The 125,379-nt window shown below is 33.3% G+C and overlaps 1 protein-coding gene and 1 long non-coding RNA gene across 4 annotated transcripts; one reads left to right on the top strand and one right to left on the bottom strand.

The window, feature by feature from the left end:
* The first annotated feature begins 20,164 nt into the window (after nucleotides 1-20,164).
* On the top strand, nucleotides 20,165-106,402 carry LOC149795598 (protein mono-ADP-ribosyltransferase PARP14-like). The gene is made up of 15 exons (XM_089965425.1): nucleotides 20,165-21,464; nucleotides 25,212-25,490; nucleotides 37,081-37,139; nucleotides 38,870-39,094; nucleotides 52,538-52,759; nucleotides 58,000-58,132; nucleotides 64,911-65,015; nucleotides 67,094-67,156; nucleotides 69,272-69,451; nucleotides 70,879-71,100; nucleotides 80,076-80,305; nucleotides 83,518-83,929; nucleotides 87,517-87,698; nucleotides 90,951-91,134; nucleotides 95,917-106,402. The coding sequence occupies exons 1-15, from the start codon at nucleotides 20,345-20,347 to the stop codon at nucleotides 96,216-96,218; spliced, it is 3,918 nt and encodes a 1,305-aa protein (XP_089821551.1). The 5' UTR covers nucleotides 20,165-20,344; the 3' UTR covers nucleotides 96,219-106,402.
* LOC149795599 (uncharacterized) lies at nucleotides 60,967-112,779 on the bottom strand. 3 transcript variants are annotated; one of them, XR_016422361.1, is made up of 4 exons: nucleotides 112,537-112,779; nucleotides 111,529-111,675; nucleotides 66,100-66,177; nucleotides 60,967-63,320 (listed from the first exon to the last, which is right to left on the bottom strand). It is a non-coding gene; the product is annotated as an uncharacterized LOC149795599 (long non-coding RNA). The 3 variants fall into 3 exon arrangements; XR_016422360.1 differs by lacking the exon at nucleotides 66,100-66,177; XR_016422359.1 differs by lacking the exon at nucleotides 66,100-66,177 and having other exon boundaries at nucleotides 112,496-112,537.
* Between the last annotated feature and the right edge of the window lie 12,600 nt (nucleotides 112,780-125,379).

Genomic DNA, 125,379 nt, shown 5'->3' on the forward strand with positions numbered 1-125,379 from the left:
CAAGTGATGATGATGATTTGTTTATTTTTGAAATCTCTGATAAGAATTTTGAGAAAGAATAAGAAGTAACAGGGTTCATAAAAGATGCATTGAGCAATGTATATGCAAGTGCACAACAGAACTTGTTCTGTGACAGTTTCCTAGTTGATCACAGAATGCTGGGGGACATATTAGAGAAAGTTAAGCAGACAAAAGAAATGGACAATGCTTGGATTGAATTGGTTGGTGAGCAAGACCCTGATGCTATATGTATGGTGTGTACAGAAAAAGACAAAGTATATATTCTTGAAGCGATATCATCAATAAAAGCTGCTGTCCAGGATTGTTTTGAAAATCATGAGGTTGTAGTGACCATTGACTTTGTGTGGCAGAAGGTGTTGAAAAGGCTTGGATACCTTCAGAGAATGAGTGAGAAATTTCCCAACCTAAGAATCACACCTGATGAAACTAAATCTGTCGTTATGTTGAAATGTGCAAGGGACCAATCCAGCACTGCTACAAAACATCTTATGGAGCTCCTGGAAACTGCACACAATGAGGTTCAGGAGGACATTTTCTCACCTGGTTGCCAGTTTGACATTTTTGTTCATCCAGAAATGTGTGACTATATTGATAATTGTATCATAAAACTTCCTTTTGTCTGGATACCAAACCACCAGACCATGAAAATACATCTCTTTTCCAAGAAGTCAGACCAAATAATGGGTATGGATAAATTTGTCAAAGGTTGCATCAAAGAAAGACTATATCCATTGCCAAAAGACCAATCATTCTGTTGCCCTGAGATAGCCAGGTCCTTAGAAGAGCTAAAGAAGAAGCACAAAGGGAAACTTGTTTTTGATCAGTATCATACAGGCTTAATTTTGACAACTGCCGATGACATATTTGAAAGTGTTGATACTGTGGTGCAGGAGATTATTACTATAGAAACAGGCAAAGTTAAACCTGATCATGTTCCGGAGACATCTGGTGAAAGAGGTGGATATTTAGACAACAGATCTAAAAACCAAGCCCGAGAGAATAACAAGAAAATAGAAGACTTTCAGTTGAAGAGAGGTGCTACACCTGTGCAGAACACAAGAGATCCCAAAGGTCTAAAGAGTGTATCTAGTGTTGGCACACACCAGCTGGAGGCAATGATGAGAAATGAGATCACGATGAAACGATGCTCAGATGGCATTAACACAATTGAAGATAGAAAGAAGTCAGGTAAGTGCACAGAATATTGATGGAATAATTATATTTGTTTTTAAATGCTTTGAAGTACCCAATTTCCTTTTCATTCTTAAATAGAGGGTCAAACAAATTATTTTGTTTTTAAATTAGGTACAGTAAGGCTGTAGAACTGTTAAGGTAAGCAACAGCATAGATAAAGCAGTTATGCTTGACTTGTTTATTGTCTATTTCTGATATCATTTAATCAGATTTGTATGACCTAGTGTGCATCTGTATTTATACATCATGTGCAATATTCCTGTCACCAAATGCTGTTTCAATATTCTTTTCAAAAAACTGCTGAACATAATTTGGTAAAATCTGGTAGAAATCAATCTGATAGAAAGACAAATCTGATCAAATCTTTTAGTCTGATGTCCTGGACTATACATTTCTGGAGTCTGACAAGAAAAATGTTCCAAAACACTAGTCTGGGATAAGTGCTTTTTTATTATTTGAAACCATGTTGGGCATGTGCTAATTTTGATACTTTAATCACTGTGTCTACTTTTATCTGGCTATTCATGTCTTCTGAGTACACTGATTGCTTGATACTATAGTAAGTGATCCTTGATAACTGTCACATGTGTTCACATTCTCTTACTGATTACTGTTTGACTGCATATTGGACAAAGTGACAAAATTATCAACCAATCAAAACACTTCAAAACAAAACAACTTCAATATCATTGATAAGCAGTGCTTTAAATGACCTTGTTATTTTGTTTTTTCTTAACACAGATGCTCCTAAATGGATCACCCTTTGATTTCCATCCAAGTCATTGCTATGAAATTAATGAGGCACTTTGTCAACATGAGTGCCATTTCCTTTTCAATCTGATTAAATGATAATAATGAGCCTTTAATTGTTTTTAATTGATTATACAAAGGATTGATTTCAGTGTATAATACTGGATTTGAAGTAAAACAATTATGTTAAAGAAGCTATCTGTATTTTCATTTAAAAGACAGGACGCATCTTATGATCTCTTGCAAAGAAGGAAAATTCGCATGAAAGTGGAAGGAAACAGTTTAAGGTTTCCACTGAGTCTGAAGTAACTAATCCTTCAGAGAGACATGAGTCAGACTCTACAGCAGCAAAAATTGTCAAATACAGCAAAACTTATAAAGAAATGTTCATCAGATTGGGCTCATAATTATCCATATCTTCGATTTATTGGCTATGAAAGAAAGATCTTGTGCAATTTTTGTAAACAATTTCCCAGACTAGCATAGGTTGGAAATTCATCCAGTGTATTTGTCCATGGAACTGACAAATTCAGGATTTAATCAAGCAGCCTTTATGACAGTTTTGGATCTCATAAAGTCTGTGCAGCACATTGTATATATGACACTAGCCAGCATGTGCAGAAAATCCATGAAGTTGAAGTTGCTAACACTTCACTAGGGAAGACGATTTTAAGCTAAATGAGAGTGAAATGAATAACAAATAAAATTAGGCTCTCTTTAATGCACTCTACACCTCATTCCGGTATGCTTTCCTAGAGAAAAAGTTTTAAACTTGGGGCTAATTTAAAGCACAAACTCGGGACAAGGGACATTGTTCTGTCAATTGGTCAAGCCTTGAGAGAAGAAGTTTTGAAGGTCTGAATTCCAGAAAAAATATTTTCCAGACTTGCTGATGGAAGTGCGCATGCTACCAAATCAGAGCAAGAACTAGTGTGTATCTATATATATATATATATATATATATATATATAACCGTGATAAGAGCAGAATCTAAACATTTAAGCCCTTTGAAGAATAAATATGTTTTACATTGGTTCTTGTTTGTAATTTGAATTAAAATGCATACATATCATCAAACCGAGGCAAGAAAATGAAATGTTTGGACAAGTGAAAATGTTAAAAGCAAAATTGATCAGCCATCTGGACCTTTCTAGTTTATCCAAATAATGCAGATTTGCACTCATATATTGCCACCATTACCAAGTCTAGAAAAACCATCCTCCATGATCAACTCCTATTTTCAACTTTTCTCAAAAGCACCAAGGTATAAAGGCCTTTCAGGTTTTTAAAACTGCACTGATACGTTACTAAATATAGAAAAAATAATGATCAATTCACCCAGAAACCTCCAAACATAATAGACTGTGTTAAAAAAAGAAGTGTTCTGTTCCAGTTTTATTAAATGACAAAAAAATTGCTAAGTGTCATGATTCATTGTCCCATTGTGCTATCTAAGATGCAGATCAGGTTCTTCCATAATCATTATGTTTATAGAGTTCTATTTCATACCAAGAAAGACCTTTAGACAATGGTGTTTGAAACTGAAGACTAAATGGTGCATTTAGCAACTCCCTATTTTAACAAAAAAATACAGTGTTGCCCTACTAAGAAATTTCATTTGTAACCAGATGTCACTAGATATAAAGAAATAGGACTGTAGTTTCTAACACATTTTATTTTATTCCTACCAGGTTTGTAATTAAAATATTTAGTGTGTGTGTGATTTGGATTTTTAAGGTAGCTTTGACAATTGTTCAGTCATATCGCTACAATGTCTGCAGTATAGCAGCTTATTGTGATGTCTAGCACCGGGGCATAATGCCACAGACATGTAGCATCATGTCCCACCCAGTCACATTATCCTGACACCAGGCCGACCAGTCCTAACACTAACCTCTTAATGCTGAGTGCCAAGCAAGGCAGCTGTTAGTTAGTACCATTTTTATAAGTCTTTGGTAAGACTTGGCCAGGGTTCGAACCCACAGCCTCCCGCATCCGAGGCAGACGTTATAACCACTAGGCCACTGCAGCAGTCTCTTAAAATATTTAGAAGAAAGAACAAAAAAGGTTTTAATCAACCTGATCCCTGTGTTCTTACATTCTTTATCCTTGTTGAATTTTAACATACATTGCGCACATGGCTTAATGTTTGGAGAGATATCAGCCAGATTTGGAAAAAGATGATGAAAATTGTAAGGTGTCTATATTATATGGCAGTTTAGCATGCCAGAACATTGCCATTTTATCACATGCAGGATGCTATAATCGGAACATAATTAGTGCTTACAAATAAAGTATTAGAAATGGATTTAATGTTTTAAATTTAAGTAACATTATGAAACTGCTTCTCATGTGGGGGATATTAAAAAGCGTATGGTAGATTCTACTTCAAGTAATGCATTTTTTGCATAATATAAACATATACATTCTAATATACAAGTTGCTCAGGATTTTTTGCAAGGTAAAGAATCTTTTTCAAATGTACTATAAATTTGTCTGCCGCAAAGGAAGTTGTTTATGGTACGTCATTTTCTCCAAAGCTGTAGAATTAAAAACAGGGAAGCAGGCTACATTGATTAGTAAAGACAGATTGTTGTGCTGAAGTTCATGCCAGCCACAGTGTAAGCCAGTATATATGCCACTCCCTTGATAACTTGCATCCTGATAACTCATGAACCTGCATATTGTGTGGTGTCAGGTTTTGGATCCCATTTTTTATAATCAGAAAATACAAAAAATTTATCCCTATTTGTTGAACTTAAGGAAAATCACAATCAAAATTGGTAAATGAAACTTTGATATATCTCTCGTTTTATCTTCAGAAAGGATAGATAGGACATGGAAATTTTAATCAACGTTACAAAATTATCAGCGTTTAATAAGAAGTCATATAATTTGTTACATTTTCTTTCTAATTAACATTCCTAGTACACCGTAATTAACAATGTTCAAGGAAATTTCTATCAATGAAAATGTCACTTGCACATAGTGGAGGCAGTATTTTAATAAATAAATACCAATTAAATAATTTATCAAGTGAAATTTGTGTTTTAGTTCTATCTTTCACTTCATTTTGGTGCAGTCATCATAAATGCAATGTGTTCTCTTGTACTTAAACGTAAAATTTGTCACTCTACCATAATCACTATGTCTGTGAGCATTTCTCTGAGAACCTAATAAGTGCTGACCATGTTTTGATACAGTGCATCATGATTTACCACAACTTGCCACAATCTATCACAGTCTTCCACAGTCCACTACAATCACTAATAATAGACTAAGAAAATACATCAATCAACCACAGTCTTCTACAATCAAGCAAGAAAATAACACAACCGACAAGTATATACCACAATCAATTGCAGTCTACCACAATCCACTACAGTGTACCATGATCCAAAACAATGTTCCCAAATAAACTACTATCAAGCATGAAAAATGCCACAGTAGACCAGCATATATTTAAGTGTTACCAACAGCACACAGTTGCAAGAATGCTTTTATATGTGTATTATTGTGTCATGGGTGGATCACAATTTGATTAGTATTTGTGTATCAAAATGCTTTATACCAACACTTTTAAAGCCACGTTATTTTTAATATATATATATATATATATATATATATATATATATATATATATATATATACTGGTTGATTTGTAGAAGATTGGGGTCAATTGCATTATTTTCATAGTAGATTGTGGTAGATTTTAATACATTGTGGTAGATTCTAGTGGATTGTGGTAGATTGATGTAAATCATGTTGCTGTTTGATATATGACTAGAAGACCTATTTTATTTTTTGTATTATCACATTAATTATGTCTTTTGAATTAAATGAAGGAGGTGGAATAAAAGAAAAGTTAAAAGAAATGCAAATCTTACATGCTTAGGATCTAGCAGCCCTGGTTGTTTGTTGGATGAACTCATTTCATTTGATTAAACAAACATTGTTATAAACATTATTGTGTACCAAATATAATTAGGCTATGTTAAATTAACCTTCTCAATCATAAATGTGATTAAAGATAGCAAGGCAACCAAGCAAAATGAATACTTTGTAACATGTGTTTATTGTTGAAACCATATGGAATAATGTTAACGATGTTTCAGATGTTGGTTTTTTGAAAATAAATGTAATTTATACAGAATAATGAACAACTTAATTAGAAGTCTTATTGACAGTTATTCTCATTGTGATTATAAAATGAAGATTCAGTAACTAAACAGCCCAGTTCCCACCCACCCCCTGCAGTTTTCTCAATGTCTAGCATTTTTTGGGGAGGTAACTCAGTAACTTGTGCCCCCACTTATAGTCATGCCCAGTTTTTGGGACTCCATTGTGCCTGAGTTATTGAGGGAGAGGTGTACATTATTAGTAGCAAATGGCCCCAGTGTGTTATTTATGATACAGATTATGTTCTTCCACAGTCATTATGTTTTTAGTCTATTTCAAACAAAAATTACCTTTAAATAATGGCTGTTTGGAATTGCAGAATTAATGCCTTGTTTAGCAAATCCATATTTCAACAAAGTAGAAATAAATTCATTGTTGCAGTACAAATTAATTTCTAAGAAGAAAAGTTGTCTACTAAATATCATTGTGGAGAAAGACTGCATTTGTAACTGAGAACTAAAACTTTACGAGTTTTACTGACTACATAGCATTTTGTTGCTGTTGTACTGTTTGTAGCCAATCACCACTACATGTAAAGAAATATGACTGTAGTCTGAAGAAAGAAAGAGATTTTATTCAATCTATATTGTGTGACAGTTTATCGTGCCTGAACATTGCCAATTTATCACATGAAGGATGCTGTAACTAATAGGAACATAAATAGATAATAAGTACTTACACAAAAAAATCAAAAAAATTAAGTAGTGCATTTTTTCAAATAAAGAACATACATCCTAACATACAAGTTGCCACTTTTTGCAAGGGAGAGGATCATTTTCAAATGTATTATAAAAACATATGCTGTGACTGCTGCATAGGAAAGGTGTAACAGTACTTCATTTTCTCCAAAACCCTAAAATGAATTACAGACATGGTAATATGTTATGGTGGTTTGCAAAGAAGATGGAATGTGAAATGAAATATGGATGTAAATATAACACTTATAGAAAGTTAAAAGAATTATTTTCATAACATAATGCAGCCAACAGTATTAGAAGAAATTTCATCAGAAAGCAATCATACTGATCTTCTACATCACTTAGTGTGGTCAGACTTTGCAAGCAGCTTACACTTGGGGTAAGGAAAAGGCTAATTTTAATTGATTCTTGGTTCAAAGGTAACTTTAACTGGAAATTAAAATGTTTTATGCACAATAACAATGTTTACATCACATAGTGGGATCAGATGTTGTGGATAACAGTTTGGGTAAAGAATAAGATTATTAGTTTGGAGTTCAAAATGTCATGGTCTCTGAATGTAAGAAAAGAAAAAAATGATTTCAGGTCATAGTTTAAGATCACTTTGACTGGAAAAGGAACAATGGTTTCTGCATAAAGATGTGTTAAATGAATATATATATATATATATATATATATATATATATATATCACAACTTCATGTATATAGAAAACTTGGTATCCTTGTTTATTGCATAAAGATAAATGCACTGTTTCTATGAACAATGTTAATTTTCACATATCTACATGATTAATGGCATGTCACCAAAGGTTGAACTTCATCCACCAGTGTCCAAATGGTAGCATTTGTGCCATCACAATCTACTGACAAATCTGATGTCATAATCCACATACATGACCAGCAGTCATACTCTACTGTCATTGTTATGTATATCTCTATGGTGTTTTTAATGTTTGTCCATGATTGTAGATTGTATTGATCATTTGTAAACACTATATTACATAGCTCCTTTTTGTCCATTATAGTAAGTTATATTTTAAGATAATAATAATTTGTAGGTTGTTTACTTGGCTTTGAGTTTCATACCAAGCCTTGATTATGAACTTTGATCTTTCTAGATGATGAACCTGTTAACAGTAACATGAATAATAATTATATGCATCTCTATGACACTATGTTGCAATACAATCTGACTTTATTATGTTGCAATACATTCTACTCTACAGATTTCACAATATACCCCAACTGACATATCTTGTAATACAATCCCACCTGAATTATAGCAACAACTCAATCATATGATACAGCAAGACAGTTTACATATCAGCACATTCATGGCTATTGGTATATCAACACATTCAGGATTGGAATTTATTTGGAACATCACTGGAATTCATTCAGATCTCAAATTACCAGTGATAATGTGCATATTTTGCATTTGCAGCATATGTTAGTGCATATTGTTTATCAATAAATATGCCTTCACTATATTTAAAATGTTTAATTTCTAAATTAATTATATTTAAAATGTTTAATTTCTATTTAAAAAACTTTGCTTCATTATATCCCTCAGAGCTTTTAAATTGCCATAGAGTTTTGATGTTACAGTGTATAAACTAGAATTTTTGTCATGACAGAAAGGTTTATTGATTCTTCTGACTTGTATAGTCACAATTTATTTGAAGTGTTGCATACTTACTAAATTCAGCAGAAATCAGATATTAAATGTTGGCAAATTTTGTGCAGACAATAATGTATAATCAGTGTAATCATGATAGTTTAATATGAATGTGATTGTTTTCAATTAAAAATTGGATGTTGCAAATCAATCCTTTTTCTCTTTTAAGGTGCAGGATATAATTTACTGTACCCCAGATATCATTGTCCTCATCTTTAGCATAGATATTAACAAATGTGCTTAGTTTGCTTTTTCCAGCATGGCTGTGTATACAGACTTGAAGCTTTACATGCGCATACAGCCTAATGAGCACTAATACCACCATACCATAAGTTTGTCACTTTGACCTACTTGTATTGCTCCAGTGATTGTATTGTGTATTATTGTACATTTAGATAATTTTCTTGCCCCTATTCAATGTATGGTCAATTGTACCTTTGCATGTGCATACATCCTGATGAGTACTACACCAGTATATTATAAGTAGGTCACCATGACTCACGTTTTGTGTTCCTTTATAAAGTTGTCACAATTTTAGAAAACTTTTACTGCGTACCTGTCGATCCTAATGATTGGATACCCAGGTACCCAGTCAAAGGGAAATTGTATTAAATGTGTACAAACCTGAAGTTAAGTCCATGGTTTTTTTTTAAAATTCACAGTTTCCAGTTTATGTCACTACCTAATGTCATCTGCTACAAAGTCCAGGATTTCATACTCATTGTCAGATAAAGTTCTGAAATCCTCCATTGGCATCTAATAAACTATCATGGCCTGGTCATCATAAATAGTGTCTGACTCCCTTTCATTCACTGTCATATGCAGATGCTTATTTTGAGACTGAGTTTGAGCTTTGTAAGTAACATTTTGATGATACAGTTTATGAAATCTATTAAAGGTTGCAAATGAACACATAGCAGTTATGTGGCAAGATCAAACAACCACCCTCTGTTACTTTCCACTGTACCACATTCATGGCACAATCTAAGAGTTGTCACATGGGAAAACAAGCTGTGGGATAAAGGTTGTTTATTTACTGGAAGTCAGAACTCTGCTTGGCACTAAAAAACTACACATATTCATGGCTCAGTCAAAAGGATTGTCAACTTGAAAACAAAGTGAGTGCTGCCTTAACAAGCACTGGCAGAAAACATGTATATGGTGAACAGGTACCTGAGTTATTATCAACAGGTGGATACCTGAGTACCTGGATACCAATTGGCATCTTTATCCATTGATCATGTACATCTTGTACATTTAGGTCAAACTGTTTCTTGTACAGTCATGAAACTTTACATGTGCTGATATGTTTTCTTTATTTGTGTAGTAACCTAATGACTAAAATCTCCTGGAAGTTTGAATTTAAGTAATTTGTCCTTATAATTTGCAAATAACTTGCATTGATATTTTTTTCTGAAATGTTCAGTGTGTAAAAACAAGCATGATCCAGCCAATTACATTAGCTGTGAAAGTTCAGTGTAAAAAAAAGCATCATCCAGCCAATTACATTAACTGTGAAAGTTCAGTGTAAAAAAAGCATCATCCAGCCAATTACATTAGCTGTGAAAGTTCAGTGTAAAAAAGCATCATCCAGTTAATTTACATTAACTGTGAAAGTTCAGTGTGAAAAAAGCATCATCCAGCCAATTACATTAGCTGTGAAAGTTCAGTGTAAAAAAGCATCATCCAGCCAATTACATTAGCTGTGAAAGTTCAGTGTAAAAAAAACATCATCCAGCCAATTACGTTAGTGTGAAAGTTCAGTGTAAAAAAAAAGCATCATCCAGCCAATTACATTAGCTGTGAAAGTTCAGTGTGAAAAAAGCATCATCCAGCCAATTACATTAGTGTGAAAGTTCAGTGTAAAAAAAAGCATCATCCAGTCAATTACATTAGTGTGAAAGTTCAGTGTAAAAAAAAAGCATCATCCAGCCAATTACATTAGCTGTGAAAGTTCAGTGTAAAAAGCATCATCCAGCCAATTACATTAACTGTGAAGGTTTAGCTAATCATGACATGGGCAGTCATTACAAGTAATTTCTTGTCTTTAGATGTATCTCATGAAATTAACATTGTTTTTGTTTTAACTATTTAAAAAAGGTAGATAATAGTGGTTTAGGGCAAAACACTCCTTTATATTCCTTCTAATAGGTAATATTGCTTTATGTGCTAGTAAATTGTAACATGCATTTTGATGGTAGAGATTTGACATGTTAATTCTTTTCTTTAAACATGAAAATGTTTTAAATGATATTAACATTTTTTGACACACCAAGCAAAATTTAAATTAATTTCTTTTATTTATTTTCAGGAGCAAAATCAGAGGAGGTAAACATTTGTTTTCATGACTTTGTTGTATTAAATCTGTAATTATTTTTTGTTCTCAAAATGAAATACACACTGTAGTGAAATAAACTTGCAGATTTTTTTTTATTTTCACAGCTAAAAGATGTCTTGCAAATTTTTGGTCTTTTTTTTATAGAAACCATAGTTAAAAGTCCATTTCTGAAGATTTTGATATCAGTATCACACACCATGTATAATTGTACCTTAAAAGGTGTGATGCTTGGGTTTATAGCAGATGAATATGTTTGTCACTGATACACATAATCAGGTATTGATATCTTTATACAAAAGATATCTCGTGAGTTACAAAAAGTCCTCTGAATTCTATGTTCATCAATGTTACACATAATCAAGTATTGGTATCTTTATACAAGAAATATCTCATAAATTACCGAAAGTTCTCTAAATTCTAGATTGCCTCAAAACCAGGTTACACTATGGTAATTGGTTTGAGTGAAAGCACAAGTTATGACCACCTGTTGAACTATATGGAGGGAAAATCTGGTGTTGATGTGAAGGAAATTGTTTATGGACCTAGAAGAGAAAATGCTGTTGTTATCTTTGAAAGAAAACCAGGTATGCTTTTCAATAATAAATGAGGTACTGAGATACAAAAATAATTTCAATTACTTCCATAGTTACCTTTTTGTTTCTTTTTCATTAATATTACTCAACATGCTAATGTAAGTAATGAAATAAATAATTATCTGGCTATCAGTCAGAAATTCTGCAACTTTTTCGTTTTGAAAATTTATTACATTTTCTTCGCATTCTGGTCAGCTGTATATTAATTTGTAATTTTAAATTTCTGCAGTATATAATATCATACAAGTAAAAGTTTCCTTCATGTTTAACATTTCAGTGTTTCATGGGCTGCTTCAGTTATGTGTGTGCGCATTTATTGTCATATACACAGGCTTATAAATAGGATCCAGCTTTAAATAGTATAGACTCTGGTCTGCCATCACATTACACAGATTAAGGTCTGTACTGTTCTACAGATTACTCCTAATAAATTGCTTAGACCTGAATCTGCTGGCACATTATGCAATAGTGTATCTAGGTCTGTGCAGTTTGCAGCTTGTGCAGGTGGATCAGACTTATAAGCAAGTGTATACAGTATCTACATTTTTATCTATCCTGCTTTTAATCTTATCTACTTCCCATCCATCCATCATTTCTTTATTCATTTATGTGTCATCAATCTTTTTGTTGATGTTAGGAGATTAATATATTAGATAACATTATGTGACAGCAGATATAGGTCTGTGTAGTTTGCCATTGGAATGACTTACAATTGAATATATATGGTACACATATTTGTATCTATCTTTCTATCAATTCTATCTCATCCATCTACCGTCAATATGTCCATGTGTGTGCATAACCATAGATACCTGATTGTTAAGTCCAATCCAACTGCAAACAGTACAGTCTCTGGTATGCCATCGTGTAATGCAGTCTGGCAGATTAAGGTCTATGCTGTTCTACTGATTACTCCTAACAGATTGCATTATGCAGCAGCAGATCTTGGTCTGCAGTTTGTCCAGTTGGATCTGACTTACAAGTGGGTATATATGGTATGTATATTTGTATCCATCCTTCTTTCTACCTCTCATCCGTCCATCCATATGTCTTTCCATTTATCTATCATCAGTCTTTCTTTTGATGTCCCTTGGATAGTATTTGGATAGATAAGATATGGATATAAAATACGAAGATGATACTGGATTAAATAATGTAAAACAGATTTTGTTTGTTATCATGTTTTGTTACAGATCATGAAGATCTTCAAAATAAAGTATCCAAGAAAATCCTTGATGGTAAATTCTTAGAGGTGTTTGATATGCCCCCACCCACAAGCATCATTGTGTCCACAAAGGATCCAAAAGAGTTCAGTGTTGACACTCTGACTTTGCATTTTGAATCTAAACAATATGGTGGTGCAGACTTAGTTGAGGATGGAATAAAGATAACCAAAGATGGGTGCTACATCATTACTTTCACAGACATTTATGGTAAGTAATATTGAAGGTTGATAATGAATACTGAATTCATTGGTTTAATTAACATGCACACAGTTGTGAATGGTATATGAACATTCGTAGTCGTAATCAACTGACAAATTTGTCATCATATTCCATGGACAGATCTGCTATCTTGATCCACAGAAAGATCTGCCATCATCAGTCATGGACCGATCTGCCATCATACTGTACAAAGGGACCTTTAATCACAATACATGGAAAGATCTTATGTTATAATCCACTGACAGATCTGATAAATAACCCACTGACAGATCTGATATATAATCCACTGTCAGATCTGATGTCAGTATTCACTGAAAAATCTGTAGTCATAATCTGCTGGCAGATATGAGCTGTTTGTTAATTTTGAGTTTAGGTGAACATGGTGGACCCTGATCTGCCAGCACATTATGTGGTGTCATCTTTTTTTGTACTTTTAGTACACATTGGTTAACGTTATCTTTATGAAGTTTCATTTTTAATAGCTTCTACTTCATTATATCTATCAGGTTTTTTTTAAATGACCTATGTTTTTTGACACCTGATAGAATTTTTGTCATGACTGAAAGGTTAATTGATTCCTTCTGACTTGGACACTGCTTGTTTAAAGTGCAACATATTAACTAAATTGAATGGAAGTCAAACATTAAATGTTTGCAAATTTTGTGAAGACAATAATGTCGCCAAAGTTTAATCAGGATAGTTTAATATGCATGTGATTGTTTGCAAATTAAGTATTGCAAATCAGTCCTTTCTGTCTTTTTGTTGCTGGAGAGGATATATTGTACCCCTAGTATTATGGTCATCATCTTCAGCAATGGGGCATCAACAAATGTATTCCTTTGTGCCAAGTTTCCTTTTTCCAGTTTGATTGCTTGTACACTCATAAAATGTTACATGTGCATGCAGCCTATTCAGAGTACTATACCACCATGTCATAAGCTTTGTCACTTCGACTTCTTGTACTTTGGTGATCATGTACATCTTGTATATTTAGGACTATGTTCATTAGACCCTGTATGGTTATAAAGCTTTGTATGTACACACATCCTCAAGAGTACTAAATCAATATACCATGAGCACAGGTCACCATGACCTACTTTATATGCTTCATTAATTATATACACTGTCTTTTCGTGTTTAGATGGGCTTCTTAGACCCTGTTCATTGTATACACCAGAGACTTTGTACATATATTGTGAAGACCTACTTTTTGTTTTCCACTGATCATGTACACTCTGTATATTTATGTTTGGGTTTCTTGTACCCTATTTATTGTAGAGTCATCAATACATGTACATATGTCTTTAAGAGCACCATACCATTATAATAATATATGTATACTGTAACCTGATTCTACTTTTCATACTCCATTGACCAGTCACACCATTTTATATTCCCATCTTAAGTTGGGTGTACTGTGTTATAGCATTGTCTATTCATCAGTTAATGTTCATTTTACTGGTTGATGACATGGTCTTAGCTGGAAATATTTTCATGCAACTTTGCCCATCTATACCTTATGATCATACAGTGTGTCACATACCATAACCATGCCTTCTACCTCAAGGTCAAGGTATCCATTTCTAGTGCATAGTCTTTGAAACAATGAACTGTACTCATTATTCTGTATCCTGCTCTCTCATGACATTGCTTGATATAATCTTTGATCTAAACTATAAAAAAATGTTGTTTTTTGGGGTGTTTTTTTCAACATGGACTAAATAGGTACCCTATATCTAATTTTATTACCCAGGTAATAATGAACAGGTTAGTACCTAGGTACCCATTGATACCTTTATATATATCTTAAATTGGCAGTGTTTCATGTATTCTGAGTCATACCCATTTGTTCAAGTACAGTAATAGTCAAGGTAGCACTATGTGATTATTTTATCACTTGATGATAAATTCTTAGAGGTGTTCGTTATGCCCCTCTCCCCAACAAGCATTTATTTTTTTATCATATCCTCAGAATTTCCAAAAGAGTTCAGCACTGACGCTCTGACTTTTCATTTTTAATCTAAAAAATATGGTGGTGCAGACTTAGTTGAGGATGGAATAAAGATGTATGAAGATGGGTGCCAGACCTGCTAGTATAATTCATGGACATATCTACTGTCATAATTCATAGATCTGTCATTATAATATACATACAAGTCTGCCAGTATCATCTTCAAATAGACTTGCCATCATAATTCATGGACAGACCTGTCATAATAATTCATGAACAGATCCACTGTCATAATCCACTGGCAGATGTGAGTTATTAGTTTTACCTGTGATTTCTAGTGAACATTGTGGACCCTGATCATTACATGATGATCAATCTGGGTCTGCTTTCTTGGCAATATTATTGCACATTGTTTAAATAGGACTTTATTGTATTTCAAATGTTTCATTTCTAAAAGCATAAAGTTCATTTTATCTCTATGAACTTAACTTCAGAGTTTTGTTGTATCTTATGATTTTGGTCATGACCCTATTTTTTTTATTTCTGATGAATCAAGCACTAATTGTCTAAAATGTAGCATACTAACTAAATTGAATGGAAATCAGACATTAAATGACAGCAAATTTTGTAAAGATAATAATGCCCCCAAAGTGTAATCAGGATAGTTTAATAAGCAATTTGATTGTTTGCAAATGAAAAAGTCAAATGTTGCAAATCAGTCCTTTTTCTTTTTGATGCTGGTGAGGTTATACTATACCTCTGGTGTCATAGTCATCATAGTCATTATCTTCAGTATAGGCATTAACAGGTGTATACCTTTGTATTAATTTTGCTTTTTCAGCATGGTTGCTTGTACAGTCATAAAGCTTTACATGTATAAAAAATTATGCAGCCTAAAGAGTACTATATCACCATGCCAAAAGTTTGTAACTTTGACCTACTTTTGATGTTGTTGTTGTGGGGTTTAACGCCATTTTTCAGTACGCGATAGGCTATACATGGCGGCCAGTATTAATGGTGGAGGAAGAACCCGGGAAAATGCCGGAAAGAACCACCGACCCACAAGAAGCTACTGGCAAGCTTTCTCACATACCCACATTGGCTGAATCCTAGACTCGAACCGCCGATGACAGAGGTGAGATGGCAGTGATCCGTAACGAAGAGCGCTTTAGACCACTCGGCCACTCGGGGCCCCCTACCTACTTTTGATACTCCAATGATTGTATACATCTTTTACATTAAGATAAGTTTCTTAGACCCTTTTCATTGCACAGTTATGAAACTTTGTGTATGCATACATTCTGGAGAGGCCCCTCCAGGCTACCATAGGTGGGTCACAATGACCTACTTTTATGTTTAGATAAGTATCATAGACCTAGCTTATTGTCTAGACTTAAAACTGTGTATGTGAATATATTATAAAGAGTACTACACCACTGTATTACAAGTCAGTCACAGTGACCCACTTTTTGTGTCCCAGGGATCATGTATACTTTGTACATTTAGGTCAGTTTCTTGTATCCTTTCTATTGGACAGTCATGAAACCTTACTTGAAGAGTATTAAGCCGCTATAATATAAGTATACTGTAACCTGATCCTACTTTTCATACTCCACTGACCAGTTACATCTTTTGATACTCCCATCTAAGTTGGGTATATTATGTTATAGCATTGTCCATTCATCAGTTAATGTTTATTTTACTGGTTCTTGACTTTGTCATAGCTGAGTTTCATGAAACTTTACCCAAGTATATACTATGACCATACAGTGTGTCACATGTCTTCTGCCTCAGGGTCAAGGTATCCTGTTTTAGAGTATAATCTTTGAACCACTGAAGATATTTTAATGAAACTTCACACAGTTATATATCATGTACTGTCTTTGTGTTGCTTCCTGTGTTAAAATATAGATCATAGTAAGGGAAAATGAAATGGTGTGACTTCTGTTATCATCCCATAAGGGCTCAACATCGGCCCCTGGGTCTTCTCTCGTTTGAGAAATTGAGTAAAGGCACATGTCTGGACCTTTTCTTTTGTAACAACATCAAGTTACCTGGACGACATCCTACAGCTAGCAGCATTAGTGAGTTACACGTAATAACCCTTGTTACCAATCTGGGCTTCTCATGAACATTGAAAAATCCCACCTAGCACCATCTCAACAATTTATTCAGCTAGGTATGGAGTTAAATACATGGGCGATATATTTCATCTCCCTCAGGATCGGGCACTGAAATACGACCCATGGTAGCACCTTACTTGGGAGGAAATTCTATCTGCATTTTCTAGAGTATAGCATTTGAATAACTGAAAATATTTGAATCAACTTTTGGCTCAATTTATGTCATTACTAATTGGTATGTTGTGAATAGTAGTTACAACCCATTCTTAAAGATCAAGATTACAGCAAGGAAAAATGTAGTACTGTGACTTATTTACTTTTCTAAAGCAGACTTTCTAAACTTTTTTATTAATTCTTTGCAAAATATTTATAATAACTTAAAATTTAATGCCTATGCCTTCTATGAGGAGAAGGTCAGAGCAAGGAAAAGTCTAAACTGTGACCATTACTTTCTTGTTTGGAGTATGATTTTTGAACCAATCAAGATATCACAATTAGAGTGTCACAGTCAAGTACACTGACACAGGTTCAATGTCATAGCAAGAGAAAATATAAATCAGTGACTTCTGTTCATGTATAGGTAAAACTTCTGAAGCAGTAAAGATATTTTAATGAAACTTTAGCTTGTTATATGTCTTGACTTAACAGTGCCTCATATGTTCACTTCATGCACCCTGCTTCAAGGTCAAAGTCACACTATGGCATAATATTATTTAGTGGTCTCTTTACATATCCAGGCTGACACTTTTTATGACGTACCAATATTGTGATGAAATGTGTATTAAGCCATATGATATTTAGTTGAGCTTCTTGGACACTGTTGGTTTTATAGTCATAATATTAGATATGAGCATTTCTCTGGAGTACTTCATCACCACAGTCACTGTGACCAATCTTATTTTGATGGGACTTTTCTTAATGATGCTTTAGTATTGATAATTTGGCTGTGACACATACGGCTGTCTTGTATCTAAACAAATATGTGCAGGCAAGCTTTGTTGGCTTCTTTTGTTATTTCTACTGTTTTTCAAAGAATGTAATTTGATCAAATATAGCAATTGTGAATATTATAATTCATTACACTCCTTTTACTTGTTTCAGCCATAGAACGAGTTTGTGCCATACAGCATAAAATAGAAAACATCCCACTAAATGTATCTCCATATTACCAATACAGGAAATGGACAACTTGGAACATTGCCATTCATATAATTAATATCCCAGCACCATTTGTACAAAAAGTTGGATCCAATACTTGAAATATCTGCAATCAATTGCCAGAGCTATAAAAACAATACAGATGATGGAAATGCATGTTGGGATTGAGCTATTTGAGAATGCTGTGCTTGTAACTTGTCTTATAAACCCAAAGGTCAAAGGTTGCAGAAAGCTTGTGACCTCATGGAGAAAAGATGCTGAAGAAAAATGGGACAAGTTTTTATCTAGCACATTTCAAATTGAAAAAATATCTATCATGTCAGACATGGATAGATTACATGGATATTGTAGAGTCCATAAATAAGGGTAAAGAGATCATGATGGTACAGAAAAGATTTGAAGATTTATAAGATTGGTTGGGTTTCATGAGGAGCTGAATAACATGTTCAGGCAGGATTTGCTGTTTTCATGCAACTTCATTTTCTTTTTTTGTGTCTTTCCACTATTTTTAAAGTGTGAAATTTTATCAAATTTAGCAATTATGAATATTGTAAACCATGACACTCCTTTTACTTATTTCAGCCGTAGAACGAGTGTGTGCCATACCACATAAAGTAGAAAACATCCCACTGAATGTGTCTCCATATTACCAGTTCAAGAAATGGACAGCTTGGAGCACTGCCATTCATGGAATTAATGTCCCAGCACCATTTGCACACAAAGTGGATCCAATACTTTTGAAATATCTGCAATTATTTTCTAGAGCTATGAAAGCAATACAGATGGCCATGATGGAAATGCATGCTGGGATTGAGCTTAAAGAGAATACTGTACTTGTAACTTGTCTTTTGAACCTAGAGGTCAAAGATTGCAGAAAGCTTGTGACATCATGGAGAAAAGATGCAGAAGAGAAATGGGAAAAGTTTTTATCCAGCACATTTTGGATTGTAAAAATATCTATCATGTCAGACATATGGAAAGATTGCATGAATATTGTTGAGTCCATGATTAAGGGTAAAGCGATCATGCTGGTAGAGCAAAAAATTTACCATTATATACAATTGGTTGGGTTTTATGAGGAGGTGAAAACAACCCATGGAGATGTAATGGTAAAGAAAGAGAAACTTGAATGCATTTTAAGGGTTGGCAAAGAAAAAATGCCTCTAAAGTCTGCAGCAAAAAAACGTTTGCTTGACAGGGATGTAATTTTTGAGAGGCTTGGAGCTCAGTTTTCTGACTTTGTTGTACATTTTGAACAGTCATCTCAAGAAATTGTGTTGACAGGTGTTCCAGAAGACAGAAATAGTGCAAAAATACAGATTTTTGAAGAACTCAGAAATTTTGATGAACCATTTATAATCCATGATTCCACTGAACAATTCAGTCAGTTCATTAGGGCATTAGGTGCCCCAAGAAATTACATTATTAAAGAGATGGAAGCAAATGGCTTGATTGTAGATTGGGATGTTAGTACTGTGAATGGCCATGTGTCTGCCTACTGTATTCCAGCCGACCATATACAATATGCTGCAGTCCAGTTGAAGACAATGGTCAGGGAGATAAACAGTATTCAGTCATACCACTTGCTTCAAGATCAAAGTAACACTTTGATTATACTACTCAATAGCTCGTTTCCTTTTCCAGGCTGTCACTTTTATGCCCTACCAATATTTTGATGAAATGTTAGCTCAGTTTCATGATGTTAAGCTGTTTCTTGGACCCTGTTGGTCTTACAGCCATAAAAGTAGATATAAGCATACCTCTGGAGTACATGTGCTGTTGTACCATATATAAGAAAAATGTTGACTGTGACATATTTTCTTTACCTCTTTGTCTTCATGATCTCTTAGTATTGATAATTTGGCACTGACACATACAAATGTCTTGCATCTCTACATGTGCAGGTGAACTTTGCTCTTTTCTTACAGCTTTATTGTTTCGGTTTATGCTGTTTTTTTAAAGCGTGAAGTTTAATAAAATTTAGTAATTGCAAATATTGTAAATCATGACACTCCTTTCACTTATTTCAGCCGTAGAACGAGTGTGTGCCATACAACATAAAGTAGAAAACATCCCACTGAATGTGTCTCCATATTACCAATTCAAGAAATGGACAGCTTGGAACACTGCCATTCATGGAATTAATATCCCTGAACCATTTGTGAAAAAAAGGGCTCCAATACTTTTGAAATACCTGCAATCATTTCCCAGAGCTATGAAAGCAGTGCAGGTGGCTATGATGGAGATGTATGCTGGGATTGAGCTTCAAGAGGATGCTGTGCTTCTAACTTGTCTTTTAAACCCAGAAGTCAAAGGTTGCAGAAAGCTTGTGACCACATGGAGAAAAGATGCAGAAGAGCATTTCAACAAGTTTTTATCTGGCACATTTCAGATTGAAAAAATATCCAACCTGTCAAAAATCTGGAAAGATTTCATAGATTTTGTTAAATCCGTGATTCAGGGTAAAGAGACCATGCTGGTAGAGGAAAGATTTGAAGATTATATACAACTGATTGGGTTTTATGAGGAGGTGAAAACAACCCATGGAGAAGTAATGAAGAAAAAAGAGAAACTTGAGCGTATGGAAAGGGTGGAGAAAGAAAAAATGCCTCTAAAGTCTGCAGCAAAGAAACGTCTGCTTGACAGGGATGGAATCTTTCAGAGGCTTAAAGCTCAGTTCTCTGACTTTGATGTACATTTTGAACAGTCATCTGAAGAAATTGTGTTGAGTGGTGTTCCAGAGGACAGAAATAATGCAAAATTGCTGATTTTTGAAGAACTCAGAAAATTTGATGAACCATTTGAAATCAGCGATTCCACAGACCATTTCAGTCAGTTCATTAAAGAAGGTGCCCCTAGAAATTACATTATTAAAGAGATGGAAACAAATAGCTTGATTGTTGATTGGGATGTTAGTACTGAGAATGGTCATGTGTTTGTGTACTGTATTCCGGCAGACTGTGCACAATATGCTGCCACCCAGATGAAGAAAATGGTCATGGAGATAAACATCCCATTGTCAGAGTCAGCACAGCTCTTTGTTACCACTGAGGAATGGATGATGTATCAAGCTGAGGCAGCATCAAAATGTGATGGATTAGTCCATGTTGTTGTTACCAATGATCTAACAAATATCATCTGGATTAGCATGGAAGGTCTTTATGCAGACATCTTAGAAGAACTTAAAGATTTCATCAAAAAGAACATGGTTGTTGAAGAGATGATCCAGTGTAGTCCAATTACCAAGAAATTCATGCAGACTCTCTGGGGCCCAGAGGATTACAAGGAAATAGAGGAGAATAGTAGAGACAATCATCTTCAGTTAACCTGGCAAGGTGAGTTTTACCATGAAAACAGGGTTCCCATGGTACCGGGAAATCGATAAAAAGTCGGGAGAAATGATAATTTTTTCCCAACCCTGAATAGTCATTGAATTTTGCAAATATTGACAAAAGTCAGGAAAAACCCAGGAATTTTCCACCACAACTTGACGCCTGAGACACTTAGGCAATTGAGTTGTAACTGAACTGATCGTGAGTTACATTTATTGAGTTCTAACCAGAATATTAGGAGGTTGCAGTATGGATCATTTGGGTGCTTGGCATAAATATATTTGTTGAGACACTCCAAACACTCATTGGATTAGATTCATCTGGTAGTTTTTTGGTTTCACAGACAGTTCGATATCCACATCATTTTTTTATAGGTGGCGCTATACAGTTTCGCATTTTGCATAGGGTTCGGATTTTAAAGAAAAAGAATGTCCCCGGCTTTCCTCACTGGTTATACTGGCTATTTAAAAAAGACCTTGTATATCTTAGGTATAATGCAAAGAACCTTTAATTCCCTTTATTTTGGTATATGATTGATGGGTGTACTATGGGTTATAGAGTATACAGCTTGGCCTTACTTCAAATGTGCACCTTTCAAAAAAGTGCTAGCTCTACTTGGTCATTTTCACTTCCTGAACTTCAGAGGTAAATTGTATAAAAAAGAGCTGATAACTTTTTTTACATTTTATATATTTGGTAATTCATTCATTGCACTTTCAGAAGCTGGTACTGTCTAGTATGGCAAAATTCATTTTCCCTATTTTAATAGCTGCTATGTATAGTGTACTTTAGACTAATTCAGACTGATTTTTTAACACAAGGAAGCAGTCATTTTAGTTAGCAGTGTGCTTAAATCATGTAAAATTTCCAAAAGTACAACATCCAAAAGAAATATCCAAAAGAAATATCATCCATATTAAATTAATGTAGCATAGAGGTATGCAAACATTCTCTCCACTGTGCATCTTTTAAATGCGAACTACTTCACTTTACATACGTCACTCTCTCAAAAGTACATATTATCTGGTGAGCGCCACCATATGGAAAGTATGAAAACCAGTCTAGAATCACAAGAGGCCAACATGGTGGCATTAAAGCATAGCCGCTTTGCGGATGGGCTAGCTAACTTTAACGTTGTTAAATTGAGTTATTCCTGCATGAAATCAATATGAAAATTATTTATTTTCTCAGAATATGCAACTATTAAAATTGTTACGTCTTTAATCTGCTGAAAGACAATAAAACTAATGTGTTGATGAAATTTGAGCTGGTACTAGTGATTTTGATTGCTAGTCGCACGAGTACATATAATCTCGCAACTATCATTTTCAAATACTAGTATTGTAGGAATTTTTAAAATTAAAGTTGTATACTGGTTGTAATAAAAATAAAAAATGAAAGAGCACAAAATTTTCTATATTTATTCTGAGATGAACTTCCAGAGATTTGTTGTATCACGTGACTACCACATTGACATGTGCTCTCTCATGCAGGGAGCATACAAAGCAGGGAACCAAACTACTGTTCGTGATGAATCAGACTGGCCAAGTTTCTTGAAGTTGTTCTCAAAATAAATATGTTGAGAATTATGTTCTTTCTGGTTTTTACAAAAGGTATCAGACTTTCATTTAATATAATTGGAAATTTTGTACAACGACATTAAAAAGGAGTTGGTTGTTGATATCACGTGAATATTTGACTTCCGATGTCGTTGTGTGAGAGTTGTCAAGTCATGTTACTATTAACACAAATGGCGAGTACCAGGTAAGGTTTTGTCTATGCCAAGTTTTCGTCCAGTCTGTGAGCGGATTAAAGATGTAACGATTATAATACTTGCAATTTTTGAGAAAATAAATAATTTTCCTATTGATTTCATGCAGGTATAAATTGATATAACATAGCTTAAATTTGCTATGCCCGCTGGTAAGCTATATTATGGTGGTGGAAGATTCCAATTTTGTATATATAATTGCTCTGAACCCACACTCCATCCTAAATGTCCAAATGTGAAAAATGGGGTTGGAATATTCAGAGGAAACATAGATTAGAAAATTTCAAATCTCTGAGCTGAACTTTGGTGGTGCGAAACTATTACACAGTGACATGTAGCTTGAAGCATTGGTTTCAGATCTTAAATAGAACGGAGGAGAACTGGGAAATTGTCGTCCCTTTTATTATATATTAAGAAACGATTAGAGCCCATGTATCAATACAAATTTTGGGACTGGTTTATTGAAATACAAGAAGACTAGTCGATTTTACAGAAAATTCAGTCCTTGTTTATACAACAGTATATAATTTTGAAGGTCTTTTGTCAAAATTTAACTCAATCCTTTTGTAAATGTCTTTAAATGATGAATTTTTTTAAAAACCAAATCATCTTAAGAAGTTTATGTTGGTTGAAAAATCTTGTTTGAGATTTTACTGGCACACATAAATTCAGGGTTAAACTTTTTTCCTTACAAGATAAGATTCTAATACTTTTTTTTCATACTGTGATAGGAAATGTTTACTTTGTATAACATGCACATATATTGTTCTAGAATTCTTTAGAATTAAAAGTTTGAAAGAAAACAAAATAATTTATGCTCATTATGTTGTTTCCACATAGCAACATATTGCAGATAAGCAAAGAAAAGTTAGGATTTGTATTCTGTACATTGAAATGGCTTTAAATACCAGTTTATAGGAATATAGTCAGATTTTTTTCATGGGACTCATTTAGTGGTTTTGTACGTGATCATCTTTTCTGACATGTAATATTTTGGAGAGTCTTGAAAGAGAAACATTTTCAGATTTGGAAAATGCATGTTTTATAATCCAAAATGTTCTTTAATTTCATTCAGTAATGGTCATATGTTAACCTTGAAAAAATGAATTTCATCCTGGAAAAGACCTGGAAATTTATATTTAGAAAAGCGAGGGAGCCATGATGAAATTGATGATGTAAGGGTGATTTCTGGTGAGATGTCAGAATACATCATTTTATTAGAATTATGTATGCTTTGAAATACTGTAAATTAATCGTGTAATGTAGTGCTAACTTTGTAAAATTATTTTTCACACAAAAATTGAAAATGTGTGCAGACTTCAGTTTTATGATTTGCAATATATTTTATGATTGATACTGGTATAGGAGAAAGGTTTTTAGGATGTTTTTGTTATGCTTGATAATCTGTTGAAAAACCTGTTCCAAGATACAGCATACAAAAATCTAATACTCAATCTCTTTATGTCTAGGGTCTGTACGTAACATGCATTAATTACACTGTACAATTATTTCATTTTTTTAAATTAATTCCTTTTTACTTTCATATTTGCTGGCAAATGCAAGAATTAATTTAATATTATGAAATTTTTGGTCCTAAACATGCATTGTACTAATTATGTGTATTGATTTACACACTTATAAGGTAATTATTATCTTTCAGACCAGCTGCAAAGATAATGAATTTTATGAGTTTATAGATTCAAATACTCATCATTTCCAACAGTTCATCCTTGACTACATTTATCACAAAATTTTAATATAGAAATGGTGAATATTTACTATACTATGTGCTATTTTCAAAAGTGGAGACTTGGATATGAATATGTTAGCGACACTGTATTTACTAGTTATGATTAAAAAAACCTATCTCATTTGTACATGTTTGGTTTCATTCATGTTAGTTAAATAAAATTAGACCAGTTACATAAAATTAGATCAGTTACATTAAAATTCTGATGTCCTAACCGATCAATTTTCAGGTGACAGATTAATGATGAAAGGAACAGCAGAAGGAATACAAATAGCCAAAGAGCTTTGGAAAGAGAAAACAAGCAAGATCATCAATAAGTCGCACACCTTGAAGCGAATTGGGATCAAGGAAGTATTAATGTCAGAGGAGCAGACAGGCATATTAAAGGCTCTTGAAAAGGAACATCGCTGCCTGATTCAGACAGAAAACGCAGATGTTCCATCACACAAAGGATTAAGTAGAGACGCTAAAATGGATGAAGAGGAAAGAGTCTATGACACAATGAATGGTAAATTTGAATTCAGTCTACAATTCAAGTTATATTTCCTCAGGAATAAACATTTTTGCTGGAATATTGTATAAATGATGTAAAATAATTCAGTTTGTTTTAGTACTTTGGGAACTATATTGGTAAACATTTTAAATGGGAACTATTAGTAAACACTATTTAAATGGGGATTATATTGGTAAACACTATTCAAATGGGGACTATATTGGTAAACAGTTGAAATGGGGACTATATTGGTAACACTATTGAAATGAGGACTATATTAGTAAACATTGAAATGGGGACTTAATTGTAAACACTATTTAAATGGGAACTGTATTGGTAAACACTATTGAAATGGGGACTATATTGGTAAAAACTATCGAAATGGGGAATATATTGGTAAACACTATTTAAATGGGGACTATATGTGTAAACACTATTTAAATGTTCCATCACAATGGTCATATTTAATGCTAATATAATGTAAAGGTTAATGATACAAAGTACATTGATGAAAATAAATGTATATGGACAATAAGTAAATGCATGATTTCTCGAATATGGTGGTCCCCCAATATTACATGTATAGATATAAAAGAAAACCATGTCAAGCACATACAATATACTTGTCTTACACTTATTTAGTTTCTTAATAAGTTATTAGACAAATAATTGAATAATGTGCAGTACCTTCCTCTGATACTGTCTTTTCTCTCCTTGTATTTACTTTGATTTCTTTGATTAATTATCTGTACATAGCTGCTGTCAATTTTGAAGACATGCCATAACATCAAGTTATTTAAAATTGTTGTAATCAAATAAATTTCTTTGTCTCTAATGGAATATACAATAATTTAAATAATAAACAGAAAGTTATTACCAATATTTTACACTATTAACACTCTCTTCCAAAATGTATCATGATAATGGGATGATGATATACATTGCTTTATATACCACTAATGATAGGGTGATACACATCTTGTATTCTTAGTACCCTAAGGGCTCTTGAATGATTGGTCTGTTGAATTTAACAAGGGCAACCAGGTTCTTTTCAAGTAGCCAGCTTATTTCTTCATGGTATAATTATGCAGTCTACTCATTCCATCATGGTATAATTTTGCAGTATTCTTATTTCTTCATGGTATAATTATGCAGTCTACTTATTCCATCATGGTATAATTTTGCAGTATTCTTATTTCTTCATGGTATAATTATGCAATCTAATTATTCCATCATGGTATAATTAAGCAACCTGCATATTCCTTCATGGTGTAATTATGCAGTATGCTTACTGTTCATTATATATTTTCTTTGAGGAAGATATGCAGTTATGTCTGACATTAATAGTGGTACTTCAAGAAAGCCATGTCTTGTTTTTGTTGCAAATCCAAATGGAACTTCTATTAAAATACTATTTATAAACAGCATAGGCAGCTTCTGTTTCTGAAAAAGACACAACAGAAACAAAGTCAACAAGCTGTCAATCTAACTAACCAATATTGATGAAAGATTTCTATGTACAGAATTATACCATGAATGAATAAGTAGACTTCATAATTATACCATGAAGAAATAAGAATACTGCAAAATTATACCATGATGGAATGAGTAGACTGCATAATGATACCATGAAGGAATAAGTAGACTGGATAATTATACCATGAAGAAATAAGAATACTGCAAAATTATACCATGATGGAATGAGTAGACTGCATAATGATACCATGAAGGAATAAGTAGACTGGATAATTATACCATGAAGAAATAAGAATACTGCAAAATTATACCATGATGGAATGAGTAGACTGCATAATTATGCTAATGGTTTTTTTTTTTTTGTATTTATATTTGTGGATCAAAGAAGAGATTTTAATCTTTCCATGGATTAAAGCTTTGTTTTCCATTTTCATCAGAAGTTGATCTTGTTATCATTTTATCTTCTGTTCTTCCTATTGATATTAGTTGGAGACAAGATTTACACAACAGTTCATTACTGTTCTGAGTAAAGAAGGTCATAATTCTAGCAAAAATCATTCCTAATGATGGAAGGGTATGTGGATGTTCCTATAATGGTCAAACACCTACCAAACATCAAAAGAGTAAAAACAGAGCGTGTTTTACATATAGGATTGAAATGATTACATGTGCAGATGGCTGGCTGGCTGGATGAAGGTTGTTTCATTGTCCTGTTCATTTGCAACAGGTGACAGTTATGTACAAAATGGCCAACAATTTCAGTTTGATATGCTACTTTAGCCTTCATTACTAAGTTCATGAAAATCATTGTTTTTCATTTTTTAAGTTGTATGGTCACACCAGTCTCATTCAGTTTCTTTTTAACCACTAAGGATTTTTGTAATACTTTGAATTCACTTTTTTCATTAAATACAAAGTTTTATGACTTTTGTGGTTTCTACAATACAGACTGTGAAGAATTCATTCCGTGGAAAGATTAAAACCTCTTCTTTGATCCACAAATATAAATACCAACAAAAATAGCATTGTTTAATAAATCATGAAAATTGACACCCACAAAAATAAATGAATTTATGGTTTACAAAATTGGCTTTCAGATTTCAAACTGCCTTTCCAAATGTAGATTTGCCTTTTGGGGTTTTGTCTGACTGCTGCCATTTTCAAATGAGTTCATTATCCTTGATCAAAAAATGTTTTCACATTAATGTTTATGATCATTTGTAAACAGCACAACCAATATATTATTTGGATGATATTTGGCATATTAACATTCTGATAGATGTTGTTATGACTTTTAAGGAGTTTCATCTTTTTATCTCCTTTTTGCTGCAGTGATGCGCTTCGATTTTTACATCTGCTATTTGTTGTAAACAATATAGCTTAAGATATATGCCTGCCTTTTAAAGGCATACAACCTAACATTTTCGACTTTTTCTGTTCTTGCAAATGAATGATATTATGAAAAGTATAGTTCAAATAATGAGTAATTACATGTCATTCAGCTTCATAAAGTGTACAACTGTCAATTTAATCAATGAAAATGTAATGATTTTCTAGTTACGGATATACGGATTGCTAATTAATTTTGTGGAAACGGAATTTACCGATATTACCCGAAGTTGCAGTGTCACGTGATGCAAGTCAACAAATATGGAAGTTGAGGTAAACGTGTTTTTCTTTTGATGTAATTATTACCTTATTCTTCATATTTCTTCATCTGTCCTTCTCCTTAGTTCTTTATAGTCACGCGCAATATATTTATTGATTATAGATTTCTCATTGTATATAATAAATTACAAGTAGGCAAAAAAGGCAATATGATGGAGTATCATGATGATAAGGGGTTCTGTTAAGGGGCATTTTTTAAAATTCCCATTCCGCATTACTTGTTGTGTTTGTGAGATTGTGTTATATTGCAAGATAACCTAACTAAAAATATGATAATTCGTATCATTGCAATCAGAACCACTATTAAAAGATCTCGCTAAAGTCACCTCTTTGGCTCAGAATGAAGTTGATTATCTTGTAAATTTGCATCACCAGCTCAGGCTCACGTATCCGATACTCGATGTGATTTGTGCATTTGTTTTTACACTTGAGTAATAATAATAATGATAATAATAATAGTGTTGTGGGCAAGCTCCCATCTAAATAAATATCCATTTCATGGCTATGTCAGTTAGAAACATATGGTACATTGTTATGTGATAAAAGTATTAGCTTCGACAAAAGTGCAATTAAAAATAAAAATTAATTTTAAAAAAGCTTCCACCCCATATTATTGAAAAACTTGTGATTTTTCTGCCTTTTATCACATGATTTAATTATAGGTTTCAGATAACACTGTAAGTGAATCAGTATCTCGGACGTCATCAATTCATGACAGTACTGACAGCCCAGACCAGCATCAAATAAGAGATGTTAGAAGAAGAAGAGGTATTAGAGGAAGGGAGTCTATTAGAAGGGGTACAGGAAGAGAGTCAAGTAGAAGAAGTACAGGAAGGGAGTCAGGAGCAGAAGAGTTACAAGGCAAAGGAGAGGAACAGGAAATAAAGGACCATCACTTAGCAGGACAAAAGTGGCTACTACAACTGAAGCCAGAGATCATCAGTTGAAGGTAAACATGATTTTTGTTACCCATTACAGTTAGCTTTTGTACTAAGACTTATAAATTTATGATTTATTTTTTGTCAGTTTTTTTCATAATGTTGAATTCATTTCTTATAGGAACACATAGCCAAAGTTGACAAAGGAAGGAAAAGATAACCTTTAGGTTCAGTTATGCCAAAAGCACCCCAACATGGTCTTTGAAGTGATAAATGGCTCATCAACAGAGCAACAATGATACCATCCAAGACAAAGAGGTGAATCACCAGGTTGGTGCATATGTAGTAACTGCTGTGAAATGCCAACTGATGAGGAAAAGCAGTGCTGCAAACAAATAATGCCAAACTGCTATTCAAGGTTTCCTGAAAGTAATTTTTTGGTAAATTGTGTCTTTGTAGTTCTACTTTCCATAAGTCTCGTGACTGTAATCTGCCTCAATTGCCCATCCAGAGTTAATATTTTTGTTATTTATAATTTATTATTAGTGAATTAAGCAGCTGATTGAAACACTTGTTTATCATTATATGTTTGCTTCATTGCATAACACGAGAATCATTATTTTCCCACAGAACATTTAATGCTTTTATCTTTTTGGAATACTTTATAATGACAATTTTTTTATAATTTCTGCAGGACTTCAACCTGGTTGTTTTAGATGAAGTTGTGCTCCTTGTTGCACAGAGGTATAGGCAGTTTTGTTCTGGCAGCAGAAGAAGATAATGATTACAACTGGGGGAAACGGCATGCTACTTATAGGCAGTTTATTTTATGGACATATGGATACCTTGGTGTTGGCAACAGATGTGTCATTCCAAGCTGCTGTATATGGCATATAAGGGATAAATATCTAGATTGTTTTGGCCAGTACCATGGCATACTCAAGGAAGACTTGGGTGATCTTTCCAGTGATATGTTGTGTGAATAATAGAATCTATATTGGGGTTTTTCACCAGGACATGAAAATCCCAGTCAAAGGTTGGGATTTCATTGTCTTGGTACAAACACTTACTTAGATTATTTTTCTCATCCAATTTTTCCAATTAAAAGAACCATGCAAGTTTGTAATATAGTTAGCAGATTCAACACATATTAGGCAAGTACTATTATTGCCTCTCACTTTATATAAAGTCATCAGGTATTGTACTCTTGTATTAAAATAAGAATAATTACCTCAGTATAATATAGCTTTATATGCTGCTCTTAGAAAAAGGAAATAAAGAAAAAAGTTATAATTGTTACATGTTAGAAGTACTGCACAATAAGCATCTGGAACAATGTGCTATTATGTATAAATATAGAACATTGATACAAATATGTGAATGAGGGCAATTGGGTGGTCTGTGAACACTAATTACTCGAGTACACACATTAGAAAATAGAAAAATAAAAACATTTGATATTATTGCTGTATTATGACATTTAATTGAAGGATGTCATATAAAAGTAACAATAAGTAATTAATAGCTTATATACTCCTAATTTTTGTCAATTTGAAAACATTCTGTGGTATGCATCAGCATGATACCGTGCAGTACAATACTGGGTGCACAATTTTAACTAGGTATATAATAACTTTGAAGAGATTTTGAATTCATGACTTACTTGGAAATCTGTATTTTCTGTCCTGAAAATGTGACAAGTATCGCTATTACTAGTGTAGTGGCATGCTGCATGGAAATCTTGTGAAATAGCAAGTGCATGAGTTTCCATTTGCAATCTCATTATGATTCAGTTGGGGCAGATTCAGATGTTGGAGAAGTTTTGAATAATAAAAACAAGTTTGACATAACACATCTCTGGTTGTTGCTGGCTTTGCAGTAGTTCTTGAGAGAATTTGGTTTGTTTTAACCAGTGATATGTATTGCCTGTGGTTCTGCAGTTCTACCAAATAGATCAATCTCTTGTATGTGTATCTGTCTCAAAATATTTTGTATGGTGTATTAACAAAGTTGGGGAAACTGATTTATGAGCGAAGTTCTTATATATATATATATATATATATATATATATATATATATATATATATATATATATATATATATATATACTCCATCTGGCAAAGCAGAAGACAACAAGGGTTTTTTCTTTTTAAAAGTTTTCAGCCAGGCTGAGATAAGATAAGCAACATTAGCAAAACTCCTAGATTTCTTGGTCACATGGGTGAGAAATTCTGTTACTAGGCATATATCTTAATTTTTAATTGAATACTTGTCCTTAAATATATTAGAGATGTAGTACCTGATTTCAGATATTAATTTCTTGGTAGGATTCCCTTTCTTAGGAACTCGTGATTTTATTTTAAGTTGTATAAAGCATTTCTTTTGTATTATGCAATTTTTATTTTGCATGAACAAGTTTTGTTAACATTTTATTAGATACCTATCGATTAAAGAATGATTATATGTATGGCTCTGTTTTAAAAGCAACTGTGAGGAGACCATTTATTGGTATTATACTACTAATATTATACAGAAAATGTAGTAAAAACATAGGATGAATTGAAGTTGACTAGCATTGTCTTGGGATGCAAAAGATGTAAGGCACAAAAGTGTTGGGTGAACATGATTGTATTCTTGCATATACACATCAAGTAAAATGATAAATAACGCATATTCTTATTGAGTTGAGAAAGGAAAACTTATTGCAGTGTTTCATGAATGCAGATTTGTTTGTAAATATCAACAGAACTACAAACACTATGATAACAATTCGTTCCAGCATAATACTGCTCATTATTTATGGCATTTCAATGCAAGCAAAATGGCTCTGGAAACTTCAATAAAATTTTTAAGACTAAAATGCTATTCATCAAAAGTGACCTTGAATGCTATATCACATATATTCATCATCTGCCATCTGATTACAACTAAATCAAACATACTTGACACCAATTAAAGCATCAAATTTTCATTTCTTTCAATGTGTTCATTCACCACAGAAATAATAATACCCATTATATGAAAACCCTAATAAACGTACACAACTTCATACGCTGTAAAACTAACTGTTATATATTATGAAATTTATTAAACTTATATAATTACAAATGTGCATGTACAGACATAACTTTAATTCAAGAGTATAGTCAGGTATCAAAAACTGATACATATCATCTAAGAATAATTTTGGCATACATAGAAAACTATTTCTCTCTCCACATTATAACTATTGCTATTATATTATATAAGTCTAAGTTTGTTTTTTTATAGATGGACCTATCAGCTGAAGTCATTGTCAGTGTATCCAGAAGTGACTTGTCCATCAATCTCCATCTTTACTAAAATGGAGAGTTATTTTACACAGTTTATGAAAAGAGCATTATTTCATAAAAGTCATAAAACTGACTTATATGAGGAACTAGTATACCATTACTATAAACGATTGGTTTCAGACATCCCAGTACAAAGTACTAGCCAGTTCAATATAAATTACATTGATGTTTTATTATCCTGTGTTGGTTTATATGCTTTTGACTAAAGTGATTACCATTTACTCAATGCCAAACTCTAGTACATCACCTAAACAAACATCTACACAGAAACATATATTGTACTTAAGCCCAACCGCCACCCCCATGTGTGTTTCCTATTGCATTTGTTTTAAAATTAGGGTAGCTGGGTACTTATTGTGATTATTTGAATGTTGTTATCTTCCTAATGTAAACCTCATACTATTGATCACTGTTAGTGCACGCATGTAACACAAACCAACATTGATGTGATAGGCAAAGGACATTAGAGTTTCAGTTCAGTATCAGTCAAATGTCGTATACATAATGAAAGAGGGATACACGTTATTTTCATGAAGTGGCATTAGATTAAATTTCGATATTAGGTATTACTCAGGATGATGTATATTTCTGGCCAGCATTCAGTACATGTTGATACATCACATTTTTTATATTTAAAAAAATTTATCATAATTTATGTTTGTTGTTTGTCAAGAAAATAAACATGCACATACGTTCAGGTCATTTCATTATATCAGAATAATTAAGCGAAAGCCAACTTATTCATCAGCGCAGTAGTCTGTAAATGTGAATCTGTGATGACTTCTACAATTTTTTTATTAATTTCCTTTAAGAAATTCAACCCTTTTACAAAGCATACCTTTTCTTTGTTTGTGCTTTTCCTGTCTGTTGATCTTTTGTCCATTGTTATGATGCACAAACTTTTCTAGCTGGAATTTTGCATGAATGTGTATGTGCAATACTGGGCTGAATGTCCAGGGCTGTCCATTCTACCATCCCCTAAAAACCAGGATGCAGTTCATATTGGCTCTAAGTTTCATATAAGCATTTGTAATAAATAATAATAATAGCAATCTTATAATAACAAATGCTATATTGTTTTTGAGTAACCTAAAACATGATCAGAGCTGGGATTTAGCCTGTAATTAATGACTAAATGCTGAAATCCAGCTTTCCCCACCTAAATTTCATTTTCCCACCTAAATATCAAAATACGTTTACAAGCCGAATGATCAGATTTCAAGTCAAGGTGTTAAGATGAGATAAGATACAAAATATTTTGTATAATGTTAAGAGATCCTGAGTAACAAGGTAAGCACATTGATCACCTGGATTTGTCTTCGTTCATCTTTCAACAAAAATACTGGTTACAATTTATATCAAAACCAAGTGCTGAGCATGATGAAAAAACAACACCAATTGCTATGTTTTTTTACTTGGGGTAAAGGTGTTTTCATGATATTTAGAATCTGAAAGGACATGTATATCTTGGATATACCTATAGGTTTCAGCTAACATTGAAGTTTAGCTATATTAACTGAAATTTGACTTACCAAGAATTACAACTTCCTTTCCAAGTAATGATTGTAATATGTGTTCCTGATGGTCAATCCAATATTGGTCAAGAGATGGAATTAAATACGTCCTTTGAATTTTATGAAATGTCGAAACTTAAAATAGGTAGCTTCCGAAATTTTAAAAATATGACCATATTCTGAAAGGTACTGCCAGACATTAATTAGTTTGGCAGATGCCAAAAGTAAACACCACCAAGTAGTTGCCAATTCAGCAGAGGCTGTGAACACCATTTCTTGGCACAATGTCCATTTACATAAACCTTTAGATACATATAAAATCTGATTTATTTTACATACCATAAAGAATTCTTTTTTATATTTAGTGTGACTGTTTTGTATAATAAATAGGGACTTCTACCAATGTTTGTTTATTCTGCCATTTACTAAATGTGAACCCACTAACAATAACAGCTAACATATATGTATGACCACCAGTATAGTATGCATAAACAAGTCTAACAATTCAGTAACATTAGTTTATACCTAGATTGATATGATGACAACATGTATAGTAACATAATGTGAGTAACATCCTCCAGTTTGCAAAACTGATACATTTCAGAGCACATATCACAGTTTTGCTGGTAATGGAGTAAATGTATCTTTGTAAAAGTAAAAGAAATATTGATAAATCTAATGAAAATCTGATGAATCTTAGAAGACTTAGAAGTGCACTATAATAAACTAAAAAAGGACTGTCACCAACAAAGTTAAAGATATCTTCACAGTATGAATACGCCAAATATCAGGTCCTTTTATTTCTGGTTGATCACTACCATCATTGTCATCATCTGCTGTGAAAATGAAGATGATCCTTAATTCCCCTTTGGTAGCCTCAAAAACAGCAGCAGTACATGTTATGGTTTACACGTATGTCAAGTGATATGCCCTGTACTGATGCAGGGCTGAAACATTTTATTGCAAGATAAATAGAATAATGTCAGTTTATATAAAATATGTTAATTTAAAAGATATGATAAAGAATTAACTATACAGAAATAAATGGCGGTATGACAAAATGGCTGTTCATTGCAAATTGTGACTCACCCCTATCCAACAAGAATTTGGCAACCTCTGGATTAGTTTTCAGGCTTAAAGTGGACTTCAGTTCATTCCATCACTCATGCAGGTCACCAGTACATATGTGCGTGTTGCCATAATTTTCCCAGAGAGCTTTTTTCTTTTCCCTTTCTGAATCCATAAATTTTCACTTTCTACCGACTTTCGATCACAGGCAGTACTTTAATAAATAAATACAAATTAAATAAAAAAAGCTTTATCAACTGAAATTTGTGTTCTAGTTTTATCTTTTAGTTCCTTCTAAGTGTAATCATCATAAATGCAATGTGTCCTCTTGTAATTAAAAATAAACTGCATCAATCTACTGTAACAGCTATGTCCACAAGCATTTCTCTGAGAACCTAATTAAGTGCCGACTGTGTTTTGATAACTGACTTCCAGAAGAATTTGTTGTATTGTTGCACTGAATTAAAAGCCAGCCTCCTTTGTATTGTCATGTTAATTATGTCTTTTGAATCAAATAAAGGAGGTGGAATAAAAGAAAAGTTAAAAGGCATGAAAATCCTACAAACTTAAAATCTAGTGGTCCCGGTTGTATGTCGGGCGAACTCACTTCATTTGATCAATCAAACACTTATAAATGTCATTGTGTATGTAACATAAACTACCTTAAATTAACCAACACTTACATAACTGTGATCAAAGATAACAAGGCAGCCAAGCAAAATGAATACTTGTAAAATAAAGAGCTTGATTTCACAGATATGGACCATTGTGGGCAAGCGAGTTTCAGAGAATTCTTGAACTGGCACTTATTGATATCCTCAAGAATGATAACAAGTTTCATTATTACTTCCAGTGTAATCACAACATCAATATAGCCACACTCTGTGAAATGCCTTTTTGAAATCTATGAACACATGATAGATGTCTTGTTGGTGTTGCAAGTACTTTTCACACAGAACCCTGAGATTGAATATTTGTTCTGTTGTACTTCTTCCACTCCGGAACCTGGCCTGTTCTTCAGCGATTATTTCTTCTGCTTGTGGTTTCAGTCTGTTCAAGATGATCTTCAGTATCACCTTACTAGCATGGCTGATCAAACTGATAGTTCTGTAATTTTGGCACAGCTGGAGATTGTCTTTTTGGGGGAGTGTTATAATTAGTGACTGGGTCCACTGTTGGCCATTCACCTGTCTGCCAGATCTTGTTGCAGATTTTTGTTAATAGTTCTTTCACTGATTCCGCCCCCCCCCCCCCCCTTGATAAGTTCAGCTGGAATGTTGTCTACTCCAGCTGCCTTCCCATTCTTAAGTGCTCATATTGCTGACTCCACCCACAAAAAGTTCTTTAAGTAACTTTGAATGTAATAAAATATCGAGTGTAATTATATTCATTATTGCCATGAAAATCTAGCCCCCCTAGTAATCTCCCAAAATGCAATCATAATGTATTTTAGTAGGAAATATGGTTTCACCTTAGCCAGAAAACTTGCATGATAGAGAAGTTTAATGAGTTTATTAACATTGATATAAATATGTAAATATAGAAGACCACAAAGTATATAGAAGTGCAACAAAATTAAGTAGGTCACCTTTTATAAATAAAGCCATTATTATTATAATTATTATTAATCTCACACCCAGAGAGTACATTGCAGGTTCATTTATTTTAGAGCGCTTAGTTGGAAATGTAAAGATCTCCCAAGCTGTTAAAGAACTGGCAGATCAACAGGTATGATTAAAAAAAATCAAAATGGTGTCAAGCAGAATCAAATCAGTATGATTGCCATCAGAATCATTTTGAAAGTCTTCTGATTGAATCTTTAGTTACTTAAAGAACTTTTGAAGAAAATATTACTTTAGTTGCTGAAAAATTTGCATTACTTATTTATTTAAATGGTCTGGAAATTTATTTTGTGAAAAACTTCTTAGAGATTTATTGTAAGCACTTGTTTCATACAAACATGTAACGCTTTGATTTCTATGATCAAAGAGAGGTAGTCCATTTCCAAAGTATAGTGTATTATCTTTCTAATTTCTTGTTCTCATTTTATTATCTTTACATCTTTTGAGCCTAACTTTTTATTGGCACTTTTATAAATAGTGTCATATTGAAGTACCATTAAATTGTATATATACAAGCATACATCAATTGTACCACCAAAAATGTTAGATGATAACTTGTTCTATTAAGCAAACTTTTGTATATTCACTATGCAACCTAAATTGTTACAGGTTAACTTGTTCTAGTTAGAAAATTGTGTATATTAGCTGTACCACCTAAACTGTTACACAATAACTTGGTCTAGTCAGCAAAGTTTGTAATTGCATAAAGTTAAGGAAACTGGCAGTGTAATTGCTTTTAGGCTATAATATTTAAAAATTTATCAAAGTATATATAAAGAATTTTTTCCATTTCATTTGTTTCTCGTTCTGTGGATGGAAAGAAAGAATGAGTTTGATATGGTGTAAGGATACATCAAGGCTGTCAGCCTAGGATGTATTCATTAACCATTTCAAACGAGTTCTTTTCCTTGACTTATATAAAATACAGCTTTGTATTTATTACATAACCCTTCTATTATGCTTTCTATTTTTAGCTTTATAGTGTGAATGAAATTCAAAACAAATTGGCATTTTAAAATTCTGTTCACTGCGTCTAAAAATGTCAATGCATTGGCCTCAAAGAAGGCACATAAGTAATTCCAGGTCTGGTGGAACAACTGTATCAAGCACCAGATGAAGCATGCAAGACTAAAACAGGGTTGTCATAAATTGTATTACACATGTGTACACTCTGCAGGCTTCCATGTTTGTGGTATGTGATAGAATTTTTTTTCCTCATAACACTTATTTTTACATTGCTTTAAGAAAGTATTTTTGTGTCCATTATATGATTTGTGGTAACTTTTAGGCATCATATTTGCATAACTTTTGTTGTTGTTATTGTTGTCCTTGTTCCTTTGAGTGTGACATTATAAAAGTTTTGTATTATGCTGCACTTTTCTGAAGTCGTTACATACTGTCATAATATGTATGTGTACTTCATCTTTAGAAGTATTAGTCATGACCAGTAGAAGTCACAGTGCCCTACTTTCCATGATACAGTTATGCAATTATGATTTTACATTTAGCTCTATTGTATTTAGACTCTTGCTTGTTCATGTGCACTCATGAAATTTGATAAATGCAGTTAGTTCAAGGACTAATATTCACACACACAAAAGTAGGTTGCAATGGTCTAGTTTTATGGCACTAATTAGAGTGTTAGAGTTTTATTCATACAGCAGCAGAGCAGACAAAATGTAGAATTCAGTATTGACATATTGACACTGATAAAACAGGTCACAGTGATCTTTTTTCTTTTAATTACATGTTGCAAGCTTTGATCATGCTGCCTTAGAACAATTATGATAATCAGTGGAATTCTCGTTAATTAATAATTTTCTTTTTACGCACTAGGTGGATGCCATTTTGTGCAGCTGTGCAGAAAATTTGGTCTTGTCTCATAGTGGTGCTTGTGCTGCTCTTCTCCGTGTTGGGGGCCAGGCACTTCAAGATGAATGCAAAATTAACTTTCCTAATGGAATTAAGCATGGTCAGATTGCAATAATTGGTGGTGGAAACCTTAAGTGCAAGCACGTTTTCTTGACTGCCTTACCACAGTATGCTGAAAATGGAGAAAAAGTAAGTGTTTGAGAAAAGAATGAATACTATACTGTCTATGCATTTTTGTACACTGTATCTTTTAGTACACTTTATCTTTTAGTACACCAATTATTTTCATCAAAATTTGCATTGTTTAAATAGGTATCAGCTGAAAATAACAGTTAATTTAATTATAATCATTGATGCTTAAATAATAATAGATAAAAAAAGAATATTAACATACATTATGGTAACAGAATAAAGCCAAAACTGCAATAGCAACCACAAACATCAGTATGTAAGCATGTTACATTAAAGAGAAATATTTTCTCAGTTGATTAAGGATTCCATTTATTTATTACAGCTGTAAAATTTGAGCACAATTGGCCACAAGTTTAGGAGGTATCAGCCTTTAATTACTGAACTCTTTGAAAACAGGTTTACCATTTTGTCGTAGAGAGAGCTTTTGTGATGTATAACTGGCACTTTTGGTTATTGCTATGTTATTGCTGTCAGGGTTATTGAATTCATCCTGAAGTGTGTGTGTGTATGTGTGTGTATGTGTGTGTGTGTGTGAGAGAGAGAGAGAGAGAGACAGAGAGAGAGAGAGAGAGCTCACATATGTGTACCAAAGTGTTGTACCTAAGGCATTGGCGAAATTTTGCACCAATTGGGCACACAATTTTGTTTTCTGCAGTTTTGACATTGATCAACTTGTCCCAGGTTTAGCGCCACTGGTAATTAATCAAATGAGTTTATGGCAAGGCCTGTATCCTTTGTTATCTATCACCCATTGCCCATCCATCCATGAATGTTTGCACACAAATTCTTGCCAAGATCTAGTGGTCCTCAATGAAAATGGTGCAGATCTGACATCTAATAATGACCTCCTTGGCAGCCATCTTGAAAATCTTGATACTCTTTCTGATTAGAAAGTCACATCAGTGTGGGGTTTTCATCACAATAATTCTTAAGGTGTCTAGTTAGTCTTAAATGAAAATTGTGTTGATATGACATCCAGTGAGGCTACCACAGTGGCCATCATGGAAGCAATATGGTGGCCATCTTATCAATCTTGTTATCACCACTTCTGCAGAATTTATGGTCATATCAACATAGCGTTTTCACCAAAACACTTTTTATGGTATCTACTTGGTTGTGAGTGCAGATCATCATCAGGTGCAAATCTTATGTCAAAAACCCCTGGCCTGCTGGCCATTAAAAAGATGTTATCATTACTCAATCTGAATGGTTGGTCATATTTACTTGGACTTTTCTTTAACATTTGCCAACTGTCTTGTTCCCAGAGATGCTACCAGGGCACATGATTGCACATGTGGTGCAATATACACTTTTATTTAACTTTTAAGCTGTAAAATGCTGCCCATGATACAAGTTCTGATCTTGCTGCACTGTTGAGGTAGGCAAGTGTTTACATTTTTCAGCTTGACCTGAATGCTTGTTGAACTAATTTTGATTTGTTCGCTGGGCCCTGGAACACACATTCTGTTGTATTTTTGACCTTGCATTCTTCACGAAAGTTTTACAAATGCGTGTTTGAATTGAGTGTGACCTGGAAAACCCACAATGGCTGTCTCCCTACATGGTTCAATGACAATTTCATTTGACCAATATAACTGATGTTAGCAATGATAACAATGACTCTTGGAGCTGGGACAGTGTTACTGGACATGCCAGTGAGTGATTATGAGTCTAATATTGTTCTTGAATTTGATCCTGATGTACTTGCTGAATAGACAAAAACAGATGGCACTTTTTCAGCAGTAGCTTTGAATTAAAAGGCAGAATACCAAACCTAATTAAAATACAGGCAATTTAAAAGCAGAGTGCAATTTTCATTTCTTTTCTCAAACAATTGAAGCATTGAGGGATCTTTTGCTAAAAACTATGTAGCACTCTAATGGTTAAAATAGAAAAGTAAATAAGAACTTCAAAAGTGTAATGATACATATATATTTATTTGATCAAAATAACTCTGTCTTACCATGCAGATAATGCCATTAATGGGTTTAAAACCCAAATACAACATTATGGAACAGATAAGAAATCAGGCATAGCCGTAATACAAAATAACTGATTCAAGAAATTGAAACTTTGACAGAAAATGTTACTGTAAAATCTGTTTTGTAGTAGAGATATCTAAGAGACAATACCAGAAGCTGTGGAAAATTTTACAAAACAAACATAAAGAACAATTTCCCATCTTCTTCAAGGTGGCTTAGCTAGCTATGTATATGTCCCTTCAGACAGCAGACTGAAAGTGGGTTCTCAGCATAGAACAGTATTAATATACAAATGAGGAACAGATTCAGCTCAAAAATGATAAACAGAATTATACTTATACAACTATAGTGGCATCCTTTGAGTATTTTGATTTCAGTAGAGCCCTAGCTGAGTGGAGCACAAAGAAAGAGAGATGCATACTTAAGTGTTAGGTAAATATTAAACTTTGGTTGTTCCCCCCTCTTTTTGTTCATACTCCCAAATCATTTTTGTGACAGTTGGGAGCCCCCACTCCATTAGATAACATTCTAGCAGCATCTTTGTGCCACCAGACATCCTCCCACCTAAAGTATCAGGTAAGCAGTCAAGCACTCAACAAAGCTCAGGTGTGCTTCTATCACACCTTATTATAGCCTAAAACTGGAAAAAGAACCAAAGCCTCCCCTTAGAAAGTTGAAAAACAAGCTGCATACAAATAAATAACAAGAAAAACAGTGCAAGGCAGCAATTTATCTGGTGACTCTTGTAACGTGAGACTCTTGTAACGTGACAAAGGGTCTTAGAAGAGGTTTGCATTGTCAGTTAAAACTATCAATCAATTCATCAAGCTCTACAATGCAATTATCTCTGCAGATGGCAACTATGCCTCTAGTGTACCAGAATTTGAGTATTCCGGGTGAAGTGGATTCAGTAATATGAATTCACAATTGGAGATAATTGTCTGTAGTGTATGCTCACACAGAGACTGTGATCATCATCTGTGGTGTATGCTCTAAAGAGACTGTAATAACTGTATGTGGTGTTTACCACATAGTGACTGAAATAATTGTATGTGATGTATGCCCCACAGAGACAACAATAATTGTCTGTGGTGTATGCATCATACGGAGACTGAGATAACTGACTGTGGAGTATGACCTCACAGAGACTGCAGTAATTGTCTGGTGTATGGCCACACAGATATTGATAATTGTCAGTGATGTATTCTTCTACAGAGACTAATTATCTGTGGTGTCTGCTTCACAAAGAAGATTGTGATTTCTCTCCTATACGTTAGAGAAATCTAGCCATTTTGCTAACCTTACTTTTCTTATCTCAGACTGGTTGCTTCAGTCAGATGGTCTCAGTCATGGTGTCCATGTGCTAGGAACTATTTTCAAAAAAAGAAACTCTTGTTCTCTTCTGCTGTGCCTGATGTTGTTCTAACATCAAACAACAACAGATATATAACACAAAAAAACACCCAGTTAGCAACTTAAGGTCTCTCCAACTTTGATAACACACCATACAAAGCACTTTGAAACAAACACACATACATATGAAGTGAAGCTATTTGGTATTATGCTAGAAACTACAGTTCATTCTACACTCCTTGGTGAATTTTATTAAATTTGTAACTCAGCAAATTTTCAAATCTGCATCATTAAATATAACTAAAAGTACCTAATTAATTTTAATTACTTTGTGTGAAACAAATGAGGTACTTTTAGATATATTTATTGATGCTGCTTCGAAAATTTACTGAGCCACAGATGAGATAAAATTTGCAATGCTCTGTGGAATTAACTATACAAAAATTCCAGAGACACAGACTTTAAACATTACTGGTTACAAAAATCCAAACTCTCTCAAGAGCTGCCACAAAGATGGCAACAACTAGAAATATGTCAAAACTACATTTTTCAAACTTTGTCAAATACCCCTAACAAGCTCATGTTGAATCCAACATTGTAAACAAAGGAAAATTCCAATGCTTACCAATCAGAGTGGTTCATTTATCAGGCCACATGCAATTCGACAAGATTTCTGTGTAGTATATCATTGCACTTGTAATAGCAGCATTTGCCATATTTCCACAATGGAAAGTGTTAATTTCCAAGAATATCATGAATTAGAAATCTCCTCTGTCACTACACACTTAGTTTGAATTGTACCTAGTATTATAATGTATTATGCTGTTGCCTACCATGGAACTTTTGTCCAAATTAGAACTGATGACAGTTAAAAGTTATCCATATAAAAGATATTAATTACTTATTGTTATTTTCATTTGACATCCATCAATTAAATGTGATAATACAGTAGTAATATGAAATGGTTTTATGATTTCATGTTCTCATGCATAGAACATTTTTATTTAGGGTTGACATTTTAGCCCCTTGCAATCATTGACATAGTTGTATTAATGCACAGTATTTTGTGGCTTGATGCTAATTGTAAAATACTTCCAAAACAATAATTTTAACTTTTTTCTGTATTCTTTTTCCTTTTCTAAGAGCAGCATATATAGCTGGGTTCTGCTTAGATAATTATTCAGATTCTCATAAAAGATTAAAATTCTAATGACTTTTACATAGAGTGAGAAGCAATGAATACTGTGTTTTGAATCATGAACTAAATCGTAAAAGTGCAGGGTTATTTTAGTTTAACTGGAAAAAATTGGGTGAGAAACATAATCTATGTTGGTGTTTGTACCAAGACAAGGAAATCTCACTTAAGAGGTCACATCATTTGTCTCCCCATGAGGTATAGACAAATGCTGTAACCAAAATGCTTTCTACATGTTGCACCTACAATGAAGAGACCATTTTTATAAGAAAGCTGGTACCATGCAGGCAATACTTCATTACTTTGGAAGTGACAGAAAATCACTTCTCAACCTTCAGTCAGTAAAATGATTTCTTGATGCTGTTAAGAAAAGCTGCCCAATGTATAGTTCATGGAAAATGTCCATGTATATATCTAGATGGACCAAAGGACCTAAACAATATAATATGCATTCCAGTGTGCAATGTCAGAGTAGGAGAGTATTACCAGCTGTGTACTGAAGGAAATTGATTGCTGTACCTATTACTGCCTTCATACAAGCTGTGTGTTAATAATAATAATAATAATAATGACCTAATTTAAAGAGGGTAACACAATTAGCTAAAAACTAATCTGCTTTGAGGCCCTCATACTAAGGAATTTACTTATTTTAGCAGTATCTCTGAAGCCACTGGATATATTGGGTTTGGAAGAAGGCAGTAGAGTGGGCATTTCTAATCTCAACTGGACTACTATTCCAGAGCAAAGTTCCTTAGCATTGGAAACTTTTTTAAAATAATTAAAGCTGTACCGATTAATTGGTCATACTCATAATCAGGCTGATTATTGGAACAATCGGTATAATTGGTATAAGCAGAAATAATCGGTGCCGATGTAAACAAATTTCCAATATATAAATTCAATCATAACATTCCTCTTGACATGGCTTGAATTTTAAATCAGAATTAAATAGTGGAAATTAAGAAATACACATTTGATTTGGGGGTTAATTGAAAGACATTATATTCTTAAAAGTAAATACTTTTTAACATGCTTGTTGTAAACTACCGCTGATTGTCTACTCACAACAAATTATCAGTACCATGAATGCACTCATCCTAATCACAGCAGCCAACCAGCCAATGAGGCCTTGTGTGGCTGTTGAACTTCCAGCATACACATTACAGGGATGGTCCTGGCTTTTAAAAAATTGTCGCCAAAAAAATCACCAATCTCAATATTTTGTTGCCAGTTTTCAAAATATTCACCAGAATAAGTAGTGAATATTCTTCCATGGCTATTAATGTAATAGGCAGTGAAAACTGAAAAAGATGGGATAATTATTACTTTATTGACAACAAGCAATACAGCCATAATATTACAAAATAAATCATTACATGACTCTTTTGCACTACTTCCATGGTCTTTGCATCACCGTTAGTGCATAGGTTGACTTTTTAACCCCTTGCCGTCATTGACATGGTCGTATTAATGCACAGTATTTTGAAAAACAATAGCACATGGCTTGATGCTCATTGTACAATACTTCCAACACATAATAATTTTAACTTTTTTTCTGTATTCTTTTTCCTTTTTTAAGAGCAGCATATATAGCTGGGTTCTGCTTAGATAATTATTCAGATTTTCATAAAAGAGTATAAAATCTTATGACTTTTAAACAGAGTGAGAAGCAATGAATACTGTGTTTTGAATCACAAACTGAATTGCAAAAGTGCAGGGTTAATTTAATTTAACTGGAAGAAATTGGGTGAAAAACATAATCTATGTTGGTGTTTGTACCAAGACAAGGAAATCTCACTTAAGAGGTCACATCATTTGTCTCCCCATGAGGTATAGACAAATGCTGTAACCAAAATGCTTTCTACATGTTGCACCTACAATGAAGAGGTAAAGGTATGCATATTGTTCCAGACCATTTTTATGTGAAAGATGCTACAATGCAGGCAATACTTCATTACTTTGGAAGTGACAGAAAATCATTTCTCGCCTTTAGTCAGTAAAATGATTCTTGATGCTATTGAGAAAAGCTGCCCAAATGTGTAGTTCATGGAAATTTTTCCATGTATATATCTTGATGGACCAAAGGACCTAAACAATATAATATGCATTCCAGTGTGCAAAGTCAGAGTGGGAGAGTATTACCAGCTGTGTGCTGAAGGAAATTGATTGCTGTACCTATTACCGCCTTCATACCAGCGTGTGCTAATAATAATAATAATAATGACTTTATTTAATGAGGGTAACACAATTAGCTAAGAGCTAATCTGCCTTGATGCTCTCATACCAAGGAATTTACTTATTTTAGCAGCGTCTCTGAAGCCACTGGATATATTGGGTTTGGAGGAAGGAAATAGAGTGGGCATTTCCAATCTCAACTGGAATACTATTCCAGAGCAGAGTTCCATAGTATTGGAAACTTTTTTTAAATAATTCCTTATTTGGTTTGGAAATTTTATACTGTTAGGTAGATATGGATCGCAGGTGGGGAGTATTGCCAGGTAGCCTATACTGGAATAGTGATTGTAAATATTCAGGAGCACTATTATTGGATATCCTGTACATCAGTTTGGCTTTTCTCAGATGGATATTGTTGAAGGAAATTGATTGCTGTACCTTTTACCACCTTCATGCCAGCTGTGTGCTGAAAGAAATTGATTACTGTATCTTTGACTGCCTTTATACTGAGCAACTTAAATGTCATTTATGTGGATTGTTTTACAACAAGCCGTCTAAGTGACATAGATCTGATTTGGTTTATAACCAAGAAGCCATATCTGTTACTAAGTATGGTGGAAGGAAAACAGTATGATCATAAATACAGAAAAAACAAAAGCCCTGCTTAAATTACAACACAACAAAAACAAGCAAGGCTAGATAGTGACAAACTCCAGCTTCTGTTTGGCAATGTGAGCTATAATATGATCTCTTAAGATAGAATTCTTGGTGTATTCGTAGATAACAATCTTACTTGGTCTATTCACATTAAACACATTTCAGAAAAGGTTAATTCTTATCTTTGGCTACTGAGGAAAATCAAAACATACATTCCTCTTCAGTATAGGGTCATCTTTTATAAAAGTTATATTCATCCATATCTGGGCTACTGTAATGTAATTTGGGGTAATACCTCAAATTCAAACATAACAACACTTTTAAGACTCCAAAAGAGGGCTTGCCATTTAATTCTAGATCAATGTAAAGACAATTTTCAGGATGCAGTGAATAATATAAAGGTTTTAACAATACTTAAAAGAACATTTCTTAGAAAGGCCAAATTGATGTATAAAGTATCCAGAAAAGACATTCCTGTCTATCTAAGCAATATCATTCACCAAAGAGATGCTGAAAGTAGTCCAAATTTAAGGTCCATAAGAAGAAAAAATTACATTATGCCAAGGCCATAGAAGGAATTGTTTTAAAAAAAGTTTTCAGTATACTGGTCCACTGGTATGGAACAACATTCCCAGTGACATAAGGCAGGCTCCTAGCATTTCTTCTTTTCATAATCAGTGTCTTAAATAGATGAAATCTTTAGAAAATTGGACAGTTCTAGTACAAAAAATACTGCCTGCTTTTCTGTAATTTTGCATCATTTTCATAGCTGAATTTTTCAATGCAGGATGATATTTTAAGTTTTATATATGTTTATGTTTTCACTGATGCCTGTACATGTGTTCCAGGCTTGATACTTTGAATTTTAAATTAATTATTTAGTGTCAAGCCAGACTCATCACATCATGTTGTATATACTGTATATATTGTACATAACAGATAGAAGGCCACAATGTAGATTAGTTCTGTAACTAATTTGAGTTACCTTCTCTAAATAAAGTCTTTATTATTATTATTATTATTATTGTTACATTCCACAGGTATTCATACCTTCTTAATGAATGTGCCCTAGTGAAAATATGACTGAAATTTTAATTTTACTGAAATTTGGGCAAGATTTCACTAAAATTTTGACCAAAACTTTCACTGAAACTTTGCTGAGATTTCACTAAAATTTCATTGACATTTTGTTGAGATTTCGCAAAATTTTGACTAAAACTTTCACTGAAATTTGGTGAAATGTCACTAGAATTTTGCTAGAATTTTGGTGACATTTCACTAAAATGTTTTGCCAAAACATTCACTAAAATTTCATTAAATTGCCAGTGAAATTTTACTTAAATAGTAAAATTTCAGATATACTATAAACTATTTTACTGTAATTTCAGTAAATTGTTACTGACACTTCAAAAGATTTCCAATGAAATAGTGGATATGAATTATGCAGATTTTTATTAACCACAGTAATATTTCAATATAAATTAATTAATAATTATACAGCTTTTATTACATACACGAGATATGGGAGTTGTACTGTAGACTTGACTTCTGAATGTACAAACTGATGTTGTTTTGATACCTTGAATTGAATGAGCCCTCAATCCATAAGCAGCCATGACAAGCAATTATTATGATATAATTGCACTGATTTTCCTCAGGATTCTAACACAACTAGAATATAATAGTTAATACCACTCAAGTAATTGAAGGATGATTCTACTTGTGGGCCAAGAAAACAACTCTACAAAGATATGACCATCGTTGATAAACATGGGTGTCTGGCAACAATATCATCATTAATCCACCAGTGATCTATACATTGCCCCTCCTTAAATTCTGGAAGGAAATCAGTTTGGAAATGTATAACTTCCAAATTTGGTCGAATCCCTTCTTATTTAAGACATTAGATGTTACTGTAGAGTTGGTACAAGTTCTAATCTTTATAGCAAAAATTGCAAAATTCTAGTCCTGATATTTGGTTTTCTTACAAACTGACCAATTACATTCCTATCAACTTTACATTTAAGCCATTCTCATTTCCACACACTTTTCAAGCTGTTGTTCAAACTTTCTTGTATCAGTGTCACTGTCCCACTGGAAAATTCAAAACACCATGCTTGGCAAGCATACTTATTCATATCAGTTTCTGTTAAATGAAAATCCATTGGACATGTACATACTATTGACCAATCAGAAAGCTCTTTACAGCAGCCATTTTTTAAATAATATAAGGATCAATACTGAATGGGACCAAACAGATCATTATTTGAAAACTTGATAGGAGACAAATAAAAATGATCCATATTGAGGAAAATCAGATTCAAGTAAGGAGAAAAGCAGAATTCTGCTTTAAAACAGAAAACAATCTTGTTGTCTGCAGGCATTTAAGCCCCATTCAAGCTGTAATAAAAGGAAACATAAGAAAAAATGTGGAAAGAAGTTACTATTCCATAAACAAAGAACAAAATTATAGATATCAAAAACAGGAAATACTTTTTCTGAAGATCATTCAGAATATAAAAGAAGTAAAAAATAAATTATATTAAAATGAAATAAAGGTTAGTTTTTTATATCAGTCAAGTACTATTGCTCACTGATATTATTTCTTTAAAATCTCAATCACAAAGTCTGATATTTTCTGAAATTTTAGCAAAATCTCTGAAATTTATGTGAAATACCATTATTTTGGTGAAATAAGGCTTTTTCAGGGAAATTTTAGTCTCATTTTCACTAGAGTGATAATTGCAATTCCATGGTGAATAATTCTATGTGTCCAAAAAGTGATGACATCAACTCTCTTGCAGATGAGACCTTGTTAGACTGTAATGGCCAAAACTGTATATATACTGCATCTGCAATTGTCATTGTAAAAAATACAATGCTTGAGATTTTGATGTTCACATAGTATGGGTGTCATTGGTAGACATATTCTTTTGAAAAAGCAGAAAGTTCATAAACTGACTTATGCCCAAAATTAAGACATAAAAGCTATAAAAAATATGTCAACTTCAAGCACTGGGAAAAAATGACCAAGGAGTTCAATGACATTTCTTTAGTTTGATCATTCTTTTGGTAAAATCCATCCCTTGAGCAAGTTGCAATCATTATTGACATCTTTGTGAAGATGCATTCTGATGCCTTGATTACTGAAGTCATCAGGTTGATTGACATCTTTGTAAAGGTGCATTCAGATGCATTACTAAAATCATCGGGTCCATTGACATCTTTGTAAAGTTGCATTCTGATGCCTGGATTACTAAAGTCATCAGGTCCATTGACATCTTTGTAAAGATGCATTCTGATGCCTGGATTACTAAAGTCGTCATGTTGATTGACATCTTTGTCAGGATGCATTTTGATGTATGTATTACTAAAGTCATCAGGTCCATTGACATCTTTGTCAGGATGCATTCTGATGCCTGAATTACTAAAGTCATTGGGTTGATCGACATCTTTGTAAAGATGCATTTTGATGCCTGTATTACTAAAATCATCAGGTTGATTGACATCTTTGTAAAGATGCATTTTCATGCTTGTATTACTAAAATCATCAGGTTGATTGACATCTTTGTAAAGAAGTTAATTTGGCCCAGGTCATTATGTGATTGAAGAGTCCAAAATATTCAACTAAATTAAAATGTCTACTTGGCAGTAATTCTGATGCTTGTCTAAGTACAAATCCTTTACTGATCATATCATTTCAGCAGGAACTCGTCAGTTTACTATTAAAATGCTGCAGTCATACTCTTTAAGTAATTTTTATTTCAGTAGGAATGGATCATTTTACTACTGTATGCCTTAAATAAATATTGGACAAACTTTTACAACAATAGAGCAGCAATTAATTTGTGGGTTATTAAATGGGTCACCAATTAAAATTTCCACATGATGGTAATTCTGGTGGATGCTTTACAACAAATTCTTATTGTGCTCATAATGTTTCAATAGAAACTGATTGGTTTACTATTAAAATGTTACAGTACTATTTATTTCAATAGGAACTGATTGGTTTACTATAAATATGGTACAGTCAGACTATTACAGTAATATTTATTTCAATAGGAACTGATTGGTTTATATTAAAATGTTACAGACTATTTGCAGTACTATTTATTTCAATAGGAACTGATTGGTTTACTATAAATATGGTACAGTCAGACTATTACAGTAATATTTATTTCAACAGGAACTGATTGGTTTACTATTAAAATGTTACAGTCAGACTATTACAGTAATATTTATTTCAATAGCAACTGATTGGTTTACTATTAAAATGTTAGTCAGACTATTACAGTAATATTTATTTCAATAGAAACTGATTGGTTTATATTAAAATGTTACAGACTATTTGCAGTACTATTTATTTCAATAGGAACTGATTGGTTTACTATTAAAATGTTACAGTCAGACTATTACAGTAATATTTATTTCAATAGAAACTGATTGGTTTATATTAAATTGTTACAGACTATTTGCAGTACTATTTATTTCAATAGGAACTGATTGGTTTACTATTAAAATGTTACAGTCAGACTATTACAGTAATATTTATTTCAATAGCAATTGATTGGTTTACTATTAAAATGTTACAGTCAGACTATTACAGTAATATTTATTTCAATAGAAACTGATTGGTTTATATTAAAATGTTACAGACTATTTGCAGTACTATTTATTTCAATAGGAACTGATTGGTTTACTATTAAAATGTTACAGTCAGACTATTACAGTAATATTTATTTCAATAGAAACTGATTGGTTTATATTAAAATGTTACAGACTATTTGCAGTACTATTTATTTCAATAGGAACTGATTGGTTTACTATTAAAATGTTACAGTCAGACTATTACAGTAATATTTATTTCAATAGAAACTGATTGGTTTACTTTTAAAATGTTACAGTCAGACTATTACAGTAATATTTATTTCAATAGAAACTGATTGGTTTACTATTAAAATGTTACAGTCAGACTATTAAAGTAATATTTATTTCAATAGGAACTGATTGGTTTACTATTAAAATGTTAGACTATTACAGTAATATTTATTTCAATAGAAACTGTTTGGTTTACTATTAAAATGTTACAGTCAGACTATTACAGTAATATTTATTTCAATAGAAACTGATTGGTTTATATTAAAATGTTACAGACTATTTGCAGTACTATTTATTTCAATAGGAACTGATTGGTTACTATTAAAATGTTACAGTCAGACTATTACAGTAATATTTATTTCAATAGCAATTGATTGGTTTACTATTAAAATGTTACAGTCAGACTATTACAGTAATATTTATTTCAATAGAAACTGATTGGTTTACTATTAAAATGTTAGTCAGACTATTACAGTAATATTTATTTCAATAGAAACTGATTGGTTTACTATTAAAATTTTAGGTTCAAACTCTTACAGTAATGTTTATTTCTTTATCTGGCTTTATCTCCATCCACAATAGAAATAGCCTGAACACAAAAAATACAAATATTGCAATAAGTACAATACATAAGTAAAATTTATTGGAGTGCAATCTTTCTGTGGAAGTAACTTCATACAGTTCTCTACAATGGTAGTGCTGGTAATATCTGAAACTTACACATTTTCTTATATAAATTGCAGTTGCACGTCTGTATCCATAGACCTGTTCCTGTTATAATAATTTTTTTTTCTTTCTTGAGGAAACTTTTAGAATCCTAATTGTCACATGGATGACTTTTATGTACTCTTTTGTTTATTAACTTTTATTTTAATGATGATTATTTTTATTTACTGAGGATTGCAATTATCTGAGCAAAACAAGGTAGTGAGGTGAAAGATCATCTCAGGAAGTTACTTATGTGTGCAAGTATAGGTGTTCACAGTTTGGCTATTATGCTAGTTCCTCTAATAACTTACACACGAGAAAAAAAATCTGCATGTCCTGACATCTGAATGCAAAATGTCTAAAACTCGTTATGGTTCTCCTTTTAGAATTAAAATAATAAATATGTATGATTGTGTGTTGTTTGTCCATTTTATTGTAAATAATTTTCTAGGTCTGTATATTATTATATTCTGATATATCCTTTTGTTGTAGGCTCTTTCTGATGTGATAACAGCAGCATTGCAGGTGGCAGCTACAAAGGGTTGTAAATCCATAGCAATGCCAGCCATGGGAAGTGGATACCTCAGGTATCCAGCAGATCTGGTTGCTAAGGTGATGTATGATACTGTTGGTGACTGGGCCAAGAAAAATACCTCAAGTTCATTGACAAATGTGAAGTTTGTTCTGTTCTTCAAAGACAAGTCTACACAGGATGTGAGTAAACTTTATTTTGTGGCAATTTTATATTCTCTGTCTGTCTGTCTTTGTGTATGATCATGAATGACTATACATGTATATAATGGAGGCTCAGTTGCCTTTGCTAGAGGTTCCTTATGTCCTGTGTTTGCTATGTGTATTTTGCTATAGTGTGTGTATGCTATAGATCAGTGTTTCTCAAACTTTTTTGTCTTGCGACACACCAAAAAGATCTAACAATTTTCACGGCACACCTGAAAAGATTTAACAATTTTTGTGGTGAAGAACTTATTTATTTTTACATATATATTTAATTTTAAATTTAATGTGAAGGATGTGCCTGCTTTCGAGAGTAAATCAGATTGAAGCGAGGCTCCAAAGTCGAAAAACAAGTCGAGGATTCACTTCGAGACCATACTTTGCCACAGTGACAACTCTTCATCAAATGACTTCAGTTTTGATGTTGCAGTGATGATGTTTTCTGATGGTCCTTGAAGACTTAAATTAGTGAATTTAATTTGTAGAATAAATTGGAGAGAAATTGAACCTTCAGCCACCAGATTTCGTCATGAAGAGAGAATATAAAGTCTGTTTTTTCAACCTCCAAGAACGAAATTATTATAGCGATCAAGTTCTCCAGAGATCTCGCAAAAGTCTCGCGTTACGAAATGAACCAGTGAATGACAGACTTTTTATATATGTTACTTTTTTAACTTTAGCGACATTGATTTACCATTTAATTTTTCAATATGTTCAAGGTTTCAAAACGCTAGCAATTTTAACTATTTTTCAAAACTCCACGGCACATCTGCAAATCTCTTGCGGCACACTAGTTTGAGAATCACTGCTATAGATATATGAGTAAGGACAGCATCTATACCAAATATCAGTTCCCCTTGGTTTGTCTAATTATTCCTCTTTATTTTAGAGGTTTAATTTGGAGAGAAAAAAAAAAAACTAAACGAACTTTATTGAATTCCATAATTTGGCTGCTTTATCTTAGAGATGAAATAAGAATTGGTGTCTTAAAAAAGTTTAAAATAATACCTAGTGGGTTTTTTTCGTTTGTCTATGGTGTGTTGATTCTTATTTTTTCTTCGATTGATTTGGGAGTGCTATATTAGGCTGTGTCCTATATAAAAAGCCACATTTTTCTTTATTTCTTATTATAATGCATCTCTTAGTTTGCGGACACAGCCTTATATGCCGTCTTGAATGGTATCTCCAGATATCCACCTTAGAATGGCTGGAAAATTTAATAGTGAATTTTCGTGGTATATGGTGCAGATATTTCCTGCCTCATTTGCGATACTTGCTATTGGGGGAGTGTGCCCATTATTCAATGAAATCTTTTGAAAAGTATTTTGTTATTAAGTAAACTGTGAAACATTGTGTACAGTTATTGTTATAAAATCTAATTTTAGCATTTCAGGGGATAACTACTCTAGGAGATTTGAATCACAAAGTGAAAGCATACGTATTTTTGAAAAACTATTATGGTTATCATCTGAAGATTTGTATATCGAGATGCCTCTGTTTCAATAATTTTGGTTAAGAGTTAATGTTCTATTTGTATTGTAGCTTCATTCAGTGTTTGACCCAATGTTGTTACCACAACTATTCCCCATTTTTTTAATAGATTTTTTATGGATTGTGATACAATTTGGTACATATTATGGCCACCACCTGGAGATGCACATATTTTTGTTAGAGTTATTGCCCTTTTTGTAGTGTAGGTTAGTGCAATGCATGACAATCTTATTAGCATAACTGGTCCTACAGTTTATTCTGCCAATTTTTTTTATGGATTGCTATGAAATTTTATACATATGAAGGTCATCATTGGACATGCTCATCTTTGTGCTTTTTAACAATAATAATAATAATGACCTTATTTAAAGAGGGTAACACAATTAGCTAAGAAGTTGTCTGCCTTGAGGCCCTCATACAAAGGAATTTATTTATTTTAGCTGCATTTCTGAAGCCACTGGATATATTGGGTTTGGAAGAAGGAAATAGAGTGGGCATTTCTAATCTCAACTGGAATACTATTCCAGAGCAGAGTTCCAGAGTATTGGAAACTTTTTTCAAATAACTCCTTATTTGGTTTGGGAATTTAATACTGTTTGGTAGACAAGGATCGCAGGTGGGAAGTATTACCAGGTAGCCTATACTTGAATAGTGATTGTTAAAAATGTGGGGAATAGTTGTGGTAACATATGCTAGATGCAATTTATGGCATAATTTTGTAAATATTTGTATTTTTATTGGATTGCTGTGAAACTTAGTACATATTGTGGTAATCTGTTGCAGATATGCATGTTGACAAATCATTTTCTTCACGCTAGGGTTATGCACCTTTATTATAGCTGTAGATCACCAATGTTGTTTGGTAGGGGTGTACAAGTCAAGGCAGGGGTATTAATTTACATGAGCAAATTGCTTAATATTCCTCTAACTGTATATCCTAATGATGATTCTTTCTATAGTTCAACATATTTTCCATGATTTCACAAATTAGTCAGTTGTAGATAACTTATTATCAAAAAATTTATTAATTCCTTTGTTTTCCAAAGGCATTTTTAAAACATTACTGACTTGTATGATATGGAAGAATTGGAAGCTAAGTGCCTTTCATACAGACGCAATGAAATAGACTCCCAAGGCTATTATAGGCAGGTATTGAATCTGCAACCTTGGGATTACAAATCCACACTCTACCAACTTTGTTACTGCTGTGCTCTGATGAAATAAATATTAAATAGCTTGAGTGAAAAATATGACAATCATAAAAATTTCTCTCATTTAATTGGATACTGAATTTCTAAATTTTTCCTCCACCTCATGTTGTCCTTACGATTATAGTTGTTGATGATAATAATGATGATGATCCTTAAGATGCAGTGGTTGATGATGATTAACACTTCAAAATGCCATAATTGTTTGTCTCATTTCCCACAGATATTTGATGCTGATTTAAAAACAAATCATATTTAGATGAGATATAGGAGCCCAGTTGTAATCATCTTTTCAGTCCATTTGCCTGTATGTCTTTCTGTCCATTCACACTTTTACTAGCCACCATACACATATCTCTATGCCATTTGGCAGGTTAACAGCCTATTACATGAAGCCCTTCTTCAAACTTTGTATTTCCAAAACAACATCTTTTTAAGGCCTTGTCAAGCAGCTGATAGTGTAGTCCTTTGCAATTGACCCATTGCTAACAGGTCTAGTTTTCATTGGGAATTATTATTAAAGAATCGGTGCTGATTTGTAAATAATATTCATTGATTCTATAGGGAATACTGCTACCTACTACATCCATTTGCAGTTTGAAAAACTAAAAACTAGATACCTTTCTGTAGCAAAAATGTTTTGGACTCCTAACTTTATATCCTTCCACAAGGTCTTCATCAGTGGAAGGAAGTCTGGACTGGAGTACGTCACTTGATCAACTAAATGTTGATCATATGACAAATCCTTCTGTATAATGGTGGAACCACACTCCAGTTAATAAGAAAAGACCACACTTCAGTGAATAAGAAGTGCTCAATCATCTATAAGCTCCACTGTGATAATAGTAGAAAAGACTGAATTGGGGAGACTGCTAGAAACCTATTGTAACAAGAGTTAACGAACACTTGTACCCCAACAGAGAAACCCGGACAGCAGTTGTTGAGCATTGCAGTCAAGGCATACTTTTTCTTGGGATAAGAGAAATAATAATACCCTAAGCAGAAAAATAAGGGAAGCTACTGAAACCGGGGAGTGGAGGCCGTGTTAAACTGTGATTCTAGATTGGAACTCCTGTCATTGTAAAAACTTCCAGACTTCATTCCTCTGATGAACGCCTAGTGAAAAGGCCAAAAGGTTAGGAACCTAAAACTTTTTTTGCTAGAGAAAAGTATTTTTAGTTTTTCATTGCTCATTGATTCCAAGTGTGGAGATGTTGAATGCAGGACAAGCATGCATCATGCTTGAAATATGTTGTTGTTGTTGTTATGGGGTTTTACGCCATTTTTCAGCACACGATAGGCTATACATGGCGGCCAGTAATAATGGTGGAGGAAGATCCCGGGAAAACCCCAGAAAGAACCACCAACCCACAAGAAGCTACTGGCAAGCTTTCTCACAAACCCACATTGGCTGAATCCAAGACTCGAACTGGCACAGACATAGGTGAGATGGCAGTGATCCGTAACAGAGAGCACTTTATACCACTCGGCCACCGGGGCCCCCTTGAAACATGTAGTGTAGAGTGTAATACAATGTCATTTTTGTGTATACAGCCATTCTGCATCATTGTGATGAAGTTTAAACTGTTCAAAGGATTATACAAACAAAACTAGGTGTTCATGCAGGAAAATGCAGACACTCATGGAACATCCAAAGGTTTCATTCCTGAAATGTAAACTAAACCTGACTTTTGAATGCATTCCACTTACCAAACTTTTACACAGATGGTTCTTTACCTCATGTGCTTCCACTAATGGTTAAGATTTTAATAGTTTACCGATGGGTACCAAGCAGGAGTTTTCATTGCTCAACACTTAAATAATAGAGACAACTTTAGCAGGATTTTTTTAAAAAAATATTAAAATCTAAAACCTTTTACAATTTCTTGTCTTCTTATTTTTAAGGACTAAAATAATAATATTGGGGTGATAAATGCAGTTAGGGTCACTTTAATATTTAAATTCTGCATATTTATATCCACACTTTTGTGAATATTTTCATTGTTTAGTGACTGACCATTTAATTTTCATAGGAAGAGGGAAGGCTGGAATTTTCATTTAGGAGCCAGTATAATTTGTATTTTTTTCTATATCGTCAAGATAAGATATTTTTTCAACTGAAGTCACATGTTCATCCATCCATCGTCCATCTGGGCCACCTTTTCATGTGTTAGTTTCTTCATGTAACCTGATCTCCATCTACTTTTATTGAAAGGGACTGATCGTATCAGTTATCATGTTTTATGCAAACAATAGTAAGATTTTAGATCTTTGATGGAGCTTGCTGGGATGGAGGTGAATTTTAGCAAATGGTAACATTTTCATAACAAACTTTTTCTTGTCACCTGAATTTTTCCTTCACGTATTTAATATGATCTTTCCCTGCTGAGTAGATGGTGAGAAGGTTTTGAATCCTGAATGCAGCCCAGAGTGTGGTGGATGGGTGGAAGGTGGAGCAAAAAGTAAATTTTATCAATGATGGCTTTTATCTCTAGCTAATTAGTTACTTATTTATTCAAGGCCTTCCAAGATCATCTAAAAGGAACTATTCCTAGAGCTAACATCAGAAAGCAAAGGACAATTAATGTACATGATGTCAAAACAGTCTTAGGAATGGGTTCTTGTATTATAGTTGATCCCAGTGATGATTCAGGTAAGATTTTTATTAAATTTTGATATGTTTTGTTGATGAAGTTTCATAAAACTTTGTAATATGTAACAATGTCCATTGAACATAACGATGGAGCTTGTATATTCACAGCTATTTAAGAAGTGTAAAAATGAAGTTTTAGTTTCGTTCTAAGACTGCAAACATGCTCTTAAATGCAATTCTTTCCTAGTTTTGCTTGATACTAAGTTGTCTATGTTGGGTAAACCTTCCTCCATCACTGACGTGTTGCTCCCAATTTTAGTAGTTATGAATAACCTTATTTTCTTAGGTTCTAATTTGCCAAGTAAAAAACTATATTAAAATCTTTTTTGTTTGTAGCATGGTTTCTGTCTGAAATTTCTAAAGTCTTAAAGCTTTTCAAAGTCTTACATTGGAGCTAGACTTTAATTCAATGATTTGTGTCTACAAATTAAAGGTCAGTAAGTTTTGTAAAATGTAATTTTTAATCTTTTGGAACTGAAAATCCTATGTACCTAATTACTTTAGATTTCTATTGCATCATTTTTTAATAATTGCCTTTGAAAGTATGACTCACAAAAGTTAGCACACATATTACCTGCCTCTGATAGGTACAAAAGTTAGCACACATATTACATGTCTCTGATATATACAAAAGTTAGCACACATTACCTGCCTCTGATAGGTATAAAAGTTAGCACACATATTACCGACCTCTGATATACACAAAAGTTAGCACACATATTACATGCCTCTGATATATACAAAAGTTAGCACACATTACCTGATTCTGATATGTACAAAAGTTAGCACACATTACCTGACTCTGATATGTATATCAAAGTGACAAATCTCATGAACAATGAGCTTGCTGATGTTGAGGTTATAATGCAGGGAATTCACAAAATGTTCTGAAATTATGGTCATGCAGAAATTAAAGGAACTGAAATGACTAATGCTACACATGACAGTCAATGCAGTCATCAGTAGGAAAACAAAATTATGACAATTATTGGAAACAAAATATGAAAATACTGTACATTCAAAAAATATTGAAGCATGATCTCAGTTTATCTTCTGAAATGTTTATATTATATTATCCAAACTGAGAATATAATTATGTCAGCTGTATGTATCTTGAGTCAAAAACCTAGTTTTATAAAATATTACATGTGGTATCCCACCCCTTGCAATGTAATGCAAGTTATTTCATCACATAACATACTTTTGCCAAGCTATACCTGATAGTGGCTGATCTGTACATCTCAGTCACAAAGGTTGAATGATGATATGTGTTTGCCATTCAAACTTCACTTCCTTATGAAAAGAGCACTACACTTTTTTCAATTTTCTTCTGCTGCATCTTCTCTTTCTCTCTCTCTCATGCTCACATCCTTGATTTTCTCTCTCTTTCTCTCTCTTTCTCTTACTTCCTCTATTGCTAATTTTCCATGATGACTGTCTAAATCATGCATTCATCATTAAGAGGAATTTTTGTGCTGATTTGCAATATGCTTGGATGACAATTAGGATGAGCCTTAGACAAGAGAGTTAACTCTGTCAGTAATTTTTGACAGTCCATCTTTTCATTTTCTTCATACATTTTACCAGAGAAGTCAATTTATATTCTCCACATAATTTATAAAAAAATGTATAACTTAACATTGCACAGATTCACCATAATTGATCTTGAACAAGAAATATATTTAATTGAGAACACTTTTGATGCAAAGGTTTATAACAGGTTTAACTTTCAACTTCCATCAACACACTACATAGAGTTATTGTTCCTTTAAATTGTCTGTTTACATTTCATAGGTGCAAAAGGAATGAAAACTTTGGAACCAGATTTGTTCAGCAGTCAGACAGATATAAAAACTTTGGCTGTATTCAGTACATATAGTGCCATACAATGTTTAGTTGGAATACATATGACGTATTCAATACATTAGTGCCATATACTGATTAGGTGGAAGACATATGTATTCAGTACATGTAGAACCATACACTATTTAGTTGGAAGACACATTCTGTATTCAAGGCATATAGTGCAATACACTGTTTATAGTACACATGCTGCATTCAATACACATAGTGCCATACAGTCTTCAGCCTTGACAAATGCTGTTGAACTTAAAACTTTTTACGGAATTTTTCTGAGAGAGTCTGATGTGAGTTGTGTCCCTTCAAAGCCCTTAAAATTAATTTCTCTAAGCCCGATAGAGATAAATTGACAATGCAAACAGAACAGTGATGCAGATTATCATAGTGTAAAGCCAGTTGCAGTTTTAGAAGCAACAAAAACAGTATCATTATTAAAGAGAGTTAGGTATATTGTTATGAAATTTCACAATTTGTGATTACAGTAATACCTAACAATCACCTGTTTTCAAATATTTAATCATGTATGCAGACATACTGTGAGTCCTTAAACTACAATATATTTTGCTTCTCAGGTAAAAAGTATGTGACTACATTTCAAATCACCTGATTTTGATGTCAACTGTCTTATTCTCAGGTTTTAATTTTGCACATCTTATAACATGAAATTTACCATGCGTGAGACCATCACTGAATTACATTGGCTTATATAGCTGTAGGAAAACAGGACATCACTTGTGACAGTAAATGAACTTACATATGGCTTATATATCTCTAAGGAAACAGGACATCATTGTGGTCCACTGAAGTTATGAATAAACAACTTGCTGTCACCTAGTGTTCGGTAGGTGGTTGAGTTGATTCAGATTCAGGACACAATTTAGTGAATATTTGAACAGAAAATTGTGCTCGATTATTTCTTTTTTTCGCAGCAAGTTTGGAAGTATTTCATAAAAAAAAGAACAAGGCACAATGGAAACCATGCAACTTTGAATTTATTACCTTATAAAGAAACAAATTAATAATAATAATAATAATAATAATAAGGACTTGTATAGCGCCTAATCTTTCGAAGTTCTAAGGGCTTTACAACATTAGACAACACCTATAACATAAAAAAACCATATATAATGATATGATTACAAAAAAAACCACTGTGAAATTGGAAAACATAAAATATTGAAGATCTTTAAGTTTCTTCTTGCAGTCTAAAAAAGGTGAGTTGTAAGAACACTCTTCAATGAGATCACTGTGTGGGCAATTTGTTCCATGTTGCTTGACCCTGATATGCAATATAATGTTGTTTATAGGGCTTTGTTTTCATGGTGAGAATAATGAGTATAATGAGTATACAATTGTCAGAAAAGGAGCGTTATGTATCGTGCTGGTCTGTACACATGTGTGAGGTCGGATAGATATGTTGGACTGGAGTCCGTCAATAAAATGTAGCACAGAGAATTTTTTTAATGTTTGATTCTGGATCAAATGGATAGCACTGTAGGGTATAGAGCAGGGGAAGTGTGCTCTGATTGTGGTATTCTAAGGATGATCTGAGCTGCTGTGTTTTGAACTTTTTGAAGTTTCTTGAGTACATATTGAGACAAACCAGACAGAATTGAGTTGCAATAGTCCAGTCTTGAAAGTATTAATGAGCGCAAAAGTGTTTTAGTCACATCAACTGAAAGATATTTGCAAATGGAGCTGATGCATCTCTGCTCAAATATGCAGCCTTGCATATGTTCATGACATGTTGGTGCAACATGAGAGCACTGTCCAGAGTAACATCTAGGTTTCGTACTGATTGTGTGAATTTAATGTTGGTGTTACTGATATTTATTGTTTGAGGTAAAGGATGTAAATGAGAAAGTCTTTTTGTTGTGATCAGAATGGCTTCAGTTTTTTCATCATTCATCTGCAGCTTGTTACATGTCATCCATGATATGATTTCGCATCAGAAATGCCCCTCTCTACACCTTGGATGGTAGCATCAACTTAGTTGGGGGACTAGATTTGTATATTTGAGTGTCATCAGCATACAATTGGTGAGATACTGGATGATGATCAAAGACACTTGAGAGTGGCTGAATGTATAGAATGAAGAGAACAGGGCCAAGAACAGACCCCTGTGAAACACCACAACATAGATTAATTGGGCTGGAGAGCTGTTATTCCTGAAATTCAAACTGACTAGCAAACTACTCCTGATGTCAAAATTCTTAATGGTCACTTTGTTTTTGTTGCCATTTCTGTTCATTATACACTTGACAACATGTGTAATTTGGCATTATTTAATTGGATTTAGATGACTTAGTTTACAGTACTTTTAATATGTCTTTATTTATCACGCAGCAAACTCTTTGTAATTTTAATTTGAAAATATACTTCCTTCTTTACAAGTTAGTCAGTGTGTTATTCAGAAGCATTAACGTTTCTTTTATAATCTGATATATAACTCATCTGGCCAAATATGTATTCAGTTTTTGCTTATTAGAAACATGACTCAGATTTATTTGTTGTTGTTGTTGTTTTTGTTATAGAGTTTAACACCATTTTTCAGCACATGATAGGCTATACATGGCGGTCAGTATTAATGGTGGAGGAAGAACCTGGGAAAACCCCAGAAAGAACCACTGACCCATGAGAAGCTGCTGGCAAGCTTTCTCACATACCCACATTGGCTGAATCCGAGACTCGAACCCACGCAGACAGAGGTGAGATGGCAGTGATCCGTAACGGAGAGCGCTTTAGACCACTTGGCCACTCAAGGCCCCCGACTCAAATTTAACACTTAGACACTTGCAAAATGGTAGTTCTAAATTATCCATTGATTTACAGCAAGTAATTAGACAAGCCCCTTAAAGTATTAAATTCAGCAAAATACATGCACAGAATTGCATGGATACTTTTACCTTGAGACATACATTAATATGGTGGTCATACACTGGGAATAATAATGCACTGTCCATCACAATGACTGAGTTCTGGAATATATCTGTGAACCACTCTGTAATACATCCAGCATTCATCTCCAAATGATAATCACTACTGGTCTTGGATTTAAATGGGTCCCTGTGACCTGAGAGGAACCAACTCTACCTATTATTAGCCAAAGTATTCTTGTGTCTTAATGAGTGGTTCAAGGACACTGATGGAAGCAAAGTTTCTTTAACCTACTTCCCTTCACTGTCTGATTGTTGTTGATTCAAGTCTTATCCAGATAAACTATATGATGATGTTGTTATCTGAATTTTCTTAGTTTTCTTAAATATGCAGATCGTTGAGTAATCACATTTTGTCTGCAAATCACCTTCCATAAACATTTTTGTGGAATCTGAATGAAGAAAAGAAAACAAATCATGAACAATGGTCTTTTTGAATAACCATAAAAAGATATATAGATCCAGTTACAATACCTACTGCCTATAGCAAACATTTTTTGCTGTGATGTATTAGTGCATGGAAAATTTCTTAAAAGACCTGTAAGCCAACTATTCTAATAAATGTCATTTCATTATGATTTCTTATGAAATGTGAAAATATTGGTGAATTATGTTCAGTTGAAAGAATCATTAGACTGCAAGTTCAGTTAGTTTTCTTGTCATGTTTCAACACTGAAAGATAGTTACATGTGAAATTGTTTATTAGCTTCATCATAAAATATTGGTAATAATTAGCACAGTAAATAAGTGAAAACTTGCACAGTCATTATATAAGAACATGGATAGAAGTGATTAAAAATATCCATGGAGAAATATCACAAAAATAGCATCACTTAATTGAGAACGAATCTTTTTGTAAAAATATAGAATATTAAACCTTGCATTTAAAATCAAATGTGTATGAGATGCTATTTATTTCATGATTATCAAGTTCCATAGTGATTTTCATTGTATATCAGCAATTACTATTTGGAAACTTGATTTATCCTGTGTTAGAAATTTAAAAGATCAGTTTGCAGGCAAGAGATAAGTGCATACAAACTTATTTTTATGGTTAGTTTTTCTTTTTATAACATATTCTTTCTTTTTGTTTCTTTTTCAATGGTAACTTTGCATGACTGTTTCTCTTGTGTACCTTGAGAACTGCCATATATTTCTTAAAGTTTGAAACCAAACAAACTGTAATATTTTTGCACTTATGGTACAGACATCTCCGCTAATTGATTTTAGAGTGAAAAGATCTAAGGTCAGGGCCATTGTGGCTCAAAGATAAATGAGTTTTGCATAATGACAGTTTTTCATGATTAAGTTCCATGACCAAACTTTGAGGATGGATTAAACTTTTGGCAGAAGAACCAATTAGATTCTTGGATCTAAAGCTTAGGGGTCATGCTCATGGTATGTATAATAAGAAATTCAGTATCTTTAATTCAAGACCACATACCTTGGCCTAAGGTTTACATCATTTAGACTTGGACAGTTATCCCCAGGGTCAACCATACCCAATTGGTGGTAAAGAGAGGATTATTAAAGAAAGGGCAGGAATACAATGTGCCAGTCATAGTACTCTTATTGCAAATATATTTTTCAAAATTGCCAAAGACATTTTAGAATGCATTGAATGTGTACAAAATTTTACTCACTTACTTTTGCTATAAGCACAATCAGTGATCTATTATGGTTTATTCTCCTTTCAATTTGGACAAGCTCAATATGTTCTTCACATGTGAAATATTGAAATAAAAAAAACAAGGCAGATAGTCATAAACAGTGAAATAACTACATATAGCCAGGTCATTAAAATCTTATCTAGAGCCCTTGTGTGGATGTAACCATACATGTTTTTCCTTTGCAACCTCTTAAATACAACCATTCAAATGATGTCAAGATCAAATAATATATGTTATTTACACATTTTATTATTCAGTCTTGAAAGTGAAAGTATGCAGACACTGGTAAAGTTAATATTTCTTTTATTGCAGTTTGCACAGTTGGAAAAATGAAAGTGAAAGTCAGCACAGGAGATATCCTAAATGAAACCACAGATGCCATTGTTAACAGTGTTGGGTCAGATTTTTCATTTCAAGGTAGGATTAAAGTAGAGTACATTCTTTTACAATTATTATTATTGATAGTGAGTTTAGTAACACTTGAGTGATTCTTCAGATAATGGTGTTACCCTGATATTATTATTATTATTATTATTATTATTCATAAAATACTTTATATATATCATGGATCCTGAATACACTGTATTTACTGGACATGATTAACTGAGGTTGGAATGGCAAATAGTTTGAGAAATTGCACATGGATTATCGGATGTTGAAAATGTCATTATATCAAACTATGTTTTGTTTGTCCATTAAAGTTCAGGTGTCTGATAAACACCTTGATGAAATCAAATTAACTTGCAATTAAGTTTAAGCATTGCTTTTTGGTTGGACAGGTGTTGCTGACTAAGCTTGTTATAGGGCTCTACTGCTTGAGGGCTATACTGCTCATAGTCAGCTGGTTAAATGGTGATAGAGAAGGAGAGCTTGACTTTTCATTGAACAGTAGTGTGATAAATTTCAATGATCGGGTTTTCAGTAAAGATATTTGTTTTCTACTGAACATTAGTCCTGCAAATGGAGAAAAAAAAATGAGAAGAAAACTCATACAATTGAATGATTGCCTCAGTCAATAATCAGCACACACACCAACTGCTTTTTTAACAATGTGGTGTTGTGCCAGAACAGACAAGACCTTAAAGCAAAAGAATTTGTAGCATTTATGTCCTTACAAAAAAGTTTATAAGATCAAAGAACATTTACTGCAAGTCTGGATTAGCATCATTCATCTCGTTAAAGTTCAAAGATAAATATACGTGTTAATTCTGCCACATTAAATACTAAGAATCAAAGTCTAAATATTCTGGAGAAAAGCCAACTGTTCTTGTTTATGTATAAAAATGGAATAAAACCATAAACCTTATCATTTCACAGTGATTGTGATTTACAGCATAGTGAGTGAAAAATGTTAACTTTCCTGGCTGTAATCAGAAAAGTTTAAAAACACAGCTAGTCAGTAGCTTTGATATTAACAAATAACTCATCGAAGAAGGCAATCTGATATTTTCATTTTAATTTCTTTATAAAATAGTGCTGTCACTGTTTATCATTTACCTACCTTAGTAATTAATACATGACGCTGTGATCATCCTTGTTTTCCTATGGAATGGATAATTCAAGAGTGGCTGTATATATACTGGGAAAGTAAGACATGAAATATTTAATTGATACTAAGTGTCAATAAATATAAAGAAAAGATGGAACCATAACCATTGGCAATATATCATATATGCTCCAAAACCTTCATCTACCAAAACAAGAGTAGAGCAAGTTAAGAAAAGCTTCCAGGATTCTGGTAAACTTCTGTGGAACAGTTTGCCAGTGCATGTAAAATATTCTGAAAATATTAAAGTGTTTAAGAAGTTATATCATCAGCATTTATTTATTAGATTATAATAGACTTTAGGATTTACAATACAAAATTAGTCCTGTGTTGGACTCCAGGCCATAGAGCATATGCAAGCATTTGTAGTTACCAATCTGAGGTTTCTGGTTTTCCTCCACTTCAAGGGCCACTAATATTAGTCTTTGATATCACTCCACCAGCGAGTGATGTCAGAGCCAATTATCTATTTAAAAGTTAAAATTCTGAATGCCACATATTGGTCAGTATATGCTAGCATATATTTGATAAATAAACTGAAATACCCGTAGCATTTAACTTGCAGAGACAAATACCCGGTAGCTTGATTATTTACTGTCATTATTCATATGTGTATACTTTCTCAGTCCCTATCCAGTAATATTTGTATCTATACTTCTTGAGTTAGGTGATATATATAATATGTATCTAACATGAAAATAAATATTTAAGCTAATGAATTCTTCAGTTTGCACATTTTCAATGCATCCCTGTGAAATAAAATCCAGTAAACACAATCCCATGTTTTTAACTGACAATTGGCTCTGATAATAATAATGAGAACAGACATCATGAATAAAGTGATTTCAGTAATTTAGATGGGCCACTCTCTAGAGTATTTTTACTTTAATTTATTTGCCAGAATGACTTGATCTGATTAGGTCAGTAAAAAATATTTTGTGAATTGCAGGTGGTGTTTCTGCTTTGTTGAAGCAAAAATGTCCTGGTCTGGAAAAGAAATGCCAGGAGAAGGGTAAACATTTGTATATGTAATATTATATCCTCAGAAAATAATTTTTCTTTATATATATGTGTGTGTGTGTGATTTGGATTTTTAACGTAGCTTTAACATTTTTTCAGTCATATCGCTACGATGTCTGCAGTGTGACAGTTTATAGTGATGTCTAGCACTGGGGCATCATGCCACAGATATGTAGCATGATGTCCCACCCAGTCACATTATCCTGAAACCAGTCATAACACTAACCTCTTAATGCTGAGCATCAAGCGAGGCAGTTGTTAGTACCATTTTTGTAAGTCTTTGGTATGACTTGGCCGGGGATCGAACCCACGGCCTCCCGCTCTAACCACTAGGCTACCAGAGCAGTACTTTTCTTTATAAGTTTACTTACTAAATTGAACTAATTGAATAATAAATTATGGTTTAATTCTGGAATGACTTTTAATGTAATTAGTTGATACAGATCACGAAACTGCAAGCCTTGCATAATGTCATACTATATGTTTCTGGTGCCAAAATATGACATGTCATGCATAAAATACAATTTTTAACTCGACTCTCACCTTACTCCCACAGTTGTGATCTGAGACCAAAAAACCAAATGGAATTGAGAAGTAGGTCTGGTGGATTTGTTTGTGGAATATGTAAATTATTAATGTCTTGAAATAAACTTTACCTTGATGCCTGGAAAAATGCTTTTGGTTCCCACCAGGAAAGAAAAAATGTTTTGGGTTTCAACCTCCTACCCAAAAGATGGCTGGAACAGAATGTTATTAGGGAAAGCGATGGTCCTCATTTTAGAAGATCAGTTTCGTACATCATTTAAAGAAAATGTCAAGAGTACCTGGAATGAAGGGGGAAGAATGGTTTCTGTTTTGATGCACCCTCCCATTAAACAATAAATACCCGAAAAGACAGAAAACATTTACTACAAATTTATTTGATTCTATAATTTTGCAGTTTATTGATAAACATCTTCAGATATTTTAACCACTGGAATTAAATAGAAATCTAATTTATTGCCATGAGTATGCAAGGACAACAACATTTGATAACTCTTCTGCTTTGTGTCAAAATAGTGATCATGTATGCCCTAGATTTGTTAGCTACTTTGTAATAATTGATGAAAATGTTAATTATTCTGATGTTGGAATTGTGGAAGTTCTTTCTTTTCATAATGGATCATGTCCAAAAGATTGGAAAATAATGGCAGAGACTACATGCACCATTCTCCAACTGCTGGGTTAAACTTTAACCTGTTTTGTTTAACATATGCACACTTTTTAAAGAACTCATTTACAAATGCTCAATCTTTGTTTGTTATTAATTATACTGGTTCACTGGGGACCTCGAAATTATGAATAAATTAAAGGATTTGTATGCTTGTCAAGAATTATAATGTTTGATCTACTGAAGATATTTTAATGAAACTTTGCCCACATGTATATATAATTACTAGACAGTGTGTCATGTAGCATAACCACATCACCAATGTTAAGGTCATGACATGGAAAATATAAATCAGTGACCTCATACCATCATATGGTGTAACTTTTTAACCAGTTGAGTTATTCTGGTGAAACTTGAGCCTCTTGTATATTTGGATTTGACTGTGTCTCACATCTTCACAGTCATAAATAAATTCTTTGTGAAATTTTACAAAGCTTGTTGTCTTTCACTCTTTTCTGTTGCTTATTTTAAGAGCATAGACTCATAACATTACAAAATGGACATATGGTGTGCCATTTGTAGTTCTTTTGTTTATTTCTTGTCTCATGTTCTGGTCAATGAGATATTTAAGACATGTTGATGTATAGCCATTATAGATAGATGAACGACAGACATTTCAGCATGAAATTAATTATCTTTATGTTGTACAAGAAATATCAATGTAATAATTATTATTTTAAAAGCACTAATATATTCTGTTTTAAATTTCCACACAGCGTAAGGAAATTGCAATTGAAGTGTACTTATTTGGATTGCCTTAGGGCTAACAGACAGAGGATCATTAGTTAGAAGTTGTCACTTTTAAATGCACCTGAACTTAATATAGTTCTGAAAGTTTTAACAGAAGTGCTGACGATTCAGACCTTTTAATTACTTTTATGATTTACTAATTCACAGTTGCAAAATTACGTCATAGTGGAGTCGTGATGACTGACAGCTTTGGCCTAAAGTGCAAGAAGATTATCCATGTGAAGTTTCAGGATACTCTAATGGGATGGAAGAGGGTTATGAAAAAGTGTCTGGAGAAAGCTAGTAAACATAAACTATCTTCTATAGCTTTCCCAGTTTTGGGTACAGGTCAGTATCATTTAATATGGACTTGATATCAAATACTAAGTCTAAGTCTATTTCTGCGTACTTTCATTCATACATGTATGGCTACTTTTCTTGAGGTTGATAATTGCAGAAACATTTAATGGAAATAATAATGATAATAATAATGATAAATAATAATGATAATAATAATAATGATAAATAATAATAATAATGATAATAATAATAATAATAATAATAATAATAATAATGATTTATTTATAGTGGGTGACTCATTAGTCAAGGACTATTCTCCCTTGAGGCCCTTTTAAGGAGAGTATGACAATGCACATTATATCATGATAGCAATAATTACTGTTTATTTTAACATGTTTAGTATTATAATACTAAATTCCATTATTTATTAGAAACACGTACATACTCATGATATCTTTTCTTAAATACTCTAATATTTTCAGCAGATTTTACATGTAGTGGAAGCTTGTTCCACAGAACTGTACCAGAGTATTGGAAGCTCTTTTTAAATTGCTCTGTTCTTGGTTTTGGTACTAGAAGGTTTCCATGTGATATTAATCTCAACTGGTATTGTGTTGAAAAAGGCCTGAATAAGTCCTAAGATACTGTGGAGCTGTTCCTTGTAGACATTTATATAAAAGAACTGCCTTGTGAAAATCTATCCTGTCATATATTGTGAACCATTTGAGTTCTGTAAATAACACTTTTGAGGGATGATCAATAGATGCATCTAAAATTACACATGCTGCTTGTTTCTGAAGTTTATAAATCCTGTCAAGCTCAGATTTAGTACAGTTTCCCCATACATTTGAACAATAATCCATTATTAGAAGAATATATGACTTGTAGTATAGATTGCAAGTTTCCATAGGTAAATATTTCTTGATTCTTCTGAGTAGGACAATTCTGGATGACACTGTTTTACAAAGCTTATCAATATGTTCATTCCATAATAAATTATTATCTATGGTCACAACTACAATTTTCATGTTTGACATTTTCTAATGAATGATTATTTATTGCAAGAGATAGTTCAGGGTTCCATGATTTGTGTAGCTTTTGTGATGTCTCCAAAATCATAGATTTTTGTTTTACCTTCATTAATTACCATCCTATTTTGTTGTGCCCAGTTTTGGACTCTAATAAGGTCCGAGTTTAAACACATTTGGATAACTTCAGTATCAGAACTACTTGTATACAAGGTTGCATCATCTGCAAACAGATCTGTATTTGTAGATTCCTTATTTAATGGTAGATCATTGATATAGATAAAGAAGAGGAGATGGCCCAAAACTGAGCCTTGAGGGACCCCTGAATGAATGTGCAAGTTTGAGAGCTAATATTGCCAATGTATACTTGTTGAGACCTTTGGTTTAGGTATGATTTTACTGAGGGTAAATCATTTCCTTATTTCAGAACTGTTTGTTTTTTGGCAGGTGGTGGACATACCTCATTTGCTGCAGACAAAATTGCAGAGATGTTTTTTGAGGCTCTGATAGATTTTGATGATGGGAATAAAAACCTTCAACTCCAGCAGGTGAATGTAGTTGTGTTCCACAAACAACCCAAATTTATTCCAGCCATCAAAAAAGGAATGGTGAAAGTTTCCCGCAAAGGACCAAGGGGAACATTTAGCAGGACCTGGGACAGGATCAAAGGTATTCCATCATATAATTTTGGTGGTTAATCAGATAGCACAGGTTTCATAAAATTACTCCTTCTTGTACATATTATCTGCTTGAGGTTCAGTCTTTGTGGTGAAAACTGTACAACTCTTTTTAAAAATTGCTGTTTTTATAACACATGATCCAAATTATATATCTCTAACACTGCAACTGGTGATTTTATAATATTTTAAGTAAGAATTATTCTGTATTTATCTAAATCCAGCTTATGAGATGGAAAAAGTGCTCTAAAATATCTGAAAGTCAGCACTTTTGCCATGTTCCTGTTTTAACAAAAGAATTTTCATACACCTTCACTTATTCAGAGAAACCATACTGAGCTAAATACATGCAATGTCTGGTACACTTTGAATGCCTTTGAACTCTGGAAACCATACTGAGCTAGATACTTGCAATGTCTGATACACTTTGAATGCCTTTGAACTCTGGAAACCATACTGAGCTAGATACTTGCAATGCCTGGTACACTTTGAATACCTTTGAACTCTGGAAACCATACTGAGCTAGATACTTGCAATGTCTGGTACACTTTGAATGCCTTTGAACTCTGTGGAAACCATACTGAGCTAGATACTTGCAACGTCTGGTACACTTTGAATGCCTTTGAACTCTGGAAACCATACTGAGCTAGATACTTGCAATATCTGGTACACTTTGAATGCCTTTGAACTCTGTGGAAACCATACTGAGTTAGATACTTGCAATGTCTGGTACACTTTGAATGCCTTTGAACTCTGGAAACCATAATGTCTGGGACACTTTGAATGCCTTTGAACTCTGGAAACCATACTGAGCTAGGGTTCTCCCAGTTGATGAGTGGATTTAGTTTGTATTTCCCCCTCTTTTTGTCAACAAAAACCAATGACTGTGCTAGGTAAGCATTGAAATTTATTTGCAAACTTGCTAATATCATTAGCATGCAATTACTGCACATTGCTTCTTAATTTCAGGAATATCAACAAAATATAGAAAGGTAATATCGTGTAAATTCAGATATGTTGGACGACAATGAGCTCATCATTAAATCTTAATAAGATTATTTCAGATTTTTACACTTGCTATCAAATATGCTGGAGAACACTAAGACTGTGACACAGTTTTACACTGCATTCCCATATGCTGAAAAACAACTATGCGCTCATGACTAAGTCTTACACTATGGTACACTCAAATATGCTGGAGAACACTAAGATTGTGACACAATTTTACACTGCATTCCCATATGCTGAAAAACAACTATGAGCTCATGACTAAGTCTTACACTATGGTACACTCAGATATACTGAAGAACACTAAGATTGTGACACAATTTTACACTGCATTCCCATATGCTGATAAACAACTATGAACTCATGACTAAGTCTTACACTATGGTACACTCAAATATACTGAAGAACACTAAGATTGTGACATAGTTTTACAATGCACTCCTGTATGCTGAAAAACAACTATGAGCTCATGACTAAGTCTTACACTATGGTACACTCAGATATACTGAAAAACACTAAGATTGTGACACAATTTTACACTGCATTCCCATATGCTGAAAAATAGCTATGAGCTCATGACTAAGTCTTACACTATGGTACACTCAAATATACTGAAGAACACTAAGTGTGTGACAAAATTTTACACCATATTTACATATGGTGAAGAACAGTTATAAACTTATAAATTTCTGAAAATATAGTGATATTTTGTGATTGTAATATCACCAACATTTCAGTAAAATGATATCAGTAAGATATAGTAATAATTTTTTTCTTTTTCTTGTACAATTTGAATGATTTTAAGCAGCATTTATATTTCCTGTTTCTGATAACTGTAATTGTATTGTTTATTTTGGACACAGTAACTTCTTTCACTTGTTATATTTCTTTATCAAATTTTGTTGTTGTTGTATTTTTGTTTAACTTAAACTGGATTTAACTGCCCTCAAACAAGTTTTCTTGTTTTCGGCTTTAAATCAGAATTTCACTTTTCTCCTGACCTGAATCTGATTTTCCTCGTAACGGCCTCTTTTTTTAATATCGAATCCAAAACTATTTTTTAAATAATGCTCTATCCAGTCCCATTCCACAATGAGCTTTCTAATAAGCATTTGTTCCGTTTATTATTTAAAAGATGATCGCTGTAAAGAGCTTTCTGATTGGTCAAAATTTGTACTTGCCTAATCAATCATTGCGTAATGGAAACTGATGGTAATGTTAAACATGGTGATTCAAATTTTTGAGCGGGATAAAAAATTGAATAACCGTTTGAAAAATGTGTGGCAATGAAAATAGCTTGAATGCAAAGTCAATGGGAACATAATTGGTCAGTCTGTATGAAAACTGGATGCCAGGACTAGCATTTTGCTTTTTGTGCCATAAAGAGCTTCACAATAGCGGCTAACATGCTAAATATGACAAGGAATTGAATCAGGATGATTTCAAAGTTATATAACTCAAAACTGATTAACTTCCAGAATGAATTTAAGGAGGACAACATATAGATCACTGGTGGGAATTCTTGCCTAATACCCATATCTATCAAAGATCGTCATATCATTGCGGAATTTTCTTGGCCCACATGTAGAATCATCTTTCAATATCGTGAGGCATCATTGTGTATATTATCAAAATATTCTAGGTGTGTTGGAATTCAGTGTAAAATATGAGTAATTATATCATGATACACAACTGCTTATGGAACAAGGACTAAATCAAGAGAACACAACAGCATCATAGTTTGTACATTAATCAAAAATCATTTCTGCAGTACAAGTGACATATGGCAGGTCCTAGCATTTCTTCTTTTCATGTCTCAAATGGATGCTTTTCTGTAATTTTGCATTATTTTCACAGTTGAATTTTTCAATGCAGATTAACATTTTATATTTTATATATGTTTATGTCTTTTTTATGCACACTTAATATCACATTGGTTAATAAAGTCCTGTTTAATTCATATCATTTATTAATTTAAAACCTTCTAAAATGTCTGGAAAACTACTAAAATTTAAGTAAAATACTAAATAATGAACAAAATTTTAGTGAAATCTCACAAAAGTTTTAGGCAAATTTTGGTGATATCTCACCACATTTTCAATGAAAGTTTTGGTCAAAATATTTGTGAAATCTCACCAAACTTTTCAGTGAAATGAAAAAAGCTTTAAGTGATGCCATTATGGATTAGATTTTGTATGCAAGAAAGAAAATGAGGACAAGAAAACCTAAATCTTATTTGATAATGTCTGTCAGAATAATCCATTTTAAAAATTATTGTGAATATTTCTCATTGATTCCCAATAATGTCTAAGAATCATTAGGCAGTTTAATAGAATCTGAAGCGGATTTTTTATGGTTTAGGCAGAAAGCGCTTAAAAAACCCAGCTGAAATCCGCTTTAAGTACGCCTGGAAAATTTCATATGGTATGGACTATTACCAAATTCTATATGAACTATTTACAATTTCCATATGGACCATTTACAAATTCCATATGGTATATTTCCCAATTCCTTATGGACTATTCACAATTTCCATAATGACTGTTGCCAAATTCCTTACGGATTATTGCCAAATTCCATATGGAATTTTAATTTTATTCCATATGGAGAACCCACAGATCTCATGGACTACTTTGCATATTCCATGAGATTTTCCATATGGAGTACGTAAGGAATCCGTAATATTTCCATATGGATACACTGAAATCCATAAGAGTGCTTCAGCTATAGAATAAAAATGTCCATATGGATATTTCTGTAAAAGTATGTATGGATTCCATATCCAATCCATGTGGAAAATTTTATATGGGAAATATGGTGCTGGCTGTTTAGCAAAAAGCTTTACAAGTGTGGGTTGTAGATGTTATATGACAGAAAATGTTAGAACAACTGGATCTTTTCAAACTTCAAAACATGTCAGATCAGAAAAGAGGACAAATCAGCACCACTTTGCAAACCTTGAAAGAAGAATACGAGAGAATTGTAATACAGCACTTTGAGTGCATGCTCATGCTCATTGCTGAATTCCTGTTCACAATCATCCAGCGAAAGTTACACACATAGACTAGTTAAAGAGTGTGCTGAACATAAATAATTTTTCATTATATTTTGTGTTTGTATTCTGGTTCTAATCCATATGGATTTTGCCCTTTGCGACAAGAATTTTGACCAGCTGCAGAACTAGATTAGTAGCAAAAATAAATGTATCCTTCTCACATGTGCTGTAAATCTGGCATGTAATATACGGATTGCACATTTTACACAAAAATGATGCCTTCTTGCCACTTATAATAGCAATAATTATGCTTATACCTTGTGTGGGGTTGGTATTTATGCTCCACACAAAAAAGCTGGAGAACAACAAACTCATTACTAAATCTTTCAGGACACTCAAATATGTTGGAGAACAATGACCTTGTTAAATCTTGTAGTACACTCAAATATGTTGGAGAATAGTAAGCTAATGACTAAATCTTGTACTCAGATATGGTGGGCAACATTGATGGAGAAGAACATTAGCTAATGACTAAATCTTGTACTCAGATATGGTGGGCAACATTGATGGAGAAGAACATTAGCTAATGACTAAATCTTGTACTCAGATATAGTGGGCAACATTGATGGAGAAGAACATTAGCTAATGACTAAATCTTGTACTCAGATATGTTGGGCAACATTGATGGAGAAGAACATTAGCTCATGACTAAATCTTGTACTCAGATATGGTGGGCAACATTGATGGAGAAGAACATTAGCTCATGACTAAATCTTTACAGTGCATTAAAATAAGATGAAGAAGGGTGATCTCATGACTAAATCTTACACTTGAATGAGCTCATGGCACACAGTGACCAGCAACCACCCACTTTTATGTCCATATTTCCTTGGCACTGATGAGTTTGTGTTCGAAAGCACACCTGTAACATAGCCAGCAGTCAGCATATTAGTGCAAAAAAATGTCAGATATACCTATACAAGGGGACACATATTGGAGTTGAAAGATGGAAATATATCATGAATATTTGTTGGCTTTTAAATTCAGCACCGACATTTTTTCCAACAGGCTGTAGTGTACCTAAATTCAATCCATTGCAAAGAGGTATGTAATCCAATTTTCCTTACTGTTCCATGTTCCTTAGCTGTCAGGTTTTGTCACCATAATAATTACTGGCTCTTGTTACCACTGATAATTCATTGCTGAGAAGCACAGTATTGTTCAGATCAAATTGGTGTGATGTCAGTCACCATAAGAAAATATGGTATGTTAGCCATCATGGCTTCTCTGATGAGATGTGAATGAAAAGATACCAGATGTTAATCAGTCAATCATGTGACAAGCTCACTTCTTTTATATATTAATGTTGCTGATTTTGTGCATTAGCTAGGTAGACAGAAGAATTTAGCATCATAGCTACAGGGTTTGATTGGAAAGCGGTATGCTTGGCAGTGAAGAAATAGGTTGTTGCAAAGGCTGCCAAATATAATACATTTTCAGGTTAGAAGATAACATGAAAGCAGTTGGACTAAATAGATGTTGAATACCTTTGCTTATTGTTGAGAAATATGATGTCTGCAAAATTAATAAGTATTGTCAATATTCATTCTTTGGAATTGGCAAAATGGAATGGATGGAAGTAGGTACTATATAATAGCCTTTTCTGGACAGAGAGAGATAGATACAGTGAGATGTTTGTAGACTGATTTTATTGAAAGGTTTTTGAATGGTTTTGTACTGTGTTTTATAATTTCTTAAACTAATGGATATAATAGGTTATTTTTCTTTGAATAATAGCAAACATATTTTTATTCAAACTATTTTTGGGGCTAGATATTTTTTTAAAATTCCACATGCTTCCCCCCAGTTAGATGGTATGTTCATAAGTTTAATGGCATTAATTACATAATACCCATGTGATTTTTAAATGACAATATTAAATTTTTTTAAAATTAGTTGCACTTTTCCTACTTTACATGCATACAGAGAATAAACTTAGGATATCAGGAGATTTGCAAAATTTGGTCAGGCATTTTTACTTCAGAATTAGGGGGATTTTCATCACTCCAATCTTTAGGATGAAAATGACAAAAACAACAACCTGACAAATTTCCTTTTACTATATTAAACTATGCATCTTTATCATATCAGTCATTTCACAGTTTGTGAAAACCATTTGTTTTCTAAGTACACATAGAAGATTGCCTGGATTATATTTGTGGCAGTCCTCATGATGTCTCATTACTGGATCCAGGTTTCCTCTGAAGTCAGCCCATATTTTCCTCTGAATAGAAAATGTCCTTGCATTGTTTCCATTGGAATATGGCAATGTTAGTACAATTCTACTGAGTCCACCAAGATTTGTTTCAATTGTTGCATGCATGTGGGTAGATTCAGATTGCTGACTACCTGCTAGAATTCATCAAGATTTCTTGTAGGTTTTAACGCCATTTTTCAGCACACGATAGGCTATACATGGTGGCCAGTATTAATGGTGGAGGAAGAACCCGGAAAATCCCCGGAAAGAACCACCGACCCATGAGAAGCTATTGGCAAACTTTCTCACATACACACATTGGCCAAATCCGAGACTTGAACCCACGCAGACATAGGTGAGATGGCAGTGATCCATAATGGAGAGCGCTTTAGACCACTCGGTCACTCGGGGCCCAGTGATCAAGATTGATACTATGTGGTCAGATTTGAGAAGTTCTTCTTAAATTTGACTTTACAGTAATGGCAGAATGCTTATTTATGTATCATGGAACTTGATTTCAACTGCTGAATATCATGTTTCCATCCATTTTTAACTGAATGTGATATTTTGGTTGTTTACATTTTGGCATTGAGGCATGGGGAGATAACTCATGCTTAGATATCTTGACAAATTGTAATGACCAAAGTAAAAAATTCCTGTTTATTGCCACTTGAATTCTCTAGTAATAGCTGATCCAACCATAATCCATTATTAACAGCTTTAATCCTTTCAGAATTACTTCTGATCTCATACAGAATAATCCATCTTGACAAACTTTAAACACTGAAGCCAATCCAACCTTGCTGAAAGAATCCAAGTATTATTAATTGTCTTTTGCTGCTTGAGTTCTTTAGTAATCCAGTCATAATCATTAATGTCTTTAATTCTTTCCAAATTACTACTGATCACACAAAGTATGAAACAATAATTACTTTTAGGTTATCGTCTGTCCTATTTTGCATAGGGTTAGATGTTTAAAGAAAAAGACTTACTAGGTTTTCCTTACTGGTTATAGTATTTTTTAAAAAGACCTTGTCGAGCTTTGGTAATGCTAAAATAACTTTTTTGCAGTGTATGATTGATGGTTGTAGTTTGGCTTATAGAATATACAGATCGACCTTACTTCAGATGTGCAGCTATCACTTTCACTTCCTGGACTTCAGAGATAAATTGTATAAAAAAAAGCCAATAACTTTTTTTTAACATTTTATGCATTTGTAATTCATTTACGGCACTTTGAGAAGTTGGTATTGTCTAATCTGGCAAAATTCATTTTCCCAATTTCAATAACTGCCAAAGATGGTGTTTGATTAAACAAATTCAGGCTGACTTTTTGAGCACATGGGAGCAGTTCACATATACAAGCTTTGTATTCTGGTGTTTTTTTGTAAGTATATTATAAAGCTGCTGTTAAAAGCAGGCTTGATACATTTGTCATTATAATGTGTGCTTTAATGAATGAAATATTTTGACTGAATTCTTAATCCCTTAGTCCTGAAGGCTTAGCCAACAATATTGTATTGCAGCTGAGTTACCCTCATTAAATACAGTAGTAATATTACAAGTAGCAGTCATGTGATTACATCTTAAGACACTAAAACCACCGAGTCAGCATAAATATTCTTCAGAATCCATTGACCAATATTATATACTTTAAACCACATATAGATATAAACATGTTTTTTTGTAAAACCTTATTTAAAAATACACCAAAGTATATCATTACGTTATAAAATAAAATGGAAGCTTTCATCATTATGGGGATGGACTTTAAAGACCCTATTCATTGTCATTTCTTAATGAATGAAACTTGCATTTGTTCTTACTATGTTATGTTGACATGTGATTAAGTTGACAGAAAAGGAGTTGTGTGTTGTGTTGCAGGTAAATTTTACTTTGATGAAAATCCAAGTACTCTAACTCATTGAAGAAAGTCGTGTAAATAGTTACTTTTTTTGAGAATGCTATTTAGCTTTCAGGTTTGGTATCTGTGGCTCTCATGCCAAGATTTTACACAAATTTGTGTAGTTCTTATCTTGCAAGTCCAAGTCTACCAGTTTTTCTAATTTTATTTTTTTATCAGCAATATCAAGATTGAGATGGTCATGAGTGGCCCTCTGTATACTATTGCACTAAAATCACTAACATTGGTATTGCATTTGGAGATTTATTTTATGATCTTTATTGTGATTTTAGTTTCTTGCCATCAGCACCTCCAGATGACACATTGGATGTCATATTTTGTATAAATATAAGTTGTCCCATGTTAAATAGTTGTCTACAATATGACTTCATCAAGATTCATTATGGAAAAATACTAAATATAGCAGTAATCCAAATTAAATAGGAAGTTATTTAAAGTATAAATAATTAGCTGTATACCATAGATATGCATTAAAAATTGAATCCAGATGTAAACAACATAGACCCTGATCTGCCATTACATAATGCACTTGAAGATCTGGATCCATGTTGTTTGTTTTACCGGTGAGTCCAAACAAACTGCACAGACCAAGATCTGCTGATTCTTTATTTAATGGTGAATCTGGGTCTGTGCTGTTTGTAGCTGGGTCTGACTTGTAAGGAAATATATATGGTAGCTGTACTGTAGGATTTTAATTATATAAATAATACAATGATGGCACATTATTGTCAGTTTGATTCCATAACACATTTATTGTTAGACGAGTTCTTTTATACATTTTAGATGTTGGACGTGATATGAAAGATAAGGTCTTGCCACGAAGTGGACTTGTTGCACATCAACGGACACCAACTTTTTCTCGCAGTCAGATGTCCCAAGTCACAATCCAATTTTACTCAGATTCAGAATTCAACATAAAAAACTGTATAACCAGTTTGGAGAAGAAGCTGGACACAGTCTATTGTAGCACACCCCTAAATGATGATCTCATTGCTAAAATGAGTCCACAGGAGGTAAGACACGTCAAAACAAACAAGGCTGCTTTTCTTTACTTTAAAGGGGCCATGTTTCATTACCTATGTCATTCTAAACTACACCATGATAATAAAATTACATATTTTTTTAAAATTTGATGTGAGTAACTTTCCATTAGTCAGACTTTTAACTGACAGAATTGGGCACTCAAACACTGGAATCAGATCAACCTGGGTGGACTACCATAGTGTGTTGTTGGGCAATGCATTTTACTCCAAATGCCCCAGCACTAAATAACCTGTTTATGTTGCTGTACCATAGTGTGTTGTTGGGCAATGTGTTTTACTCCAAATGCCCCAGCACTAAATAACCTATTTATGTTGCTATACCATAGTGTGTTGTTGAGCAATGCATTTTACTCCAAATGCCCCAGCACTAAATAACCTATTTATGTTGCTATACCATAGTGTGTTGTTGGGCAATGCATTTTACTCCAAATGCCCCAGCACTAAATAACCTATTTATGTTGCTGTACCATAGTGTGTTGTTGGGCAATGCATTTTACTCCAAATGCCCCAGCACTAAATAACCTACTTATGTTGCTATACCATAAGACACAAAACCAAAACAATCCGCTAATGTGGGTATGTGAGAAAGCTTGCCAGTAGCTTTTCGTGGGTCGATGGCTCTTTCTGGGGATTTCCCAGGTTCTTCCTCCACCATTTATACTGGCCGCCATGTATAGCCTATCTTGTACTGAAAAATGGCGTTAAACCCTACAACAACAAAACCAAAACAATTCAGTTTAACTATGTTATCCTGACTGCTTACTACACTAGTGTGCACTGTTAAATCATAGTCTATGCATATTGAATTTCATCGTCAGAACAAACTACAACATGACACTTTATAAACTTCTGCAAATTAAATACCTTAATCTACTTGCAATGTGACAGTAAGTTTACAAAATGTCATAGGTGCAGTTAACCCATAATGGTATAGTATATATCACAGTATTTGAGTGCCAATACCAGTGTTACATCTAGGATTCCAAGTACTGGGAACAGTGCCTAATTCTGGCAAAAACACAATTGCAAAGGGACAAAGGAAAACATGGAAAAAAATACGTGAGGCTCTTGTAAGGTAACAAATAAGATGTTGTGTTCAACATACTGGTAATAACTACATTCTGCACTCAAGATATATATATATATATATATATATATATATATATATATATATATATATGCTGGCACATTATGTAACAAGACACCACATATCAGATAATAAGTTTTGTGAAAATTAGCCAAGCTTTGGCAGCCTTTTCTCATCTTGAATTCATCATCTTTGCTACAATACCATCTTTTGCCATCTGCCTTCACATAGATTTTACACTAAAGCACAGCAGGCAACTTGACAAGCCTGGAATATTTCAAATCACTATCTAAAACTTCCATTCACCTTTAGCTGATTTTGCCAATCACTAATGCTTACATAGGCATAGAAGTTGATCTGCACAAGGTTTTACTTGCATAAACATAATGGAATGGAACCAAGGTACAGAAGTCAAGATATGGGTAACATCTGTCCTTTCAGTTTTCAGCTTTCCATGACTTTAATGATTTCTTCATGATTGAGAGAAAATAATGGGTCATGGAAAAAAAAAAGGATTTGGAATCTTTTGACATTTTCATGGAGAGTAACTAGTGACAGATCTCCATCACCTGGATTACACGAGAATATGGCTATCATAAGAAACTATATAAATTTCCCAAGACTTCCATGGTTTCTCCATTACACACATTACCTGGTTACTTTAAAGTTGTTATCCCTTACAGAAAGGTGGGAAAATATATATTTGTCTATTTGTATAAAAGAGACAATGGGCAACAATTCTTACAGGTTAACTCCCCTTTTCACCTACTAGGTGACTACCATTATACCAGGATGTAACAAACAGTTTATAGTGATGTCTAGCACTGGGGCATCATGGCGCAGATATGTAGCATGATGTCCCACCCAGTTACATTATCCTGACACCAGGCCGACCAGTCCTAACACTAACCTCTTAATGCTGAGCACCAAGCAAGGCAGCTGTTAGTACCATTTTTTGTAAGTCTTTGGTATGACTTGGCCGGGGATCAAACCCACAACCTCCCGCTTCTGTATAGTAAAAGTCACACAGGTCATGTAGACATTCAACAACGAATATTTCAGTAATGGGTGTCATTTTATTGAATTTGATTCTACATACCTTTAAGTGGCAAGTATTTGGATTTTTATACATCCACATTCCTTTGGAAGGCTGATCATTATTTAGATTAAATGTCGCACACTGTGATGTCACAATGAACTCTACTCATTTTGATAAACAAATTCATACTACCTACATCATAACGATTCTGTTCGAAGTGTTATAATGCTCAAAGACACAATAACTGGACTTTATTATAAAATGTTGAAACTAGATGTAAAATAATGGTAAAACATAATCAATCAAACTTTCATTCAAATAAAACATTTTTGGTACACACCAATGCAAAATAGCACAACTGTACGATTTTGCACTCTCTCACCATACCCCCTCCCAATGCTAACACGTAATGGCTGAAAAAAAATGACAGTACTCCATAGTAACATCAAATACTCCATACTTCTTTACTTGACATAGTTGTGACTAATATACCAAAAAAGCAGGTGGCAACACAACTAGAAATAACTCATTTACTGGTACAATTTCTTTTATTGCCAATACAATTTTGCATTATTTCCACCATGTTGAATTTCTCCACCGGTATTGTATTGGCCAATCGGTGGTGGATGTATGGCTTCCTCTGTGGAACACATTGGTAGGCCAGGTACCAGGCTTGAGATTTCAGTGAGTGATGGGAAGGATGGGAAACATCCCTCATCTCGGGAGAAAAACTCAGGGGTTGTATAATGTAACATATTGACAACATGCACTAATATAATACAATATGATATGATATTTGTAGTTTTCTGTTAGGTATTGTGTCCTGAAATGGGACATATAATTTTACTAGTTCCCTCCTATACCTACAAACAATTTGCACAAAGTAGAATGAAATACCAGTCATAGTAACCAATAACAGTGAGCAGAAAATAATGCAGAATAAAATTGTCCTAACAGATGTCTTATTTGGACAGAAGAATATACCTTTAAGATTCCGCTGAAATATAATCACTTGCCAAACTATGTAGGAATTAATTTTTTTAAATATTATTTCAGTTTGAGGAGTTCTTTAAAACAGATTTGCTTGTTGAATGCGAGTTCATAAAGGACGAGAAACAAGTTTTGATTAGAGGAACTGCACAAAATGTGTCCAAGGCACAAAATGAGTTTCAAGGGAAGCTGAGGGACAGAGCACGGAAAGAAAGTGAAAAGGAGGAAGCTGAGCAGTTGTATCAGATGGTCCAATGGCATTATGAGGAAGTAACAGCGGAAGAGACAATATTAACACCATATGATAAACTGATCAACCTTAAAATGGAGAAAGCCTTCAAGAATGATGATCAACACCTTGAGCTACCAGACCCCAGCAATGACAATGTCTATATCATCGATTTCAAGAATTATTGTGAATATGTCAAAGATAATGTAGAGGATAGTGTCAAAATAGTCAGAAAAGATGTTCTGAAAGGTAATTATTAGTACCTGAGATGTGGATTTCAAATAATAATTTTTGTATCCCATACCTGCCATATTCCCAGACAACGTGTGTTTTGAGTTGAGATCCCCCAAAGGGGAGGGGGGGCATTAAACATGACCCAAAAAAAGTGATGTCATCCAGTTGAGAATAAGATATCTTGTCATTAAGGCTTATAGATTCAAAATTCATTTCTTTTGTTAAACTTGGATGTTTTCTTCAAAACACTTAATAAACTTACAAAATAGAAAAAAGTTGGCAGACTTAGCACTGTTTAATATCATCACCATATGCAATATACAAAATGTGTAAGGAATCATGAAATCACAACCACACTGACATTAAATAAAACTTGTACATATTTCTGTCTTTAAACCCATTGGATGGCAAGATATTTGCTTGATGCAATCTTTGCTGCTCTCATTAGTTCATTCACAGGTTTAAAGTTGTTGTTTTGGGTTTGACTACATCATTTTTCAGTACATGATAGGCTATACATGGCAGATAAATTTATTTGGTGGAGGAAGAACCCAGAAAACCTCCAGTAAGAACCACCAACCCAAGGGAATTAAGCTACTGGCAAGTTTCTCACAAACCCACATTGGCCTAGGGATTTCAAGGTAATGTATTAGTGTCATTACTTTTCATCTTTGCACTCAAAATAGACTGGATAGTACTGTTCTTCAAACTTCCACGTTGATTTCTCTGAACAAATCCTGATCAGAAATGCGTTGTTCCTGATGACCAAAATATTAGTATTGTCATAAATGTATGTGATGCAATTTGACTATGAGATTTGCTTGTCTCTATAAAAAAAAAATGATACATTTGGGACTGACCATATCTCTAGGAGAAAGCAGGGATATAATGGAACATAATATGTGGTTTTTACATGTATTAAAGCAGTAATAAGCATCTCTGTCCCATACACGTGTTAACTATGTATCAATACAAATCAGCTGTGCAACACAAGCATGTGCTTATTGCCTTTCAATCTATTTCATTGTTGAAATCATCCTGAAAAGCATATTTAGTATTTTAACAAGATTAAAATAATGAATAATAATAGTGATAACTCTTGTGTGTCAGATATTTGACATGCAGGTGATACTGCTATTTTGATGGACACTCCAGAATGACTGGTGTTGATATGTTGTGTGCAGTACATGCAATTTTAAAATTAAATGCTCCCCCTTGTTGTGCTTCACAAAGTAAAATTCCATCAACTAGGAGTTATGAAATTCATGTTTGCTGTGCTTTGCTTGCTTATTGCTCCCTGAATCACTTTAAAAAATGATTCATACTTGGCACTATTCCAACTACTGAAATAGTCATGCGTTGAATTTTATATAAGGGTAAAATCCAAGTTCAAAGAAATGTTGCCACTGTTTACAAACTTGCCAATAATCTTTAATAGAGATGCCTCAAACATTCTTCGTCAAGGCAATTATGTGTAATAATTTTTGTTCTTAAACATACATCCTGCATCTCTTTAATTTTTGCCTATAACTTAAAAGATTGATTGAAAGAACTCATGCTTGGTCAGTAATTTGTGTTGTTAAAGCATTAACACCCAATCTGGACAGGTGCATTTATTGCTGTTGTATTACCTATAAAGCCCCTTGAATATATGATATCCCTTCCCCCAAATGAAATGGTTAGGGAATATAGCAGGTATGACATCACCCTAGCTATTATCAGCCATTTAAGTACCATGTTAAATGGTGGTTGTTTATACCTGACCTTACCTTTTAATTGTCTCTACAACAATTTGCTGTATAAACTGCCTCAAGATAGTTTTATATGAACTCTAAGTAGGACTGTATACCTTTTATACATGACACATATACTGAGGTAGTATTTTTCTTCATTTTAATTTTATGTTCCGAAGATTACTGAAAATTGTGTTTTGCAAAACATGATGGTATCAAGGGTATCAAGGGTTCTGGGAGTTAAAAATATGTTTTTAGCACAGCATGTCGTGTTATGGCAGGTATGGTTTCCTAAGGGTACTAATATTAGTACTAATAATCATATAGTAATTAGCACTTTTTCTTGTGATCAACCACACTTGGTCTTCAACTGTTTTAATTCTCTAAAACAAAAGCAACTACTGGTAAACAGACTCTTGAAGTGGTGTATAAGGGGATTTTGTCTTCATTTTGTTGCACTTTCTTTCTTAAACGATTGTTGTCCAGTAATTCTACCAGTGATCTTAATTACATGTATATCACATAAACATGAAATATGTGAACCCTTATCTCCATTTAAAATGTGAACTTCTATTATATTGATATATCCTGGTAAAATATTCTTTGCTTTCTTAAAATATTCTGTGCTTTCTTGTTGCTATCAATATTGTAGTTTTCCTTCCAGATCATCAGTATGACAATGGGTATTCATTTTCACCTAATGTATGCTTTTCATTTTTTTAAAAGGCAAGCTTGCCTCTCTTCATTTCCTCTCAAATCAATTTGCGTATCACAAGCAAATGTTGTTGTTATTAAATCGGTCACCAGTGGCATTTGTCAAATGTATCACACCACTATGTTTGGAGCACTCATGAGAAAGAATGGAATTACGAGCACTTTTGTTGACTGAATTGAGAGTTGGCATCTCTTAATTCTGAACTGAATATTTGCACATTTTTTTAAACCTAATAACTGGATTATTTCAAAGAACATTTTTTTCTTTCACATCAGATGGCTTTTTTAGTTAGATTGGAAGAAAGATGAAATTTATGTTAAAGTGCAGCATTGGGACTTTAAATAATGATGGTAGAGTGTCGATCAAAATGTCAAATTTACCTAATTACCTAATTACTCACAAACCAAATAAAGTCAGAAGGACATTATGTGAAGATTTTGAGCGATTAGGTAAAATTGACCGAGGATCAGATCATGTTCATTTAGTCCTAAAGATAATTCCAATATTTCCCCTTCTGTCATCAAACTAGTAGAATATACATCAACCAATTTGACTGTAGGCAAAACATTTTTTTTCATTAGCATTTTCACGTGTTGCTAGGTAGTATCCCCATAGCCAAAGGTTGATGACTCACTTCATTTGTCACTGATGTGGAATTAAGTGTAGATTTTCTACCAATGACTTTTGACCATGTTAACTAGGATTTAGACCAGTCTATTTATATTTAAATGCTTGTGAACCAGTCCATTTGAGGATTCTCTCCTCATGATTCAGACAGCAATATTAGTTCTTGGTAGACAGTGCATGGTCATTCAGATAAGCATAAAGACATTCTCATAGTGGTTCAGTTAACTTACTGTACTGAATTACTATTGCAATGATTCACTTGTGGTAGTTTCCCCTTGGCTGTTAGTAAACAGCTTACAACTGTTACCCCAAAATAGTCATTAGGTTGGCTGAAGAAATAAAGCTGCCCCTATAAATGAAGTGATGTGCTAACTATTATGATCCCATTAAGGGGTACGTTCTGAAGCAGATTACAAGTTGAGATAAAATCCACAAGAATTCCAAATCAGTGATAAAAGTTGTTGTCAATAACATATTTTTATTTTTTTCTCAAATTATATAACCAAGCTATTATTATTGTTCTCCAGCAAGAATTGGTGCTTTACCAGAGACTTGGGATGAAATGCAAGACAAGGAAAATCTTAGACGTGTAAATGTGTTGAATCTGAGTCCAGAGTACCAGCAACTGGAGAGCACATTCCTCACAGAAGCCAAAACAGGACCGTATTCCAATAGAGTTCCCAATGCGCAGAACATAAAAGTAGTCAAGGTACGTGAATATATATATATATATATATATATATATATATATATATATATATATATATATATATATATATATATATATATATATAAAGAGAGAGAGAGAGAGAGAGATAGAGAGAGAGACTCAGAGAAAATTGTAAATATACACCAGACAGAATGAAAAGTGCTAACCCTGGATTCTGTAGGAGAATGCTTGATAATGGTAGGCAGAATTAATATTTTAATACAAATAATACTATCATAGAGGTTAGAGAATTTTTAATAAGTACTCTGTGGAGATTTGAATTCAGGTCCACAGGTAAATGGCACCCATGGCTTTACCTGCACACACCTGTCCATATTCCATCATGACTAAGCACACATCACCAAAAAATGATGTGACTAAGTCGGTGTTATACTCACTTATGTGTAGCAGACACACTCATATGGTGACCTAGTAATTTATTCTTATCTGTGTGTAAGATGACTTACATGACACAATATGTCCTAATTTGCATGAAATCTGTGTGTAACCTGACTTACATGACACAGTGGGTCATTGTTGCATGAAACCTGTGTGTAACATGACTTACAAGACACAGTGGGTCCTTGCTACATGAAATCAGTGTAACATGACTTACATGACACATGAGGTTTCTAGAAGTATATTTAGCCATTTACAGGCTAAATAACTATTTAGGTACATTAGGTATCATAAGGTTTAAGGCAACCTGAGGACAGTGAGGTTTGATCATTAGTGCAAACATTAGTACATACCAGTAAACAAGAAAATCAAGTGACCATGTATTAATAATAATAAATATGTTGTATTTATTTTCAGAGGGTGACTCAGTTAGTTACAAATGAGAAACTAATCTAACTTGAGGCCCTCTGTTATGTACATATAAGATACAAGCTAATAAAAATATGTTCACACACATGCATACACAAATACTGTATACAAGTATATAACGACCATTCATATAAATGCTACATTGCTTCAGAAATGAAAATGAAGCACAGGAGGTGAGTGGTGTAACATGCCCTTTAATAAGTACATGCATTACTCTAAAATGTACACCATTTATTTTATTTTATTTTATACTTTCATCCATCTATCACACCTACTGTGGAAGGAAGTAGATGCTTGGAGCTGATTTAATATCATGTGGAATGTTATTCCAAACAAGTGCACCTGAAAATTGAAAGCTATTTTTAATAGCTACTTTTTTCGGCTTGGGTACTTTCAAATTTTGCCCTTTAATATCTTAGATTTGGGGTACCAGTAGATTCTCTTTCCTGGAAATGATGTTTGGGCAAGTTGGGGCAGATTTTGTAGAAGCTTTGTAAATTATTTTTGGCCTTTCTCAAAAATATTCTTTCATGTTATGGTAATAGTTTGAATGTAAGCATTGCAGTTTGAACATGTTCTGTTTGCTTATCAAGAATTATTGTACCTGCTGTTTCCTGGAGTCTGGAAATTTTTCTCATACTTGTAGCGGTTGTCTTCTCCCAGATTATATTACAGTAGTTAAGATGCAGTTGAATGTAACGTTTGTAAAAAGTAACTGTGAAATGTAATGTAGTGAGGGCCTTGGTATTCTTTAGGAGTCAAATGTAAGAGTTTATTTTCTTTGAAATATAATTCATATGATGAGACCATTGCAAGTTATTATCTACAAATATTCCAATAATTCTTTCTAAACACATCATTATTAGGTCAGTGTTATCATAGAGAACATGAAGCATATCAGTTTGTAATCTTGAGCTTTTCTGCCATTTAGTTATAAATAAGACTTTTGTTTTGTTCATATTGAGGATCATACCATTTTCCTGGCACAGGTATATTTGAAGTCTGTTGAGAACAGTTTGAAGGTTTTTTTCAACTTCAGCTTGGTAACAGTGCTCTGAGAATCAAGCAAAGTAGTGTCATCTGCATACATGTCAGTTGATGAGACTGCATCTCCAAATTTTAGGGGTAGGTCATTTATGAACAAAACAAATAACAAGGGCCCCAGTATAGAACCTTGTGGCACTCCGCAACTTATCATTTTAGTTTCAGACAGTTGTCCATTTAATGTTACCTGTTGAGACCTTTTACTCATGTATGGTGTGAACCACTTAAGAATACCTTCACTACAATGATACATTTTTAACTTTTCAAGAAGAATTTAATGATCTACTAAGGACGTTATGTAAACTTACAATTTACACATCGATAAATACCCAACTATGGTTCCTTAATCGTTATAAATCCAATTTACTTCCTTTTTAACATCAGATCAGCAGATTTAATCAGCAGAACATTCACTTTTATGTACATCAGAGTTTTCTTAAATTCATTAGCTTCTTAACTGCAATAAAATACAGAGCCCTTTCTTCACTAGCCAAGATTCGTCAATTCTTTATACAGTGAGACAGGGTAAAATGTCATAGCGGGTTATGCCAGTGATATATTGTTATGATCATTATTTTAATATGTATAAAAAATGGTTGTTGCAGTTGAGCTAAGAATATTCCTTTCTTTTGAAAATTATGCTTGTTTATGGTATGTGTTGTTATAGCAATGCCATTGATACTTTCTAAGCATTTTGATCTTTCAAAAGCAAAATTGTGTACATTTATAGTGACATCCATTGTTTGACATATGACCCTGATATTTAATAACCACTGCTGTAACATGTTGTTGAGGTGAAATACAATAATTTCTAAAGACTGGCTTCTAAAGCCTGCCATATGTCTTCTTTGGCAAAAGGGGTGAGTGTTGGAGTGCAGGAAGTCTGTGTAATAACATTTTTTAAACTTCTGATGGTCGATTTTAAGCTATGGCTTGTCATTTTTGATTGGAAATCACAGGAGTGGGTGGGTGGGAGCCGTTATTATTATTAGGGTGTAAGGCATTGATATAGATAAAACTTCACATCAAAATGATCCGGAAACAAGGAACCAAAAGTTAAGTCCACAGACTTTATCAATGTGTAAAAAATTTCAGATCAGTATCATGTGACCATTTACAACCAATCAAAACGTAGAAAACACAGTCAATTTATAAAAATTGGAATTATATTATTTATAAAATTTGTTTTATATTATTGATATTTAACAAGAGTTTTATAATGCATGTATGTTACAAAACTCTTCAGTCAGCCACATATTATGTAGGACACCAGATTGTAGCAAGATGAGTTTATGTTTTAGATTTAATATAAACACATTGTGTCAAGTTTTATGTCAACAAAAATATTTCAGCATACAGCAAGGAAATTTATCATTTCAGATTGAACGCATTCAGAACAAGACATTATACCAGCAGTATTCAGCCAAGAAGAAGTTAATGGAAACTAAATACAAAGACAAACCAAATGTGACAATAGAGCGAAAAGTCTGGCATGGAACACCATATGATAGCGTAGATGGTATTTGCACCCATGGCTTTAATCGCAGCTACTGTGGCAAAAATGGTAATCAAGAGTCAGTCATTTTAGCTTGCTTGATTTATTGCTTATTCATTCTACTATGTAGCCATATGAAGATTTCTTCCATGGTACAATAATTTGTAGTTCTACTGGTTATAAAACAAGAGAGCTTAAGCGATGGCTTGTTGACTGTCATCCATCATCCATCTGTTGGTATAAGTTTCTTATCACTACTCCTCTGAAACTGTTTGAAGGTTTGCCATCAAACTTGTATACACATTCATCCCATGGTCTAATTGGTCAAAAATGAAGATGTTACTGATGTGACATCCAATATGGCAACGATGGCAGCCATTTTTAAAATCTTATCATTACTCTTCTGATTGGAAAGTCATATCAACAGGAGGTTCTCACCAGAAGACTTCTTATGATCTCTGGTTTTTACGAGAAGACTTCTTACCTGCATCCATGCTGGCCATCTTGAAAAGTTTATTTTTGCCTCTTCTCTCAAACAGAAAGACACTCTATCAATGGGATGTTCACTGAAAGACTCCTTACATGTGTGGTTGATCTTAAATAAAAACTGATGATCTGTTTTCCAATATGGCCATCATATCTGCCATCTTGAAATGCTTATTCCTGATCTTCCTGGACAGAAAGTCATATCAACATTGGTGTCAATCTTACAGCCTGTATAGCTGCCACAATGGCTAATTTTAATATCTTGTCAGTTAAGAATATCGGGTATAGTTTTAACAGTGAGAAAAAATGGTCATACAACTGTGTGTCAGATAAGAAACCCAATACTACCAGCAAAAATCTAATTAGATCTGACCCAAAAGAGTAGCAAACCACTGGCCTGTCAGATAATGCCTGCTCAAAAGTGAACAAAGAGCCTGTTAAAGAATCTACAAGACTTTGAAAACATCTGTCTATCCAGTGCCAAGCTCTTCAGTCAAGTTGGAAGTGTATCAAGTCTTGAAACTGGACAACTCCCTGATACAACACCTGAGTGAAACTCTCAGAAACCCCATCCATCCACCACTTTCATAAATATTTCTGACATGATAATACAGTGGAATTACCAAGGTTTAAAGGTGAATACTGATGAAAAAAGTTGTCTACTTTAAAAAAAATACTTTATCTAACACCTGTCTGCCTTCAGAAGACCATGTAGAAGAAGATGATTGAGTTATCTTATACATTCATAACCTTCAAGAACTTTTCAAGAAATACCAAATACAACAACAGAAGAGTGTCCATCGCAATTAATACCCAAACTCCTCACAAATTAATACACAGTATTACAATATCAGTAATAGCTGTTTTATGTGTCATTGTAAAAACTGCTTACACTTATCTTTCTACTAGCACTCCAGTCAGTCTGAACCATCATATCAGTACCTTTTTTCAACATGTAACTGCATTGATATTGATGAGAGAGAAAAGAACACAACCATGTTAATGTTAAGTTGCATACCTGTCAGTATCCTAGAAAAGAATCCTTCTTGTTGGTAGATCTGTCCAATTGCGATCGATCTTTTTACTTTTCTCTTGGGAAACAAGTGATGTCCTCCATTGTAGTGACTACTTTCCAACATATGGTCAAACCTTATCTCAAGCTAGTTACTAAATAATATATCCATATTTACCACAACCATAATCAAATCTTTGAACTAGATTCAGACACTCAAAACAACAAACTTCATCATTGTTGTGAAATCCCTTTTCATAATGAAAACCTTGCAGCACTTCAGATTTGATGAACCATTAATATCTGAAATCCTGCAAGCACATTTTTGGCTCATACAATTCGGAAAAATTATTCTGTATTGTTTGCTGTCTAGTCATATTGGTATTATTAGTGCTCTGCCTGAGTGTAAATCACAAATGCAGTACCGGGGCCCTGAGTGGCCAAGTCAACTAAAGTGCTCACTTTTATGGATCACTGCCACCTCACCCCTGTCTGCATTGTTTCGAGTCTTGGGTTCGGCTAATGTGGGTATGTGAGAAAGCTTGCCAATAGCTTCTTGTGGGTCAGTGGTTCTTTCTGGATTTTCTCTGGTTCTTCCTCCACTATTTATATTGGCCATGATGTATCACCTATCTTGTGCTGGAAAAAAGTGTTAAACCCTACAACAACAACAACTACAAAAGCAGTACCCAAAACAGAGTACATATGTACTGGCTTACAAGTCGGGTACTACTGCAAATGATGTGGATCTGATGTCAGAGAGTGCACCAGCAGATCAGGGTCTGCATTGTTTGCTCTACTGATTACTCCTAACAAACTACATAGACCTAGATCTGCTGGGTTGTTGCACCACTCAAAAATCATCCTGCTTATTATGATGCAATTTGCAATGAATATTGTCTTATAAACTTACTTGTACCTTTTATGGGTTTTGTCTCATCTGCACCATTTTGACAGAGTTATGATCCTTACCAGTCAAATTCATATCTCTTTATGGATTGTTTTTTTATTTTTATAATCATCATAGCTCAAGAACCATTTGGTATAAATTAATGCCAAATTAATGAAGGTAAAACAAAACATGATTTTGGGGGCGGTCACAAAAGCTGTACAAATCAGGGAACCCAGATCTCTTGCAATAAAAAATCATCCATTTAAAAATGTCAAACATGAAAAGCTTGTAGGTGTGACTGCAGATAATAATTTTTAATGGAATGACCATATTGATAAGCTTTGTAAAATACTGTCTAAAATTGCCTTACTCTGCAGAATCAAGAAATATTTACCTAAGGAAATTCGAAATCTATACTACAAGTCATATATTCTTCCAACAATGGATTATTGTTCAAATGTATGGAGAAACTAAATCTGAGATTGACAGGACCTATATACTTCAGAAACGAGCAGCACACGTAATTTTATATGCATCTATTGATCATCCCTCAAAGCCTTATTTACAAAACTCTAATGGTTCACAATATATGACAGGATAGATTTTCACAAGGCAGCTCTTTTATATAAATGTCTACATGGAACTGCACCAGAGTATCTTCAGGACTTATTCAGGCCTTTTTCAACACAATACCAGTTGAGATCAATGTCACATGGAAACCTTCTACCTCCAAAACCAAGAAAAGAGCAATTTAAAAAGAGCTTCCAATACTCTGGTACAGTTCTGTGGAACAAGCTTCCACTACATGTAAAATATGCTGAAAATATTAGAGTATTTAAGAAGAGATATCATAAGCATGTATGTGCTTCTAATAGATAATGGAATTTAGTATTTTAATACTAAACATGTTAAAATAAACAGTAATTATTGCTATCTTCATATAATGTGCATTGTTATACTCTCCTTAGAGGGCCTCAAGGGAGAATAGTCCTTGACTAATGAGTCACCCTCTATAAATAAAGCATCATTATTATTATTATTATTATTATTATTATTATAAACATGGAGGTGTATTTTTATGGATTTTGTTTTGCCTACTCAAATTTGGATAGAGTTATGGCCTTTGTGAATCAACTTTATATCTTTACACAGGATATTACTTGTATTAAGGAGACCTTGAATGAGTTGGATGTTAAACATTCCAGGTCATAATTTAGAGCAGTTATTGCTACTAAAGGCATATCTTTTCTTTACTTTGGCTTTCCTTATTGCAGATTGTAATAAATGGGACTGTTTATTGCTAATAGCTTTAGTTTTGGGGTAATTTATTATATTTATGGTGGAAAACTCAGACTCTGAGGTAATTTCACTGATGACAGGTGATTGTATGTATTTTACAGAACTAATGTATGTTAAAATTGGTTAATCTTTGGCTTCTGTTTTACATATTTAATTTGTATTGGGTGACTGACCTTTGTCCATAATTGAGGGTAGGAGTTTGGGCCTACCTGACTAATATTTATTTTCTGTAAACATGTTACACAGCTTATATTTGTCTATGATTGTAGAGTATATATTAAGATACCAATTACATGTAAATAAACATTTTATGACATTGGAAGGTTCTAAAAATGAATTTGTTTATGAATTTGAAGGAAAATGACACTCCTCCTGGTTCTGTTATTGTGTCTTAATTTTTCATAAAAATGTAGTGATAAAATAGTTACACATTCCATATCTTAACATCATTCTTGGTGGAATCAATTTTTGTTGTGTTTATTAATAATTTGAGAGGGTTTATTCATTTAAATTATTGGTATTACCAAGTGCTAATTGATATTTTAGGAGTAAATCACCATTTTGGAATTATTGTGAATTCATTCAGTCACACTTTGAATTATACCATTGTGATAAATCAGACTGTTGGAACATAGCACATTCAAAGCTAATGGCACATCAGCACATTCAAGATTGGAATTTATTTGTAATACCACTGGAATTCATTCAGAATACCATATGCCAGTACTTTTGGACTTGTGATTGAATTTTTAATGCTATTTGGGATTTAATTCACAATACAATAAGTTACTTAAACATTTTCACTTTGTATTCTAGGAAAATAATTTAGCTGTTGAATTTTACAGGCTATTTTGGTTTCTGCTCTTTTCTGTTACTTAGTTTAAGACCATTGAGTCATAACACTTCATAAGCTTTTATTTTTTGATCATATTGAACCAGATATATTGTCTAAACAGAAGAGGGCTGCAGTAATTAACTTGTTTGAGTGTTTGACTTGTAATCCATGCATCAGTTGGCTCAGTGTGTCGTGGGAAAGGTACTTAACTTGCATTTCCATGACATGATATTACATACAACAGGTTGTGTTATACATCATCAAAATTCATAGAATTATTCTAATTATTTGGTAGAATTGTCAGACATTTTTATTGTCCATTTTCAGGAGTTTGGTTTGGTCATGGTGTGTATTTTGCAACAAATGCATCTTACTCAGCTCGTGGTTGGCTAGCAGCGGGGAATCAAACGCCAGCACCAGGAACCAAACAGTATATCTTCTATGTGTCAGTTTGTGTGGGGGAATATGTTCAAGGGAATCCAAATATGAGAGTCCTTCCAGCTAAAATTCAAAGTAATCCTACAGACGTCTATGATAGTGCTGTGAATAATGTCAAAAATGTGGAAGAAATTGTGATTTTCAATGACACGCAAGCCTATCCAGATTATCTCATCACATTTACAAGCTAGTCAAGGACTGTATTTTACTAATGATAAACCCATGGGGCTGAATATTTTCATGAATTTTAATTTTGAATATGTTCATGAAAAAGGGTCAATACACTCTTGACAGCTTTGAAAATGAATTCAAATGTTTGTTGCTGCTTGAATCATATAATGAGATATAAAGAAGACACAATCTGTACATGAAATCATCTGTTATATGGATTGTCATTTAAAATAGATAAAATTTCTATTGTAATTAGATTGTAATCTCTGTTTTCAGTCTGTTTGAATGAAGTTTTTTGATTATTCATATATTACTCTGCTTTTTTTACTCAGAATTAAAGGTATGATTTAACACATTACCTATAGGTACTATCACTAGTTAAATACTACTTTAATTATTTAAAAACTAAAGTACATGAAAGAAACTGCTCGTTTTCTTTCCAACAAAATCATGCATCTGTTTTGAAACTGAAGTTTTACCCCTAGCAGTCAGACTGGTTGTTTGGGGGAGGGGGATTTTGTCCAGCCAAATTGGAAGATTTTGGTGGTGCGGGGGTCATCCAGCTGAATTGGAAGATTATGATTGGTTGTGTTAAGGATTTCATACAACTAGTTTGGAAGTTTCTGATTGGTTATTGGGGGTATCTCATCTAGCCAGATTAGAAGATTCTGGAGTATATAAAATTTTCTTTTGTGTGGTACCAATTTTCATGGATTTAATGTATGCTCCAAACAACAAAATATAAAACCCAGCAAAAATGAGCAACATGAGATACAGATCAAACTTGGAACATATGCTTATATCAGTCTTATTCAGTAATGAGCAAGATCCTTGCATATTAATGAGGTGATCTTGCAGGTGATTGGCTGGATTCAATGTTACCAATGTGGAGGTTGTATTTCTGACCAGATTTTGATCAGAATTCAAATATATGCTTAAATTATCAAGATCTCTGACCAGTTCACTAATGAGTGAGATCCATATCTATTAATGGGGTGATCTTGCATCTTACTGAATAAATCCTAGAGACTTTTCTTTGTCCTATTTTGAATAAAATCGCTAAATATACTCAAATCATCAAGATGCTCAATGAGTCTTCTTATGAGCACGATCTGTGCATATTAATGAAATTCAGCACTGTTACAAATGTTTGTTTACAAATTGTATGAAATATAACTGGATACCTCCTAACGTTTGGTACCAAAGTATTTATCAGAATAGCATGGTATTTATGTGGTATGCCACAAATATATTAAGGACCAACAATTTGATGTTCTAGCACAGGTGTCTTACACCTGTTTTTTTAAAATCTGTCTGTCAACAGCTGTGAAAACTTCTTGCTCTGATTTATAGTAAATAAACACCATTTTATATCCATTATGTTATTTGAAGAAGAAATGAAAAAAACTCGTCTTGAGATAAAGAAAAGAAATTATCTGAGCATAAAATAAAATCACAAAAAGAATTAATTGGCCAATACCTTATAGTAGATGAAATTGCTATGTTTATTTTTTTTTATATACAAATTATCTAAGGTACCTGGTCAGATAACATTGTGAGGACACTAGAGAGTGTTGACAAGAAAAGGAAGTACTGACACTGTAGCCTACCATTTACTAGCTACACTGTTGATTATAAAGGCAGAGAAACTTTGGGATGCAGTATTCAGGAAAGATATTTTTCAGAGAAATAGCCAGTAACCATAAATTACACTTTCTCAAGAAATCAGGAAATATTTAGTCAACTTCAGAAATTATGTAAAATTTAAACAATAGTTGTTGTCCTCAAAATCTTAAGCATTTACTTTCTATTTTCCAAAATCCAACATTATTTCAAAAGTTTTAGCTGGCCCAAATATCTTTCACAACATTCCATTTGGCTGCCATGTTGGCATACATGACATGTTTCAAATGTGTGATCAAAGAATCATGAATATAATTATATTTGTAATATTCAGAATTAGTATGTGATATAACTGTTTTTCTTATTTAAAAAAACATAATTGTAAAAAAATTATTTTGTAATGAAAAATGCAGACATACTGCTAATATCATGAAATTCATAAGATGTTTACTCTGCAATTTCCATACATTCCGTCTGATGGAAACTGCCAATGTACAAAATGAATGTACAAACCACCAGCAGAAAAAAAAAACTACCATAGTAAACTGTTATAATGGTAATACTGCACAGCTCTGATATACAATGTAATTAGTTTGGGTTTTTTCTTTAATATACCAGTTTTCTCTCTCTGAGAAGCAAAGAATGTTATCCATGCTATTGACTCTTGAGATTCCACAGTCTGGATTACATAGAGTTCCTCCCTTGCAAAAGATATGCAAACCAGATTTACAAAAATAGAACTGTCATCAGAACAACTGATGAAACTTAATAAAGTAATATACAATAAGCGTGTGTATGTGTGTGATTAGGATTTTTAATGTATCTTTAACAATTTTTCAGTCATATCACTAAGCTGTCTGCAGTGTGCTAGTTTATAGTGATGTCTAGTACTGGGGCATCATGCCATTAGACATGTAGCATGATTTCCCACCCAGTCACATTATCCTGACACCAGGCCAACCAGTCCTACACTAACCTCTTAATGCTGAGCGCCAAGTGAGGTAGCTGTTAGTACCATTTTTAGCAGTCTTTGGTATGACTTGCCGAATCCACAACCACCCGCATCCAAGGTGGATGCTCTAACCACTAGGCCACCGGTTCTGTTTATATACATTAGGAACTAAAATGAATAATTTGTAATTTATAGTCTGGCATAAACTGTGCAGTACTGTAATTAAGAGATAATTTCTTGACACAGTTATAGATGTTCATTTGTATATGATTATTCTTTTTTCTAATCTTGATTTTGCTCCAGTAAAGATCATTTTTGTGTACAACCAGTGCTTAAAGTTTGTAAATTTATTTGCAGAGAATTATTTCAGGCAAAACTGCCACATTTGAAATTAATAAATATTTGTAATCAAGTTTGATCAATTTCATTAGTGAAATTTTGTTCTATTTCAGTATCATTTCTGATATTGCAATTATTCACTTTCTTGTCAGTTTTGGTTAATATAAACTATGTTTAGTTTAGATTTAATTGAATTTACATATGACTTTAGAGCATTAGCTGTCTATATCATGCATACTTTGCTTCGGTTGTGTTTTATAGTCCCAAGTAATTGCTCAATATAATTCATTCCTAATAACATGTATGTTGTTTGTTACTCTGGCCTCTTTTTTACATTTGTTTTTCATCTTAAACTTGTATTATCAAGATAATGGACAAGTTGCTTAATGAACAAGATGCACATACACTAATAATGACAGCTTTCATCTGATTGGCTGTGCTTGTTTGTCACTGTGGAAGCCATTTTTCTGATTCAATCATAATCAAAATTTTTAATATAGGTTTGTATCATGAAGAGTTTGGAATGGGTTCAATAATAAACAAGTTACATGCAATTTAATGATGTAATCTTGCAGCTCTCTGAATGTCCTACAAACTGAATTATCAAAATAACATGAATATTTGAAAACAAAATACCAGACAGCCATGAAAATATATGACAGTCTGGCTGAGCAGCTTTCAAGTAATATTGTCAAATCTGAATTCACGAAAAGGAAGAAAAAAAAGAACAAAAATAAAATATAACTTAGGCTGTCACATCCTTAAAGAGGTAAACAGCTGAAGGATAATGTGAATCATCTGAATAAATACAAAGATAATCTGCTGTCAGAAATAAATAAAATATGGTTATGCTGCTGTTGATCTTGAAATTCTCTTGTCAATAATGGAAGACATTAGAAACCTGAAATTCTCTTGTCAATAATGGAAGACATTAGAAACCTGAAATTCTCTTGTCAATAATGGAAGACATTAGAAACCTGAAATTCTCTTGTCAATAATGGAAGACATTAAAAGCCTGAAAACTGAAATTGTAATTGTAGTAAAAGAATAAACTGAAAAGTGCATGAATAATGTCATAAAAGATTATGGAAACCACTGAAAAATTTGTTACATATTAAGTAAATCATGAAAAGACTCTAACAATCAACAATAATTGGACAAATTTGTCAAAAATGAAACCCTGTTGAACACTATTAACTCTATCACAGCAAATGAAAACTCCTCACTCTTAAAGCATTCTGTCAATGTAGACCATGCACTTTATTCTGCTGAGATAAGCTCCAGTGGTGGTGAATATCACTTTATTCTACTGAGATAAGCACCAGTGATGGTGAACTTCACTGTTCTAATATTAGCAGGTAAACTCTTGGCACTTTTAATACCTAGGATTTACTCAGAAAGGAAAATCGAGCAGTCATTAATTATGTCAGTGAAAGTGAAACGGTGTTAAGCTTTGGGTCAAAGTCAAGTCGTTACCTGGTGTGAGATCTGATCATATACTTGATATGATCAGAGGAAACAGACCATTCTCACTTGACAACATCATCATCAGTTTTGGAGGAAACGATGTTAAGTAAAGCATTGATATAGAACAACTGAAGACAGTTTTTACCAATTCTGAATAACCTCTACCAGTACGTGGACAACCAAGCTATAAAGTATTAATTTGCACAGTTTCTCCAACTATGCAATGAATGGGGCCAAAGAATGATTCACTAGGAAAATACATTTGTTACAATGTCTTGCTTGGTGCTGGAATAGCTAAGGACAGACCCTATTCAAACAAACAAGGACGTTTACACTTTCTGCATGCAATAAATGAACATGTCCCCAATACAGTGAATGTCATATGGAATGAACATTTTGAAACACAGCTAGCTAAGTGATTGATGACCAAAACAAAGTATAAATTTTAAGTGTCTTCAACAGGGATCTGATGAATAATAAGATAGAGAAATTGGTTGAATTTCTTAGAAAACTTTGTCTAAATCAATTTGTAGACCAACCAGCATAAGAAAATGACCACTCACAAATTCTAATACAAAGATGGAAGAAAATGACAACATTTCTAGGACAGGTCTTAGTGTTCAAATCCCTATTTTCCTAACCTGAAAATCAAACTTAAAAACAGCTGCAAAATTCCAAACTCATTAAACAATAACATATAGATAATATTAGTGATTATCATGAAAACAAATTTCTGGAAGATCTCAGTGATGTTCCTTGGAGTATATAGTCTCCACATTTGATGATGTGGATGAAGCAATTGATATATGGACCCAAATTTGTATGCATGTGGAAGATAAACATGTACCTTTGAAAATACATAGTGTGAAAAAGGCCATCCAATCTTACTGGTTACTCTTAACATTCTAGATGCATGAAAATCAGAAACTGTTTCTAATCTGTTGGTCAGCAAACACAAAACACGGAAAAAAAAGTAACCAAAATGATCAGTGGGGGAAAAAATAATTACTTTCTGGACCACTAATTTGGAACAGAAACTGAAAGGAAATTGTAGAAAGTACAAATATAAAAGTATTTATTTATAATTTATTCAATGGATGAAAACTGAAACCTACTCAGTTTGACAAATGCATTACAAGTATAAATTCTCCATCCTTTGACTTTGTTGTCACATTAGTTTTGTATTGTATATACACAATGCACTTAGTAGAAGCATGTTCTTACAAAAATTTGGTTTATTAAATCCAGATATACATGTAGCTTATTTTCATTGATTTTTCTTACTGTGTGTGCAACTATGTACATGTCGTCTGTATATAAATATGCATACAACCGGTGACCACAATGAAGATTAGTTATATGCACTTTATTGTGTCACCCACGTTGATAAAACTTGGAATATATACTTAAATAATCAGCATCCTTGAATATGTCAGTAATAAGTGAGATCTATGGATATTAAAGAGGTGATATTCCATCATAGTGCCTGAGTTTATTTCCTCTCTGGAAGCCATACTTCTGCTCCAGTTGTGAGCAGATTTTAAATATGTGCTTCTATCATCAAGATTTTGGACAATTTTAAATATAAACAGAGCCAATACATGAATAAGATACACTGAACTTGTCAACACTTTAGTGACTCTATTTCTGATGTATTTGTCAAATTTGGTAAATAGGTTCATATACACCACTGTGTCTCTTTTCTGCACATCTTAGGTTTCCATCACCAATATTGGTGCAAAACGCATACCAAATTTGGCCGATTTTCAATTTTTTCTTTTACTGCAATGCTTACTATTTGAAATGTGGCAGTTGTCACAAGAACATTCTGTTGAAAATAATATTAATTTTGGACACACAGGATACTACCCCAGTGTTTTCATGACTCAAAATATGTTGGCCTATTCTGCGCATCGCTTTGGAAAGCTGTAATGTTAATCCATCAAGCTATGGAAATAAGATAGATTCCTTTGACTCTTTCTGTCAGCATTTCAGCCAAGGAAATAGGTAGAATCTAGAGCTAGTTTTACAAAATTCAGTGTAACAATGCCACTATTGCAATAGATATTAAGCAAGCTAAACAGATCTTACAAATTTTTTTTAGTAAAAGTTGATAAAAATAAGCTGTTATGCTGAAGACAAACAATAATGAATAGGATGTAATGTGTTTACAGCGTCTCATTTATGGAAAACAAAATTACTAAAGAATTTAGAAACAGACTATCAAGAGGGATAGCGTACCATAAAGTAGTTGTAGAACAACTTGCAAAGTTAGAAATTTAGATTAAGATACACCATTGTTCTAGGATGAAATTTCTACCTTTTAAAAATGTATTAATTTGTATGATTCTAAAGATAAATATTTAATAGGTTTTTATGGGTTACAAGATTAAGACATTTATAAATCACATTTTCATTGCATTTAGAATAGAAATGTGGGATATTTTTGTACACTTTATGAATATTACTTTCATTATGTAAAGTATGATCATTCTTTCTTGATACAAATTGGATTTTTGACCAAAAACATAATGTGATCCAATGTTTACAGATATGACATATCATTGCACAGAATTAACCGATGCGCAGAATTATGAATTACCCGACAAGCTGGTGTATATATATGTGTATGTATGTATGTATGTGTATATATATATATATATACACATTGTTCTATGATGAGGTTATTTGGCAGATGATTGCACAAGTTTCTTCCAACTCGAACAACTGTATTTCTATTGATATTTAATCAAGCTTATTAAATAGGTCGGTATTAAAAAAAATTGGATCATTTTTATTACAAGTGAGACCTATGCATATTTATACGATCTTTCATGTGATTTTTGTTTGCCAACTCAAAGGCTATCTTTGATAAGGTTTTATTCAGGCAGGGTAAATAAACCCATAGGCTTATCAAGATCTTTGTTGAATATGATTATATGAAATTCATGCATGTTAACCATGTATCCTTGTGTCTGATTGGCTGAGCTTGTTAATACTCTGGATACTGAATTCCAATTAGATTTTGCTTCACTTTAAACTTCTATCAGTGTCATAGATTCTATAATAAATGAGAATAAGTCCATGATAATGTAATAACTTGCATCTGATTGGCTGAGCTTGTTACCAAACTTTCTACATGGTTTAGACTTGTGATAAGGAAGAGGTTTATTGTTTTTGGTGTCAGTAGCCAAAGTCATGTTAGACTGAAAGAATTAACACTTTTTGCACAGTTACTTGTGTTATCCACTGTCCACAGTTACCAAATATTGTGGGGGCCCCGAGTGGCCGAGTGGTCTAAAGCGTTCTTCGTTACGGATCACTGCCATCTCACCGCTGTCTGCGTGGGTTCGAGTCTCGGATTCGGCTAATGTGGGTATGTGAGAAAGCTTGCCAGTAGCTTCTCGTGGGTCGGTGGTTCTTTCCCAGGTTTTCCCGGGTTCTTCCTCCACCATTAATACTGGCCGCCATGTATAGTCAATCGCGTGCTGAAAAATGGCGTTAAACCCAACAACAACAACAACAACAACCAAATATTGTGGATGTGCTGCACTTGGGATAAGGAAAAACATTATGTTATCAATTTTGTGGTCAAATGATCAAAAGGTCATGATCAAAATTGTTTTTGAAAGAAGAAAAAAGCTTTTCTGCACAATAACTCAAGTTTTCCATCATCCACAATTATAAACTTCGTGGATGGCTTGCACTTTGGGTAAGGGAAATACCAGTTATATATTCTGGAGTCAATTACCAGGGTCTCTTATATCAAATGTCAAGCTCACTGTGGCTCCGAGAAAAATAAATTGGGACCTATTGGTCAAATTACTAGTAATTTCCAGAGACAGTCAGTGACTATATATTGTGCCATTCACAGTGCTCTTAATTTCTTTGGAAAAGAGCTAAATTTTAAATATTATTGCATGGACTTCTGTGAATATAGTCCAACATAAACATTATGGAATATTGCAATGGCATCTTCATGATCTCACATATGACGTTCAAAGGAATGTAAATTAGATATTTACTTGTAGTTTGTATTGGTATTCATATACAGTGTAACCTGCCAACAGTGGCCACCCATGAAAAAAGGCAAAACTGACAGTTGTACACAGGTTCACCTTTTAATCTTTGTTTCTCAGCAAATACTATCCACTGAAAATAATTATTATTGTTTTTATTATTATTAATATTAGTAGCAGTAGTAATAATATTATTATTATTATTATTATCAAGATTGTGTTATGTGCACTATTCAACAAAATATTAAAATATGCACTTTATTCTCTCCCAAATTTATGTTCTACGCAAGGTTTCCTTAATCTGCTTACTTTAATCCATCATGTATATTAAATGATCACTGATTTAAAATAGTCACTCAACTTAGTTTGTTTTGTGCACCATGACAATAATTTTTCAACTGACTTGCAGCTTATGTACAACTATAAAACAGAAAACGGATGCTTTTGTGAGCCAACTTGTACAAGTTTTACTTGGAAACAGCTGTTCAAACTTTAAAAATATTATCTTTAGAAACCATGTGCTCAACTCACCAAGATCAAAAGACAAGTCAACTTCTGTGAGAAGCCTGTGATGAACAGTAAATCAAAAAAGTTAAATATTGCTATTATGTGTTACCCCATCTACTGAAAATTTGTCTGACTTTACAGACAAGTTTTTGAATGACCCCTGACCCAGATGAAAAGGGATGGAACTCGTATTTCTTCTTGAAAACAATACTTTTCTTCTGAAACAGCTTTAATTCACAAGCAAATAGATCAAGACATCAAACCTTACCTGTCACAGAGGGACATTTCTATTGTAATGATGTGACTACTTTCCCCACCAACCAGCAAATAAATTGCTTTGACCCTCTACTCTATTTATAAAAACTGCCTCACTTTCAAATTTGACATGTTGAAACCTTTGAATTATACTGTCAACATTACTGGAGTTAGGAGCACAAATGTTTTAAATTGTATGCCTTTACCTAAGCAGTGCCTTATTCATGAAGCAATTATTGTCTGTTTAGATGAAGCAATTATTCTGTTTGCATAGACTGAGCAGTAACTGTAGATATGCTCCAGAGATTGCTTATGGCATGGAGAAACCACTGTTCAGTTAGGAAACACCTGGCTGCTATCCATGAAAGGTAGGTAGCACTACATGCAGGACATTGATATAGAAAATTTGGCAGGGGGAATTCAGAATGGCCATTGTGAAAATGTACCCACTGAGTAAAGTGACAATTAGGACAGGTTTAGCTGTATATGTTTAGGATCAGACATTTCTGACTAAAGTACTTTTTACACAAGCAGGATTGTTAGTCATTTCTCTAGCCATAATTTGTTCTTCAAAATAATGTTTACTATGTGACTGTTTTGCTGGTATATTGGTATTCTAGCATGTGACACAGTCGATCTACCCATGCATTTATCTGTAAAATTTGTCAGCATAAACTTTAAGGTTTGTTTTTGCTATTGTTGTTCTAAATTTTGTTTTTCTAAAATAAATTATGTACCTTTACCTTTGTTACTAATGTTGGCTTCATTAGCGGCTTATTAAGACTTTGGCTTGAGTTTTTGATTTACTTATATTTCCTAAAGTCCTTGATTGATTTTATTTTTACTTAACATTAATTTTTTTTTAAATATGAGACATGCTCTTGTAGTTTTTTCAACTTGGACTCAAGGTCATATTTGGTAGCAATGCTTTCTTTTAGTGGGCTTGACATGCAAGCATCGGCTTTCATTTGTGATATGAACTGTAATCTTAATTGTATGTCCTATTATATAACATTATAAATAAAAAAGTTAATACGAATAACCTTATTTTCTTTGTGCAGAAATCTCATCAGAAGTGTCCATCACAATATATATGACAAGATGAATTTTAGAAAATTAAATCTGAAAAAGCAAAAATAAAATATATTTCCGTTTAGTCGATTATTTATTTACAATAAACTCTGCAGAACTGCTTATATGAGATGAGTAGATTTTGTCATTTCTGGCTGTAGATTTTCCATAGTATTCTAAGTTGGAAAACCATGGAGTATTTGGACAAATATTCCAGGGTTGGCTGGAAAATCATGGAAAAAAAGACATGAAAAAAAACATGGAATATTGGCATGGAAAACCCTGGATAATTCAAGCATGGAAAACCATAAAGTAATATTCCAGGCTATGATGGAAAACTCTGGAATACTGCATGGAAAATCCTGGAATATTGGCCTCAGCAAAAATGTAATATTTGGCTGGAAGACCATGAAAATTATTCATGAAAATGAGATTTCCCTTGAAAATAAGTTTCATTAGGCTAAGACCCTGACAGGATACCCCACTCATCCATTATTAAAATCATATACTGTTAGGTGAAAAACTAGAATATTAGCCATTGGAATTACATTTGGTGCTCAAAAAGTCTGATAGCCCAATGCCTGGGGGGTTGCCTGTCGCCTGAAAAAACATTGATCACACTGATAGAAATGTTGAAATTTAATTTCAACATGCTGGAAGACATAAATCTTTAATATTTATCCCCATGTATTCCTTTACCCCATACTTTTATTGAAATCGGTATGTGATCTATGAATGGGGAACATTGTCTTTGGTACTATAACTAAATCTTCACATGGATTTAACATACATATGATTCTAAAATACTGTTTTGGATATTTATGTGCTAGAAACCAGCCAGAACCAGTCTAGTAGAGACAGGAACTGTTCCACCAATTGTTGCAACAATGCATGGCCACATAATGCCATTAAGGCTAGCTTGTATATGTGACAAGCTGTTAACCGATTACTTTGTTCTTGTAATCTGAAGAGTTTAAGCTAAATGCAAGATTGTTTTCTTCTTCAGATATTATAAGTAATATCGGGGTCAAATGTGGTTGTGTCTTTGATTATAAAAGTCGGCTGACCTTGAGATAAGGAAATATCAACTTCAAATGATTTTGGCAAAACCGTTGCACAAGAATTTTGATTTTTATTATGGTCTTGTTTAACTGCTTTTGCACTGTTCAAGATTTTTCAAGTTCAAGATTAATGAATTCTTAAGTTACGTATTTAGACTAGAATAAACAGTAACACAAGAAAGAGTGAAATCAACAATCTTTGAAAAATACAATAATTTATTTCCCTGGAAAATTCTGTAAAAAAATAAATATGAACTTACATTTTTAAGAATCCAATCCAAAAATAATCCATAAATAACATTTTAGTAGTCCTAATAACAAAATGTTCTAATAATTTCAAGTTCGAGTCCAAACAAAGAATCCAAGATGGAAGATGATGATGTATGCTGTAATCTGTAGTGTTGAAGTCTACAGTTCCTTGTAGAAACAAGAAATATCACTCTGGTTTTGGAAATCAGAATAAATTCTTATAAAAGCTGTCCTTGTTCAACAATTTCACATGAGCACACATATTTTCCAGGAAAAAAGAATCTTTTGAATCCAATAAAATTTGCAATAACTAGAAACGGCACAACATACAACTTCAAGTGTAAGAACCCAACTAACACTGAGAATATCTCTCCAAAACAAAGGTTATATTGTATTCAAAAAAGCGAAAAGGGGGTCACGTGATCATGTTCCAGAACCTTGTCAAAGTTATGTACTTGTTAAAGGTCATGAACACCCAGTGTGGCCCTGACAAACGTCAATCATTTTACTCTAAGAAATAAATTTTAAAAAATTGTTTACATCTTAAACATGTAGTCCCATCAGACCTCAACAACAACCAATCATTTTAAAATAAAAATAGAACTTATTTATTGGTTGCTACTGATTTTGAATCAAGATCAGGATCTAGATCAACACCTGGTGTTTACTAAAACAGTCAAGGTCAAACTGGAAAAAGTATCATCTCCAGTGAATAAATTTACATTACAATAGCATGTAATAAAAACAATTTAAAACTGACAAACAATTAAACTGAAATCAATATATATTAAATCAGATATAATTAAATCAAATATACATAACAGAATAATAATTCTAGAAACAAAATATAAGAAAGCGACTTGGTTAATAAATATAATATCCATTGCACTATGTACTGTATTAAATGTTTCTTTCCTGAAAGCCCAAATTGTAAATCATAACATTTAAAAACTGTATACACTAAATGGTTTCCTCACAAATATCCATACCTGGCACCCCTATGTTTGTTTCCACATTTCTAAGGACATCAAGGCAACAGTAGATGTCAACTTCTTAAACTCTGTAAATACTAAATATAATTCTTTTCTAAGCACATTTGACCACACATGAGAAAACTATAATTTCACACTTAAATGTTCTGGGTTTGTTTTGTTTGGTTTGGGGGGGGGGGGTCACATTTGCATGACTCATTAGTCAGCTTTTCAAAGCCAAGTATTTTAATCCATGCTCCACAAGATATGACCCAAACAAATAACACACAGAATTAATCCTATATCAAATTGCTAAACACAAAGACCTACAAATTTTCAGAAAATTCTTACATTATAAAATTAGACTGGGGCCATTTTACGATCATAATCCATAAACTCTTCAGGATAATGTATATTATGACTTGTTCCTATAATCTGGCTAATTACTTGGTCTGAGAAAAATCTTTTCAACACCAAGGCCCAATAAACAGAGAAATAATCATTATAATCTAACGTAGCAGTAAACTTAGATGTAAATAAAGATAGCAGATACCATTTTTTTGTGCTGCATTCCTGCATGGATATAGATGACAATGAAGACACCAAATGAAATATGTATAATCCCAATCCAGCTACACAAAATTCAATTCTGGCATAGAGTAAACTGTGTCGGATGAATATGATATGTAGAGTAGAGAGAATCAAAATGGTGTCAGGCGTGTGGAAAATTTACAAGTGCAGCATGTGCAGCACATTTTTCACCTACACGGAGACTTTAAAGAAAAATTCTTGTACACATCATAACAGAGCTTTAAGAAAGAAAGAAGTAAAAAATACACCATAAAAATTGCTTATTGCACATTGTGGCCTTGCCAAGTATGGAGAAATAAATGCATCTATTGGCATCCTCCACGGGAAATTAGCAGTCTGAAAATACAGAATCCCAATCGACAGTGTTACGTCCATTTGTATTGGAATTGACCGATCAAGCATTCCTTTAGTGAGGACTCTTCCTTATGGAGGTAATAGAATTATAATCGTGGCATTCTACAGTTTCGTATTTTGCATTTTTAAAAAAGTTTTCCCGGTTTTCCTCACTGGTTATACTAGCTATTTAAAAAAAAAGTCCTTGTATATCTTAGGTATAGTTCAAAGAACCTTTAATTCCCTTTAGTTTGGTGTATGATTGATGGGTGTAATATGGGTTATAGAGTATACAGCTTGGCCTTACTCCAGATGTGCATCGTTCTAAAAAGTGCTAGCTCCACTTGGTCATTTTCACTTCCTGAACTTAAGGTCTCACTGGACAGTTTATCTGGTCAATTTTCATCCAACAATGACCAATTACAGAAAAATGAGAATAATTTTACACTGAAGATACAAATAAAAACAAACTAATGATTTTTGTAGAAAGCATACATGAGATTTTGCCTGCAGTAATCAGGTTAATTCCTGATGCAACTGGAGGTTTTTATACTGAACCAACACTGCCACCAACCCCTAAATTTTACATTCATTTTTGACAAGAAATAGCTATTTTGAATATTTTCCTGTGACAAGGCAGCTAAAAGAATCAGTATGTGCCTTATGCATGAATAAAGTTCACTAGTACTATAACAAATTAGCATACTTTTCATCACCCCTCAACCATCTAGAATTTTAGATATTTACCTCTGTAGCAGACACATAAATACGTAGGCCAAGTCAGCAGCTCATTTGCAGCCGAAGTTACACATTTGATCTCCAGTGCTCATCTAACTGTGACAGGCAGTCACCAACAAGCCAACCTATTTTCAAGCCTAACTCAAAGTAAATCTAAACCACATTATAGATTTAACTTATGTGTGAATTTATAAATGCTAGGCTTGTGATAATTAGGTTCATGCCTTCTACCTTAAAAATTTGTGGGGTGTCAAAATATGGAATTATCCAGTGAGACCTTAAGAATTCAAATAGCAGTCTGATTAATGGAAAATCTTCTTATTTTCAAAACCTTGGCCAACTCTAAATAAAATGCAACCTTAAGAAGTTTAAAATTCAGAATTGTTTGTTTCCTATGGCTTATTGAATTTATTGATGACCAAAAGCTATCAAACAGAGCAACAGTTATGAGACAGCTTCATACTTCATGTATTACTTTCACCTCTGAAACATACAATTTCCTTATAATATGTCAGTTTCATCATTTGTCAGAGCTAATACACCCTGTGTTGTTAGTGCCTGGTGATATCAGAGATATCTGAGAGCACAAATAATACAACTCTGCATGCAATCTGAAATAGTAGTGAATAAAAGATGTAAAAGAAGCCAAGCTGAATTTCTTGTAAAATAACTGCAGAATGTACATGCTAAGTACTTGAAAGAATAATAATGACGCACTGCATATATAAAATGACCAGAACTCTCTCACTGATTTCATGAAGAAGGTCAAATCTATTCTAGAATAGAGAAATCTAAGGTAGACTTAAGAGAGGCAACTCATCAGGTAACATCAAATGTATGGACCAGTCTTTTTAAACTGAACCACATCAATTGGGAAACTTAAACAATGAAATTCTATACCCAGATTTATCCCATCTGTTGATAAAACAATATGCATGGATATTATATTTTAAGAACACTAAGTTCACCTTTAAATCATTTTCATACTAGCCAGCACATAATGTTGTTGCAGTTGCTGCTATTTAGAAGTTTGTATTGCTAGTGACTGTCACCTGCATAAAATCAAATCTAAAGCAAATAAAAAATCATGCAAAATAAAAAAGGGGAGGAGAAAAACACAATGTAAAAAGGGATATCCATTTAACATAACTCACCAAAAACTTCAATGAAACTGGTGCAGATATATTTGTTCCTGTGAAAGATCCACAACAATTGGTGTGTCTGACTCCCAATAAATTTTTGATGTTGTCCTGCTGTTAGCAATATCACTTCGGCAGGTGTGCTCCCATACACCTTGAGGACTACAAGAAAAAAAACCCCTGAACTTCTTATATAAAGGTCATTATAACTTAAATTTTCGTAAATAAGATGAAATATATGTATTGAAACATTACATCATGAGTAGATATGGATGTAAGTGCATTAAATTAAGGCAATCATCATAAAATTAGGAAAATATACTAACTTTGTACTGAAAATGTTGAAAAACTGAATAAGTATGTGAAATACTTGAATCAAACCACCTTGCATGAAACGTATAAGGCTTTTGTTGTACATTAGGAGAATGGATCAGGAGCAATACCTGGTAACATTAAAACTGTTGAGTTAACTCCCTTCTTCTGCTAGGATTAAGTGCTATCAAATCTATATGAAGTGTATGTTTGGAATACCTAACTATGTCAGATTCAAGATATGGAGGTAATAAGGATATGATTTATGTCACTGTGAATCACATTTGACCAGACTGAAAAAATGACACCGGTTCTTAAGGTCTCACTGGACAGTTTATCTCACTGGATAGTTTATCTGGTCAATTTTCATCCAACAATGACCAATTACAGAAAAATGAGAATAATTTTGCACTGAAGATACAAATAAAAACAAACTAAAGATTTTTGTAGAAAGCATACATGTGAGATTTTAACTGCAGTAATCAGGTTAATTCCTGATGCAACTGGAGGTTTTTATACTTAACCAACATGCCACCAACTTCTAAATTTTACATTCATTTTTGACAAGAAATAGCATTTTGAATATTTTCCTATGATAAGGCAGCTAAAAGAATCAGTATGTGCCTTATGCATGAATAAAGTTCACTAGTACTATAACAAATTAGCATACTTTTCATCACCCCTCAACCATCTAGATTTTTAGATATTTACCTCTGTAGCAGACACATAAATACGTAGGCCAAGTCAGCAGCTCATTTGCAGCCGAAGTTACGCATTTGATCTCCAGTGCTCATCTAACTATGACAAGCAGTCACCAATAAGCCAACCTATTTTCAAACTTGCTTTTTGCACATTGTGGCCCTGCCAAATATGGAGAAATATATGCATCTATTGGCATCCTCCACGGGGAATTAGCAGTCTGAAAATACAGAATCCCAATCAACAGTGTTACGTCCATTTGTATTGGAATTGACCGATCAAGCATTCCTCTAGTGAGGACTCTTCCTTATGGAGGTAATATAGTTATAATCGTGGCATTCTAAAGTTTCGTATTCTGTATTTTTTAAAAACAGTTTTCCCGGTTTTCCTCACTGATTATACTGGCTATTTAAAAAAAAGTCCTTGTATATCTTACGTATAGTTCAAAGAACCTTTAATTCCCTTTATTTTGGTGTATGATTGATGGGTGTAATATGCGTTATAGAGTATTCAGCTTGGCCTTACTCCAGATGTGCATCTTTCTAAAACGTGCTAGCTCCACTTGGTCATTTTTACTTCCTGGACTTAAGAGGTAAACTAAAAAAAGTCGATAACTTTTTTAAAAAAATACATTTTATATATTAGGTAATTCATTCATTGCACTTTCAGAAGTTTGTATTGTCTGGTCTGGCAAAATTCACTTTCCCTATTTTAATAGCTGCTACGGATAGTGTACTTTAGACTAATTTAGGCTGATTTCTTTTTTTAGCACAAGGGAGCAGTCATTTGAGGTAGCAGTGTGATTACGTACAATTTCCAAAAGTACAATATCCAAAGAAATATCATCCACATTACAATAATTTAGCATAGAGTTATGTCAATATTCTCTTCATTATGCATGTTTTAGATGCAAATAACTTCGCCTTACGTACGCCACTCTCTCAAAAGTACATAATAGCAGCTGAGCGCCCCCAATGGTATGGATTAAACTTTCGTTTTGGAAGGTTGGCTAAAAGGTAGGGGTTGAAATATTATTAAAATCGCCAATATATTCATCTAGCCTTTGGCGCTATTAGGATAAATTTAATGTAATTTTGAATTAATATGTTCCTTTACACTTGAAGATTACTACACTTTTCAGATTGCAGATAACTGTAGCGGGCAGTGATCAAAACTTAAAAGATGATGAACATAACGTTAACAAGGAAATACGCTCAAACAGAAATACACAAATATTTTACCATGATACTAGTGAAGACGAATGCATTATGATTCGCGTATGTTTGAGTAATGATAAAAAAAGTAAATAGTCATAATTTTTTGACATTTTTACGAATTATTTCCATTTTGCTAATGTTGCTATTTATAGCATAATTAACGTCACTTGGTCGTACTTGATTGGACAGGTAGAATAAATGGAGAAACGTTATCAGCACACAGAATGAAAGTGTGAAGTATGAAAGTGCTAAAAGTAGTCGCCTACACTTGCATTATATGATTACTTTAACTTGTAATAATATAGATTTTGAGAAATTAAAAAATAATTTAACTTTTATCTTGTGTGTAGGGTCCTTTTTTCAACTGAGTATATTACATGTGGATCAGAACAACAACCCATTAAAAAAGAAAAATCATTCTCAGATATGGCGTACCTTGTCCAAAAGAAAATTGTATGATTTAGGGGATGCACTGGCAGATGTATCCAACACATGTCACAGTCATCTGAAAAAGAACATTTTCCATTATTTGATTAGTAGCTAGTCTTTTCAGTGTTTTACTCATTTATATAAATGAAGAAAAAATTATTTTTTGAGCCACATGGAATTCATTCAATGCTAGCTAGTCTGATGTTAGCAACAATTACTCAACTTTTCATGCATCAAGAAAAATTACCCTAATCTAATTTACCTTATGCTGGATCTTTGTATATGGTATTTCTATATCTTACATACATAAGAAATTTATAAATACATTATTCTTGCTAATCTCATAATATTGATCTGTTTGATCTCAAGTGTACATTTTAAGTTCATACCGATTCTCCATTTATCATATCTGTCCAGTAGAATAAAATCAAGTATCACAGGGTGATGTCATCATTACATATTACATGAATTGTGCTAGAAATTGGTAAAAAAGTAAAATAATTCATCTCAAAATCACTTAAAGTTTGTTTTGCTTTTTATTATAATTAGAACAATTACAAATCATAATATTGTTGTATGCACCGATATATACACCAAAAACAAATAAATACTGGTGTATATAGAATTTATTTTAATTGGTTCTTGATAATAACAAAATATGATTTGAAACAGATCAGTATATAATTTTTGATATCGGCTTATTATTTACAATCTGTCTTCTTAACATATTTGTGTATGGATAATGACATAAATGAATTCACCTGGAAATTTAAACCAGCACTGGGACATTGACCTTGCATATTCAAAACAGAGACATTTGAGTTTAAAATTATCACCATGATACTGATATTGCTGAAAAAATTAATTGCATGGTGACCCGAATATGTTTATTGCATGTTCAGTTCAGACATCAGACATTCATGTATGATTATATATTGATTTCTTCAGTGGATATGACATGAAGGTTCCTCTGTTGCTATGAGTGTGGAGGATTTGTCACTTGTTAATACTTTACTATAATGCATCTATCTAGAGAATGCCAGCGTTAAGGAGGGTTGGAGAAAAAAAGCAACATGATACTTCAGATCCTCATGGTCATCTTGTTGGAATATAAACTCATAACACTTGTTTGATAACATGATGGATCTATGCTCATCTATTTTATGAGCTTTGTTTTCATATTTTTTATTGAAACATAGGAATGTTGGAATGTGTATATATTCATAACAGTCTGGAGAGAATTTGAAAGACTTTAATCCTTCCAGTCTGGATCAGTTCACTGCATTCAAAATCTGTCTACGGTCAGTTGTCCCAAGAAGCAATGATTCTTAATGACAATATAACCATAATCTAGATTATTTCATCATTTGCAAAGACTAATTGAAATGTCTCAAGTCCTTGTGATGACCTCATTTCCTCATGTGATATGAAATCATTCCTAAGTCATAACCTTCACAATGCAGCCACTCCTTTTAGGTTTAATACACTGTAACTACATTGCATATGTCTTACAGTAGGGATGGTTTAATACACTGTAACTATATGGCATACTTCTTACAGTAGGGTTGGTTTAATACACTGTAATTACATGGCATATGTCTTACAGTAGGGATTGTTTAATACTCTGTAACTATATGGCATAATTCTTACTGTAGGGATAGTTCAATACACTGTAACTATAATATAGTATACTTCTTACAGTAGGGATGGTTTAATACACTGTAACTACATGGCATATGTCTTACAGTGGGGATTGTTTAATACACTAACTATATGGCATTCTTCTTACAGTAGGGCTGGTTTAATACACTAACTAATCTATAATGGATATGTCTTACAGTAGGGATTGTTTAATACACTGTAGCTATATGGCATAGCTATTACAGTAGGGATGGTTTAATACACTGTAACTAATCTATATGGCATATGTCTTACAGTAGGGATGGTTAATACACTGTAACTCTATGGCATATGTTTTACCATAGGGATTGTTTAATACACTGTAACTATATTGTATATGTCTTACAGTAGGGATGGTTTAATACACTGTAACTAAATGGCATACTTCTTACAGTAGGGATGGTTTAATACACTGTAACTATAATATAGCATACATACAATAGGGATTGTTTAATACACTAACTATATGGTATACTTGTTGCAGTAGGGATGGTTTAATACACTATATAATATAGCATACTTCTTACAGTAGGGCTGGTTTAATACACTAACTAATCTATATGGCACATGTCTTACAGTAGGGATTGTTTAGTACACTGTAACTACATTTATGCAATGGTATAACCTTGGCATTTTTCCATGTTTGTGGAAATTTATTAGACCTAATACTTTCATTGCAAATGAAAGCTATACTCTCTACAATTGCAGGTGCAGCTACCTTTAGTAGCCTTGGTCCAATCATATCAAGTCCTGTAGCTTTACAATCATCCATTTTTGTTATATATTTCAACACAAATTCAGGACTCATTTCAGGAATTTCAAACTTTATAATGTTTAGTAGTTTTTTAGCACAAAAATGTTTGAGTTCCAGATGATCAGATGAAGTTCTGGGTTCTTTAAGTTTTTCAGCAATTTGAACAAAAAAGTTGTTAAAAATATTTGAGATGTCAGCTGGATTATCAGTGTAAATGCCCTCATGATTGAGGGATAAAATTTCAGCTTTACTCTTACATTTGCCTGCACCAAACCCTGTAAACACTTTCCAGATAGCTTTGGGATTATCTTGGTTTTCATCAAGCACTTTTTTATAGTGCGCTTGTTTGGCTTGATGTATCATTTTATTAACTTTATTCCTCCAAACTCTATATTCAGTTTGATTTCCTACTGATTTTAGTTGGTCTCTTTGCTTTATTGCTTCTAAAATATCTGGGGAGATCCAGCCTGGCTGGTGGTCTTTCTTTATCCTGTGTGTTTTTAAAGGGGCATGCTTGTTCACTATACTGATGAACAGATCATCCAAGTATCTAAAACATCATCAATATCTTCAAAGATTTGGACTGTATTCCAAAGGAATCTGTTTCAGATCTTTTAGGAATTTAATCGGATCCAAGTTTTGAAAGGATCTATAAGTAATGGATTTATGGATATTATTTGTTGTTGATTTGCCATTGACTTTACGTGTTAGAAAAATTGCAAAGTGGTCACTTATACCAATCTTTGGAACCATTACTTCCAAAACATTTTCTTTTGTATTGGTATAAATATGATCTATAAGTGTTTTAGAGGTAGATGTTACTCTGGTGGGTTCATTTACTAGTTGCTCCATACCTAATGAAGCAGTACAATTCATCCAATTCACTTTTATTTGATCATTGAGAAGGTCTCTATTTATATTGCCTAGAATGTAAAATTCTTTATCTTCTTTTGAAATTTTATCTACTTGAAGTTCAAAATATTCACACCAATCAGTATGTGATGATGGGGGTCTGTACACAAAACCTACTAAATAGGGCTTAGCTTTTTCTGGAGTGATCTGTAGCCAAATGGATTCTATTTCCTGTGTTTCTAGGTCTTCCCGTCTTTTACAAATAGTATAGGTTCTAACATACACATGGAGCCCACTGCCACCTGTTTTCCTATCCTTTCGATAACGATTGTCGTAGCCATTGATATACAAGAAATTTTCACCCTGATTTTCTGTTAACATTATTTCCAAGAGCCCAGATAAATGGATATTATTATTTGGAGAGGTTAGTAGTAACTTCACTTGATCAATCTTTCCATGAAAACCCTGAATATTTAAATGACCTATGTGTAAACCTTTGCTAGAAATGCCTAAATTCATGAGATTAATATTAATGCTATTAGAGGCACTCAAGGAGACATTAAAAGTATTAAAACTATGTTCACAGTGATCATCATTACAATTATCATTACTGTATAACAAATTAGTTTTTCTACAACTGCATTTTCTACTTTTATAATCATTGCATAAATCTGAACTATCAGTCGTATTTGAATCTGTACAATTAGCTGGTAAGTTTCCACATTCAGAACATGCATCAGCAAGAGGATCAAATCTGTTTTGACAATGGATGCCTGGTGTATATGACAGTCCTTGATAGATAGATTGGTCCTCCCGCTGAAGCTGAATAGACTCTTCCTGTGGAGTTGAGATCATCAATGTGGCCTCATTGCCCTTTTCCTATACTATAAATCTTTTGTGAGTTTTGGCTTTGTGTCCAAAGCTACCACACTGATGGCATTATATTGGCTGTCTGTGCCTGCATTCCTGTGGTGAATTTTTGATCTCACTACAGTAATCACATCCCAAAGTGTATTAACGGTACTGATATGGCTGATCATATTGTCTGGTGCTGTTTTGACCTACACTGGATTTATAGGGACGGATGAAGTTTGTAATGTGACTGCAAGACCAGACTACACAAATGACTGCATTTATATTTTTTGCCAGTTTTTCCACCCCTTTGGTAGACAGGTGGATATTATCTCTTTTTCCAAATAAATGTTGCATCACTTGCCCCTCTTCATCCAGGAAACTCTTGTAATTGTAAACAATATCACACTTCCATTCACTTGCCAGTCTTTGGATGACCTTATTGATATCTAACACATCACAATCTCCCCTAAGGGCCATTTCACACAGTGCAACCTGACAGCTTTGATTTTGCTTATGGATGTGTGTAAGTAATCGGTCATATAGTTCTTCAAAAAGTTCTAAATCAGTCCCTTCACTGGCATTGTTCCCTCCAATATAGAGGACTATTTTAGTAAACTTGGAGAGATCATATATTTTTATATCTTCCAGTATTGTCTGTATTTTGGCACCTGAAATGGCATGCTTTATAACACAGTGCCTCAGCCCTCTGTTGTTAATTCCATGTAAAATGAACTACCAATAAGGAGGATGTTATCAGTATAACCTTTGATATCACCTTATTATTTACAATCTGTCTTCTTAACATTTTGTGTAGAGACAATAATGTAAATGAATTTAGCTGGAAATTTAAACCAGCACTGGGACATTGACCTTGCATATTCAAAACAGAGACACTTGAGTTTAAAATTATCACCATGATACTGATATTGCTGAAAAAATTAATTGCATGGTGACCCGATTATGTTTATTGCATGTTCAGTTCAGACATTCATGTATGATTATATATTGATTTCTTCAGTGGATATGACATGAAGGTTCCTCTGTTGCTATGAGTGTGGAGGATTTGTCACTTGTTAATACTTTACTGTAATGCATCTATCTAGAGAAGGCCAGCATTAAGGAGGGTTGGAGAAAAAAAGCAGCATGATACTTCAGATCCTCATGGTCATCTTGTTGGAATTTAAACTCACAACACTTGTTTGATAGCATGATGGATACATGGTCATCTATTTCATGAGCTTTGTTTTCATATTTTTTATTGAAACATAGGAATGTTGGAATGTGTATATATTCATAACAGTCTGGAGAGAATTTGAAAGACTTTAATCCTTCCAGTCTGGATCAATTCACTGCATTCAAAATCTGTCTACGGTCAGTTGTTCCAAGAAGCAATGATTCTTAATGACAATATAACCATAATCTAGATTAGTTCATCATTTGCAAAGACTAATTGAAATGTCTCAAGTCCTTGTGATGACCTCATTTCCTCATGTGATATGAAATCATTCCTAAGTCATAACCTTCACAATGTAGCCACTCCTTTTAGGTTTAATACACTGTAACTACATTGCATATGTCTTAAGTAGGGATGGTTTAATACACTCTAGCTATATGGCATAGCTATTACAGTAGGGATGGTTTAATACACTATATGGCATACTTCTTACAGTAGGGATCCTTTAATACACTGTAACTACATTGCATATGTCTTACAGTAGGAATGGTTTAATACACTGCAACTATATGGCATACTTCTTACAGTAGGGTTGGTTTAATACACTGTAATTACATGGCATATGCCTTACAGTAGGGATTGTTTAATACACTGTAACTATATGGCATAATTCTTACTGTAGGGATAGTTTAATACACTGTAACTATAATATAGCATACTTCTTAGAGTAGGGATGGTTTAATACACTAACTACACGGCATATGTCTTACAGTGGGGATTGTTTAATACACTGTACTAATCTATATGGCATATGTCTTACAGTAGGGATGGTTTAATACACTGTAACTATATGGCATATGTTTTACCATAGGGGTTGTTTAATACACTAACTATATGGTATACTTGTTGCAGTAGGGATGGTTTAATACACTATATAATATAGCATTCTTCTTACAGTAGGGCTGGTTTAATACACTAACTAATCTATATGGCATATGTCTTACAGTAGGGATGGTTTAATACACTGTAGCTATATGGCATAGCTATTACAGTAGGGATGGTTTAATACACTATATGACATGCTTCTTACAGTAGGGATGGTTTAATACACTGTAACTCTATATGGCATAATCCTTACAGTAGGGATGGTTTGATACACTGTAACTATATTGCATAATTCTTACAGTAGGGATGGTTTAATACACTGTAACTATAATATAGCATACATACAGTAGGGATTGTTTAATACACTAACTACATGGTATACTTGTTGCAGTAGGGATGGTTTAATACACTATATAATATAGCATACTTCTTACAGTAGGGATAGTTTAATACACTAACTAATCTATATGGCACATGTCTTACAGTAGGGATTGTTTAATACACTGTAACTACATTGCATATGTCTTACAGTAGGGATTGTTTAATACACTGCAACTATATGGCATACTTCTTACAGTAGGGATGGTTTAATACACTGTAACTATATAGCATATTTCTTAGAGTATGGATGGTGAAATACATCAAAGTCAGTAAATTGTCATTTGACATAGTTGCAAAGACTTTGCTAGAAATAACCATTGGTCATTTACTAGTTTGTTGAAAGATGAAACTGAATTCAATTGAGTCATATAACATTATGATGATAATGTTGCAAAGGAGGTTGTGCCACATTGAAAACATGAATTTTTGAGGGTGATATAGGATGCATAAATGTTAGTGAAAGGTAATACAAATGGAACTAATTCAAGAATAATAGCTTCGGACTTTTCATTTCGACGTACTCTTACTACAATATATTTTTCCTCCAACTCTAGAATCCATATGTCTATATTGCCAATATCATAATATTTATTGCCAGACTTTCAAAATTATGTTGCTTATAAACGAAAACAATGTATAAATGGACAGATGTATTATCAAAGGTAGTCTGGGGGTGGGGGTACATCATACTTCCAGTTAACCACAATGACTTATGAGAATGCATGTAATGACTTGAACAAGTACAACCTGAACTTGACCAGTCTATAGTATCTTGGTAGACTCATTCACATCTCAGCTGAAATTGATGATCAGACTTATGTGACCTTGTATTTAAGGTCGAAGACGATAAGTTAGGTTTTTGAACTGTTACGTATATTTAATTTAAATGTTTTGTTTGTTAGCTTTAAAAACTTTTATTTCATTACATGCTATTGTAATGTAACATTGTATGCTGGACTTGAAGCTGAGTTCATTTCTGATTGACCTGATTGGCGTTTGTTTTCTTCATTATTCTCAGTGTGTATGAACTTAATATCAGGATTTTTATTCAGGTAAACTAGAAGAATATGTTGATTTGGGTTAGAGTTTTGGAGTTTCCTAAGTGAATTTTCAGGTTATTGTGTTGTAAGTAAACAAGGCTCATTAGATCATTCTAGAAAGCTATTTTCCATTAGGTAATGTGTTTTTTAAGAAAATGTTAATTGTGACCTGAGATCAAGTAGAGAACTATATAATCTTGTGATTGTGAGGATTTGGTTCTTTGTGGTTTAACACCTAGCACTTTCAAGTTGTATTATGTTGTGACCAGTTTGGGCTGAATTTTATTTCCTTCAAATTATTGAATTCAAGTAATTATTTTCTCTGGAAATAAAAAAAGTGTTCTGATAAAATTCTTGGATAAAGACATTCAGTGGAATTTATTCTGAATTCATACCTGGATATCTATTACTCTGATTCAACAAAAGACCATTGACACATCAGCACTTTATAATCTATAACTGACATGTCATCATCTCCAGTTTTGGATTTCTTCAGGACTTGTGCTGAGTTTTATTAAAAGATTTCATGTGATGTCAAGCTGAACCTAAATAAAAATTGTGATTGTTGAGTGTGACCTTGGACATCCAGTATGGCCATCACAATAAGCAGCTTGAAATTTTTGTCCCTGATCATCATGGCAGATCATCTTGTCGACATGGGGTTTTCACCAAAGGATTTAGTATGATGCCTAGTTGGTTGTCAGTCAAATAGTACTCATCTGATGCCCAATATGTCCACCTTGGCAGCCATCTTGAAACTCATCTTAATGATACTCTTCGTAGCAGGTGGTAATATTAACATGGGTTTTTAACTGAAACACATTTTAGGATGTCTGATTGGTCTTAAATTAAAATGGTGTCCATAGGACATTTAGTTTGGTAGCCACAGTTACCATCTTGAAAAGTATTATCACTGCTTATACTGAATGGATGGCTGTATTTACATTGGAGTTTCACAAAAAGACTCATGATGTCTACTTGGTAATAAATGAAAATGGAGTGTGTGTGAACTCCACCGCTGACACCAGATCTTGCCATCACAAGGTACTAGATGTTTAACATTTCAATCTGAAGAATTCTTTGAATTTTATCACTTCCATAATTTGCTTTGTTCTGAAAGAATTGATTGCAGATATAACCAAACTTAGCATGTGGTCATATGGTGACATTCAGACAATTTCAGTAATCTTCTATCCATGATATCATGATATCACTTTCAAGGTAGGTCAAATGCAAGGTCAAAAAATGCATTGCACATAAATACTTTCATGTTAATTCCAACATAAGAAAATATTGGAATTTCTCAAGAATATCAGAGATGGTTTCAGTACTCAACAGTTAAAAGTAAAATGGATTTATCACAAATTCCTGGAATTTGCTTTATACCAGTAGGTTTTCAGTTCCATTGATTCACTCTTGTTCTGTTTGAAATAAAGGTGAATATATTTGATGGCAGATTTTTGGCACAATTAGTACAAAATCAAAAACACTCGATGCCAAGATGTATTTTTATAAAAACAATTGGTCAAGTTCTATTGAGTGGTTTTTTAGACTTACAAAGTTGTTTCTATTGTTAGTAAAGACAGTGGTATTTGATGATGGATTATCATTATTTGTACCAGCTTGAAAACTCTTTGTTGTGCCAGCATGCTTTCTTTGAAATGTAGTCATATCCTCTTAGGCAGTGTTTGAGAATTTTCATAGGGGTTTTTTGATTTTTAAACTTATGAGGTGGCCTGTCGTCTGTCCTTTAGCAGAAGTTTATATGGCTTCTTTGTTTATAACTAGTTTAAGATTTGCCATATATCTTTATGCACACATTCATCTTGAGGTATGATAGGTCCCAAAAGAAAATTGTACCACTTGGACATCCAGTATGACCATCATAACAGCCATCTTGAAAATTGTATCTCTTCATCTGTGTGGATGGTCATATCAACGTAGATTTTTCACTTATAGACTTCTTATGATGTCTGGTTAGTTCTAAATAAAAATGGTGTCAGTCTGATGTTCATTATTCATCCTAAATAGAAGGTCATTTCAACATGGTGTTTTCACCATAAGACTTTATATGGTGTCTAGTTGGTTTTACATGAAAATGATCCAGACCTAGTGTATCTTGAAAATCTTGTTCTTGCTATTCTTTCTGTCTGGAATGTCATATTGATGTGTGGTTTTCAGCAAAAGACTTTATATGATATCTAGTTGGTGTGAAATAAAAATGGTGCTGAGATTACATCCATTATGGCCATATTTTAATTCTTGTCATTGCTAATCCTCCAGAATGAATTGTTATCATCTTTTGAATTTATAATATAATTTGTATTTAAGTCATTTGAGTCTATGACAGTTATATTTTAAATCCTTTAATTATGTGGTTAGCACTATAGTAAAAGTACATATACTCATTGTCTCAAGAATTCCTTCATGATAAGGCTGATCACTAAAGTGAAATCAGCAATTAAGTGGGTCAAGAATGACTTGCAAGTATGAATGGGTGTCATGTGAACAAAGTGTGTGATTCAAAATTGCAATTGCCCAATAGAGAATTATTACAAGCACTCTAGCATTTGATTAGCTCAGTAAGATTTGAATATCAGAACAGGATTGTTTGTGTATGGTGACAACCAGGCTATTGTGAAAAGGGACTGGTATGATTCAGATTTTTATAGAAATTATTGTGAATAAGAAATTGTTTATTTGAAATTTAAATTGACACTATATAATGACCATACACACCACTGTTTTTTTTCTTGTGCAGTTGTGCTAGTGTTTTTAAGAGCCACAGAGAGGAAAATAGTGATTTTTATATAATTATATGTTCATTCACTATAGACAAATGGATGGTCATTGATTTAAATAGTATTTTGAGGATTATGTGATTATATTAAAGGACTTTAATATTTAACTCATTTTACTGGATTATGTGAAACTTTCATGGACTTCACTGATATCCTATATTCACAAGATTATATTGAAGTAAAAACATTTGGATTAGTAATTCAGTTAAATTCAGTGGTATTGACAGTAGCACATAAGCACCGTAGAAGCTTCATTCGGAATACCTTGGAACAGTTTCCTGATTAGTGAGAGACTGATAGTACAATCAGTATTATTAGGATTACATTCTAGGAATTCATACACTGCAAGTTATCTTTAATTCTTTCACTTTGTTTGATTTGATATCTAATTTAAATAAATTTATATTTTGGAAAACTTGAAGGTTTATTTGGGTTTTATGTAATCTTGTTATTTAAGTTTAAACCCCTAGACATAACACAATGGACATATGATCACAGAATTTTCACCCTGGAGACTTATTATGATGTTGACTTGGTCCTAAATAAAATCCAATATGGTCACTATGGATAGTGGTCATCTTGAAAAACTTGCTGTTGCTCAAGAATATCAGATATGGTTTTCAACACTCAGCATTTTAAAGACGAAATTGTTTTGTCTTGGATTCCAGCACATTCTTTCTGGCCAGTAGAACTTAAGTCCCTTAGAGTGACTTGTGTAATAATTCTCTAAATTTGGTTGAACTTTGGTGTTAATTGGGAAGATAGTAAACATAGAAATTATTTTTGG

The sequence above is a fragment of the Sinohyriopsis cumingii genome, chromosome 7, assembly GCF_028554795.1.
Source record: "Sinohyriopsis cumingii isolate HCF-2022 chromosome 7, ASM2855479v2, whole genome shotgun sequence".
Lineage (NCBI taxonomy): Eukaryota > Metazoa > Mollusca > Bivalvia > Unionida > Unionidae > Sinohyriopsis > Sinohyriopsis cumingii.

What these genes read in the sequence shown, in the direction of transcription:
- LOC149795598 (XM_089965425.1), top strand. Translation starts at nt 20,345, where the DNA reads ATGAAAGCAGTGCAGGTGGCTATGATGGAGATGTATGCTGGGATTGAG. An exon ending in AGTCTATGACACAATGAATG is followed by an intron (nt 25,491 to 37,080) that starts GTAAATTTGAAT and finishes CATTTATTTTAG; the next exon opens with AGCGCTTAGTTGGAAATGTA. An exon ending in AAAGAAATGCCAGGAGAAGG is followed by an intron (nt 67,157 to 69,271) that starts GTAAACATTTGT and finishes ACTAATTCACAG; the next exon opens with TTGCAAAATTACGTCATAGT.